This window comes from Ochotona princeps, chromosome 2 (assembly GCF_030435755.1).
Source record: "Ochotona princeps isolate mOchPri1 chromosome 2, mOchPri1.hap1, whole genome shotgun sequence".
Classification (NCBI taxonomy): Eukaryota; Metazoa; Chordata; class Mammalia; order Lagomorpha; family Ochotonidae; genus Ochotona; species Ochotona princeps.
This window is the reverse complement of record NC_080833.1, coordinates 11,758,809-11,880,704: the sequence shown is the minus strand read 5'-3', so window position 1 is coordinate 11,880,704 and position 121,896 is coordinate 11,758,809. Positions and strand designations below refer to the sequence as shown.

Genomic DNA, 121,896 nt, shown 5'->3' with positions numbered 1-121,896 from the left:
TGCATTATACAGGAATTTTTCCACTACTATTAACTCATTCATTGTTTCCCTCTGAGGTCATCTTTCTTGAGCAACTCTATGGATCAGGTTACATGTCAGGGTAGGGCTGCATTGGAGAGCCAGGCATGGCTCTGGGTTAAGGTTCCTGTCCCAGTGCAGACCACGGTTCAGCAGGTGTTGGTAGGAGAGGTGGAAGTTTAGGTGAGTATGCCCAGGGCTGCCACAGGGTGCAATGATGCTGACCTTTGATCCAGACAGGCAGCCAGGGTTCTGGGAGAGCAGAGCTGTGCATGTGAGGTTGAGACCTAAGGGATGAAGCGTAGTCACTACCAGGTGAATTGGCAGGAGAGTGGAGAGAATGAGGGTCAACCACTCAGCAACTGGCCCATGTCCAGGCAGGGTAGCCAGGTGGACAAGAGGATATCCATTTTCCTGATGAGCAAATGCAGCCTTGGAGAGATAAAGTGACTTGCCAAGCTGTGTGGCTGGAGCAGGTGTGTGGATACAAGTCAATATGCGGTCTCAGAAGCCAGCCTGCCCCATTCTCCCTCTGTTGCCCTGAGGGTTGACATGCCATTGTGACTCTGAGAACCACAAGAAGGTGCAGTAAAACAAACAAACAAACAAACAAACAAACAAACATAAAGAGTCCCATCTTTGTTACACAGGTGGAAGCTGGCATCCCCCTGCAAGCCCCATTGTGTCCATGCCCTTTCTGGTGAGGATCCACCATTAGCTCCCTTGGGCTCTTGTATGCTGGAACCAGCACGCATGTGGTCAGAACTGAGGGACAGACCACTGAATTCACTGGCTCAGGTAAAGCTGAGCAATGGACAGTACATGGAACCAGAATTTTTGAGTCCAAACTTTGGGTGACTTGGGACTAAACTCCTTTCCCTTTCTCTTTCTCTCTCTCTCTCTCACCCTCCCCCCCCCCCCGAATACACATGCTGGTCTTATTAGAGCCCAAGCTCTGGCTGATTTGCCAACCAGGACCTCTGGCCTCAGGAATCTGCTGGAATCTAGGGTGATCAATGTGTTCTGGTTTTCTTGGGATTTTCCTGAGTTTGGGCAATGAATATCCTGTATCAACAAGGCCCTTTCCATCCCTGGCAAGTCAGAGCAGCGGGGCCACCTAACTGGGAGAGTGCAAAGATCTAGGACACACGGCATCTCACAGCTGGTTCTCGGTGGTCACGGGACTGTGGGGGATCCATTCCTTTGTAGCTAGCATGTTCCCATGGCTCAGCTGAAGACTAACCCGAGTCCAGGACCTGCCTCCACCAATACCTTTGGCTCTTTGGGTTGGCTTGGTTGTCCCCTGCACCCCCCTCGGATGTCCTGGCTATCTTCAGGACTGGCCTCAGCCTGCAGCGTGGGACCGACTCTGAGCAGCTGTCCATTTCCAATGAGCAGCTCTGTGGGCAGAATAGAGCTGTCCCGCAAAGGGCTGCGGGGAGCCATGCCCCAGGTATTTTTTTTTTAAGAATTTTTTATTTTTGTTTGAAAGGCAGAGTTTCAGAGACAGACACAGACCTTCCACTGTGGTTTACTCCCCAAATGAATGCAATGGCCAGAGCTAGACCGGTCTGAGGTCAAGGGCCAGGAGCTCTGTCAGGTCTCCCATGTGGATGCAGAGGCCCACACACTTGGGCCATCTTCCGCTGCTTTCCCAGGCCATAAACAGGAAGCTGAATTGCAAGTGGAGCAGCTGAGACTTGAACTGGCATCCGTCTGCATGCTGGCACCATAGTTAGCTTAACCTGCTATACCATGGCGTCAGCTCCCAGATGTGGATTCTGGCCCCTTGAATACCTGATAAAGCCAGTGACCTCCATCTCAAAATACTTTTTAGAAGCACATTAGGAATATACTGAAGACAATTTTACTAAAATACAATTATCACAGGATTAAAGAACAAATGTATGATGCAGTAATGTATGTCCTTTATGAATACATTAAATGGTATTCACTGGGGGGGTCTGAAGGGACCTTGATTTCAGAGCTGTAACAGCTTAAATACTACGTTGCAATAGCTGTCATCACTTAGTATGATATGAAAATATCTGATTTATTTCTAAATATAGCTTTGTTTGTTTGAAAGGCAGAGTGACAGAGAGGGAGACAGATGGAAAAAGAGGGCAAGAGAAAGATTTTTAATTCTGTGTCATTCCCCAAACGCCTGCAACAGTGGGGGCTGGGTCAGGCTGAATCGGGGTAGCCAGGAACGCCAGCTATGTGGGTGGCAGGCCCAGGTCTTCGAGCTCTCCTGGATGCATGTTAGCAGCAAGTTGGGGTGCCAGAGGACGCAGGTCCTGAACCCAGGAACATCCAAGGGTTGCAGGTGTTCCAAGTGGAGCAGTACAGCACTGTTTGGAAAAACCGCAATTGTTGACAGTGAGAACATGACAAGGACTTCCACAGGCTGCCTGCGTTCATCCTCAAAGGAGAGGCTCAACACCATTTCAGAAATAAAACTTAAACAGAGATCTAACTTTGATCAATGTCATGTCCAGTCCCATTGGGGGTCCACAGGCCCTTGCCTCAAGACAAGAGGACTGGATTCTTCGAGTTAAAGAAACAAGACCATGGCCAGATTGGGGTGGATTAATCGGAGCAAAATCCAAGACAGGAGAGTTTGGAAGCTGGGTGTTGCGGAAGGTGGTTCCATTCTGGCAGATGGCAAGAGGCTGGGGCTAAGGGAAGGAAAGATGGGGGAGGGGGCTTTGTTCTAGTGCTTGCATCAAGATCACAACAGACTATGTCACATTCCAGTCGCCCAGAGTAAGCCTCTGTTTCCTTGGGACCACCAAGGCTCTGTCCTGGAAGACAGGGTACACAAGACAGCAATCACATTGTAATTCAAACCGTGTGGCTGGAAGAACCTGCACCCTGCCACAGTCTGGTGGTGGCACAGGCCACAGTGGTTCAAAGGTCCTCTCACCTCCCCTTGGAGGTTCCTGGCCATCAAAAGCAGAAGCGGACCAGAGGCCAACGGTGTCAGCTACTGCTCAGAGCCCGGCTGCCTAAGCTCTCAGACACTCTCTGTAATATGGGGGACATACTCGCTGGTGCTGGCCAATCGGTCCAGCAGACACCAGGAGGTGCCTCGCTGGGCCTTGACAGCTCGTGTCAATGAATGAACGGATGCACGCGTGCACCTGTGCAGACCCGCTCCGCTCCTCTACTGCTCCCCGTGGCCGCTCTTGTCACTGCTGCAGGGTCTCGGCCAGGGACAGGGGTGGACCAGCGCGCTGGGCAGTGCCCGGGCCGGTGTCTGGACGGCCGTGGAGCCGTGGGCGACGTGCCGTGCCGGCGGAAGCGCCGCCTGGTTCCGGGAAGGTCGCTCTGGGCCGCCCCAGGCTGGAGGGGGATGGGGCGCTGCTGCACCTGCAGGTGCTCGTGGCCCCCTCCCCACCCCCCAACCCTTCCAGAACACCGTCTCCTGCCTCTGTGGGAATCTGGGTAGAGGAGGGGAGGTCCGGGGGCGAGAGAGGACGCAGAAGCCAAGTCCCTTCTGCAGACCACGTGGAGGAAGGGGCGCCCTGACCAGGGGAGGGGAGAGGCGAGCGGCTGCCTAGGCTGCCCAGGCTCACGGCCCCTTTAAGAGGCCGGCCAGGCTCTGCGGCGGTTCCCGCAGAACCCGGGTGCTGCTCTGCGGTCCGCGGCCCCGGGCGGAGAATCCGAGCCCGGGGGAGCCGCGGGACCCGGCGCAGGGGAGGGCGTGGCCTCGGCGGGGAGCTGGGCGGGGCCGGAGCTGCCGCAGCCAGTCAGCGCGGCGCAGGGCGCGGCCTCGACGGAGAGCTGGGCGGGGCCGGAGCTGCCGCAGCCTGTCAGAGCAGCGCAGGGCGCGGCACCGCCCTCGGGGGCGGGGCTCTGGCCCTGGGGGGCGGGGCCCCAGGCACCGGCATCGCCGCAGCGGAAGGATGGTGGGCGGGGCCTGGCCGGGGGCGGGGCGTGGGACTGCAGTGGGCGGGGCCGCCGCAGAGGGGGCCGTGCCGGCCGAGGGTGTCCTGCGCGCGGCTGCCGCGGCCGGGCCACAGCGTCCCTGACAGCCCCCGGCGCGCCGGCTCCCGCGACCCTCGCCGTGCTCGCGCAGCCCGCTCGGCCTCCACCGCGACCCGGAGCCGCCGGCCCCCCTCTCCCTCTCCGGGGCGCCCACATCCGCCGCGAAGGCCGCATCTGGCGCGCATCTGGGGCCGCGCTGGAGCCCGCGCCCGCCCTGGCCCGGCCGCGCCGGGAGCCCTGCCCGGAGCTGGAGCCGCACCTGGAGCCGCGGGCCCGGGGCCCTGAGCCGCGCAGCCGGCGCATGGTGAACTCGCTGCTCTTCGGGGAGATGGCCTTGGCCTTCGGCTGCCCGCCGGGTGGCGGCGGCGCTGGTGGCGGTGGCGGCGGCTGCCCCGGCGCGGGCGGCGGCGGCGGTGGAGCCGGGCCCGGGCCGTCTCCGGTGACGGCGGCGCTGCGGGACGACCTGGGCTCCAACATCCACCTCCTCAAGGGTCTCAACGTGCGCTTCCGCTGCTTTCTGGCCAAGGTGCACGAGCTGGAGCGGCGAAACCGGCTGCTGGAGAAGCAGCTGGAGCAGCAGCAGAGCGAGCGCGAGCGGCGGCTGCGCTACAAGACCTTCTCCCGGGAGCAGGCCGTGCAGACCGGGCCCGAGCTGCTGCGGCCGCCGGCGCCGGGGATCGGCGGCGCGGCGCCCGGCGCCAACGCCAACACCGCGGCCCTGGTGCTCGCCGGAGGCGGCTCGCATCCGCAGCACTACGGCCGCCTGCCCGGGACCATCTGGAGCTACACGCAGGTACGGCGCACGGGCGGCGGCGGCGTGGAGACGGTGCAGGGCCCCGGTGTGTCGTGGGTGCACCCTGACGGCGTAGGCGTACAGATCGATACCATCACGCCCGAGATCCGCGCGCTCTACAACGTGCTGGCCAAGGTGAAACGCGAGCGCGACGAGTACAAGCGGAGGTGAGTGCTGCCCGCGCCGGTGAGCCCCGGGAGCGGCCTCCGTGGAATGCGCGTGCGGGAAAGGGGCCCCGCGGCAGCTGCTGCCGGCAGGTGGGCCGGGTGGGCACTGGGACGGCTGTGCGCGACCCTGAGCCGGACGCGTCATTCCCTTGATGGCGTAGCGGTAACGCAGGGCCGGTGACAAACCCAGCCCCATCTTGTAGGAGGAAGGAATTGAGGTCCGTGCAAGGGGCCCCCAGAGACTTGCCTAAGGTGACTGGGTTCAGGCGACTTGGTGAAGCCAGGATCTGGCTAAAGCCTTGTAATAACACCTCTCTTCAGCCCCTCTTCTCCCCACTCTCTCCGTCTCATGGTTTCCTGAGCCCCCCACCGCACCCCTGTAGGCATGGGAGGATGGACATTGAGTGGGCACGGACCACCATCTGGGGCTAGAGCTGAGGGGCAGATTGCCTGCAGGACTGGCTGGCATGTTCCCTGTGCAGCCCAGATTCCTCTGCCTGGAGACTGACATTGCTTCTTGCCTGTGGCCTGGCTGGGAGTTGGGGGAGGGGGGCTTCTGATAAGAGGACGGGTCTGTCTGCTGCATCTTGGCCCTGAGTGTGGTAGGGACCCTCTGGCCCCAGCGGTGGCCCTCTGGTTCCAGGCACGGCGCATCCTAAGTTTGGAGCTGTTGGCTCGGAACCGAGAGCCTCGCCATCTGCCCAGGGATCATGGGTCTCCTTGCTCGTTCTTTCACGGGGCAGGCTGGATAGGGTTCCAGTGTGGGCTCCGTCACTTGCTGATAGAGTTGTGGAGCCCCTGGGCAGTCTGTTTGCCCATCCTAGAAATGGGGGTGATCAAATCCACTCATCATTGCTAGAGTGGGAGAGTAGGATTGTACTGAGTTATCTCCTTAAAGAGCTTATCTCCCAAATGGAATCCCACTGGGGATGGACAATTCTACGTGGAGATTTGGAAAGAAGCCAAGGCATGGCACGGTGGTGTTTGGGGCAGGGATCGAGTGATTCGCTGATGTCACTTTGTCAGGGAGCAGGGATTCTGGAGACTGGCCGTCTAGTGGGTGACAAGCTTACCTCTGCTGGTGCACCTGCCCCTGTGGAGGCTTGAGTGGCCCAGAGCCTTGCCATAGGGAGGCCACCTCACCTCTCTACTGTTGGCCAGCCTCACTGGGATGGGTGAGAGGAACGGCACTTGCTTTGGGTGATGAAACTCCAGAGGGCTGGGCCGGGCCCTCCTCCCAGCCACTGTGGACCGTGTCGTCATGCTGCAGGCTTGTGCTGTGTTTATTTTATTGTGTGTGTGCTTGCTGGACCTGGCTACTGAGGACATGGAAAAACTGTGCCCAGTCTTCACAGGAGACAGGTTGGCCTTGTGCAACGATCTGCTAGTGCCATCCCCAGGGTGTAAGGTTGATGTCAGCCAGTGCTGCTGAGGTGGGCGGGGGCAGGTGTGTTCCTGCCCGCCCTTCTGGGGTGCACACACACACACACACACACACACACACCTTTCCCTCCTCCGTTCGCTTTGTTCTGTGTGTGTGTGTGTGTGTGTGTGTGTGTATGTGCGCGCACATTGAAGAGGCCCATCTTTTCCAAAGTTGATTCAGACAGGGCACATATTGAATGTTTCGAAGTCCAGTGTACTCTCCCTGGACATCAGTTTCCCCATCCGCGAAAGGGAGCTCCTCGAAGTCCTAGGTTTCCTTGGAGATGCTACTGGGCCCCCTGGAATATTTAATCAAAGTTATCATTTAAAGATACTTTAAGATGTCAGCGGTCCTTAAAACTACTCGTGCTCTCTCTCACTTTTGAGTCCTTTGTGTGAGCTCACTGGGCCCACTGCCCCACTGCCCCACTGCCGGGGTGGTAGCTGGCCTCCGGTATAAGCCCCTCTCCTGCCTCCTTGGGGTGTCTGAAGCCAAACGGCTCCCAGCTGTAGCATAGACCAGGATCATCATCATTATCATCATCATCATCATCTTCTTCTTCTTCTTCCTTTTAATTTATTTATTTTTATTGCAAAGTCAGATTTACAAAGAGGAGAGTCGGGGAAAGATCTTCCATCCGCTGCTTCACTCCCCTAATGGCCACAATGGCCAGAACTGAACCAATCCAAAGCCAGGAGCCAGGAGTTTCTTCCTGGTCTCCCATGCAGGTGCAGGATTCCAAGGCTTTTGGGCCACCCTCTTTTGTTTTCCCAAGACACAAGCAGGGAGCTGGATGGGAAGTGGAGCAGCCGGTCCCATAGGGCACCCCAGTGCATGCAAGGCGAGGACTTTAGCCACTGGGCTACCATGCCAGGCCCGGGTCAGGATCTTACCGCCCTGTAGCCAAATCTGAAGATACAGCTAACCAGGATGTGGTACTGTCATCAGGAATTCCAGTTCTAAATGTTGTTGGGTCAAAGGGCCCCGTCAGTCTGACTCCCTGGATTCAGAACAGGTGAATGGGATGCGTGGAGCCCACGCTATACATTTATAGAAACCGCAGTCATTTTTCATGTGTTTGTAAGCTTGAGTTTCTTATGAGAACGCTTTGTGGGGAGAAGAGTGGATAGAGAACTTTCAAAAGTGTTCAGAAACTGCTGGTCAAGGTGTTGTGGCAGGTTAAGTGTCGGGGACCTGCGTCCTATAGCTGAATGCCTGGTTGGAGTTATGGCTACTCCACTTTTGACTCAGCTTCCTGTTACGATTCCTGGGTGGTAGCAGCTGGTGGCTACCTGAGTCCCTCCACATCGGAGGGAGACCTTGTTGGAGTTCTTGGCTGCTGGCTTCAGTCTGGTCCAAGCCCGGCTTGTGTGACTGTCTGGGGAGTAAGCAAGTAGATAGAAGACATCTCTCTTTCTCGTTATGTCTCTTTCTCTCTTCATTACCCTGCCTCTCAAATAAATAAATTAATTAAACCTTAAAACAGCACTCAACTGTTTGTGTGCTCTTAGAGGATCTTCCCAGCCCGACAAGGTGTGGGTCTGAGTCTGAGCTCCCAGCCCACTTCTGACCTCCCCTGTAAGAGAAGCCAGGACCTAAATGATGAGGCTAAGGATGCCTGGGCTCGTGGCCCCTGGACCCTAGTAGGATACCTAGCGTGGAACCCTGGGCAGCGGGCAATGGAGGGCGCCTGGCCAGGGAAGAAAGCTTGCTGAGTCTGCCCCAGTCTAACTGGGCCATCTCCTGGCCTCAGAGATCCCCTGCTGGCATCTCCCAGGGAGGGGGCAACCTGGGCTCTTCAGGCTGGACACTTTTCTACTTGTATAATTTTTATCTCTGTACTATTTAATTCATGGAGGTATAGCTTCCATATCATGAAAAGCCCCTGTCTTGGTGTATTGGTGATTTTTAGTCAGTTCAGAATCATGCAACCATCACCACCATCCAGTTTTAGACACATGCCTCCCTCTCTCCTCCCCTCCCCCAACAGGTGCAGAAGACATTCCACACTCGTTTGCAAACAGTCCTCTCCCACCGCAGCCCAGGTCTGGTCTCTATCTCAGCAGGTGTGCCTTCCCTGGACACTTCCGGTCGGGGGTTCCTACGACACGTATCCTAGGTGTCTGGCTGCTTTCACTTTGATGATGTTTTTGAGTTGGTGTGGTGGCGTGTGTTGGTAGGATGTCCCTTTTTCGCGTTGGGAAGTATCCCGTCGTGTGCTTAGACCACGTGTCATTTATCCATTCACCTACATGGCCTCTCTATAGTTTAAATGAGGGCGGCACCAGGGTTGCCCATCTACTATGGCCTCCTGTGCCGACAGCGGCCCAGACTCTGCTCTGGAAGCTGAGCCAATGCAGAGCTCGTGGCTGTGTGTGCTGCGGCCCCAGCCTGCTCGTCACAGCTTTTCTTTCACCCTCTGTCGAGCCCACTCTTTACCACGTGGCAAATGTGGTCACCAAAACCAAATCGAAGGCAAGGTTGTCGAGCGTTGATCTGGAAACCAAAATAAACATGTGGGTGGCACTGTCACCACCCAGTGCCACCGAAGCATCTTGTTCTGAGAGTGCAAGCTGGTGGTTGGGCGGTGGGGGGCTCTTCCAGGGGAGATTCCTGCTGAATCCCTCTGAACTTTAAACAGAGTTCTCAGACCCAGTAGGTCTGGCTCTGCCACGAGGTGCTGTGTGGCCTCTGGCCATCCACTGCCTCTCTGGGCCTCAGTCCTGTATCTTTACCTGAGGGAGTTTCTTGGGGAATTCCTCCCAGCGCCTCGCTCTGCCCCTCAGGTCTGAGTCTCCAAAGCACTTGGGTCCCAGCCCATCTCCCTGCCTCCGTTCTGTTCGTCTCTTGCTTCTGCCTGGGACCACAGAGGTCCAGGGTCCGGACTGGGCAGGGCTGCCCTGCCTTCCTCAGGCACACCTGTTTCAGTAGTTTCCTGTCTTAGCATTGGCCCTGAAGGAAGCAGGGATGTGTTGAGGTTGTCCAACATGAGGTCGCTGTAGCTTGGTGGCTGGGGGGAAGTGACCATGGGCTGGTAGAGGAAGTTACCCAGTGCTGGCAGTGCTGGCAGTGCTGGTGGCTGCCCCGGGGCAGGGTGACGTCTTTAGGGCGTGGTGCTCTGGGTGCAGTGGAGTCCACAGCTCTCTGAGTCTCCTCGGGCCCAGGGTGCTGTGCAGCTGCTGGCGCCCCTTGTTCATCACCTGGCACCAGCACTGATAGCAAGGTCCTCACCCACCCCTCTTTTAAGGATTGATTTATTTGAAAGGCAGAGTGGCAGAGAGCTTCCTTGTGCTGTTCGCTCCCCAGATGGCCCCAGCAGCCAGAGCTGCTCCAGGACAGAGCCGGGAACTCCATCTCCATACAGTCTCTTCTGTGGGTACAGGGAACTTGGGTCATCTTCTGTTACCTTCCCAGGCACGTTAGCAAGGAGCTGAATCTGAAGCAGAGCAGCCAGGACTCAAATCAACACTCCAATAGGGGATGCAATATTGCAAGCAGTGGCTTCACCCACTGCGCCACTATGGCGGCCCCCAGAAGGTCCTTTGAGAGTCTGGAGGGACCACCATGATCAACTAACCTAGTGGTTTCCTAAGTGAGTTTGCAGTCTTGGAGCCCAAGGCAGGCTGCCTGGGGGCCATTCCGGGACAGCAGGAGGCTGAGCACCTGGGATTTGTCCCATGCCAATCCCGGCCCAGGCCCACCCCCCCACACACACCCACCCCGCGCCCCCGCCCCCCCCGCCCCCCCCCACTCAGCCCAGCTGTTGCAGGCAGCTCCATTTCTGCCTGACCCCCAGGTTGAGAATCTGGAGTGGGGTGAGGAGGAAGAATGGACTTGCTGATTCGGCATCGTGCCTTCATGTCACAGCTGAGGAAACTGAGGCCCAGAGGGGCTGACCCCAAAGCTGAGCCAGGCCGACCATCCCTGCTGTTCAGAGCCCTGCTCGCTGCCCCAGCATCGGCCTGCAGTCAATGCTGGGCAAAGTTCTCAGCACCTCTTTGTGTCTGTTTTAAGCGTTTTTTAAAAAGCCACTTCTGGGATGGGAGGGACTTTTGTCACAGCTGTTTCCTACCGGGAGCTAAAGGGGGCTGGGCTGGCACCCGAAATGGAGGTCTTTGAAAAGGGATGGTTGCGGGGGGTGGGGGTGAGGGTGCTGGGGTGGCAGCTTGAGTGCGCCCTGCCTTTTCCGGTCACACCCAATGGGGGCCTGGGGCAGATGGGCGCTGGCCGGGAAAACTGCCCAAGGTCTTTGTTCTCTGCCGCGGATGGGGTCTCTTTGTTTCTGATTTTCCGGAGAGGCAGTCTGGGGTAGTGGGGGAAAGAGTTCAAGTCCCGATTCTGTCTGTCCTGGGTGGCTGGGGGCAGGGTACTTAGTCTCTCTCGGTTGCCCTAGCCACCTCCTCCTCCTTAGTAAGGGAAAGACAGTTAACGTAGCGTCAGGAGTAGGTGTGGTACCTGGGCTGGCAGATGCCCTGCCTCCCATCCCTGACCAAATCTGATCCCTTAATTTGCAAGGATTTCCTGGTCCAGCCCTGGACTGCCTGACAAATCCATTTCAGGACACGTCCTGACTCCCTCTGTCCCATGGAAGGCGCCGGAGATGGCTCTGGGGGCGGAGGGGAAAAGCGCGGCCTCTTTGTTTGGCATCTGAGAAGCGAGTTTGAATCGCCTAGAACGGGTGATTTGTGCCTGCGGAAGTCTCCTGCCCCCCAGTTCTTTGGCCAGCTGCCTTCAGAAGAAGCCCACGGCCCCTCTCGGGGAGGGCCGGGGTTCCCTGGAGAACCAGAGCAGCGGCCCTGGGGCCCGGGCTGACGTCTCGGCGGAGATGTGCTGGGGGTGTGTGGGGGGTCGTGGGGGCGTTCTCAGGGCCTCAAGCTGGAGGGAGGGGCGTGAAGTTCCATGGAAGAAAAGGAAACCCAGAGACAGCTGACGCCTGCCTGGGAAATTCCTTCACGGAGGAATGCGAGGCGGGGCTTTTGCCGGATGCATGGCCGTGTGAGTACACACACATGGTGCACACACACACACACACTTGTACACACACACAGCACCCACATGCCTACTTATGCACACTCAGATCCACACCCAGCTCCCTCTCCAGGCTCACAGGCTGCAGCCCCACGTGTCAATATTTGAAGGACACAGGCCGAGACTTGAACACTGCCTTTGCTGCGACAAGGTGCATGGACCACTGGGAGAACTGGTGTGTCCATGGTGCTAGAGGCCATGGCCTGTGCACTCATGGCCCTGGCTTTGGATGGCATTAGGGAGAGAGGAGTCTGGCTGCGGATGCTTTTGTGTCCCACCTCATGGATGGCAGGGACTTGGGAAAGGAGAGAGTACTGCCCTACCAGCCCTTCATCTTTGCGGTTGGGGGTATGTAGCTCCTCCGCGAATGCCCATTGCCGCCTTACCCCAGCCCTCATCCCCTGTATCAGAATTGCTCTGGAATGACTGTGAGCTTTGGGGGAGGGGAGCTTGGTTCCAGGGCTGGCCTCATCTGGTGTCTGCAGAGCCCAGCCAGGGCCAGTGTGCAGGGAGTAGGGGACTCTGCCTGGCCGGCCACTCAGGGTCCCGGGCTATAAGGCAGATGTCACAGGTGACACACCACACCCAGCCACCTGGGGCTCCCTCTGTGTGTGTGGAGGGAAGGGTCTGAATTGGCGTCAGGAGACCTAGGCTCAAGACTCAATGGCTGCCGACAGATGCCCAGGCCCCCTGCAAGAGCGAAGAGCTGAGTGAGCCTGGGCTGCCTGCTTTGCCCCCTCTGAGTCTTGGTTTCCTAACCTGCAAAATGGGAGTGTGGGATGAGTAAATGGGCTGATGCAGATGCGGCACAAATGCAAACTTCTGGGAAAGCTGCCTGGGAAGGCTGTGGAGCCTGGGGTGAGTGGGGGAGCAAGGAGGTGAACTGGGAGGGGTGGGCGTGGTCCCTGACCTTGGCTTGTGATGCCTTCTGGGCGCAGTCAATGTGAGGGGTCTTAGGGCATTCCTGGGCAGGGGGCACCTGGCTTCTGGGGTGGACCATGATTGCTCAGTCCCTTGCTTAGCACAGAGAACGTGGTGGTCACCCAGCATCAACCTGGCAAATGCATCTGGTCCCCTCGAGGGGCTGCGCCCAGGGCTGCAAGAGCCTGGCAGAGTCCCTGTCCTAGCCCAGGCAGAGCTTTCACTTCCCAAGGGAAGCTTGGGAGTGGTCTTGCCTTTGTTGTACGAAGATTGCTCTCTCTGTGACTTTAGCCCAAGGGGTTGGGTTCTGTGTCTGCCCTTTTATCTTACACCTCAGTTTAGTGTTCTGTGAAATGGGCATCATGTCGCCTGTGAGTTCTGCTTCCCAAGTCGATGTAAAAAATCAGCTGGGACTGCGCAGTCAAGGGTCAGCATTTGGTGACGATGCTGCCTGAAGCACACACATCACCCGTCAGCATGTCCAAGTTCAGGGCTGGACTCTGCCCCTGATTCCAGCTTCCTGCTAGTATGGACCCCGGCAGGCAGCAGTGAGGCCTGAAGCAGTTCGTCCCCAGCTGAAGTTCCCAGCTCAGGTTCAGCTATTGTGACATTTAAGAGCCACTGGATGACAGACTTACTTATCGGACTCTACTTTTTAAATAAAGAAAAAAAATTTTTTAGATGTGATCTGAAGACGTGGGGGAAAAGAATTAGGAAGAAGTCAGTGTGATGGATCAGCAGCCATTTATTAAGCAGGCCTGGCTGCTGGCTTGAAATGAGTGATCATTGCTTGAGAACCCCAGAAAGTAGGACTCAATTATGCTCATTTGATGAAAGAGAGGTTCTGAGAGGTGAATAAATCCAGCCCAGCTCTCACAGTGAGTCCCACCAGGGTCTCCAGCCCACCTTCAGTGCCCTTCCCAGGAGTGGCCTTGTCCCCTGACACCCCGGGTGAGGAGGCCAGCCTGGGGTCTGTCACAATATTGGCGCAGCAGGTGGCAGAACAGGAGGTGGCGACTGCACTGCCAGAGACTTCCTGCTGTCACTTGGTGGTGATTACTTCTTGAGAAGCTAATGAATCCTGCCTCCACAGGCAGATGAGGCTCCGTGAACAGATGAGGCCGCCTGCCGGGGCAGCTCTGCCCGGGCTGGTGAGCCCTTAGAGATGCTCCCAAGTGGGGGCCAGGCACTGGGTGGGAGGCCCATGGAGGGAGGCCAGTGGGACCAGCAGGGGAAGGCGTGAGGAGCCAGGGCTGCAGATGGTTAGCTGCCCAGGGCATTTCCAGTGACCTCGAGGAACCCTGCGGCTTTTGCCTGGTAACAGCAGCAGAAGGCATGGGGCACGCTGGGGACAGGAGGGATGCTGGCTCCACCCTGTGCTGGGATGCCCCTACTTTTGCTTTCTATCAGCACTGTGAGCTGTGCTAGGCGCCGGGGAACTCCTGTGTGGGGAACAGGAGTGACTGGGTGTGCACAGGTTCTGTTGCTGCTCCCTGAGTCAGGCCCCCTTGCCACTGCTCCCCACCCCGCCAAGGGAAGCAGACGGAGTGCCCCCTGCCCCCGGATGCCCAGGGTTTGGACACACCCTGTCCCATGACAGGTGCCTGCTGGAACAATGTTGTACACAGGAAACATGTAGTAGCTGATTAATAAACATAATAATACAGACTACATTCTGAGCAGCCTACAAACCTTGAATGCCTACAGTCCCACAGTAAGTGTGCAAGTCCTGAGCCTATGGTGGAAGTCCTGAAATTCAGCTCCCTGAGGGACAAGGGCCACGTCTCAGCTCCAAAGGGGCAAGTCCACCTGAGACCCGAGGCCCAGAAAGGAGCGTGCCCATGGCAAGTATCTTTCCTGCTTCGAGCCTCAGTGTTCACTTCTGTGAAATGGAACTGCTTACTCTGACCTCGTAAGGTGCTTACTCTGACCTCGTAAGGCTATTTAGAAGATGGATTGAGATCTGTGGAGACACTTTGTGAACTGCTGAGGACACTGCCCAAGGCGTGGGTGCGTGGCAGGACAGCCTCACAGAGGAAGCCCTGACCATCCCCACACTCAGGCTACCCGGAGCCCCATGGAGTGCCTTGGCCTCCCCGCCCCACCCGTGGCGAGGCCAGCCTGAGTGCAGCGATGGTCAAAGGTCTGCTGGCTAACTCAGCTTGGAGCAGAGCATTTGTGTAGCACTCAGAAACTGGGTGTGCCTGCTGCTTATCAGACCTGAGGTCTTGGGACAGGCCCCTCGCTTCTGAGCCTCAGTTTCCCTGTCTAGAAAATGGGCCAGATCCACCTGGATTGTGCAAAAACGCATAGGAGACACCTGCAGCTGCTTTGTGTTAGGCAGTGAGGCTGGGGTTTCTGGGAGCAGGTGGGGTGGGTGACGTGGGCTGGCCGTGGGGTGGGGAGGGTGGCCATGGACTGGCCCTGGGCACTTGCTCAGTGCTCTTTCTGGCCCATGTGCCCTGACCGCAGCATGCACAGCTTCACACAACACCCCCTCTGCTGCTGTGCCGAGGGAGGCCCCTGCAGATGAGCCCCTGCCCTCCTCCCTCTATCGGCTGTTTTTATTGCTCGGGTTATTTAAGATGGTTCTTGGCTCACTGCCCTGCTTTGCTGGCTTGGGGGCAGGAAAGAGCTACTGGTCCAAGTGGACCTTGTAAGAGTCGCCAGCAGACGGGCAGGGGTGGGGTACACCCATTCTGCACCAGCCCCTTTGGTCATGGGCAGAAGGCCATCTTGAAGGGTGGGTAGTGGAGTAGCCTGGTGGGGGAGTGGCATGGGCCCCCAGGAACACCATGCATGTCCTAAACCCAGGGATTCTGGAAGACACCTGATCCTATTTTGGGCCAGACAAGGAGGACTTCCTGGAGAAGACGTTACCTTTGTTGTGTTTTGAAGGTCCAATGAGCGTGTGGGCTGGTGCTCCCTACATGGAGAGAACAGCTTGTGCAGAGGCCCAGCGACAAAGCCACTGCGCCAGGGCAGCCTGCTGCCTGTGCCCAGGCGTGGGTCTGCCTGTGGCCAGAACTTGGCCTGGCCTGCGTACTCCGTCCCCTCATCCTCCCTCCTCCGGGCCTTTCTCACTCGGACTTTCTGTTTTGTTTTCTCTCCTCCCCTTTCCTCGCTTTGTTGTTTTGATCCATACTCTGAATGACTGGCTCACCCCCTCCCTGACCCATCCTTTAGGGAGATGTTAGATCCAGTGGGGTGGCCCTTCCCTTGCTACCGGGGCTTTGAAAACCTGGGTGTTGGTGTGTGTGTGTGTGTTTATGACAGCATGTATCCCCAAGGTCAGGACCCTGGCCCTGGCCACCCTACGCTCTGTGCTTGGAGCATCATGGCTGCTGGCCCCTGAGCTCTCCCCACCATCCCCCCTCAAGTCCCAGGGAGTCCTTGGGCCTAGGATCACACAGGGGCTGTGAGGGGAGCCCCATAAGGTCAGGTGTGGGACTAGACTGTCACCTTGGTCTCCCAGCCCTGCCACCCTGCTGTCCTCTGTGACTGACACATATCACTTCCCTGATCCCCCTCAAGATCATTTCATCCACCCCCCCGGCCTCCCACATGGGTAGCTAAGCTTTCTAGAACAGCTTCCTTCAGTGCTTTTCATCCCTACTCACATACTTATGGCTGTTTTACAGACAGGAAAACTGAGGCCCGGCAAAGGCAAGCAGACAGAGATGACACCCCTGAGCAGGTGTGGACCCAGTCCTCTCCTGTGCCCTGTAGCGCAGGGGTGCTATGTTTTAGAAAGAGGTCAGTGGAAGCTGTTACCAGGGCCTAAGGGGTGTGGGTCTGAAAGACCAGCCCTGCCCCTCCACCAATGTCCCAGTCCTCGCTGCTGCCTGCCTGAGGGACCCACAACCACTGCAGCCGTCTCCTCCTTGGAGGTCTTGGGGTGTCTACTACCTTCTGCCCCCGGCTGCCAGCCATGTGCCTGGCTGATAGTGAGCCTGGTCCAGGGAGGGCTTGGAAGGCCGCACCAGGAGGTTAGAGAAGTATGCCTGGAATGCTGGGTCTAGGTGACCCATAGGCCTGACTTGGGAGGTGTGTGCATCCTCCTGAAGGAAGTCTTCCTATTATGTGGCAAGCGATGGCTCTGCCATAAGTTTTAAAGAAACACTAACATTGGAAGTAGCTGACGTTGGGCAGCCAGGGCCCAAGCTCGGCTGGCACGCACCTGCAGGGCTGAGCTTAACCCGATGCCAAGGTCAGGGGACCTGCAGCCTCAGATTATTCCTCCGAAAGCCATACGGCAGTTATACTGCAGGATATTACAATGTCATTGCTTTGTTTAGCTTTGTTGGTGGGCCCATGGTTGGGAACTTCAGCTTTGGGTCGAGAATTGACTTGCCCAGGTTTCTGTCGCTGTCCCAGGCCTCAGTTTTCACAGCTGTAAAGTGGGCACAGAAACCAGGGCTTCTAAAGTGAAGATGATTCATGGAGTTGGAGGCTACAGGGGGGCCGAGTAGTGCTGTCATCGTAGCTGTTACTGCCCTGTCCCCTCTGCCCTGAGCCTCCCAGACCCCAGGCTCCCGGGGCAGTGACAGCTGCCTCCTGCATCCTCCTCTTGTGTTCTGAACACTTCCTCCCACCAACAGTGCCGTCTGCCAGGAGGAAGTCGCATCCCCGGTTAGTGCAGGGTGACCAGGAGGGCAAGACCCAGCATTCAATGCTGTGTCAGGCACAGAGGGTAGCCTGTGACTCCCAGGTGGGCTTGGGAGAGCCCAGGCGTGAGACAGGGCCTCTGTCCTTGCTCCTGCCTTCTCGGGGTGTGTGAGTGTGTGTGTGTGTGTGTGTGTGTGTGTGTGTGTGTGTGTGTGGAGTGGCTCTGTCTCCTCACTGTGCTGATGTGTAGGTAGGTATGGTGGTAGGGGTCACAGCACTGGTCCCACCAAGTGGCAGGAGCAGAGCTGGGATTTGAACCTGCATCTCACCCGCAGTATTCTGCATGCTCCTCTGGGACTCAGTCTGCCAGGCTGAGAGGTGGGCCCTTGACACCGGGGGTTCAGTCCTTCCCTGACCTCAGCAGGCAGCGAGACTGTGGAGCCGCTGACAGCTCCAGTCCTCATCATCTACCTCGGCCAGCCTTGTGGGACTGCACTCACTTGCCGACCTTGGCAAAGGGGTGCTGCGGAGGGCTGGCCTGGCATTGTTTTTCCAAGGTTGACGTCAGGGCAGCAGGTTTAGGGTTTCGTCTGGGAGACAAAGGCTGCTTTGTAGCTTCTGCTGAGTCCAGGCACATCGCAAACCCCCCCCCCCCCCAGAAGTGGAGAATGAGCTGGAAGGGGTTTCAGGGCCCTGGGGCAGAGGAGCGCTGGGAGGCGTGGCTTGTTCAGCTCCTCCAGGAAGGCTGCCAGGATCTCACAGTCCAACCACACCCTTGCGGCTCCCGTTACAGGAGCTCCCGTGCTCTGGGGATGTGCCCATTGCACAGATGGGAAGACTGAGCCTTGACAGGTCCCATGACTCATGACTTGTCATGGCAGAAAGGTGGCAGAGCTGGATGGGCACTTGGCCTCTGGTCCTTCTAAGCTCATCCTGGGGTCCATTCATTTTCCTCCAGCTTGTGGAGGGCCGCTCACACAGCCCAGAGAGCACAGAGGTCAGTTCTCGGAGCATCATAGCTCATACCTCTTTCTTTTCAGAATGCAGAGTTGGGTCACCGTGCTCAGAGCAGGTGCTGCATGTATGTGTGTGCACGAGCGAGCATGTACACGTGTGTATACCTGAGTGAAGCCAGGGAGACCTTGTGGGCAGGTGGGAGAGTCATCCTAGGACCCATCTAGGACCTTCCCTTCTTGGTCAGGGTCACCCCACGTTGTCATATGCCTCCTGTCATTTCCTGGTCCCCTGCACTCAAGCCCTGTGTGTGGGCTTTGGGAGTGACCCCTAAGAACCTAGGAAATGCTGATCGCTAGAGGCCTTGGAGATTGTCCATCTGCTATGCCGCAGGAGCCAGAGAGGGCCAGCGACTTGCCCAAGGTTGTACAGCAAGTAGGTGGCGAAGCTAGGCCTTGGAGGTGAGGCTGTGGCTCCCAGTCCTGCTCCTGGGTGGCAGCCCCCACCCCCAGCTCGGCCCTCCTCAGCGTTCTGGGCTTTTCTGGAAACTCCCACAGCCTCTGTCTGGAGACACATGCAGAGGTGCTTGGGCCGGGGGCAGGGGGAGCAGTGTGCAGGCTCCAGGTGGGGACACAGTGTGGCCATGCTCTGCCCACCTCCACGCGGAGCTGGCCGAGCCCCTGGCGCTCAGCCACGGAGGCCGTGTTGTCAATGTCCTTGCTGCTTGGCTCTCGGCAGACACCACCTCTTCCTCCTCCTTGGCGCTGAGCCTGGGACCATCACAGATCCTGCTTAGAGGCCTGCAAAGATCATTCCAGAACTTCCTCTAGATGTGCCTTGCAGGGTCTTTATGGCCCATCCCATTGGGAAGTGCTTCGTGGTGTCTAGCTCACAATTCTGACTGCTGCACCTTCACCTTCTTGTGTGGTTGTTCATGGAGCGGGGTAGTGGGTGGACATCCATTGTGTGGCCGGTCTCAGGCGTACACTCACTGACTGCTTGCCTAAAGTGTGTCTTGACTCAAGACACGAGTCGGGGTTCGTGCACCACAAAGAAAGGTTCAGGTGGTCCCTATAGGACCCTGCACAGGGCAGGCCATCTGCATGGCTGTCCAGCTCCGCAGCAGCTGCTGCGGGCCTCCCAGCCTGGAGGTCCCCGCCCTGTCGGGGTGCTGGGAGTGAAGCATCCAGCCCCAGTGGTACTGCAGGGCTCCATGGTCCCCAGTCGGTGCCCATGCAGATCTCTGGCCAGCCAGGGTTGCCCTCACCTCGCGCACTCCCCACTGGCCGTCATTCCCTCTCACCTCGCGGCCTCTCAGCCATCCTTTCCTGCCTTAGTGGAGGGCCCTTGAGGCCTCAGACCCAAATATACTTGGGTCAGTCGGTTGCCAAAGTGCCAGGCAGGAAGGGGTTAAGCAGTTCCACCTGCCACTGCTGGACTCTCCCAGCTGGTGTCCCAGCCCCTCAGGCCCCCCAGGCCATCTGGCCTGACAGAAGCCACTCTGTGTCCCATCTGTCCCAAGGCAAAGTCACCAGGCAGAGCAGGCCTGTGCCTTTGTGGGCCTGCTGTGGTGGGCTGGGCTGCATCTGTCCCTGCCCAGTCATGCCCGGTCAAGTTGTCCCCTGCCTACTGCCCTGGGGCGGCTGTATGTGAGGCAGGGAGAAGCAGAGGTGGGCTTCTTGTGGGATGGGTCCCAGGTCACCAGGCAGCCAGGCAGGACCCCCACCCAGGCCTTCTCCACCTCCCAGCCGTCCGTCCATGGTCCCGCCATCCTACTGCCCTCTCCCCCTGCCACCAGACTGCCTTCTCCTGTTTGTTCTGAGACCACCTGGCACTGAGAGGCAAGTCCAGCCTTTGCCATCATGCATCACGCAGATCTGCCTGGATTCTGGTGTCTGTACCTGTGTAAGGGGAACAGAAGCAGGAGTCGCCACAGAGTCAGATGGCCAGGACTCAAGTCCCAGCTCTCCCATATCCCAGCTGCGTGACCTCGGGCAGTTTAGTTCTTGTATCTGCTCGGGCCTCAGTTTGCTCATCTTTAAAATGGGTGTGAATATAGTACCACCCTCACCCAGTTGTTGTGCGGATTAAATGAGTTACTAGTCCCTAACTCATACTGTCAGCTCACAGCATGAACCGACGTGGCTAGGCAGCCTTGGCCAAGTCACCTGACCTCTGCAAGCCTCAGTTTCCCCATAAGCGACATGCACGTGAGAAAATGGGAACACCCCCCCACCGCCCCACCGTGAGATGCTGCCAGGGGCTTCACTCTTACAATGGGCCTCTGAGGATCTTTGCTCTTGTTCCTTATCTCTCCCAACCCCCAACTTGAGCCAGACCTGCTTCTCTCTGCTGTGAGTGGGGGCACTTGGAAGAACACACTGGAGTGGGGGTGCCCAGTACCCCACTTCTGCCCTCCCTGGCTGCTTCATGTTATGGTGGATGTCAGGGCCCACTGTGGCAACAAAAGAAACAGGTGCCAAGCAGTGGGTCCCACCCCAGGCTGTGTTTAGTCATTAATTGCACTTCTGGTGCAGGCCACTATAACCTACTTGCTTGTGGCAGCTGAACCTGCAGCCAGCTCCTTCCCAGCTGGTCAGGGTAATGACGGGACTGCCGGCCCTGGGGTCCCCACCACCACCCATTCACAGTTACACGAACCTCACATGTAACTGGCTGGCTCCTCATCACTGTTTATTGTTCAGGACTGCTTCCCTGTGCCACCACCTGGCGCCTGGCACCTGGCAGGGTGACCAAGGGCACGTCTGATGGCCTGAACTGCCGAATGTCCCCCTGTGACGTGTGCAGATCCTGTAGTCTGGGTTTCTAGTCAACCCCAGAGCCAGAGTATGCACCTCATTCAGCTCACGTCTCCCCCATTTCATGCTTGAGGAGGCTGAACCAAGCAGGTGGCTTGGCTCGAGGCTGCAGGGTTTGAAACCAGGACAGGGCATGTCCCAAGTCTTGCCTAGTGGACTCTGCCTGGCCGCTGACCCCCTTCCCCACTACCTTCGTCGAGAGAGTTTTGGAATCCAAGGCAGTTGGCCCCCAGGCTGGTGAGGGCGAGGGACGTAGCACTGATGGGAGGTCACCCTAAGCTGTGGCCACAGTGCCCTGCGTTTACCTGCAGGGCCGCCCATCTCTTGGAATAAACAGCAGAGAGACCCAAGTGCACATTAGGTTTCCAAAATAGCCTTGGGAGCTACTGTTTTCCTCCAAACTATAAACAAACCTAGGTGGGGCCTCCCACCCCCTCCTGGGCTCCGAACTCTGGGCCAAGGTGCCCGGACCCCTCCCTGCTGCCTTCCAGATTTGGACAAGAGCTGGCAACCTGGAAACTGAGAACTGGCTGATGCTGGGGAAGGGGGTGAGGAGGAGGAGGGTCTCTGGGGCGCTTGGGCAGAAAGGTGTTGCCCTACGGATGGAGAGCATGGCAGCACCCTTGCCACTGTCTGCCCCTGGCTTCGAGATGGAGAGATCTGGTCTGGACCAAGGAGCTCATCTGGGGAAACTGAGGTGGGAGGGGCAAAGGGAAGGCCAACTCCAAGGCCTCAGCGAGTCGGGGCTGCACTGGCTGCAGGTCCTGGAGCAACACTCAGTGAGCGTGTTTCATCCAGTGAGCATTTATGTGCTGCCTGCTGCATGCCAGGCTCAGTGCTGGCATGGAGTCCCAGGTGAGACCAGTGAGACGAGCGATGAGCTTGACCTTGTAGGAGCTGAGTGGAGCAGGGGAGACCAGCAGTGACCTGCAAGTCTTGGCAGTCTGGAAGAGGGGCCCTTGACCTTGCCTGAGAGCCAAAGGCCTGCTGAGGCAGAGCGTTTATAAACTGAGATGAGAGAGATGGGGAGCAGTGATGAAGGGGAGACCGTGTGGAATCTTCCGGGTGGAAATGGCAGCACGTGCCAAGGCCTCGGAGGTGCGATGCAGCTGGGCACACGCTCGGGTGGGAGGCGCTGATGGAGCACTGGCTCTTCATGCCCCATTCTGTGCGGTTGGCACCCAGTGGGTGAGACCACGTCCCAGGCATCACTGTTTCTTTGCACCTTGGGAAAGGCAGTCTGGGCACCAGGAGGAGAGTTAGGGCACAAGGTGGAGTCTCTCTCCAGCTGGGAGAGAGGCAGTGTTTAATAGGGAAACTGAGGCACCAAGCAGTGTTGACCGTGCTTCTCCTCGGTGCCCTGGGCAGCTGCTCCAGGGGCCAGCAGCCTCCAGCCCTGTGAGCGAGCAGCTTTTCACACACGGTACTTCTCAGGGGCAAAGAAGCCTTTTCTTGAGCCACGCCCTTGGTCCAGTGGCCCACTCCAGCTGTGTGTGTTGGCGTGGACCACAGTGTCTCGTTGGCAGGGTTGTTTAGGGGATGGCCACAAGAGCCACCTGGGAGGATGCCACCGTGGATTCGGGCTTGGGAACCATCTCTCTGATCCTTCTTTTACTTCGAAGAAATCTAATGAAAATAAACAACCGAAAAGGAAGATCTCAGACAATGCCAGTGCTGACAGGGGCTCCTCCAGGGTGGGGTGGCCGGGGAGGTTTCAAACTCTTTTTGTTTGATTTATTTCCTGTTGCAATTAATGTGAGACCCTCATGCAACTTCAAACAAGGCAAAAATGAGTAGGCGTCTCCTTAAAATCCACACCTCACCTCGGTCAAGAGGCTAAGACGTGATTGTCTTCATAAAATGTCAGTGGTTTCGATGTTATGGTTATGTGCCCGACCTCATTCAAAATCAGAAAGCTCCACACGAAAAAGGAGACTAGTGTTTCTGTTGCTAAAACAAAAGTATCCGAGGCTCAGTCCTTTACAAAGAATAGAGGATTCCTTAGCTCGGGGCTTTGTAGGCTGAAAGTTAGAATAGTGTGGTGCCAGCTATGTCCCGCCTTGGAGGGTGGCACCCTTCTGGGGTGTGTGCAGGAGACCTGGGGCACGTGGCGAGACAGGAAGCCCCTTCCAGGGCTTTCCCCCATGACACAGCAAACTCCACCGGGCCTCGCCTCTTAAAGGCCCCACCACCTCTTACATGGCCACCCTGGGGGCCAGGCTTGCAGCACAGAAACTTCTGGGGAAACACACCTCGTACCCACATCCGAACCACAGCAGAGAGGGCGTTCGGTACTGTGAGGATGTGAGGCCGAGGGAAGGGAGCCAGGCACTCCATCCATCGCCTGTGGCTTCCAGAGGTAGGTCAAGTGGGCAGATTCTTAGAGAAAGGAAGTAGACAGGTGGCTGGAGGGAGGGGGGAGCCTGGGGCGGGGAGGAAGGGAGGGAGCATCCTCCTTTAATGAGTGTGGCACTTTGGTCCAGCAAGATGACCAGAGCTCTGTGGATGAAGGGTGGGGAGGGCCTCGCAGAAGTGTGGGCATGCTTTATGCAAACTGGCGGCACTGCTCAGTGGTGTGTGTTGTACGTTTTACCACGATTAAGAAGCAAAGATGCACAGTGACAAGCCTTCCCTCCCCACCAGGCCCCCAGCTGCCTGGCAGCCCATGCTTCCGGGGCCATGGTGGTCATGGCTTTCTGCCTCTGGCCCCGAGTACCAACAGGTGAGGGCAGTTTGGGTGGGATCTTCACTTCTGTACTAAGCGGCATCCCGCCTCCTGGCCTGGGGGGGCCCCAGTGAGCATCTCCTAAGGACACAGCTGTGGCTCCTGGGCACCAGCTCCTGAGTTTTTGACTGCCTCCTGGGGTGAGATGTAGCTGGTTGTGATGGGCCCTCTGAGGATGGGAGCATGACTCCGAGAGGCCTCCTAGGTGCCAGGCACTGGATGTGGTGCTGGCTGGGCACTGAGTGAGCTGAGAAGTCCTCCTGTGGTTTTTGTTTGTTTGTTTGTTTGTTTGTTTTTGGGGACAGCTCGTTGTCACTGCGCATTGGCAGCAGGGGCTGCCCCCCTAATGGCACCACATGTCCTGCGTGGCCAGAGAGGCAGGCAGGCTCTGACCAATCTTAGCATTCTCTGTGACATCTTTACTCCGAGCTGGCCCTGTGCTAAGTGTTGTGCACACCACAACTTGTTTTCTACAACAGTGCCCTACTAGGAGCTAGCCTGTCTGCGTCCTGGACCGCAAGGGATATGTGCTTCACCCAGTGGCATGGGACACACAGCTCAGAAGCCATAGTGCCTGTTCACCTCCCTGTAGCCCAGGCTGGTGGGAGAGACCTCCTTGGTCAGTGCCAGATCAGTCTGACCGGAGTCACTGCCCCTCCTGGCAATTCCATAGTACAGCATACAGGGATGCCAATTGTCTCAAACTATAGCCCTGGCTGGGAACAGGGCAGGGAAGGGACAGAAACCTCCCTGCGTTTGAAGCCTGCACCTGCCACCCCCTTTATAAACTATATCCGCCCAGAGGAGGCCTTTACAACCTCCCAGTGCCCTTCATGGATGACTACTCAGGAGGCTCAGAGACAGGGGTCCATTTGTCCAGGAGCAGGTGGCCACAAATGTTGGGACTTCAACCCAATCCCCTTCAACTCTAGAGCAAGTGTTTGTTGTTTTAAGGTTTATGAATTTGAAAGGCAGAGTGCCAGAGAGAGTTTCCATTTGCTAGTTGACTCCCCAAATGCCTTCAACAGCCAGGACTGGGCTGACGCCAGGAGACAGGAACTCCATCCGGACCTCCCACATGAGTACCAGGGACCTGAGCACTTGAGGCACATTTGCTGCCCTCCCCAGTGCATTAGCGGGAAGCTGGATCAGAAGTGGAGCCACTGGGATTCAAGCCAGTGCTCTGACTGCGGATGCAGGCGTCACAAGCAATGGCTGCCCCGAAGTGCTGGTGCCAAAGCCAGTATTTTTTATGCTTGCCAGGTGCCAGCCTCAGCTGGTTGTCTGGGCCAGTGGTGGCGGTGGCTTGCTCAGGCGTGTCTCCATTGGGTCTGAGGTCAAGAGCAAGCCAACCCTCTGGCTCAACAGCTCTTTTTCCAAGCCAGTGACTGGGACTCCACAAGTGCACATGAGCGTGTCTGATCCTGGTGCGTTTTCTGGACAATGTGTGGTGGGGAGAGAGCCTTATGGAGTTAGGAGACACTGTTTTGCCCTCTGCCCTCGAGCTGCTCACGCTTGGGCGTCCAATGGATCCGAATTAGCCTTGGGCAAACCGGTTCCCCAGAACCTCAGTTTTCTCATCTGTAAACTAGGAGTGATGATGCTTGGCCCATAGAGCTGCAGTGGAAGTTTGAGATGGTGGGATGACCAGACCAACACAGAGTCAGCACTTTATCAGAAAGGCTATGTCCTCCCTGTTTGCTGGGAGAGCAGAGTCTGATGAGCAAAGTAGGTAGATGAAATTTCCTGGCACCCTTGGTGCTGTGGCCTGGGTCTAGTATACTGGGAGCATCGTGACTTATCGTGGGGCAGTCACAGAGGGCTCCCTGGAGGAGGTGATTGGAGCTGCACCCAGGCCTTGAGGGTGCCCCAGAGATCTCGGGCTGGCCCACTCTAGGGACATGGGTTCCTCCTCCTGGGGGATGTCCCTTGAATCACTGCCCTTCTCAGTGTGGCTGGATCTGTGGGACGGCACCCACTCGGGTGTGGTGTCCAGCCAGAGCTGCTTATAGGGTGCTGCCCACTCTTGGTCTCTCCCAATTTCTCTAAGGTCATGACACCAATTGCCTGCTCACGGGATGCCTGCACTGTGCCGGGCACCTTCCCAGCATTATTCCTGGGAGTGTTTGCAGGACACCACCTGTGTGGACGTGAAGATTGAAGCTCAGAGAACATGGGCAGCTTGCCTTGGGCTGCACAAGATGTGTAGCTGGGGTTCGATCTCGGGACCTCTGGCTCTGGACCACGACCCCCACCCCACCTGAACTGCTTGCGCTGGCCAGAGCTCAAGGACCGGCTGCATGAAATGGCTTTGTGGTCAGTGTGAGGCAGTTGTCCAGGGACCATGGCTTTCTGACATGGCTGACTGGGTGTGGTGCATTTATCATTTGATACCGCTGCATTCATCATGGGACAGTGAATCTAGGAAAGGAGAAGGGACTTACCCAAGGTCTGAGAGCCGGCCAGGGGCAGAGGTGGCCCTCGATACCGGATTTCCTGCTCAGTGCTGGCTACCTTGTGGTTGGAGGTATTTGGGACTCTGGGGACCCAGCTGGGTATTTGCTGTCCCTCTCCTGTCTCTCTTGGGGGGCTGTTGGCCCCTCACAGTGAGCTGTGAGACCAGCCAGCTACCCTGCAGGGGTATCCTTGGTCCCCAGGAAGCAGGTAGGACATGTGGCTGACTCCTTGCAGCCCCTCCCCACGACCCAAGGTCAGCACCTGCTCTGCCTCCCCGCTGGGATGATCCTGTACAGTGATGACAGCGCCTCTGCTCTCGGCTGCTCCTGGATCCCCTGAGGGTCAGGACGGGGTACAGCAGTGCTCCTGATTTGGTGGTCGGGACCTGTGTCCAGCCAGCTGCCCCTTCCTCCCCTCAACAGGGACAGTCAGGGAGCCTCCCTTGAACCCACTTTTCTGAACCCTACAGGGTAGGTTTGCTAACCCTGTTATTACAGAAGTGGAAACTGAGGTTCTAGGCTCTCTGGGAAGCACAGATAATAGGCGACTTTTCCGCTTTCCTGCTGTTCCTGGTGGGGCTGGCGGACAGAGCTGTGACCTTTCTGGGTCGTGTGTATGTGTTTCATTATTTAACTGAGTGAGAGAGAGGGCAAGAGACAGAGAGCTCCCATCTGCTGGTACACTCCCTAGATGCCTGGAATGTGGTTGGGCCCAAGGCATGGGAGCTGGGAATTCAATCCTTGTCTCCCTCTTGGGTACCAGGGATGCAGTGACTTGAGCCATCCCCTGCTGCCTCCCAAAGTCTGCATTGGTGGGAAGCTGGAGTGAGGAGCCAGGAATGGAACCGCAGGCAGCACTGCGATGTGGACTTTGGATGACTTAAGCATAAGGCTAATGGGCCTTTTCCTGCTTATAAACCGTGTGTGTGTGTTAGTTTGTTCTAAAGGCAGAGTTATACAGGGCGAAGGAGAGACAGGGGGAGTCTCCTACCTGCTGGTTAGCCAGAGCTGGGCGAGGCAGAAGCCAGAAGTCCAGGAGCTTTTTCACCTGGGTCTCCCACATGGGTACCAAATCCCAAAGCACTTGGGCCGTCCAAGCACCTGTGCAGCTGGGAACACGCCCACGAGAACTCTGTGTGTGTGTGTGTGTTGAGGGGGTTGGTGAATGACAGGCAAGTGAGGGCATGAGAGCTGCCACCCCTGGGGATGTCTGCTATAGAGGGCATGCGGGCCTGCTGTTGCCCAGGAGAACGGTGGGTGGAGCTAGTGACCTTAGGGCTATCTCCTCTTCCTGGGCTTAGCAGGGGACAGTCCTCAGAGTCTACAGATGACCAGTGTCATGGCCAGAGGGGTTCTGGGAGATGATGGTAGAGATGGGGAGACTGATGCCGCCCGAGGCGAGGCTGATCTGGGGTCATGCTGGCAGTCAGTCCCACAGCCCGAGACCCTCTCCCTGTGGGAGGTGCCATGGACCACCGTCCCCAGCTTGCCCACCAGACAGCTTGAACACACCTGGTCTGCTGGGGTTCCTCGCTTATACCTTTGTGGCAGGTTGAAGAAAAGACCTGAGTGTGTGTCTGGGCAGGTGGCGGCATGGCGGGCGGAGGGGCATACTTGGGCGGTGCCCATCACCAGCCCGCAGCCTGTGCTCCAGCTGCCCAGGCCATTACCGCCCGTCTGTAATGGAATCGGTTGCCCTGGTTAAGTGTTCGCATTAAATTAATACTCCTCAGCAGAGACAATCAGTTGGCATTTAATTTGTGTTTCCTCTTGTGAGCCAGAGTGCAGCTGGGCAGCTGGGCTCTGGGGGGCATGGCTGTGACGTGCACCTGCCTAGGATCAGGGTTCCATGCAGATGGATGGAGCAGGAGGATGGCAGGGAATCCTGTTGGTTTCCCATGAAGGGCTGGGTTGAGCAGGGTCCATGGGAGGTCCGCGGGGGCACCCCCTGCTCATTGCCCCCGAAGGGGACTCCCAGCATGGTAAGCGAGGGGACAGTGACGAGGGAGAGCGTCCACATGTCGCGCACAGATCCCTGCAGGGAGCCAGGCATCAGCCGTTGTGGCCGTGGGTTTTTGACCTTGTCTTCCCAGCCACGCCCGCCCCTATGCCTTCGGTCCTGGTATGTGCTTTTTGCTCCTGTGGTGGGAAGGGTTAGAAGGAGGGAGGGCCTTGGCTGGCACAGCAGTGGCTCAGAAACTGGAAGGCAGGGGACTGCCCGAACCGCCTCTGGTCCTACTCAGATTACTCTACATAAGGCAGGACCCGGGCGTGGGCCCACCCTGCTGGGAGTCCTGGGCAGGGCACTGCCTGGGCACAACAGGGTGGCACCTCTGTGCCCTCGCAGGTGGGCAGCGCAGAGCTGAGGAGAGCCGGCTTTGCCAGGTAGCTTGCAATCGAGTCACAGGTTCCAGCCCCGCGCCAGGCAGGCGGCTGGTTCTACTGAAATGGGGGAGCTCCCTGCGGGCCAGGGTGGCGTGGAAAGGGCACGAGCTACCGACTTGCCCGGGAGGAGACTGCTGCCACCTGCATTCTGCCAGGGGCTGGGCCCACACTTGGCCCAGAATAAAGTTTTCCACTGATGACAGCATCCCAGCCTCACCTGAGCTGTTTCCCATCACCTGGGTGTGCCAGCTGCTGGCCTTCCTGGGCAAGGTGGGAACCATTGCAGTGGCTCCTCCCAGCTCTGTGTCTAGCCTTGAGTTCCCAGAGAGCTGCCCAGCCTCAGTTGTCCACTGGGTGCCTGGGGCAGGACTGGGTGTTGTCACCCACACTGTCCCCCTCACATAAGATATGCTTCCCAGCTCATAAGAGGGAAGACTGAGTCCTTGGCATGCCTACATGGGTCCTGTACTGCCCAAGCATCTCAGGACTCTCCAACCGGGGCTGTCCCCAGAGCACTAATGGTTCTGCCTTTGCCCCAAGCCGGAAATGGAGCCCCGACACAGCCCCCTGCACTCAGCACAGGAAGTGAGAGGTCTGTGAGTCAGCCCCTCTGCCAATGACTTCAGCGCGGGTTTCCGTCCCTCTGGGGGCCTGGCTTTGTGGGTCTGAGTGTCCACTTGGGCCGCCTGGGAGGGGGAGGAGTAGGAGAGCTGGTCGGAGTGTGGGCTGGGTGGGGCTGGGGGTGGGGGGTGGTGTCAAGGCCGTCCATTCCTCCTCCCAGGGACCAGCTGGGTTGGCTCTTCCCACACGTGCTCTCTGCGGAAGCACCCCAGGAATGCGAAGGGGGGTGCACATCTGGCTGGGCTGGCAGCTGCCGCCTCCCCCTCCCGGTCCGGGGTGAATGCTTGTCCCCCTGGAACGGTGGCAGTGGGGGCTCAGACTCTGGATTGCTCTGGAGTCATTTCCACTCCCTGCGCTTTGTCCCACCATCCCTGCCTCCACCCTGTGGCCCCAGGGCTGTGGGCTGTGGGATTGGAAGGCCGGCTTCTTCTCCCAGCCGGCTTCCTGCCTGGCCACCCCTCCCCCTGGCCTGGCGTCTCCCTAGAGAGGCTGTGCTGGGAACTTGGCTCGGGGAACCACGCCCCCCCCCAGCCTGAGAAGTGAAGGCTCAAGATGCTGTGGGGGTGGGGACCCCAGGGAGCGTGTGCAGCTTGGATCCATTCATTCATGCCTGACTCTACTCTCGCTACTGCCCCCATGCCAGGCAGGGAACACTGCGGGGTGCAGGGGCGTGGCCAGTCCTCAGGCACCAGCACCAGATGTGGCTGCTCTTCAGGGACCTTTGGTTTCCTCTTTGCCCAGTCTGGCCACGGCCGGCTGCCTTGGAGCCAGAGGTGGAGGCAGCCGGCCCTGGCCCTTGGCACCCAGGACCACAAACAGCTGTCACAGGGCACCAGTGCCTTGAGATCCCATAGCAGAGGAAGAACAGTGGCTGACATCTGAGACCAGCTGGGAGGGGTGCTGGAGCTGCAGGAGGCCCAGGAGGGAGGGAGAGGAAGTGAGGTGCCTGCAGTGCCCTCTGCCCAGCCCATTTCCCCACCTGCCACATGGAGCTGGGCCTTGGGAAGGGCTACAGGTCGAACTTGCATGCATTAGGAACTGTTGGTTCAGGGCCGGTAGGGGTAGTCTAGACAGTCCAGGCCATGTTGGCACTGATTCCAGTTGTCCATGTTCTCCTAGCTTTTATTTTCCCATCTGTAAAATGGGGGTGAAGGTCTCTCTGAGTCTTTCCATAGCCTGGAGCCTGTGAGGCAGTGGGGTCCTGTTTGAAGGTTGCCTCTGGTGGGGAGGGGTGAGGGGCTTCCTCCAATGACAGGGCGTTCCATAGCCTGGGGTCCTTTGGCCAGATGGTACCCCTCCCTGCCCATCTGACAGAACCCCCTCGCTGCCTGCCTCAGAGGTGGTCTTTCCCCAGCAGCCTTGGCCTGCCTTCCTGCCCTCGCTGTCACTGGTGACCCCAGTAGTCCCTCCAGTCTCGGAGGGCCCAGGGGTTGGTTTGACCAGGCCTGAACTTGAATCCAGTCATTGACCCAGCTGTGGGCTGGTGCGAAAAGCAAGGATGGCAAAGTCTTGAAGGAAACGAAGTTTAGCAGCCCCTCCCCGCGAGCAGGTGCATGTGCTCTGTACCGCCACGTGGGCAGCTCAGGTCGGGTGCCGGGAGGGTGTCTGGGAGGCAGGTGTTGAAATCTCCCAGCCAGCAGCTTGGATGACCAGTTTCGGTGGAGCTGGGCGCTGGCCGGCTCTGGACAGAATTGCAGTGAATATGATGTGTCTGGGACGCCTTGAGAAACAGCTCGCCTGTCTGGCTCAGCGTACCCATCCGCCCGAGTGGCTCAAGGACAGAGCTTTTCAACATGGGTGCCTGCTGAGCCCGGTTTTCCCGCCATCCCGGGAGGGACCAGCCAGCTGATTGGAGAGTTGTCCTCAGACTCCTGGGGAGGGGAGTGGGGCGAGCCAGCCGGTGCACCTGCTGGGCTTTGGAAATAAAGGCCCGTGGAGTAAAACCGCTGGTGCTAAGCTGCTCCCTGGGGTGCAGTATGGGAAACATTAGTCAGGGGGAGGAGTGGGTGCAGATGGACGGGCAGGGGGGTGCAAGGCCTGGCCTCCCATCTGCCAGCGATCTGCTGTATACCCCAACCCCGGCCCTGTGGGATCAGGGTTCACGCGGTGAAGAACGCTGGGAGTTTCGTGGCCTTGCAGTGCAGTTGTGTGTGTGTTCCCGCTCCCTGCTGGCTGGCCATGTGACCTCAGACAAGAGGCTTCACCTGAATCTCAGCTGCCCTGGGAGGGTTAATAGTCACATTCCAGCAGATGATGTGTCCCTACAAGGTACTGAGCCCCATGCGCGGACCCAGACCGTCTGCCAAGACGCGGCTGCTGTTACCGTGTCTGGAGATCTAAACACAGGGCCTGGCGTTCACGCCCTGCGTTGCTTTGGGGCCGGTCACTTTCCTTCTTTGGGCCTCATTTTCTTGACCTGTGCAGTGGGTCTATGTGAGGCATTGGCTTCAACAGGGGTGGGAATGTCGGTGAGCTGCCCCAGGTGCCTGTGTCCGAGCCCCCTGCTCCCTTGTCTGCTGCTGGATACAGTAGCAAGGCTGGCCCCAGAAGCCAGGCTGCAGCCAGCCCTCCTCCACCCGGCTTGGGCACTGAGCCCCAAGTCTCCTCGGTGCCAGCGAGGCCAGGAGATGATTCAGCACGAGACCTGTGTCCTGGGCTCCTTGGCTCCCTAAGGGTAGTGCAGAAGGGGGAGTGGCCTGGAAACCTCTGCCCCCTTGGCCTTTCTGAACCCCTCCACATCTCTGGTGAGGCCAGGAGCCTTGCCCTGGTGTGTGGGATGACCCTGGACGAATGACTTGCCCATGCTTTGTCTCTGTGTCCCCCTCTGTTAGGGGCACCCAGGAGGGCGGTTCTGCCTGACTCAGGCCTCAAGATTCCCTGCTTGCCACTCTTTGACCTCCTATGCTTCTTGCAGCCCTGGCAGCAGCCCCAGCCGCTTGCGTCTCTGTCTGGACCCCGGAGCCCACAGCAGCTCCAGGCCTGGCCGCTAACCTCGAGGCTGGCAAAGACTGAAGAGACTTGGGAGAGGGAGCGTGGGTGTATCCGGGAGCCCCTGCTAGAGACGTCTCGTGTGGAGGCGGGGAGGCCCTTCCTTCTGTGTGTGCAAACAGTATCCGTTTTCTCTCATTTCCCAAAGCCGGTGACATCACTGACTGCATCCACCACACCCCGCCCCCCACCGCCGCCACCACCACCTCCTGGCCTATTTTTAGCTGGCCCCAGCCGCATCTTAAGAGGCTTCCAGGCCTTCCTGCTCCGCAGCCATGTAGGGAGGGCTACATGGGGCAAGAAAGACAGAAGCTGCGCTGTCTGTCTTAGGATGGGGCCCGTCCCAGCAACTACGGGACAGTGAGGAGAGCCAGGCTTGGCGGCCCCTGGGTCTTCTGGAAAGCCCCTGCGTGGGGACTCCCAGTGTTTAGCAGGAACCTGCCCACTGGGCTTGAGCTCTGGCTCCTCATCTGGGATTCAGTACCTCCCAGCAGGCTGCAGCCGAGCTCAACGGTGTGTGGAGGAGTTGGGGGATGGTTGGGAGGACTGGATATTTTGGGGAGAAAAGTGCCTGGGACAGAGGATGTCTCAGAAAAGGGGGGCTGGGGCTGTCACTCTCACTGTCCTCCAGCCCGTTGTCCTGTGGGCAGTGCCTGGGGTGCCCTGTGAATCCCCTGATCTTGCCTCATGCCTACAGGGCATGACCCATGGGAAGCCCCTGGACCTGGGTCTGGCCCGTCATGATCTCTGAAGAGATGATGGCTGTTTTGACGGAGTAAAACAGGCTGGAGTTTGAATTCCAGTCCAACGTGTCAGCTAGTCCTGGGCCTCTGGGTGAGGCTTTGAACTCCATTCAGCCTAAGTTTCTGCACAACACCCATGTAGGAGATTTCTGAGTTGCTCAGGGTAGACTGCAGGGGGCATCCAAGGTTGTCACCGAGCAGAATAAGTATTTGTTTCTCGTGGGAGCAGAGCCAAGCCTGAAGGTGGAACTGGCTGCTGCCTGGCTCCCAAGGGCGAGTTCACAACTACTTCTTGCAGCCCCAGCTGCCATGGCAGCCCTGGCCTATCAGTGTATCAGGGGTGGCAGTCCCCTCCTGCCTTTGTCTCCCCAGATGCCTGGCTCGTGCTGCAGAGGTGGCACTGCCACACCTGGTGTCAGCATGTCACCTTGGCTGTCCTCTGGTACCACCACCCCTAGCTGGCAGCTCCTGGGGGCAAGCAGGGATGGGGTCACCCAGACCCAGGGTGGCTGCTGGGGCCGTGTGTGAGGACTGAACTGGTGTGGGAAAGTTGCCCTCTGAGCACCTGTCCTTCTTGGCTTTTGCAGGTGGGAAGAGGAGTTGGCCAAGCGCATGAACCTGCAGACCATGGTGGACACCCTGCAGGAGGTGAGAGTCCTCAGAGGGACCAGCGGGGGCGGCACCTGCCCAGCCGGGCTCAGTGTTGCAGCTCAGAGACTGGAGTTGAGACATTTGGCGTCAGCTCCTGCAGCCGCCACCAGCTTGCTGGGTGATCTGGGACCAGGACACCTCCTCTGGCCTCTGTCACCTTCCCTGAGATTAGATCAGGTGACTCGATTCCCTCAGCACTTGGGTCTCCTGGGCAGGTCCCCAGCTCAGGCCGACCTCACGCTTGACGTGGAAGACATGCTGCTGTGTCTGGAGGTTCTGCCCTCTGCGTTGTGCTCGGTCACCCACCTGCCGTGTCTCCCGCTCAGGAGACATCCCACTGCCCCCCATCTTTCCTTCTCAACCAAATGGGAACAAGAGTAGTAACTCCATGACCAAGCATGAAAAAGGTTTTTTTGTTTGTTTGTTTGTTTTTGTTTTTGTTTTCAGAACAAAATTTTTAAAACTTTGTGCTGGTGTTGAAACCTATCTTCTAAGCAGGTCAGAGGTGGATTAAAATGATGATGAGTGATGGGAGGCACTTTTTTATAATAACCAAAATCCTTTTTGCTGAACAAACCTTACATGCTGGAATATTTGGAAAATTCAAAAAAATACAAAGTAGACAAAGTGATCTCCAGTTCAACCTCTCCATAGCTCACACATCAGCGCACGGGCGCGCGCGCACACACACACACACACCCAGGGCAACATAGTGTGAATGTATCCATTAGGTCGGTATACACAGTTTATCCATTTTCGGCAGTGCAACATGGAGCCTAATATTTTAACATACCCCTTTTCCCTGGTTTCAGGATGCCTGAGAGTACTGAAATCAGCAGTGCACCAGTCCATTATGGGAAATGATGCAGTATTTGTCTATAACCTGCAGATCCTATATACATAAGTACTTAACAATTATAACAATTATAAGTTCTCAATTATTCTTAACAATGTCATGTAGATATTGGATCAACAGTTGTTACACTATATTGTTTACAGAATAATGACCAGAGTAAAATGTCTGTATGCATTAAGTGCAGGTGCAAATTTTATTTTATTTAAAAAAGATTTTATTTTTTCCATTTAAAAGCCAGAGAGAGATTTTTCTATCTTCTGGTTCGCTCTCTCAACGCCTATAAGAGCTTGGCTGGGCCTGGAACTCAAATCCATGGCTGGCAAGGACACAGAGACTTGAGCCGTCGCCTGCTGCTGCCGTGGTGCAGTGCAGCAGGAGGTTGAATCTGAGGTAGAGCCAGGACTGAGCCCAGGAGCTGAGATGGGATGAGTGGGTCCCAAGCAGAGCCGTCATTACTGCGCCAAGCGTTCACCCTGTGTTTCAGTGTTTTGAATCCAGGCTTGGTTGGACCTGTGGGTACAGAAGCCTCAGCTGTGGAGGCTTGACTGTACTGTAACTGTTTTGTCCCGTTTCCCCATCACGTCATACATTTGCTCTCTTTTTTTTAAAGATTTATTTTATTTTTATTGGAAGGTCAGATATACATAGAGGAGGAGAGACAGAGAGGAAGATCTTCCGTCTGATGATTCACTCCCCAAGTGACCGCAACAGCCAGTGCTACGCTGATCCAAAGCCAGGAGCTAGGACCCTCCTCCAGGTCTCCCACATGGATGCAGGGTCCCAAAGCTTTGGGCCATCCTTGACTGCTTTCCCAGGCCACAAGCAGGGAGCTGGATGGGAAGTGGAACTGCTGGGATTAGAACCGGCACCCATATGGGATCCTGGCACGTTCAGGGTGAGGACTTTAGCCGCTAGGCCATGCTGCCAGGCCCCTCTAAAAGTGTTTCAAGCCACCCATCAGTAGGGTTCAGCGGGAAGCTAGGCTGGAACAAGGTCCTTGGTGACTCTTCCCTGGCTCACAGCTGCCCAGGCAGTCTGTGTGGACATTAGTGCCCAGAGTTCTAGATCCAGCTGCCCGGTGCCCGTCCTCTCAGCGTGCCCATCTGCATCCCCGCAGGCAGCACAAGAGGCCGATGCCATCCAGGAGGAGATGAATGAGAAGATTGAGCGGCTCAAGGCCGAGCTGGTGGTGTTTAAGGGGCTCATGAGTGACGTAAGTGCTGCCGCCCCCGGGAGTCATGACCTCCCCCTCGCCCATGCCCATCATGCCAATCGCTTCATTCACTCGAGGAGCTTGGCTTCTAGTTAGAGTCCTGGCTGGCTGCGTTTGACCGCAACGATGACGGATGCATTGAGACCAGGCGCCGTTCCCTGCCTCTCCTTGCCCCTGCCCGCCCGCGTCCGCTTCCCGTGGTCTGAGTAGAGATGCATTAATCTCCCGCTTAACCCATCCTGCCCGCCCGGGTCCTCTGATGTGTATGCGTTTGCTCCGACTTGGATCCGACTCGCTTCCAGGGGCCGGGCCGTGATGGAGGTGAGGGAGATGGAGGTGGTGGGCAGCCTGGCGTCTGGGCACTGTCTGATCTGTGCTGGCCTGGGTGCCCCCCACCTCAGGGCCAGCAGCCTGCCACTGAAGTGCTTTGTAAACCAGGGAAGGCGAGCGTGCATGTCGCTGTGACAGTCAAAGGCCCCCAGAGTAACTGTGGGTCAGGAGCCCTGGGTAGCAAAGCCTCCTCGCTACTGGGGATTACGGCTTCCTGTTACATTAGGCAATGGGTAGTCCCTTTGGGAGAACCTCTTGGAAGAGAAGCCACGTGCCCTGGGGAGTGGGGGAGAGGGAGGGACAGATTGGGGTGTTGGCTGGTGCTCAGGGGCTGTGGCGGATGTGACTGGGAGAAGCCTCGGGGCCGTAGGAGACCCTCGCGAGCAACCAAGGAGGGATCCCAGGAGAAAAACCTGGCTTGCAGGTGGAAAGACAGCCGTGGTTTTAACCAGGCAGGCAATGTGTGTCTTTCTCTTTGCTCAAATGGTGACGGACATTGGTCTGTGTGTGCTGATACGGGGCCTCCAGACTGTGTGTGCTGGTCTGTGTGTGCTGCTATGGGGCTCCCACAGTGTCACCGCAAGGCCCCACACCCCTTCTTACCCTGAACAGTGCCGATGCAATCCTCCACCTCCATGAAAAGCTCCAGATCCCTTGGACTTCCCGGAGGGCCTCCCCGTCTCCCCCCAGCCCGACCCTCTGTGCCCAGCCTCTCCTGCTTGCTCTGCTCCCTCGCTCATGTAACCCCTGCTGTCCTCCCTGCAGCCCATGACAGACCTGGACACAAAGATCCAAGAAAAGGCCATGAAGGTGGACATGGACATCTGCCGCCGGATCGATATCACGGCCAAGCTGTGTGATGTCGCACAGCAGCGGAACTCGGAAGACGTGTCCAAGATCTTCCAGGTGACCAGCTGCCACCTGCCCTGCGTCCTCCCTGCCTGGCCCACCCCTCTTCCCCTTGACTTCCTGCTCATGTCCCTCCCCGAGAGGTAGTGTCCACCCGACTCCCTGGCCTCCCCAGAACAGCCTAGAATCCCAGCTGGGGGACTTGCAGCTCCTTTTGCCTCTGCTGTCTGGTGGCCCAGGTGATGGAGACCAGGATATGTGATATGCCCGAAGGAGGAGGCAAAGCTGGGCTAGGTCAGGTCTCCCTGCCCTCCAGGGCTTGTGCTGCAGCCCACACTGCATCCACTATCCTTTCCTTGGTGTGCCAGCCCTGGGTGATGTCCCTACGGTGGGGGACCCTGACCCAACTCTAGGGAGTCCTTGGGGAGCTGACCTCAGGGTGTCATGGAGAAGCTCATCTCCTTTGGTTGTTTTGCCATGGTCTGCTGAATCCCCTGAACTGACGTGCAAGTGTGGATGCCCATGAGAGAAGGGGCAGGTGGCGCCGGCAAGGGCCTGGACTGTGGGCTGGGCCATTCTGGAGAGGCTGCTTCCTGAGTTCTGTGTCGTGATGTAGCTTGAGCTTGAGCGCAAGGGCCAGATGGCATGTTGTGGCTTTCTATGTGTGACTCTGGGCGTGGTTGGGTGAGATTGGGATGTACTGGGGCTCTTCATCCCCGGCCTGCTCACTGCTCACCTGCCAGGAGACAGGGCATGGGAGGGCAGATGCCACCCTCACTGCTTGGAGCGGGCACTAGTGGTGCCCTGTGTCTGGCCTTTGCACATGAGAGAAGGCTGGCGGCCCTTATCAAAGTTACTCTGGCTGGCTGGTTGGCTCTGAGACCAGTAGGTGACTATGTCTGGTCAGTGGCTCTTGCTGCATGGGACCACCCCTCTGGTGAAGGGGTGAGCCGAGTGGCCCAGGCATCAGGCCTACCAAGGTGAAGGGTGCAGGCCGGCCGTGTCCCCCCACCCTGCATGTCTCCCACCTCATGCTTCCTGCTCACACTGCCTGCTTTGTAGAGGACCCACACACCTCTCTCAGTAGTCGCTGGCCTGGCCACATTCCATCCATTCCTGCAGGACACGGGCTCCCTTTCCCGTCCCTTCTCTCTCCCACACACCATGCCCATTCTAGCCATGACCCTCCCCCCACTTACTTTGCTATCTTCCGTTCTGGTTCAGGTGGTCCCCAAAAAGAAAGAGCGAAAGGTGGCTTCGGACGAGGACATCTCGGAGCAGGATGGGGAGGTGAACCGATTCTCGGATGATGAGGTTGGCTCCATGAACATTACGGATGAGATGAAGCGCATGTTTAACCAGCTGTGAGTACCCACTGCCCTGGTGCCCGACGCATGTGTAACCAGCCGCAAGTGCCCCCGTGGCTGTAACCCAAGGGCATGTGGCCAAGTAGCAACCTGGGTTGAGCACAGCCCACAGATGTATCTGGTTGGGCCAACACAAGAGAATTGGGGTGTTTTCAACATGGACAACAGGGGAGGTTTTATGTTTCCAGCCTGCTTGGAGCCTCAGGCTCTAGAGGACCCTGGGCAGAGATGCCAGGGGCTGGGTGGCATGACTTTCTTTCTTGTTCACCTTGTCCCTTCCTGGCTTTGAGCAAGCCCCCAGCCATGTAAGAGCTGCCAAGGGGTACTGAGTTGAACTGCAGCGTGCGCCAGTTCCTGCCCAGCAGATTCCAGGGCTGAGCTGTCCACTCTCTGGTCCTACACAGAAGCATCTGTGTGGTGGCTCTGGAGGGTCCAAACAGAGCCTCATTTGTGGGCTTTTTTTTTTTTCTTTTAAGAGATTTCTGTATTTGTCTGAAAGGCAGAGTTACAGAGAAGGGGAGAGACAGAAAAAGAGATCTTCCATCCCTGGTTAACTTTCCAATCAGTGGCCATAACGGTTGGGACTAGGCGAGGCCAAAGTCAGGAGCCGGGAGCTCTACCTGGGGCTGCCATGTAGGTGCAGGGGCCTAAGCGCTTGGGCCGGACTCTGCTGCTGTCCCAGGTGCGTCAGCAGTAAGCGGGGGTGGAAGTGGAGCAGGCACTCTGATATGGGTGGTGGCATTGCAGGTAGTGGCTCAACCACATGCCATGATACCAGCCCCTTGTGGGCTGGTGTGGAGCTGGCCTCACACAGGCCACACGGGTCTGCTTGCTGAGCCAGCTGCGAGGATTCCAACCAGGGCTCAGGGATGGCTCCTGTGCCCCTCCAGTAAGCCCCCAGACTGAGGACCCCTCATACATGTCGCTTTGCTGACCCCAGATGCTCCCCCAGGTAGGGCATTGGTCATTGCCGCTTTGGTCCTTGGAAACACTGAGACCTCTGGACAGAGAGGCCAGTTGCCTGAAACATTGAGACCCAGGCCTAGGTGCTGTCACTGAGAAGGGCTACCCAGATTGTGGCAGAGTCTAAGGCTAGGCATGCTTGGGATGGCAGGCGCTGGGCTCTAAGCATGCACAGGGCTGCCCACTCTGGCTTCTGTGATGCTCCTTGGCAGCCTGACACCTGTCACTGCCCAAAGTCAGCAAACGCTCCAGTGCAGGCTCTTTCCCACCCCTAAGGAGCCAGTGTACCGGCCCCTGCCCACTGTTGTGAGTCTGAGGCTTGGGGAAGTATTGTGTTTTGCCCTCCTCGATGCTGTATTCTCCCGTGTGGTGGTGAGGGCAGAGTTGGCACAGGGTGTCTGGGTTCTGCCTTTGCCCCCATGCCACGTACCTTTTGGCAGTGGAGATGGCAGCTCTGCTCAGGTCTGATGACCTAGCCGTCCCCACGCCTCCCTACCGTGCTGACTGAGGGTCTTCCCAAGGCTCAGGGTGGGGATGCAGCCAGGCCCCCAGCTCCTGGCCCAGGGCTCCATTTTATGCCTGGACAGACATCCCTCGTCTGCCGCCTCAGGGTCACTGTCCCTGCCCAGGGCCCTCCAAGGCCAGGCTGACTTGTGAGGAAGATGAGGCAGGGGTCAGGCCCAGGGTAAGGATGGAAACTCTGTGCCCAGGGGCTGCCATGGGCCTGCCTTGAAACAGAACTGAGATGGGGTTCTTAGCAGGGGACTCCTCCAGGGGGGTAAGGAGGAGACCCCTGGACTGTTGGTTTGTCTTTTGCCATCTCTCTGCCACATCTTTTGCTGCTGAGAGGGGCTTTGGAGAATAAGCCCTGGTTGTGTCTAGGTTTTCTGAAGGTTGCCCTCCTGAGCCTGAGACAGGGGTGGCATTGTGTGTGGGTGGGAGGATCCCCAGGCTGGCTGGGTTCCCCAGGCTGGCTGGGTTCACACCTTCTTCAAGGGGACTCTCACCCATGGCTCTGCCAAGTCCCTACAGGCTGGTTAAACTGACCAGCGCTGGGCTGAGCTGCAAAGGGACAGGTCTGAGAGCCGAATCCATGGACTGCACCGGCCATGGCCCCTACGTGTCGAAACAGCATTCTGATCAGAGACAGTAAGAGCAGGTGCCACAGGCCTGGGTGTCTGAGTATACCGACAGGCAGGACGGAGGCATCTGATTGGATTTGCCTGGCTGTAAAGTTGCCTAAGTTAGAAAATAACACTCTTTGATTATTTGCTCCCCTCCCTGCATTTGGCATCCTACATGTCTAGGCTGGGCTGCCATGACCATGTTTGACGGGACCTTGGTCTGTCCCCCGGACAGCTCTGCTAGCTTCCAGCCCAGGCCCACGCATTAAGCTACCCCCCCGGCCAGTACAAATGAAGCCCTTGGATGATGCATCTGTGTCCGGGGACTGCTTTGCGTTAACCCAAGTCCATTGCTTGGGCTTTAGACCAAGGCAAAGAGGAGCCATTTGCTGCTTTGCTGCACGTGGGGCTCCTCTCCTCAGGCCCTCCCTTTACTATCTTCCCCATCCTCCCTGTCCGTCCACTAGGAAGGAAGTGAAGTCAGGAATCTGGTATGGAATGCAAGGAGCAGGGTCACCCCTAGGGGCTGTGGCCATTGTCCCCCTCCAGCCTCGTCCAGCCCCAGTTCTGGTCTGTGGAGTGCCAGAGCCACCTACAGGCACCCACAGGAACTGCCGCAGGATGGGGACTCGGCCTGGCCTGGCTCCAGGGGGCGCTCTAGGCAGCGTCTTACCAGAAGCTTCCCTGGCCGTTCCCAGTTGTCTGCAACCCAGTCCAATGTCTGAAGCTTGGCAGCATCCAGGGAGGAGTTGAAGGAGTGTAGGCAAGGCGGAGGGCTAGAGGTGAACGCACACCCCTCATGCGCTGCTGACTAAATGACTTAACTCCTGCAGCCTCAGTAGGTGTTTTGGGTGGAATGAACACAGAAGGATGCTCCGACCAGGGAAACACAGGTAGACCAGATGGTTGGCTGCCTCTTCCCAGGCCCAGCCCCTGGGAGGCCCTGAAGTCCTGCAGGCTTCAAGTTCATCCCCAGTTTCCAGCTTGGCTCCACCTACAAGGACCACTGGGCCTCCGTTTCTTCACTTGTACAATGGGTGCAGGAATTCTGCTCACCACATGGGATAAGTTTTGAAGGCAGAGTTGGCTGCAGTTTAAATGTGCTTTGGGGCCAGTCCAGAACCAGCACAGATGGTGCTTAATGGGGGGAGAAGCTGTCAGTCCCACTGTGTGCTATCAGCCAGCTGCACGGCTGTGGACACATGCGTAACTCCAGCTGAGCTACGGTTTCCTCTTCTGTAATGTGGGGGTTGTAATGCCAGCTATTTTGTGTTACAGACACAAGAGCATGAACTGTTGTCGCTCCAAGCAGGAGCTTGATCCAGCTGTGCAATGAATAAAGAAATCACAACACTGGAGTTGGGAGCTTTAGTCTCCAGTAGTCAAAACCTGGTGTCTTTAAAAGCATATGTGAAGGGACCCAGCGTGGTAGCCTAGCAGCTAAAGTCCTCGCCTTGCACACACCAGGATCCCATATGGGTGCTGGTTCTAATCCCAGCGGCCCCGCTTGCCATCTAGCTCCCTGCTTGGGGCCTGGGAAAGCAGTGGAGGACGGCCCAAGACCTTGGGACCCTGCACCCGCGTGGGAGACCAGGAAGAAGCTCCTGGCTCCTGGCTTCAGATCAGCTCAGCTCAGGCCATTGTGGCCACTTGGGGAGTGAATCAGCAGGTGGAAGATCTTCCTCTCTGTCTCTCCTACTTTCTGTATATCTGCCTTTCCAATAAAAATAAATAAATCTTTTTTTAAAAGCACATGTGAAAAGATTTATAAAGAAAATCTACATTTTAAAAATATATATTCATTTGAAAGGTGGAGTTACAGAAAGAGGGAGAAGCGTCCTCCATCTGCTGCTTTACTCTCCTTTGGTTGCAGTAGCCAGGATGAGGCCAGGCCAAAACCCACGGCAGCATGCAGATCTCCCGCGTGGGTGCAGGGGCCCAAGCACCTGGGCCGTCTGCTTCCCGGTGCATTAACAGCGAGCCCTGGGATTGCCGCGGTTACAAGCTTAACCCGCTGAACTCTTTGGATAAGGCCCACATCCCCCTGTGGTTACCCGCTCCTGTCCTCGGTGTGAGCCCCAAGCCTGGGGTCAGTGACGCCCTCCGTGTCACCCACAGGCGGGAGACCTTTGATTTTGATGACGACTGTGACAGCCTGACGTGGGAAGAGAATGAAGACACGCTACTGCTGTGGGAGGACTTCACCAACTGCAATCCCTCCATCGACCTGCAGGGGGAGGTGAGCCCTGGGGCTTCTCAAAGGTGGGGGGCCTCAGGGGACCCCCTCAGCTCCCGCCCCACCCTGGCGGAGTCTACATTGTCCTCTTGTTTCTATAGCAAGAGGAAAACTTGGGCAACTTGATTCACGAGACGGAATCCTTCTTCAAGACGAGAGATAAGGAGTACCAAGAAACTATAGGCCAGATTGAGGTGAGGCCCGCGGAGAACGCCCTGCGATCCAGGCCCCCCTGGGTGTGTGCAGGGGTGAGCAGGGTGGGCTGGCCCAAGACTGGGAGGCAGGCAGCCTTGCCAACCCCCTGCCTGGCAATGGGCAAGCCCCATCCTGTGCGGAGCCTCGGTTTCCTAACCGACACTGAGAGTGGCGGCTCCTTTGCCTGCCTACCCTGGGCCATCTGAGCCACGCGCAGTGGTGGCAGGCACGTCAAGGCCCTTGGCAAGCACGCCTTTTTTTGCTTATCTCTACCTTCCCCTTGGGCAGTCCAGAGGTGGAGGGGGAGGTTTGAAGAGGTCCCAGTCATTTACCAAAGGCTTCAGCCAGGAAGGAACCAGCCTGCTGGCCAGCTCCCTTGGGTGTCAGGATCCCTGCACTTGCTAACAGTCATTGCTGAGTTCAAGCTGGAGAAGAAAGCCTAGTGCCTTCCCTGGAGGAAGTGCCACCTCATCAGAGAGAAGGGGCAGAGATGTGCCAAGGATCTGGGGCTATTCCTAATCATCTCTGGGTGAAGGCGCCTTGAGACTCTGAGCGGCATGGTCCAGTTCTCGGGATAGGGTGGGGCTTATCCAAGCACCTGCTGCTGGGGTTGCCAAGCAACCACTCCCCTGGTGGCAGGTGAGGAGCAGAGGCCCAGGAAGGTTGATGTCCAGGCGGCAGGGTCCTGAGAGGCCCGTGTCCAGCAGTGGCCTCTGGAGGGGCATCTGTTGAGGCAGAGAAGAGTAAAGTTGGCCTGCCCTCGCCCTTACTCTCTGTCGGTTCCTCCCAGCTGGAGCTGGCCACGGCCAAGAGCGACATGAACCGGCACTTGCACGAGTACATGGAGATGTGCAGCATGAAGCGGGGCCTGGACGTGCAGATGGAGACCTGCCGCCGGCTCATCAAGGGCTCTGCCGACAGGTACTCCGTGTTCCCTTGCGGTCCAACGGTGGAGTTGTTGGAGAGAATCTGGGGGGCTGCAAGAGTTTCATCTTCCTAACCCATCTTCCATCAGTCTCCCTCCATCCACTCATCCACCCACCCACCTACCAATCCATCCAACTAGCCAACATCCATCTATCCACCCACCCAACCAACCATCCACCAACCCATCTACCTACCCACACATCCATCCATCCATCCATCCATCCATCCATCCATCCATCCATTGAGTGGCACACCTGTTGAGTCCTAGATGACTTGTGTATCTAGCTTCATGTAGCTCCCACAGCAACCAGTGTGCCCTCTACTGATTGGATAGATACACATTCAATGCCTACCATGTAGCACTTACTCCCTCTGTCTCACCCCTTCTACCCTGGCTGGTGAGGCCCCTGTGTGTCCAAGGAAGCCATTGTCTTCCTTTTTCTTCCTGACCCGGGGCTGGATGTGTCTGTCTTGGGGAGCCTGGTGTGCACTGAGCACAGTACACCAAGACAGAGTCCTGCCTGTGTACACTGAGCCTTACGAGGGCCAGATATAACCCTATCAAAATGAGCTCCTGCATGGAGAAGGTTGGCCATTGTGCCAAGTGTCCCCTGTCCATTGGGACCTTTTCTTGCTGAGATTCTGTGCAAGAGGCGGGAGCAGCTTGATAAGCAGCTTGGCTCCGCCTGATCGGCCTTATGCAAGCTCCAGGGACCCTCTGGTATCATCTCTGCTGTTGGCTGCAGCAACAGGCACTGTGGCGCCCTAGCTGCCTGCCATGGCCTCCCCACACACCCGTGGTACAGCCGGACTCTCAACCTAGTGTGCGCTGAGTTCTTTTCTGAGCACCTGCTTGTACCCAGACCTGTGCCAGGCCGTCGGAGGGTGAGAGCTCGGCCTGATCTCTGGTCCCTGCTTCCAGAGCATGCCCGAGTCTGAGGCTGTGGGGGGCCGGGCGCCACGTTGGCTTCCAGAGCCTTGTATGCAGGATGTGGTGTGAAGGCTCTAAGGCACTGAGTGCAGGGTGGCTGCTCAGCCTGAACCTGCGGGGCCCCAGGCTGCTCTGTGACCATTCCCTGTTTTCTTGTGCTCCCCAGGAATTCCCCGTCCCCCAGCTCGGTAGCCAGCAGTGACTCAGGAAGCACCGACGAGATCCAGGAGGACTTGGACCGGGAGGCAGACGTGGAGCCCATGGTCAGCTGATGACCGAGGACCCAAGGGCCCGGGGGTCCTGGTGATTGGGCCCTACCCCCTCCGTCCTTGGAGCGGGGACAAGGCCCTCACCATGCATACTTCCCGTGCCCTCCCTTCTCGGAGGCCCCGAGGGACCGCTGCTTCCTTCCACACCACCCCACCACCACCACCACTATTGGAGCCCTGCTCCACCCACCCACCCACCCAAGGAATGGTGCTGTCAATTTCTATCGTTCTCCACGCGATGAACGCTCTGTCCAGATGCAGTGTTAACTGTGCCTTCTCCCTTAAGCTGAGCCACTTTGAGCTCCAAAGAATTATTCCTAGCAGGGGTTTTTATACAAAGCTTGCAGGGGAGAGGGGGTCCGGGCATGGTGTCACGGGCTCAGCTGTTCCCTCCCCCTCCCACCTGCTCCTTCCGTCAGCCTGAGCTGTGTCCTGCTACATAACCATCTCCCCACAACCCACCCCGTCCACCTACAACCTTCCAGGCCCTGGTGGGGAGCTCCTAGATTTTCTCACTCTTGGATAGCAAGAAATGTGGCAGGAAAGGAGGGAAGACAAATTCTTACATTTAGTGGCGAAGCTGAGAGATAAGGCACAGTGTGGGAGGTGGGGCCTCACTGTGTTCAAATTACTATGCAAAAACAAACACAACAAGCAGCTTGCCTTATCTCACTGTGGAAGGCTGGCCCTCTCCTGGGATTCCTGGGGTCCCTGCAGAACCCAGAAGGTGACCAGGCGAGTTCTGGCTGGGGAGGGGGCTGGGGCCAAGGTTGGAAGAGAGGGCTAGGTCCCTGCAAGACCCAGGCCTGCTCAACCGACCGCTTGTTTGGGGACCTCTGTGGGTTGGGGGTGGGGCAGGGTAGGGTGGGGTAGGGAAGGGACTCTTTTATTGCCATGAACTTGATGTTCTTTTCCCATTCCCCAGCCAACACTTGGGGATTCTGCAGCTGTTTTTTTTTTTTTTTTTTTTCTCTGTGAGAAAAGTAGCAAGGGGTCAGACCTGGCACCTGCTCTCTCCTACAACCGAGTTTGGATTAGTGCGTGCCACAGTGGTGGCAGCTATGAGGCAGTGGGAGGCAGCGAGGGCCCCTGGCCAAGCAGCAGCTGGAGTCAGGGCCGTCTCCAACCTCCTGGCATGGCCCTTCATCCTCCAGCGGGGAGCTCGCCTGAGCCAGGGTCTTCCCAGGATTGGAGTGGTCCTGAGCTGAGGGGAGCTGTGTTGAGAACTGTCCCCATCCCCCTTCTTCCTCAAATCACTGCTGCGGACTAACCCAGCAGGCTTTGCTTTTGTCTGCCCTAAACTTTTTTGTGTGCCCACCGCAGTGGGTGTGATGGCCAATTTTTGTTCCCTTTGGCTCAGGAGCGCCCTCTGGAGGTGAGAGGAGCTAGATGTGATGAGGAACTAAGACCAGAACTGACTCCCCCACTGCCTGATCTGGAACGGGTCCCCCTCCCCATCTTTCCTCTCCAGGGCATCCTCACCTCTCTCCTCTCCCATGTGTCTGCCGCCTGTAACCCGTTGAATACAATGTTCTATGTATAGGGAGTGAGAATGTGCTGGGCGGGGTATGATTGTCAGAATTTGATGGATGGATTATGAGTTTTTTCCCTTTGGTTTTGTTGGAGGGGGAGCACCCCCTGTCCCTGGGAGCCTGGGTCAGTCATTCTGGCCACAGGACCCCCTGTCGGCAGCCAAACTGTCTCTTTGGGCAGGTACGTGGAGCAACCCTGGGTTTGGAAGACGGGGGCCTTCCTGTCCCCTCCTTCTCACCGCCCTGTGTGCCTAAGGCTGCACAGGGCTCCCATGCGTGTGATGAATGCTGTGTCTGTGTTCTTGTTTATATTCTTTTTTTTTCTCTTTTTTTTCTTCTTTTTTTATTTTTTTTTTATTTGAGCCAAAGGTTGTCAGAGCCAGTCAGGCCCGGACCTCAGCTGCTGCAAAGCTTTTCCGTTTAAATGAGGGTAGGAGACAGGGCTGTCCCCATGGGTCTCCTCCGAGAGGACAGTGGGGCTTGGAGCTGGGCAAATGCTCAAGGCTCAGGTAGCCAGAGGGTGACGGGCATGTTCTTGGATGAAGAGAGGCAGGCGACAGGGCCGCCTGTGCAGTGTAGGAGCTGGTGATAACCCCTTCCTTCTCTCACTGGTGTGCCCAATTCATTCGTCTTTGGGGATCTCATGATCTAAGTCCATCCAGGAGCCTGAGAGAGACACTGGCCAGGGAGTTCCTTCCCACAGGCTGTCCACATCTGCCCTCCCCTTGGGAACGAGGGTTTGGAGCAGGTGTAGGGGTTGGGGGTGGGAAGGACAAGGGTGTGGTCATCGCCTGCCTCCTGGACTGGCTCCGGGTTCTCAGCCTGGCCGCCTCCCTCCCCACCTTGCCAGCGGGCCCTTCTTGTCCCTTCGCTACTAGCCCATACCTTGCCAAGAAAGAGCCCGGCATTGGTGGGGGCCATGCCAGGCCCTGTGGGGACGGACAGATCCCGTCCTTTGTAAAGCTGTAAATACTTGATTTTTGGTTTTCTCTTTCTAAGCCCAGTGTCATATTGATGCTGGTATTTCAGGACTATGCTCCCGTGGGCACCCCCCGTGCTGTCCGCTATCACTTACCTGTTTTGGGGGGCCTTAGAGAAGCCGAGGATTCCAGAGGGGCAGGGAGGGGAGTATCCCTTTAACTCTCTGGTTGGTTGTGAAACACACACACACACACTCACACCCACACACTCAGTCTTCTACAAAGCGTCTCGGCGAGCTTCCCCATGAGGTCTCTGTGGGTGGCACACAGCTGACGGGGGAAAGAGGGTCACGCCACTTTGGTTTGGGATGGGAGGAGAAGGTACTGGGCGGGCAGTCTAAGGGGTAACTTAAACTCCATGTAATCTATTTATAAAGCAAGAGATTCTCATCTATTTTTATGAAAGGAAGGGTTTTCTAATCCAGGGTACGCAGTTGTGTTGTCCAGCGCTTTCCTGTGGACAAGATATTGTGCAGGGCGCCACCATTGCAGAGAGGGTAGGGGGCGGGCAGTGGCTCTCCCCCTGCTCCTCCAGCTCCAGCCCCATCTCCTCTTCCCTGACCTCACAGCACCTTGGGTGTCTTGGGGGAGTGAGACAGAGGGGAGCTAGGTTGGATCAGGCCACACTCCAAAAGATGGATTCTGATGGGCTGTGAAGCAGTGGAGTGTGGCTGATGTGAGGGGTGGAGGGGCTGGGGGGACCTCCTCAGGCACTCCTCAGTCCCAGGTTGCCAGTTAGTAGTGGGGCGGGGTGGGGAGGAGGGGAAGCAAGATGCCCATGGCTCAGCCCGGCAGGCCAAGGCTGGGCAAGGGTCTAGGGCCTTCCCTCAGCCCTGTGCTTGTCCTCTGGTGGTGACAGGTGCCCTCCTGGACTGGGGGGTGGTGTTTGGGGTGGCCGGGTTAAACCAGATTGTCTGTAAGTGGGGACTTTGCAGCAGAGGCTGGGTGAGCCGGGTCTGGGTCCAGTGCAACTGCCTCAGCATTGCCCCCTCCTTCCCAAGCCCGCAGAGAGGCACCCCTCACCCCACCCTGCACCCCTGGCGAGACTCTCTTGTGGACACTTTAACATCTGCCTGGTGTGGACCCCACCCCAGTCCCTGCTGCTGAGCGTCCACCCGCCCGCCCACCTGCCGCTGGCTCTAACATCGCGGGAGGGGGTTTCTATTCCCGGGAAAAACTACTGACGCTACCCAACCCCCGTTTACTGTACTGTTGTAAATATCATGCCTTTATATCCTGTATATTGGCTTCTTTTAAATAAAGTGAAATGTCTTCGAATTGATGGTCCTTGTTTTTAATTGAGGGGGTCTATCGCTGTCCTGCAGCGATGGACTTGGTGCACGGAGCCAATAGTAACACACGTGGACTCTGACTGATGGTTGAAAGGTGGAAGTTTATGAGTGGTATCAGGGAGGAGGTATTGAGCTTATCAACAAAACCCACCCACTGTGTCTATACTTTTGTTTGGAACCCTTTTGTTTTGTATATCCCACCAAGTGTTCTTAATCACATGCTGTCCACTCAGCTGTTCTCATACAAATGATATCAATCAGTTATACAAAAGGTAGCCATTCAGTTGTTCTACAAATGGTATCCAACCAGTCACGCACAATGCATCCATCCATCCAGTTGTTTTCATACAAATATTATCCTATCAATTGTAATCCTGTGCTCTCTGGCCTTCTAGGGTCACAGTGTCCTTCCACAGGGGTTGAAGGAGGGAGGGGCAAGAAACAAGCAGTGGTGCCACGGGGGCACTCGAAACCCTAGCTGGAGAATGAACCAGCAGGTGGAAAAGCTCTGTCTGTCTGCCTTTTAAACAAAACAACACTGGAAGCAGGCCTTGCAGTGCAGTGGGTTAAGCTGCTGTCTGGAACTCCTGCATCCCACGTGAGTCCTGGCTGCTGTATTCCTCCCAGCGCCCTGCTAACGCACCTACAGGCAGCAGATGGTGGCCACTCAGATGGGAGACCCAGAAGAAGTTCCTGGCTCCTGCCTTCAGCCGGTCCAGCCTTTCAAATCAATACATCTTTCCAAAAATCAAAATGAAAATGCAAAATGTTTCCATCGGGAAACGTTACACCCCTCATTACATTTGCATCTCACTGGTGCCACACAGGAGAAGAGGGTTGGAGAGAGGCATGACCCAGTGAGGCCAGCTTTGGAGGTGGGGCCTCTTGACCTCCGAGGCCAAGCCTCCCCAACAGTGCCCAGCAAGCAGCCGCCACCCTGGACTCTGAGCTTGGGCTTCTTGCTGTCCATGGCCACACTCAGGGCTCTGTGACTGCCATGTGATTGAGCCCACCTGACCAGGATCTTCACGGACTCCACCTTGCTCTGACCATCTCCTTATATAGTTGTCTTTCCCAACTCCTTGCACTGAAACTCCCCAAAATGTGCCACCTGGAAGAAAAGCAGTGCTGAGGGGATGGGAGAATTCTGGAGAGGGGGTGTGTTTATTCCCTATTTACAGAATAGGAAACTGAGGCGGGGCAGGGGTGGTCTATAACTTGCATCATATCCTACTGTAAGGCCCAGATGGGGTGGGTGAGGGGCGACCTAGGAGGAGGCTGAGAAGGGTGACTGATAAGGCCACACCAAAGGCAGCCCGCTCCTGGGCCAGCAGTGACGTACAGATTTGAAGGAATCCTGTAACCCTCCAGAAGCCACATTCCTTTGTCCCACAACCCCCTAGAGCCCCCTAATAAAAACAACTCCTCGTGTCCCTAGTGTGATTTCTCTGGCCCTCTGTCTACTAGACCGGTGAACCTCACCCAGGAGGGCTCCCAATAAAGCTTGTTTTAAGCAGAAATCTATCCTGTGTGGATTTCTGGTTCTAAACACAAACCAGAGCCTCACATCTGCCAGGACCCAGAGCCAGAACTAAGCAAATGTCCAGCTCCCGGAGAAAATAGAAAACAAACTAGACAGTGAGAAAGACAGCCGCAGCGCCTTAGCAAGGGGTCGGTCCCCAAGACCTGTCATGGGGGAAGACTTAAGAATGCAACATTCAGGAATCTTTGAATGGCAAACACCTTCCCCCCCCCCCCCGAGAAAACCCGAACTTTTCGCAGGCAGCAGGGAAGGGGTGGCGCAGACCGCCCGCTCCTAGTTTGAAGGAAGCGCTAAGCCTGGCCTGGCTCAGCCTTCTTTTGGAATCGCTAGCGATCTGTAAAGCCCCGGAAAGCTGGCTGGCCCCATGAAGCCGGGTGATGTAGGGCGCCTGAGTCCCGGCAGGAATACAGCAGGGTCGTCCCAGGGGCAAAGGGCTGTTCGCGGTGTGGCCCTGTGGGCTGGGGAGGCTGACAGCGGGGAGATGCACCTGCCATGACTGCACACCCAGCTTCTCCACGGCCTTCCGCCCGCAGCAGCACGTGTCCCGTTCCCGCCCTCTCATTGGCTCTCGAAACCCCCTCTCCAGCACCCCCGCCCAAGAAGGACACAACAAGACGACTCCGCCGATTGGTCCAGGAGTTTTCATGCGCTATTTTGATTGGTCGGTGGTTCCCACGCCCCTATCCGCCCCCACTGGGTCATACCATATACGGAGGGAGAGATGTACATATTTCAAGACTTTCCTTTTGCGTTCCCTTGTCCGGCGTCGCAGAATGGCTTCTAAAATGCCAACATACGCAGATTCGTATTCACAGGATGCGACTAGGGAGAGCAGGTTCTCGCTGTCGGAGGATGGGTGGCTGAACCGAGTCTCCCCGTCCCCGCCGAGGTGGTGCATTCCAGGCAGGACTGCGCCGTCAGGTCGAGCCCTGGGCGGACGGTTCAGTGGAAGTCTCGCCAAGAGGCCGAGATGTCGTTGCTGCTGCCGCTGCCCACGATGCGCCGCGTCCTGCTCGCCCGTCCCTGGAGGGGGGCCGGGTGAGTGAGCCCGGGGCTGGCGGGCCCGAGCGCGACACCTGCTGCCCACGGGCCCCCGGGGTCGCTAGGCACCTGCTGTCCATGGGGCCCCCGGGATCGCTGGGCACCCGCTGCCCACGGGATCCCCGGGGTCGCTGGGCACCCGCTGTCCACGGGGCCCCTGGGGTCGCTGGGCACCCGCTGCCCACGGGATCCCCGGGGTCGCTGGGCACCCGCTGTCCATGGGGCCCCTGGGGTCGCTGCGCACCGGGGTCGAGGCGCCCGGGTCGCAGGGTTTGCTGGCCTCCCGCTGGGCCTGTGTTTTTAGCACCACACGCTGACCCCACCCCACCCCAGTCCTTCTGCCCTCAGCTGGGACCTCCACTACACTGCTTTTGGCCCCCCACCTCCCAAGTTAAATGCTGGTCTGGAAAGAGGGCCTCCTCTCTGCTGGTAGGTGGACCATGGATTTTAAGGAGTGCCTGAAAGTGCCTAGCTGCCCTAGACACGTGATGCACGCCTCTGCTCCGGGGTTGAACAAGTTATTTAAAGCCTTGCCAAAGCTCCCGGGAAAGAGAATTACAACAGAAGAACTGGGGTGCAAAAAAGTTAGTGACAATTCACAGTGTTTAGCAAAATACCGTGCTTTCCGTGGAGTTTTTGAAGACTCTGAGTATGCTTGCCTTTCAACATGTGTGGGTTTTTTTTTTTTTGCCCCAAAGTAAACTGATCTTTTCATGACCCCCACCACCACCTCCCGAACTTTCTAAAGTGCCCTGGAAGTGCATCACGGTGGACACTTGTCCATTTCAGACACCGCTCCTGTGTGTTACATGTTAGTCCAGATAACGGAGATGCCAGGAACAGTTCTAGGTGGAGCTGTACTTTAAACTCAGGTTCACAATCCTGGATGGTATTGGGTTATTGGACTGTTTGCCCCACCTGGGATGAAAGCCTCCGGGTGGGAGCAGCGCCTGGTCAGACCCTGCCTGATGCTGCAGAGGAGCTCAGCCTGTGCCCCCGACCCCAGCTGTTGTCTGGCCCCTGGGGGTGTGGCCAGCTGTGTGCCCTGCAGTGAGCACCCTCAGAGTTAGGCAGTGCCCCTCTGTGGCCCAGGGCCGAATTTCACTTCTGTTGTGTGCTCTCTTGTGACAGGAAGAGTGGGTACGGGAGGATGGGAGAATGATGGGGGCCCAAGGGTACTTCCAAACTGTGCAGAGGCCGCACCTAGTATGGCTTCCCTTTGGCAGGCGTGTTGCTACCCTCTGAGACCCCCACCCCCGCACTGTCCTGCCCAGACCCCAGATGCAAGCTCGAAGAGTAGGGGTTGGCTAGGTTCTTGCCTTGACTGGATACCTGTGTGTGCTTTGCTAAACACACAGAAGACTTACAACCAACCCCGCAGGCCTGGGTTAGCCCCTCCTCTGGAGCAGCTGGCCTGATGCCCAGAAGTTTCTCAACCTCAACATTTGGGGCCAGCTCATCCCTTGTGGTGGGACCGGCCTGTGTAATTTTTATTTTCTTGAAGGAGAGAAAAGCTCCCCTCTGCTGGTTCATTTCCCCAGTTCACCTGAGCAGCAGGCTGGGGTGGGCCAGACTGAAGCCAGGAGCTTCTTCTGGGTCTCCCACAGGGGTGCAGGGACCCAAGCACTTGGGCCATTCTCCATAGCTTTCCCAAGGGTATCAACAAGGAGCTGGTTCTCAGCGATTCATTTAGTTAGCAGGTGGTTAGCGGTGTGGGCAACTGTGTTGTTGGGGAAACTACTTTCTTGTCCTGAAAAGCGTGTGAGGAACTGAAGTGGGCCATACTCTTTGGTGTTATTTTTCTGCCTTGAGTGTCAAGGATCTTGGTTGAGTGTTTCCTTTGTAATTGGATTAATTTGTATCCCGGTCCAAGAAACGCCAGGGAGGCTTGTCTCATCACACAGGGATAGCAATGGTGGCATTCGGGCTTTCTGTGGCTGCTGTGCTGCAGGACACCAGCATGGGAATGGCCTTCACGGTGTACAGCCTGAGTATCCCACATTGCTTTATGTACCCTTTCCATGTATTTGAAAGGACAGGGTATTTTGTCTGCTGGTTTCTTCTCCAAATGTGCACAGCAACCAGGCCTGAGCCAGAAAAATTCTTCCAGGTCTGCCGGCAGGTGGGGAGGACTGAGCTTCTTGGGCTGCTGGAGTCCAGCCCGAGCCGAGTTTGGAACTCAAAGGGTACGTGGAGTAGGTGTAAAGAGGAAAGAAATGGACCACTATAATTTCAGGATCATCATGGACCATGCGAGGAAGCTGTCCGCTGTACTTATACAGAAGCAGCACAAGGTCTGGCACAGGCTTGACCTCACAGTCAAGTGGGTGTTTCCAACAATAATTGTACCATTTGTTTCATCTAAAAGCTCTCTAGATGTTCTCAACATCTAGGGTGTGTATCCATTAGTAACACATTCCTACTACAATCCTTATTCCACAACACAATCTTGAATCAGTTAAGGGAACAGATGCATCACAAAGAAAGGGAGAACCTAAAGATCAAGGAAAGAATGAAAGCCTGAACATAGATCCCTTGATGAGCATAAGGTGGGGACAGCAGAGTAACAGCAGGAATAATAAAAGGCCCTTTTGCAAGATGTTATTAGTGACTTAACCTCCACACTCACATTGATAGTAAAAAAAAAACTATGCCTGAATTGATTACAGAATTCTAACACAGGGGTAAACTATGCCTGAATTGATTACAGAATTCTAACACAGGGGTAAACTATGCCTGAATTGATTACAGAATTCTAACACAGAGGTAAAGGAAGGTGGAGTAGAGACGGCCCGGGCCCTGCCAGGCAGCAGGAAATTCCTTGCAGCCTTGCCTGCAGTGGAACAGCTCTCTTCACACCTTGTGTCCCCCACACCCACTGCACACACCCCAGCATTCGGCCATCACCTGCTGCCTCCCAGGGTGTGCAGGAACAGGAAGGAGAGGCAGGACTGGAACTCCCGTAGACCCAGGCTGCAAGCAGTTATCACCAATAAGTCGCCGTGAGTGATGGGCTGCGGGTGGCCCTGCTGACGCTGGTCAGCTACCTAGCAGCTGTTTCTGCCCTCAGTTCACGGATAGAACACCTGAGGCCTGTGGGAGGAGGGGAGGCCTCCCCTTGGCGGCCTCCTCTCTATTCATGTTTCATCAGTGTCCCTGGTGGAACACCTTCAGATTCTTTTTCAGAGTGGGCAGGAAGTAAAAGAACCAAGCCAGGCACTTAGTAGTTTACAAGTCAATACCAAGTTCTTTTGCTGATGTAGGGCCAAACCCAGAGATGACACATGGGCTGGGACCGGCCGCTGCCCTGTGGCTGGTGGCTATCCTACGGACCTCTCAGCCCACCTGCCTGTTTAATGTTCAGAATCTCAAAACCACCTCGTGCTTTCCTTTGCCTGAGCCCAGGGGCTGGCATCTCCCTTTCTCTCCCAGAAGTGGCCAAGGACATGACGCTAGCTTGGGATGCCCTCCTCTGGCCACCTCATCCCCACCCCGGGCACGGCAGCCTTGGCCCGCTCTCCTTTGGCCCTGTGGAGCCCTTTTCTGCACAGTGGGGGAGAATGACATTACAGGCAGGGCACAACGATTGCCAGGATCAAGAACGAGGTGTCCAGGGGCTTGCTGGGCGCCTGGTCCGCAGAGTGTGTGCTCTGCAAATATTTGAGGAATCGACAGGACCCATGCTATTGCTCTCTGACGTTGCTTGGGGCTGCAACCAGGCAACAGCCAGGCCCGCCACCCCTGCCAGCACTGGGCTGCATGGGCCCAGAGCACAGAATAGTGCTTGGGTCTGCCTGGCAGCCCAGGACAGATGACACCATCTGCCTGCCTGCCTCCTGTTGCTTTGTGGAAAACACAGATGCTAATGGCAGCCACCTCCTGGCAACAGCATCTTGGGATTTCCCTGACATGGTATTGGAAAGTGCACGGTCCCTGAAGAACTTGGTCAGTGTCATCCCCTCCCTCATTGCTGGACTGTCCTCTAGTGGTCATTTCTGGTCAGCAGTGTCAAGGACAGAGGCATGGAGCTCAGCTGTCCTCACCCCTTCCTTTGCTGTAGCCAGCCACCCCAGCTCCAGACCTTCTGTAGAAGTTGACTGCTCACCCCCATAGGAGCCTGGGGACCACCAAGTGACCCTGGGCAAGTTGATGCCCACCTGGAGTGGGTTTTCTGTCTGGTGGGGGAGAAGGCTCTGGCTATAGGCCAGGAGGACTGCTCTAGGCAGCTGGTCCCCTTGCCTGGGATCTTGAGGCCACAGTGCATCTCCCAAATGAGGCGAATCCGGGTTCAGATTCCGACTGTCACTCTCATGCTGTCACCCTACATAACATCCTCTGAATTCCAGTTCCTTGCATCACAGCACTTGCCCTGGTGGGTGGGGCAGGACATGGATTTGTTGAGATAATCCCCATATCTCACTTAGCATAGTCCTTGGCACACAGTAAATGCTTCCTCAGTGCTCCTTGCTATCTTCTGGGCTATTAAAGTGCAGCTACCCCTGCTGGCCCTGCCTGGGATCTGTATGTTTCTCTCTGGCCTCCCCGGGGCTGCCCTTATCTTGCTGATAAAGGGGATCGGTATTATCAGGCTCCAGATAAGGCTGTGAGAGAAGCTGCAGCAAGGTTTCCATTTCTCCTGCCCTTGACCTTGGCCACTGCAGTCCTAGCCACCTGAGGACTCAAGAGACCTGTGTCCAGCCCCAGCAGTTAGCAGATGAGCCCGGGCCATGTGTACCTGCATTGTATTCCAGGGTACCTGCTGTGGGCGGGATTAGATTGAGAAGAGAGGTTGGGCTTGGTGGCATGGGCTGCTCTGTGGAGCTTGCGCCTCGCAGCAAGGTCGGTTAGTGAGGATTATCACCAAGGCTTCCAGTGTGGGAATCCAGACAGACAGGTCTGGCGGGGGTGAAGGGATGCAGTGTCCTGTGAGAAGCCATGGAGTGGTACTGCACAACGGCATTCTGGGTACCAAAGGATTGCGTTGACGAGGGTGCCACTGTAGGGTTGTCATGGAGCCGAAGTCACCTAGCTGTGTAGCTGTGGTGTGGCTTCCCGCTCACATTCCTTGTTGTGCCTGGGCCTACTGTGGCAGGGACTGGCAGCCACCACTCAGTGCTAGCCACCATGGCCACTCAAGGGCATCTGCTATGGCCCACTACCACCTCTGTGCTACGGCTCAGTGGTGGCTTGTCGCAGAAACGGCAAGCCGCCGCAGTGGGGACCACCAGCCATGCAGCTGGGATGCGTCCCGTTTCTGCTGGGTTAGTGTCAGCCACCGCTGAAGTGTCACAGCTCCATGCACAGCTTGGCATCAGGCCTGGTAGTGGCTCAGCCCAGGCTCCACAGCAGGCTGTGGTCTCTCAGGCTGGGGTCTTCCCCAAACAAACCAGCAGGAGTCGAACTTCAATGCAAGCATACAGGGGTGGTTTATTCAAACTCGAGTTTAGGCCTCCAACTGTCACTGATGCAGAGGTCCTTGGTCAGAGAGCCCCAAGGTAATAAAAATCACAGGATTCTTATACGGTACAGGGGGATTCCACAGTCACACTTACGATTGGTTAACTATGTCTCAGCCAGTCAGAATTGTAACTGTCAATCCCAAATTTACATGGAGCCTTATCTCAAGGAGACCTTCCAATTGGTTAGCTATCTCGATTGGTTAGCTATGTCTCCTCCAGTCAGCATTGTAACTATCAACCCCTCATTTACATAGTCTTATCTCTTCGGGGAGACTTTGCTTAGAGGTCACCTAGGCTAAGATGGAGTTAATTGGGATTCTGAGGTCTTTCATTGTTTTTCATGCTCACTTGCTTGTGGCAGTGCTGGCACGTAGTAGTAGTAGTACGAGCACTTACACACCAGGCCTGATGCTTGGTCATAAACAGCTGTGTGACTCGGTTGTTTACTGTCTTGTGCCGCTCACAGTTGCCTTAGAGTATGCTCCCCCTACTTATGAAAAAGAAGCGCTCATTGTCAAACAGCAAGTTGTGTTCCACCGTAGCGTCTCATTTCCCTTGTCTCAGTCACACCAGGTTCGTGGGAGTGTGTTCTACAGTGATGAGATGGCTCAGATACAGCCCAGGCTGTGATGCACAGCAGGGCTTGGAGGCAGTGGCCGTGGTCCAGGGGCCAGGAGGACAGGTGGGAGCCGGGGGGGGGGGGGAGCCAGGTCCTCTGCCTGCCCTCGTGTCACCCTCAGGAGGTTTCTGAAGTCACATGAACTGGCCACGCGTCCCCACAGTCCTGACATCTCTGCTTAAAAGAGGTCACAGTTTAGCCTGTGGTCCCCACACCCCACAAAGGGTGTGGATGGGCAGCAGGGGCCTGGGCTGTGAGCGAAAGGGGAATCCTATATGGTTAGGGAAACTGAGTCAGATCCAGCCACCCTATGAAAGGTGAGGTCTGGTTGGGATCATCTCTGCCTCCATGTGACATGGGGAATAGGTGGCACTAACCTGGTGGGCTGTCTTTGTATTGTCGCCACGCGGAGTAACTGAGTCAGGGAACCAATGCGGAATGAAGCGCCAGGATGCTCACACTCAGCATGGCCCACGCCTGAGCAAGGTTATTTCTGGCTGCAGTGGGCTCAGGATGAACGCTCACAGATTCCTGTTCCCAAGCTGCACTTGGCCAGCCGGATGGGGGCCCCTGATCCCTGGGTCATAGCTTGCAGGTGGAGAAATCCTGTGGGATTTCTGAGAGGACACAGGGGAAGGGTTCCTGTTAGTTATTTAACACAAAGTTCTCAGAGTTCTTACATTATTATGCGCAGCGAATTCCCGCAGCCTGAGCCGAAAACACCAGACGCAGGGAGGTACTTTGGGAAGTTTATTCAAGCGGAGCAGGAACAGGGTGGAGGTGGTGGGAGGTGGAGGTGGTGGGAGAAAGAGAGAGGGCGGGGGGCGGGGGGGCGGGAAGGACGGAAGGAAAAGAGAAGGCAGAGCTGCACCTGGGGGACTGTTTTATGTCAGGTGAGCCCACGAGATTGCGAGGGATTGAGGGCAGACACCGGGGGATTGGTGCCTGAGACTGTCACAGGTGATTGCCTTGGGATGACTGGCAAGTGGGCGGGGTCGGGGGAGGGGCTGGGAGATTGGGGGTGGGATTCTCAGGTGAAATGCTGGGTTACATCTGATTGGTGGGCGGGCGGACTGGCGGGAATTTTGTGAGCACATTGCTGGTCACCTTTTCCTTGTTGGCTGCAGGGGAGGGGTCGGGGCTGAGTGTGTTCCAGCAGTGGGGAAGGCTGGGAAAGGGGTCAGGTTACCCAAGGGTTCCAGGAACCAAACTGCCAGCACACGGGACCTTCTCTTGCCACTCCCGCACCCTCTGATCCTCACTTGACCCAAAGGAACCCGAACGCATACCTTGGCCCCACCCTTCCCCTAACTAAGAGGTGCCCCAGGACTTGCTCCTGTACAAAAGGGGGCTGCCTTCTCACAGGCTGATAGGGGTTACTAGGAAGACAGTGCAGAAAGCTGTGTGCATGTTGGGTAACTTACAGCACCTGCAGCACCTTCCATCTGTCGTCCCGGATGTTGGAGAGGCCACCACTTGTCTCAACAACTTCCCGGGAGGGGCCAGGGCTGAATCCACCGCCTGTGGGCCATCTGGAAGGTTCTGCCAGGACTTGAGCTGAGCTGCTGTCTGCTGCGTGTCCCAGCAGCACACACACCCACACAAACAGCAAACTTGAGGCTGCCTTGGCCTGTGAAAGCTGGGAGGTGGGACTCTGAGAGCCTGAGGCTGCCACGTTCTCCCTCTGGAGCCCAGATCCTTGTAGGGGGGAAACAACAGCCTGGCAGCAGCAGGCAGATCCAGGATCCGAGCCACACCTGCCCCATGCCCTGGACACCTGACACTTGCCTCAGTGAGCTTAGGGTTCCTCATCTGGATGGGGGTGACACCGTACTGCCCATGGGGGCCCAGGGAGCACACGGCCAGCTTACCTTTTGCTTTCTGGCCGGGCTCGGTTGGATGTTAACTCTACTAGGAAGCTTCCACAAGCAAACTGGATCCCAGTCCTGGGATACCCAGGGGCTCGGCACCTGCTGCCCTTGGCGGCCCCTAACACCAGCAACAGCCAGGAGCCAGGAACTCCATCGGGTGTCCAGTGTGGGTGGTAGGGGTCCATCGCTGCCTCCCAATGTACACATTAGTAGGAAACTGGAACTGGGAGCAAAGCCAGAAACTTGAGCCTGGGCACTCCCGTGTGGGCTACAGGTACTCTAGGTGGCATGCCTCGTGCCAGCTCCCTGTCTTTATTATGTCCTGACTGTGTTGCCAGCTGAGGGTTGGCTGTGTGCAGCCCAAGGCCTTGTCCCAGTCACTGGTATGTCCTTGGGATCTAGAGTGGCAGTCCTACAGTATACCCCCGCCCCCCGGTCAGACTTGCAGAATGAGTGAAGGACCTGGCCGCCCTGTCTTTCCTCAAGGCGTCCCAGATTGGATGGGAGAGTCCCTGAGTGTGCCAGCCTGGCCACCTTGCTCTCTGGCTGGATACAAACAAGCTCACAGGACGCCCCCAATGGTGTCACAGGGCTCTGTGCACTGGAGAGGTGCCAGATACTCACTCTGTCCCCCTGGCTGAGTGAAGCACTCCTGCTTTTCAGCATCTGGTACCAAGCAGACCCCACTTAGGGTCTCCCAGCCAAAGCAGATCCAGGATCCCATCCCAGGCCCTTTCTGGTGCCTGAGCCCCACCAGAGGGCGGTGATGGCTGGGCCCTTCTGGACTCAAACCTAGGCCCCTCCCAAGCTGGATCTTGAACAAGTCATTTTCCTCTTAGGATGGAAATGCCCTTATTTCTCCTGAGAGGGTGCTGGTGGTGCCCATCAGTGCCCACCAGTGCCAACTCAGCTTTGTCAGTGTCTGCATGCTGTGGGCTCAGATGGGTTGTCATGGTCACCCTCACGGGGGTGGGAGGAAGTCCCACAGCTGGGACACAGCAGAACTGGGTACTGACCTGAGAGGCTCAGCTGGGACCCTACGGTCCCCCTCCCTGGTCACCCCCAACCCCCCGGATATCCCTAGGATTGGGGGCAGTGGCTCTTGTCACTGAAGTTGTGGGATTCCCACAAGCAGTTCCTGCAACCCGGTACTCGCGTCCGACACAGAGCCCATAGCCTGGCCCTCCCTGGTGCTGTGGTCTGAGCCCTGGGCCAGCTTCCAAGTTCATGGGCTGCATCTTGGACATTGCCCTCTGGGAGCCCTAGGCTCTTTGTGCCCAGGAAGTCTCAGGCTGGTTCATATTCGAGGCAGACTCCACTCTGCTGTGAGTGGCCTTTTCAGCTTTGAGAAGGAGTGGGGGGTGCTGGGGCTCAGTGTGGGGACACTGTGCAGGATATGGCCCCGTGAAAGCCTCACACAGCCTCATGAAACTGGTAGGGTTATCCCACCTCATAGGTGGAGAAGTCAGCTCAGTGGGGTTGGGGGCCCTGTGGCAGGACCAGGGACCCCAAGGCCCACCCAGGACCCCATGATGGGAAGCAGCGGGGCTAGGGCCTGGTGGTGGTGGCTGTACGGGACTGATGGTCGCTCTGTCCCCGCCCTCGCGCCCAGGCTGCAGTGGAAGCACATGTACTCCCTGCAGGTGGCCAACGAGCCCATCCTGGCGTTCACCAGGGGGAGCCCTGAACGTGATGCCGTACAGAAGGTAAGGGGGTGCAGCGCCTGAACGGTGATGCCCCCAAAACCCCCACTACCTCTCCTCACCTGTGACCCCACCCGCTCTGCCTTGTCGTAGTCTCTGGAGGCACCCCGAGGGAGGGTGGGATGTGGGAGATGCCGGGCCAGCAGGGTGGCAGCCAGGGATCTCTTTGTACCTGAGGCAAGGGAAGAAATCAGTTTTGTGCTTCAGATGCAATTGTTGGCCTTTTCACAACCTGGTCTCTTCTCCTTCCCCTGGGGGTGACGGGGCAGGAGTTGAGTCCTCATGTCCCCAGGCCTAGCCCATTCCCTTGCAGACCCAGGTCAGGGTCTCAGGGAAGGAGGAGGGGGCAGGAAGTGCCCAGCTGTGCTCCTCTCCCCAGGCCTTGTCAGCCCTCAAGAGCCAGACAGAAGCCATCCCATGCGTGGTGGGCGATGAGGAAGTGTGGACGTCGGATGTGCAGTACCAGCTGTCGGTGAGTCCGGCGTGGGGGCGCGCTTGCCTCTCCCTGCATCCAGGGTCTGTCTGTTGAACGGCTCCTGCCTCACATGCTGTGTGCTCTGAGTCTTCTAGGGACTAGGAGGTGGTGAAGACTGGGGACCGGTAAAATCCCCCAGCTAAGTGCCCAGCCCCTAGCTGGGTCCCGTCCACAGGCAGGATTGCCATATTTAGGCCGCGCAGCTGCTTCCACGTAGTCCTGAGGGTTTCCACCCCTCACGGCTAAGGGCAGGAAGCAGAGCCCTGGGCCCTCCTGCGCCGGGTCTGTCCCCCCTGCACCTGTGTGAGCTTGGCTTAGAGGCACCAGGAAGCTCGGAGCATGTGATCTGGGGGACAGGAAAGGTTGGCCCTTCTGCAAACGGGGTCAGTACATTTTGGCTCTGTCCTGATGGAACCCTGGACAGGTGTGTGCAGCAGGGAGCATCCAGGCCTTACGCTCCAAGGGTTCCTGGAACGGTATCCTGGAGTCCCTGCTGCTGGCCTGACCCTGCAGCTGACAGGGCATGGCCGGGAGTCTGCAGGCACCACAAGTCTGTGTGCCCAGGTGCCAGCCATGCTGTGAGAAGGGAAGGACACAGCCCAATTTCCTGCTCCTCTCCCCTCCCCGCTCCTGCGCTGCTGAGACCCAGAGAAGGGAAGTGAGCTAAGTGAGCTGACGTGAGGCCCCAGAGCTGGGATTCGAAGCCCTGTTTGCCTGACCATGAAGTCCCCCTTTTCCCCAGACCCTGACCCTGCCCGAGCAGGAAGTGTGCCCCCCCCCCACAGCAGTGAGGAGCAGGTGTGAGGTGGGCTGTGGCAGGTGGGTGTCCTCGCCCCACTCACGGCAGTGAGGAGCAGGTGTGAGGTGGGCTGTGGCAGGTGGGTGTCCTCGCCCCACTCACGGCAGTGAGGAGCAGGTGTGAGGTGGGCTGTGGCAGGTGGGTGTCCTCGCCCCACTCACGGCAGTGAGGAGCAGGTGTGAGGTGGGCTGTGGCAGGTGGGTGTCCTCGCCTTACCCACGGCAGTGAGGAGCAGGTGTGAGGTGGGCTGTGGCAGGTGGGTGCCCTCTCCCTACCCATGGCAGTGAGGAGCAGCTGGGCTGTGGCAGGTGGGTGTCCTCGCCCTACCCATGGCAGTGAGGAGCAGATGCAGGCTGGGGTAGGGAGCAGTGGAAGCGAGCAAACATGCCCAGGATTTCCCTGGAGAACAGCCACCAAGCATGGTCTTTTTTCCGCTCTCCTGGTACCTCCCTCATGGGCAATGATCTCACCCTTCTCTCCTTTCAGCCCTTCAACCACAGACACAAGGTGGCCAAGTTCTGTTATGCAGACAAGGTAAGTGAGTCCCTGAATTGCCCAATCCCCACATCTCCCTCTGGCTGTGATGAATGAATGGGACAGGGGTAGCAGGGAAGGAGTCTCTGGGCAGTGTCCTGCCAGGGCCAGCATGCCAAGGTAGACTTATTTGAGAGCTGCCTTGGCTGGAGCTGGGATGTTCCAGGGTATGCCTATAGTGTTGGGGCAGACTTGGTTTAGGGATGGAGAAGATTCCGGAAGACTGAGCCAGGGCAGTAGGAGATGTTGTGGAGGAAATTGGCATGTGGGCATTGGTGGGAAGGAATGGATGACCTGTAGCAAGAGCTGGCATCACATGGCCGCGAAGGCCCTTGGCGTCTGGCATGTGCCAGCAGGTGTACATCTCAGACTGTCTGGCTGCGTTCAAGCTGGATTCCAGGCCACTGGGTCCTAAGAATAACATGGGGTCTTTTAAAATAAATTTTTAAAGCATTTATTTATTTATTTAGAAAGGCAGAGTTATGGAATAGGAGGGAGAGACAAGGATGTTTGCATCCCGTGTTTCACTCCCCAGGCCAAGCCTGCAGCCTGGAACTCTATCCAGGTTTCCTGAGTGGGTGCCGGGGCCCAAGCAGCTGGACCATCTTTTGCTGCTTTGCCAGGCACCTTAGCAGGGAGCTGGGTCCAAAGTGGACCAGCCAGGAATTGGACCAGTGCTCAGATGGGATGCCAACTTTATGGGCAGTGGTTAAGACACTGTGCCACAATGTGGGTCCCACAATGTGGAAGCCTTGATTAGACCATGAGAGAAAGGGAGCATCTGAGGGACTGGGACCAGCTGTCCTGGGTCTGCTGACCGGCCTGGCAGGGCCCTGCAGATCTGACTGAGAGCCAGAACAGCCTATCCATGGATGGCACCACTGTGGGGCAGGGTTGGGGGACAGTGTGGGGGGGCGTCACTGAGAGCCAAGGGAAGCAGGGGTCGCCCCGAGCAGGCTGTGTCCCCAAACTCGTCCTCTCTCTCCAGGCCCTGCTCAACAAGGCCATTGAGGCCTCCTTGGCCGCCAGGAAGGAGTGGGACCTGAAACCTGTGGCTGACCGGGCCCAGATCTTCCTGAAGGCAGCCGATATTCTGAGCGGGCCACGCAGGGCAGAGGTCCTGGCCAAGACCATTGTGGGGCAGGTGAGCTGCATGTGGCCCTAACGCAGGTTCGGGCATTGTACCCTCTCTGCACAGGTACCAGCTGTGTCCTGTCAGAGACCAGAGATATCCTCAAGGGACAAGGCCAAGATGTCAGGAGACAAACGTGAGATGAGGTGGAGGCCGCTCAGCCCTCGTCCTGCCATGGGCATGTGTCCCATGTCCCCATCCCTAGGCCTGTGTCAGGCTCTGCCTGGACTGGCAGCTGCCCGATGCCATCCCCTGACTTCCTGACTTGGTCAGACCCATTTGGAGTAGGCCGGGTGCCTCTTCCAGCAGCTCAGCACCCAGCATGATCCCAGCATCACTGAGAGGAGGGTCCTAGGCCCTGCCCTTGCGCCCCTATTCCCTGCCCCATGTCTTTGTGTCCATCCCTGCCAGGCCATCCCAGCCCCGAGCTGTACACCCTGGGTGCTGCAGGTCCCCCTTGGCCTCTGCCCTGGCCTGCTGCCTGGTGAACGCCTCACCGCTGCTCCAGCATGGGTCTTCCCTCCTCCAAGGGGTTTCCTGGACCTTCCCTTACCTGAGGGTTCCTCTGGCCCCGTGTATCCAGAGCACGTGGTCTTGTCTCAGCTCAGATTGCCCCAGGAGGGGGCGGGGGTCTGAGTCCCAGTGCATTTATCTCCCTGTGCCTGCTGCTGCAGCAGGGAAAGTGCTGGGGAGGGGAGGATGGGGCAATTTCACCATCTCCAGGCACTTGGGCTTGGGGTACCAGCTGAGAGGGTTTCTCACCTGCAGCTCCCTCATCCATGAGGTGAGAGCCCCCTCTGCTGCACGGAGGTGAAATGACAGCTCCCATCCTGTTCAAGGCATCATTCTCTCCGCTGCCCCGTGGATGGGTGGGTGGGGTGTCTGTCTCCTGTGGGCCGTACACATTAGCAGGAAGACAGACACGCACACAGGTTCACACACATGCATGCTGTAAGGTTGTCCTTGGTTCTTCTATTATTTGGCATAAGACTCGGAAACCTGTATGAAGCAGCTGCACCTGTTAGCTCAGCTCCCTTGGCCTGTGGTATGTGCACCTGTCAGTGCACCCATGAGCCAGAGGTAGCGCCCCCTCCCCACACCTGGGACAGCGCACAGCTGTTACCCAGGGTCCTCTGCTGTGGTTCCTGTTGGCCGTGGTAGCCGAGGACAGAGACGGAAAGAAGGCACAGCCATTGGCCCCCCAATTCTCAGCCCAAATGAGCAAGGCCACTTCACCTACCCATCCCGGAGGAGGGCGTGCCCACCACCTGCCTGCCTCTCCCAGCAGCCAGGTGCCCTGTTCATGCTCATGTCTGACCCTGAGTTCAGTTTGAAGATCTTGGTCAAGGGAGCCGCTCCCGTGACCCACTGTTCAGAGTGAAAACGAGACGCTGGCCCCTGCCTGGCATCGGTCACGGTTGCAGATCCTGCTGCAGCCCAGGGGGCAGCAGCCTGGCAGGGCAGGGCCCCAAGGACTCGAGCTTGAATTGTAAGGTCCTTTCCCTACTTAGTCCCTGAGAGGAGGGCCTGGGCACTTCTCTGGAGGTTGAGGTCCCTGCCAGGGCCCTGCTCGATGCTGGCGGCAGCCATGGGGCCAGATGGGCGAAAGGAGCTGACCCCGGCCCACACACCCTGCAGGGGAAGACCGTGATCCAGGCAGAGATCGACGCTGTGGCCGAGCTCACCGACTTCTTCCGCTTCAATGCCAAGTTCGCGCTGGAGTTGGAAGGGGAGCAGCCCATCAGCCTGCCGCCCAGCACCAACAGCGTGGTGTACCGGGGCATGGAGGTACCTTGGGGTGCCGGGTGGGCAGCTGGGGTTTGGCAGACCCTGGGAGTCAGCCCTCACTGTCACTTCCTTACCCAGGGCTTTGTGGCGGCCATCTCACCCTTCAACTTCACTGCGATCGGCGGCAACCTGGCGGGCGCACCGGCTTTGATGGTGAGATATGGGTTCAGGGTCCCAGTGAGGGGCTGGTCGTGGTCCTTGTCCCTGCAAACAGGGATCTCCCTGAACCCCTCGAGGCCCAGCTCCTTAGTTGTGGGGTGTGACATGAGAGCTGAGAGCAGCATGGGGCTGTGGCTAGGTGTTGTGGCCAACTCCAGGTCAGAGTCCCAGCTTTGCCCTTCTCTTCTGGGGGACCCTGGATGAAGCCTCAAGCTTGTCTGATGCCCAGTCTCCCGCGTGCAGAGCAGGGCTGCTGGGAATGTCTGTCTGATGGGGTGTGAGGAGCAGCAGAAGCCAGCTTGGCTGGCAGCAGGCTGAGCATGCTGGTGCTTGGATGAAGGTGGTCACCCCTCAGGGTGCTTACCATGAGCCTGTGGCTGCTGGGGCCTGTTCGCCAGCGATCTCCTCTGAGCTCCAAGATGGGAGTCTGTGATGACCAAACTGCTGCGACGATGACATTCGTCAAGGCCACTAATAAATCTGGATACGGATTCGAGCTTTGGTGTCCGTGCCATATGAGAGTGCGGGTGGCTGTCTGGTAGGAGTTCCAGTTTGATGGGGAGACACAGACCTGCGCTCAGTCTGGATAGGAGAGCAGCTGACACAGTCGTTGCTAGGGAGGCCTCGGCCTCCGGTGGGGCAGGCGGACACAGCTGCCCAACTGTGCGCTGTGTGCATGCACAGGGGCGGGGGGCATCCTCTGCATCTGCACAGGCGGACGGGGTATGCACCCCAGCACCATGCCCTGCCCCAGCACATGGGCAGAGAATCCAGGGGCAAGCTCTTAAGCAGCTATGCCCAGGAACGCTGAAAACAAACCAACCAGGAGAGGGGGCATGGCGGGGCCAGTCAGTCCTTAGTGAGACCGGGGAGCAGGTGGGTGGGCAGGGCTTTGGGGGCATGGGGCCAGACTCTCGGAGGAGTGGGGCTGTGGGGGTGGACTTCCTGGGTGGCACAGCACCTGTTGGTTGCAGGTGAAGGACCACCATGCTGTGGCATGAGGAGGGGATTGGAGCTCATGGCTCTTGCCTTCATCATGGATCATTGTCTCATTCCCCTGGGCAGGGCAACGTGGTCCTGTGGAAGCCCAGTGACACAGCCATGCTGGCCAGCTATGCCGTCTACCGCGTCCTCCGCGAGGCTGGCCTGCCCCCCAACATCATCCAGTTCGTGCCAGCTGACGGGCCCATGTTCGGGGACATTGTCACCAGCTCAGAACACCTGTGTGGCATTAATTTCACAGGCAGTGTACAGTAAGTTCCTGGGGCAGTGGAGGGTAGGGGAACCCCTGGGGAAGTCTACCGGGCCACCTGCTGGGGGCTGGGGCTGGGCACGCTGGCACTGCGGGGCCACAGGCGGGCAGCCGCCTCTCTGAACAGTGGGCATAGTGTGCCCAGCAGAGGAATCACTGCACGGACAAGCGGGAAGCTGTGTGGGCTGGAAGTGCAGCCTGCAGATACTGGACTGGCTTGATGCCACCTCTGGTGCCTGGAAGGGTGTGGGGGAACTTGGAATGAATCAAAGAGGCAGAGATGCTTCTCAGAGGAGGTGGTTTCCAGGTGACAGAGTTGGCGAGGAGAGAGAAGAGGGTGAGGGAGCAGCATGGGCCGAAGCATGGGTTACACTCCGCGCTGTGGCCAGGTCCCCTGTGGCTGAGTACAGGGCCAAGGGGGAGGGCAGGGCTGGGCAGAGCAAGGCAGCAGCTGCGGAATCCTGACATTTACTGACCGACAGGTGTCTGTCAAGGCCCTCGAGGGCGGGGGTGGTATGGTGACTGTGCGTGCCTTAGCGGTCTGCACAGGAGTTCAGACTTGATCCTGGAGGCGATGGGAGCCACGGGTGATGGTGAAAGGGGAGAGACCCAGTCGTTGAGACCTGTTTCCTGTGGCCCTGGTACATGGCTCTGTGTTCTTGGCTGGGTAATGGGAGCAACTTCACATGCGCTTCCCCCGGGAACTGGGATGCTGCAGCGCCCTGGTAGGCAGGAGCTGTCCTGTCCCCCACGGTCCCCACCAACCTGGGTGCTGTGTGTCTCAGGGCTGTGTTCTGGGGCCCTTCATCTGCCTCCTGCTTGCTGGTTGATGGCGGAGAAGCCCCTTGACCCCAGCCTGGTGCCAGGATGGAGGCAGTGGGGGTCTGGGGCAGGTGATAACCCTGACCTGGGTATAAGGGAGTGCATTGCAGAGTGCGGAGTGGAGTGACAGCCAGGTGGGGAGTTCCCTGGCCAGTGTCTGTCCTCAGGACTAGATGAGGAGCCGGGCAGGGCTCAGCAGAAATGCCTGGGTTCTGGACAGAAGGTGGGCATTCAAGATAAGACATGTGGGTCCCAATGACCGTGGGGTATCTCAGGGCAGTGTCTGGGGCCACCAGGGGCCCAGATCTGCAGCCCATGGTCCTTCCAGCTGGGACATTTGCTATGACTTCTCCCCTCCACACGCCCCGGGCACCACCAGTCCCCTTCCCGCCAGGTTTGCGGGTGGCAGTGACTGCGTTAGAATTGCTGAGTAGGGCCATTTCTGAAAGGCCCGCTCTGGCAGCCATGGGCCCCACGGGGCCCAGCCTATTAGCGGGCGGAGCGGGCCTGGCCCCATTTGCCACGCTGTGATGAGCAGCGGGCTTAAAGGTAGGAAAGTCATAAATTAGTATTAGCTACTGTGGTGCCGGCTGCCGGGTGATTAGCATTTTTATTGTTTTGTGGTGCTGAGGTTGGTCACACTCAGAGCCTGGGGAGGAGGCAAGACCTCCAGGGCTGCAGCTTGGGGCGGGTGCCTGAGCTCTAATCCCAGGACCCTCCTCAGCTTGGCCTGGGTGTCAGGCGTTTGGTCCCTGGGGTGCCTGTCGCAGACCATGGCTGTGGTGTGCCCAGCATAGCCTTGAACGCTCCACACACAATAGCACTCGGCAGGACTCTGCCCAGCTAGGTGGGGTGTTGCTCTCTGCACGCCCCACATGAAGCACTGAACTCGGGGATCGGAGAGGTGGAGTCAGGTGCCCAGGATCACCTGCAGGTCTGAGTCAGAACTAGAACCTGGCGCCTGCTGCTGCAAAGGCTGTGGGGAGGGAGGAGGAGGGGGAGGGGGGTCTGCCCTGAGTGGCTGCCCAGCCTCCCTCTGCTGCAACCCCTCCCCAGCCCCAGGACCCCACCCACCCCTGCTGGGGTGCTGCCCTTCTCCCATCTGGTAGGTGCCCTGATCCCTGAGACCTTGACCCTCCGGGTGCCTGAGCCTGACTCCCCCCGTCCTCTGGTTCCAGAACCTTCAAACGCCTGTGGAAGCAGGTGGCTCTGAACATAGACCGGTACCGCACCTTCCCACGCCTGGCTGGAGGTAAAAGCCCCCTTTCCCATGCCCTCCTTCTCTGGGGCCCTGGTGACCCTTCTCCTGGCCCTCATGGAAGAGGAGCAAAGGAAGGTGGTGCAGTCCTGGGTTGCCCCACCCCACCTCCGATCATTCACTAGAACTTTCTGTGATAAGGGAAGCGTCAGTAGCATCCTCTGGAAGAACAGCCATGATATGTGGCAGAAACTGGAACTATTACTGTTTGAAGATTTGTTAATCTATCTGAAAGGCCCATTTACAGAGGGAGAGACAGAGAGAGGTTTTCTGTCCACCGGTTCATTCCCAAAGTGGCTGCAATGGCCTGCTGGGTCGATCCAAAGCCAGGAGCCAGGAGCTTCTTCCAGGTCTCCTACATGGTTGCAGGGGCCGTCCTCCGCTGCTGGGGACAGAGAGGGGCAGGGCCAGGTCTGGTTGCTGTATCGTTTCCCTTCAGAGACTGTCTTAGGTTCCGGGAGATGCAGCAGGTGCTGAGTTTGGCAAAGCATCGTGGGGTCCTCTCCTGCAGTACTTCTCAGAGCCTTTAGTGCCCACTGGCCCGACAGTGATGTCCAGAGTGCATTCTGCCCTGCAGCGTGTCCCCAGCACAGTGGCACTTGTGTTGTAGTGGCCCTGTGGAGTAAGGTTTGCACAGTGCACAGCAGGCCAGTGTTCAGCCATCAGGAGGGGCAGGGCTGCCCAGGGTCACATGGCTGGCCCATCAGTGGGGGTGCAGGGAGGCCCACGGGGGCACCTAGACCCTGTTCCTGAGCCAGGAGGCCCCTCCTTGGGCTGCGGTCAGTGTGGCCTCCGGAAACACTGTGCCCTTGAACCTGCTTCCCACTGCCCCCCCAGCGGTCAGTGTGCACTCTCCACCATGTCCCAACGTGAGGCACATGGCTTCTTCCGTGCCTCTTTTTCTGTCTTGGCAGCAGGCATATAGCGTGGGCTTTGCTTGGAATGCCCACATCCCATGATGGAGGGCTTGGGTTCAAGTCCTGCCTCCCAATCCAGTTCCTTGCTAACACAGACCTAACAGGGCTGTGGGTGAGGGTACAAGCACTTGGGTTCCTGCCCCCCATGTTTGCTGGTTTGGGCATTTGGAGAGTGTAACAGCAGATGGAAGATTTTTCTCTCATTTCTCTCGTTCTCACTCTCTCACTCTTTCGAATAAATGAAAAATGGGCAGAATTTAAATAAAGAGCAAGGCATGTTAGTTGGGGGGATGCAGTAGTAGGCTTCAGACAGAGGGGATCCGGCTGCTGTTGGCTCTCAGAGGTCCAGTGTTGCCACTGGTGTCTGACAGAGCAGCCCTCCCCTCCCCGTTGCTAGTTAGGAGTACCAGGGGAGACCCCAGGAAAGCTGTGACCATGACCACAACTGGGGGAGGAGAGCAGCCCCCTGGATTCCCCTGACTTGGCCTTGGACAATCTCAGTTTTGCTGTCTGCATGATGGGGGTGTTGGACCCGATGATCTCATGGCCTGATTCCTGTTGTGTCGAGTGCGGTTGGGGTTGGAGTTAGGGTTGCTCAGCCCTAGCTCTCTGCCTCTGGTGTGTGCCACGCTGGAGGCTACAGGGATCAGATGGGCTGTACGCTGGGGCCCGAGCAGCCCACCTGCTCCGCCCCCCCAGTCACTCTCCGCTTCCCCAACCCGGCCCCATAGAATGCGGCGGGAAGAACTTCCACTTCGTGCATAGCTCGGCCGACGTGGACAGCGTGGTGAGCGGGACCCTGCGCTCCGCCTTCGAGTACGCCGGCCAGAAGTGCTCGGCCTGCTCGCGCCTCTACGTGCCTGCCTCGCTCTGGCCGCAGATCAAAGGGCGGCTGCTGGAGGAGCACAGCAGGATCAAAGTGGGCAACGTGAGTGGCGCGGGTGTCCCCGCTGCGGCCCAGCGGGTGGCTGATGGGATTGGGCAGCTCCCTCTCCCAGCCTCCTGGTGCCGGGGAGGGGGGACAGGAAGGGGGCGCACTGGGAGGGGTTCTCTTTGTCTTGGACCCGAGGCCAGTCTGTCTTCTGGTGTCTCCCTGCTTGGCCTGCAGCCCGCAGAGGATTTTGGGACCTTCTTCTCGGCTGTGATCGATGCCAAGGTACGGGCCAGGAAGTGGGGTGTGTCTCCGGGAGGAGGAGGAGGAGGGAGAGAGATCGGGTGAGGGGCCTGGCCTTGGGGGTGACCCAGCCTCACTGCTAGAGCAAGGTGGCTGAGGAGCCATGTGCACCCCCCAACATTCCTAGCTTTGGAAAGGACAGAATCATCTAGAACCAGAGAAGAGCAGAGATGGGGACCCAGCACAGCCCTTGGGTACTGCAAGTATGTACACTCACACATGCACACAGGCGCAGGTGCCCAGAACATACGTGTGATGTGCGTCCTTGTGGATGTGTTCATCTCAGTCCGACTGTGATGCAAGTCTCTGCACACACACACACCAGAGGCACACATCTGTCAGCAAACACACCCACACGGGACACACATGCAGCTGCACGGCTGTGTGCACGCCTGTACATCTGCACACACACAGGAGCGTTACCTCCGCCGTGGCTCAACTGGGTGCTGGCTTTTGTCCCTACCCACCACCCCCCTACTTCAGAACAGGGATCCCTTGGGTGCAGCTGCTTCGGGGGTGACCTCTGATGCCCCCCTCTCTGCCGCCTAGTCCTTTGGCCGCATCAAGAAGTGGCTGGATCATGCGCGCTCCTCGCCCAACCTCACCATCCTGGCAGGGGGCAAGTGTGATGACTCTGTGGGCTACTTCGTAGAGCCGTGCATCGTGGAGAGCAAGAACCCTCAGGACCCCATCATGAAGGAGGTGACGGGCGGGCGCGGCACCCCTGGGGCACTGCCTTGTCTGCTCCTTGCGACATGACCCTTATTTCACAGATGGGGGTCCCAGGGGCCCAGGCACCAGTCTGCAGTGGCAGTGTAGGGCGCGGATGTCTTTGGTGGGGCTATGATGGGGTGGAGGACGGTGGCCAGCCTGCAGGACCAGCTGTTGCCAGAAGCCCCTGGGATTATGGAGGTCTGGAATTTGGCAGGGAGGACCAGAGCTTCTGGGGTCTTTGACCAGGTTGGAACAGGGTGGGCAGAGTGAGAACTGGGGCCTGGCCTTTCTTACAAGGGCTGAGGCGGGGACTGAGAACAGGAGAGAGGAAAGGCAGAGTGAAGAGCCTGGGAGGGATCGGGATCCTGGCCAGGTGGAGAGCCTGACCCCAGCACCTCTCTCCCCGCAGGAGATCTTCGGACCTGTGCTGACCGTGTATGTCTACCCAGATGACAAGTACAAGGAGACGCTGCGACTGGTGGATGGCACTACCAGCTTTGGCCTCACGGGGGCAGTGTTTGCCCAGGATAAGTGCGTGGCCGACCACAGCCCTGGCTGCGGGTCTCATCCCTGCCAGTCTCCCGCCCCATCCCTCCTCCTGGACATGAGTCCTGATATTCATGCCGTTTCCCTCCTCTTCCCCCCAGCCTGGCAGGCAGGCAGGCCTCCCAGCTCACGTGCAGCAGCCAGACTCTTGGTTAAATACACAGATGTCAGGGCCCCACTGGGGACCCCAGAATCTGAATCTTTAGGGAGCAGGATTCACGCTGGGTCCCGCTGGCCCTGAGGCCTGGCCTCTTCTTCTCCATGGCTCAGTTGCTGCCTGTCTGCCCCTGAGAGAGTGAGGAGCAGTGGAATTGGAACCTGAGAAGGGGCCGCGGTGGGGGTCCCTCCTGCTCCAGGGACATGGATGGGCAGGGGTGCTGGAGGGAGATGGACTGGCCTCCCTCTCACTCTCCCCTGCCCGCAGGAAAGTCATTCAGGAGGCCACAGAGATGCTGAGACACGCTGCCGGCAACTTCTACATCAACGACAAGTCTACTGGCTCCGTGGTGGGCCAGCAGCCCTTTGGGGGTTCCCGGGCCTCAGGTGAGTGGGCATTCTTTTCTGATTCCTGGTGGGAGGCCCTGGAGCCCCTCACCTCCAGGGCACAGGAGGGCTGAGCTCCAACTGTGTTCACTCGGTGCTTATGCTGCCTCTTGGGGGAAGGCGCTGTCCTCCCCTTCCCATTTTACAGGGGAGGAAACTGAGGCAAGGCCACACCTCAGGACTCAAGGCCACATGTCTGAGAGCTGTTAGGGTTGGGGTCAGGCCTGGCCACCTGCTCGGGGGTCACTGAAGTCCCTGGCCACTATGGCGCAGCTGGGGACCTGAACTCAGGGCTCCCTCTCAGTGGCTTCCAAGAAGGTGCTTTCCCCTCGTGTCCCAGCTGGGGAGGGGGCATTTCCTGGACCCTGCAGCTCTCGGCTCTTAGGGAACAACCCCTGGCTGTCCCACAGCCTAACTCAGGCCTGGCGCTGGCTGCCCGCAGTTCGCCATCCCCACCAGATGCTCCACTTAGGTCCCTAGCTGCACGTGGTGGGTCTCCAGGTGACCCGAGCTCTTGTCTGACCAGGCTGCAAATCTTAGTACCCTTGGGCATGGCTGTAGTTTGTCCCATGCTGGAGTGGCTCACAGAGCCCAGGGAAGGAACTCACCCCACCTTTACTGCAAAGGGGACTTTGAAGGACATTGGGGAGCACTAGGGGAAGGGGCCAGTCTACAAGGAGTTTCTGTCCCCCAGAGATTTGGGGTCCCAATACATGGAGGCATCTTGTTTACCTACCTGAAAGCTCCCCAAACTGAGTCCTTGTGGGTTATGGTGGGCTTCTTCTGGGTCTCCTGCGTGGATACAGGAGCCCAAAGCCTTGGGCCAGCCTCCACTGCTTTCTCAGGCCATAAACATGGAGCTGGATCAGAAGTAGAACAGTTGGGACTTGAACTGGCACCTGTATGGGATGCTGGTGCTGCAGGCAAAGGCTTAGCCCATGTGCTGAGCCCTCTATCTTTTGTCTGAGATCAACAGAAAATGTCTTTTCTGCAGGAACCAATGACAAGCCAGGGGGCCCCCACTATGTCCTGCGCTGGACATCACCCCAGGTCATCAAGGAGACCCACCAGCCACTGGGGGATTGGCGCTACGCGTACATGCAGTGAGCTCCATCTAGACCTCCGTTGCTACCTACCTGCCCGTCCATCTGTCCAGACTACTGATCCACTGCACTGGCCCCGCCGAGCCCCTGCCCCAGCCCCCCTCGCCCCGAACCAAGCTTGGCTCCGCCCTGTGCCCTGGCCCGTCCCACTCCTGGTGTTAGGTGCCCAGGCTCAGGTTCCAGATCAGGGCCCATCACCCTTTGCCTTAGAAAGCCCACAGGAAGTGGCCCTGGTGTCTGGGAGGCTCTTCCTCTCTGCTTGCCGCTCCCCTGCTCGGGGCCCCTGGCAGACCTCGCCACTCAGAGAAGCTGCAGGTGTCTGGGGTATGGCTTGGCTGTGGGACACAGCCTTTCCTGCTGACCTTGCCCTGTGTGGTCAGAGCTGCCCATCTTGCCCACTATAGCACTGCCCAGGCACCCCCTGAGCCAGGGGCCTGTGCCCAGCCACGAGCCTTACACATACCCGCTGTGCCTTCCATCCGAACCAGCCCCAGCGGCTGCACACAAGCAGGGGTGGGGCCGCTGGAGGCCACTGCCAAGGTGTGGGCTGCTGTTGGGGATTTCCTGGTCCTTCCTGGAGATGTGTTCCCTCTGCGAGCCCATGCCAGGGCCCGAGTGCAACAGGCCCCTGGCAGAAGTCACCCCTCTTGGCTAGACATGGCCAGTTGGTGGTCGTGGCTAGATTCCTGCTGGTCATGTTCTGGGCATTGAGGGGTCACTCAGACATGACTTTCCAGGGCTCTGTGGCAGTTTGATGCCTCCCCAAGGACCGCTGCCTGCTGAGCTGGCATAGCTGTTTCCTTGTGTCCCCATTTCACACCGTGTCCTGCTGTCAGGGGTGGGCGCCAATGCTGCCGGGCCTCCCATGGACTCCACTTCATGCCAGGTTCTGTGTTGTTGGGGATGTGGCTGGAGGTGGCTCCGCTCTATTGAATCTGTACTGTGAGGGCCATGGGATGTGCCCAATGCCACCCAATAAATGCCCATTGTATAGCCAGACTACTGTCTTTCTGATGGGGCTGGTGGGGGCTGGCGACAGCCTGCCCAGTCTAAAGGCATTGCCAGTGTGTGTCAGGTGGTGGGCCGGGCACTCCCAGTGTGATGACAAAAAGGGTTTGGGGCCCTGGAGTTTGGGAGTGTCCAGGGAGTGGGGGGAAGATCAGGAGCCGGATGGCCTGGGTTGAAATCCAGGCACATTGCCTCCCAGCCAGGTGGTCCCCAAAAGTCTCTGTAACCTCTCCGAACCTGTGCGCCTTCATCTGGGAGACGGGGTTCATCCTCCACCCACCCAAACACACAGGATTAATCCACATTGGTGCTGAGAACAGCACCAGGTACCATATGGCTCACAGTGACCCCTCAGCCACAGTGATTGTCACAGCTGCCATCAGGGGTGTCTCAGCTTGGCCAGGCTGCACAGTACCCTGGGTCAGATATTCTGGGTGATTTGTGAAAGTGTGTTTAGATGAAGTTGACCTTGAAATCGGAGGACCTCAGTGAGCAAAGCACAGGCCCCATCCAGCCAGCTGAAGAACAAAGGTTGAGCTCACGCAAGTGGGACAGGACCCTGCACGCTGCCCTTGGTCTCCAGCCTGCTGGCCCACTGAACACCTCTCCACAAGCCCGGAATCTCACCTGCTCTTGACCGTGTGTGTGCGCACACACGCGAGAACATGTGCATCCTGTCTGGTGTCTTTGGAGACCCCAACGCCTGTGCCAAGGCTTGCTTCCTCACTCACAGCAGCTTTGGACACGCGTGCTCCCATGTTGCAGATGAGGAAAGTGAGGCCAAGGGGCAAGGGCTGCCAAACTGTAGACCCAAGTCTGCTCCCTACCCCCCGCCATGGCATGGTCATACAGCGTGCTGAACAGCCTTGGAAAGACCCGTGCAGCTGCCTAATAGGGACTTGGAGAGTGACCCACCAGGCTGCGGGCGGGAGCCCGTTCAGGGGCAGATTCTCACGGCTGGGAACACGCGTGACTGGGTCTCATCACCTGTGAATCGTAAGAAGAGACCTTTCCCTAAAGCCACTAACACCTCCCTGTCCCAGGGTGTCTCTGTCAGGGCTGTGGGAATGAGGGTTTTCAGGTGGGGGGAGGCAGGTGAAGACCCACCCCTTGGCAGAGCCAGCCCTGCCCCTGCTCATTCAGTGTCTGCCAGGGATTATGTAAGAGGGACCGGACTCCAGGTGACTGCCCAGGCCAAGGGCAGCAGCTGCGGTTCAGAAGCACCGACGTGTAGGCTCTGTCAGTGGGAGAGAACTGGGCTTGCTCAAGGTCATACTGGGAAAGGGGCAGAGGTCGCTCGAGGTCACGCTGAGAAAGTGCTGGGCTTGGCCAAGTGCTTTCCCACCTAGTCTGCTCTCACCTTGACCGTGATCTTGCCTCGTAGCTTTCTGACCTCTAAAGCAGGGCTGATGGACAGAGGTTTAGCGACTCACTGCAGGCCCCAACCCACCTGCTGCTTCAAGTCCCTGACTTCCAGGTCCTCCTCACCACTGTCATCTTGTCCCACCCTCCCTGAACCCATGCCTTTGTCGCCTCTTCAGGGTTAGGGTGCCTGAAAGCTGTTGGACTCTGTTCCCTCTGCCCCCCTCACCCCCCAGACTCAGGGCCCACTTCCTGCCCTGGCGGCTGAAGCTTCTTTGCATGGTTACCACAGTAAGTCCCCGTGTCTGCGGTGGCCCAAGAAGCCCCTTTATTTCCCTGTCGTGGTTGGAGGCCCAGCCCTGGGCCTGGAGCGTGAAACATTTGGCTGAGGCCGGACATCACTGTCACCACGTGCTGCAGGCCACCAGCTGAGCGTGCACTCCAAGCAAATAAGGGGGCACCTGCACCGGCTGCTGGCTGCCAGGCTGACCTGGAGCTCCTGGGAGGACAGAGCAAGTGGCAGGTGCAGAGCCGCGTCACCATTGCAATCAGTTCACATACATAAATTTGTTCATTGTCCCAACTCCTGTGTGTTCTGCTTAGAGGCAGATGATAAATAATGCCAGGCACCACTCCTTGCTGAATTTTTGTCCCACATCTCTGACCACCAGTCCTTTGCTCAGAGCTGCCCCTTGGCAGCTTGCAGAGCCAGACAGGGCTTGAATCCCAGCCTTCACCCCTCTTCCTGCACTCTGACTCCCCCAACCTCAGAGCTGACCTTGCTCCAGGAGCTCAGAAACAAATGAAACCATGCTGGGGGCCATGCCCTGCCAGAGTGAGGTGCTTGATACACAGGAACTTGTTAGCTTTCATACAGCCTTGTCCAGGGTGCAGGAGTATCCAGGAAGGAGGAGAGGCCAGGCCTAACTGAGCACCAGTTAGTGGCCAGATGTCTCCACTAATTAACCTGGAACCTCCTCTCAGCCTGTGAGGAGGTGACAGACCCACTGCACAAGGGGCAGGACCCAGAGTGGGTCTTGTTGCCTGTGGCTGCACCTGGGCCCCTTGTACTTGTCCCTGCTGGGAGAACAGGTACCACATGACCCTCAGGTACACAAGGCACAGAGTTTTGTCCAGGTCTCTGCTGTGCCTGCTCCTAGCCAAGAGTGCCCAGGTAGTGGCATTCAGCGATTCAAGCATTTGACCCAGTGTAGGTGGAGTGGAGCCAGGAAGCTGTCTTCTCATTGGACACTGGCACCAGGTTGTGCCTCCAGGCAGGCATGGCTGTGGGAAGTGTGCGACTCAGGCCTGGGAGAGGTCACATGTTTGCAGGTGACAGGACTAGGACCCTGAATGGTCAGCTCTTAGAGTCATACAATTACCTGGTCTTTCACTGCAATTGAGGATCCTGTGACCAGCAGAAGCCACCAACACTGTCATATAATATTCACTTTCATTGATACAGCAGGTGCTCATTCAGTTATGGTTTGACAGTGGCTGTCGCTGCCTGACATGTGAGGAAGCTGGAAGGAATTGAAGCCTGCTGGCCAACCACCTATCTGCTGGCTAGGCAGGGCCTTCTGGAGCCCTACAGAACATGACCACCCCCTGACCCCTATACCATCCTTAACACCCTGGTCAAGAGCTTCACGAACCACTTCCTCCCCAAGCTGAACTTTCCCAGCTCTGTCAGAGTAGGTATCTGGATGCTTTGCACCTTGGCACCTGTTGTGGTGGTATCAAGGACCATGGTCCAGTGTCAACGTGAATGGAGACCCTGGCTGAGTGACCTTGGCTGGTCCTGTCACCTCTGGAGCCCCATTTTCCTCTTGTGCAGAATGGAGCTAGAGTAGCGACTGTACCCTCCTTCCCTCTCGTGTGGCTAGGAGGATCGGACAATCTAAGCAGGGAAACAAGCTTCATCCGGGTTCTGTCAACACGAACCATCCTTGTGTGCTCCTCTGTTCATGTGAAGTCTGAGGACCCCAAGACACGAGGGATTCGTGCCTCCCTTGTTCTGGACAGCCTGTTCTTTTTGATTCAATCTGAAGCATAGACGATGTGTCACTGTGCTGGAAAGGATGTGAACTCTAAGGTGTAGCAAAGCTGGATTCCAATCCAAGTGACCTGGGCCGCTTCACCACTGCATCTTGGTTTCCTTGACTATGCACTGGGGATAGGAAGTTGCCATAGAACTCACATAACCACCCACCACAGAGCTCAGCGGGGCAGGTGTGGGAACATCAGAGACAACCTTGCCCAGGCTCCCCTCACCCTTTGGGCTTGTGCTCATTTGAAGCTCCCCCCCCCCATCCAAATCCTTTTGTGGTTGAAACAGACCAGCAGCCAACAAATTGGCCAGGAGGCACTGATGGGTCTCTGGGGGATGTCCTATCATAACGGAGTCTCCCCGTGGCTTTATATGACCCTGCTTCCCGGCTGCCAGGGGCTGCCCACACATTGGGCTGTTAGGACTTCCCTGGGGAAGGTCTTGCCCTTCCTGTCCCCACCCACAGCTGCACTGGAGCTGCCCAATTTTGAGCTGGTAGAAGGAGGTTGCGAGCAGACAGCAAACAAAGGTGGAGGTGGAGCTTATGAAGCCTCAGCTCTGCTCCTATAATCCAGTACTCCAGCCAAGATCAGGGTCTGCAGAGGGATGGTGAGCCTGCCAACAGCCACAGGAAGCAGCTCCACCAGTGGGACCCGCAGATCCTGCCCTCCTTGGAGCCCTGGGGCCTCACCACCTCCTGTAGGACCGCCTTAGGATGCTCCAATATGCACCAGTTAAGAGACGCAGCAAAAGGTAGAACGGGCAGGTGTCTGGCCTAGGAGTTAAAATGCTGCTGGGAGGCTGATAATTCACACTGGAGGGACTGGGATCAAGTCCAGCTCCAGTTTCCTGCTAACAAGCACCCTGGGAAGCGGCACAGCACAACTCAAGTCCCCAGATCCCTGCCACCTACTTGGGAAACTCAAGTTGGGGTCCTGGCTCCTCCCTTCAATTGACCCTGTTCTGGTTGTTGTGGGCATTTGAGGAGGTAAACCACTGAATAGCAGATGTCGCTCTCTCTCAAATAAAACAGTTTTTCCCAAGATTTTAGAATTAAACAGGATGACAGGGCCCATGGCACACTGCAGCAGAAATGACTTTGCTTTGGTCAGTGCTGTGGTATAACTTGTAAAGCGAATGCATGTTGTGTCGGCATCCCATATGGGCTCCAGTTCGAGTCCTGGCTGCTGTGCTGCTGAATCAGCTCTCTGCTGACGACCTGGGAAAGCAGTGGAGGATGGCCCAAGTACATGGCCACCGTACTCACATGGGAAACCCAGAGGAAACTCCTGATTCCTGGTTGGACACCCAACTCCGACTCTTACAGCCATTTTGGGAGTGAGGCAGTAGATGGAAGCTCTCTAATTCTGCCTTTCAAATAAATAAAATATATCTTAAAAATAAAAGTGGTTGTATTAATGGACACCATTGATCCACTGAGTTTCATGGCCACAGTCTGATTCTATCCCCAACCCATCTTGGTAGCACCGTAAAGCTGGTCTCACATACTTTTGGTCAACTTCCCTGGAGCTCAGGGGGCGGTCACCTGACATCCAGAAAAACATGTGGTTGCCACGTGCAGGCCTCAGTCTCCCTGTCTGGGTAAAGGGTGGGTTGAAGGATCTCTGCAGACCCTCTTAGCTCCAACACAATCGGCCACCCCCAGGACCTCCCCGTGTTGCCTGCACTCACCGGGGCCCAGGCACAGCCCACCTTGTCTGATGACCCTGGCTGTGCCACATTAGCCATCCTGCCCTACCCAACTCCTGGAAGTGGTCACTGTGGCTTCTTTCCTTCCTGCCTGCACGCTTGTCCCCTCCACATGGGGTGGTCCCAGAGGGGCCATCCAGCGGGGTTCCTAACCTAGACTTGGCAGCTTCTTGGGCTGACCGATGGCAGCTGTCAGAGGGAATAAAGCTGTACCCCACTGCTGACCACCATCCATTCTCTTTGCTGCTGGAGTGACGGCCTGCTGACGTCATGTGGTGTGGCCATGAAAAGCCAGCCCTGGAGTCCAGACTGTGTCCCAGCTCAGCCAGTTGTGACAGGGGCCTGGAACATGTGGACGGCTGCTGAGGCCTCAGCGGAGGCTGGGTGCCAAGCCCTGGATGGAGTCACTTGTACCAAGCCTTAGCAAAACAAAACTAAAGAAATGATCAATCGATCAGTGAACCAATCAGCTGAATCCAGCAGGCTGTGACGCAGAAGACATCCCGCTGGCGCTGGAGAACAAAGCTTCCGCCGTGGGGACCTCACGCCTGGAAGCCTCAGTCCTGTGCCCAGCACTCCTGTTCCACCTCTAGCTCACACCACCCTGGTCATCGATCCTTGTCACTGACCCATGTGGCTCCCAAAATAACTTGCGTCATTCTTGTTTGGCCTTTATCTCTTGGAATGATTGATCTTTGCCTTGTGAAACTTGCCCTTGCGCGCCACCCGGTAAGCACACACAGGGCTTGTCGTGGCCCCACGTGTGCCTGTGGGTGGCTCCTCCCGAATGAGTCCAGGGGGGCCTGGGCGCCTCTGTTGCCTTTTGCTGCTCGGGTTGAGTTCCTGTGCCTTTGACACATCAGGGAGATGATCCCTGCTCACAGCCCCCTGAGCAGTGTAGCCCCCTGAGCAGGACGCTCGGTTTCTCTCCCAACCCTCCCTCGGCCATGGTGGGCTCCGGTACAGGATCATATCTCTACTGGCCCCCTTCCTCCCCCCCCAACAACAGCTCCACCTGTCTCAGAGGCAGGCCCATGACTATGTAAATGTATGTGCAAATGCCCCAGTGTCATGCTGCCTGCTCTCCTGTGAGGCAGGGTCGCCTCCTGAGGCTTCTCACGACCAGCCATGGGACTCCGCGCCAGGATAGCCTGCTCCCTGCTCCTCCTGCTGCAGGTCCTGGCCAAACCAGCCCAGAACTCAGACTTCTATCTGTCTGGAGACTATCTCCTGGGTGGTCTCTTCACGCTTCATGCCAACGTGAAGTCTACTACTCACATCAACTCGCTGCATGTGCCCAAGTGTGAGGAGTGAGTCTTACGCACGCGGGTGGGGGTGGGTGGGGAGGCCAGTGCTGGTGCTATGGCTTGGGGAGGGCCTGAGCAGGCCCTGAGGCTCAGAACACCACCCCTCATCCATCCACCCAGCCCTCTGCACTGGATCCACCCCAAGGGCCCCCCAGGGAGGGCCTGGATGATCCATGGCACCCAAATCTCTCATGCTCACATGCTGAAATACCATGACCCGGATGGTCCCCGCGCCTTGCCCCTGTGTAGAGGGGAAGGATTTGAGCCTAGAGAGGTCTTGGAGCCCACCCAGACTTCCCTTCCTGCTCCAGCCACCTGTGAGCTCACCTCACAATGGCTACGGCCTCGGGATGCAGGGTGTTTTCTGCAGCAGGTTCTCAGACTGGGCAGGGGAAGCTTGGTGGTTCCCAAGGACTGGGGTGAGTAGGGGTGCTACCCTTCTCCCACTCTTCTGAAGGCCTCCTGTGGGACACTGGAGCCAGCCTGGGTTTGTAAAACAGTCTGTTCAGAGAAGATGGAAGATTCTGGGAAACACAGAGAAAAGAAGGACAGCGTAGAAGACCCCTAAGGATGACCCTAAAAAGCCATCCTCCATGTACCCTGGAGGGGGATGTGAGGGTGGCGGTGCCAATGATGCCACCTGGTATAACCAGTGGGGATTCTGATGATGGTGACCATGGGTGTGATGGTGATGTCAATAACATTGATAATGAAATGGTGACGAGAACAGTGATGGTGGTGGTGATGGGGATGGTTGTAGTAATGGTGGTGGCAGTGGTGATGGTGTGACCATGTGCAATGGCAATGACCATGGTAACAAGGCTGAGGTGGTAGGGTACCAGTGGTGGTGCTGTTGGTATGCAGTCATGGTTGGTGACAGAGGTTGCTTGGGGTAATAGTGGTCACATCTCAGGGCTTCAGAAGGGTGACCACAGGGATCCTGGTGTCACAGGGACGTGACCTTAGAGATGTGGTATGCTGATAAGTATGTGGAGAAAACGCCAGAATCTTCTGGAGCGTCTCTTTCCAATGAGCTCACTGGCCAGGGAGGAGGAGCCGTCTGGCTCTCCCATCCCCACCCCTCCTCATTCTGGTCCTGCTCCTTCCTCCCCGCTGCTGCGGCCCCTCCAGGTATGAGATGAAGGTGCTGGGTTACAATCTGATGCAAGCCATGCGCTTCGCCGTGGAAGAAATCAACAACCAGAGTGACCTGCTGCCCGGCGTGCAGCTGGGCTACGAGATGGTGGATGTGTGCTACATCTCCAACAACATCCAACCTGTGCTCTACTTCCTGGCACGGAACGACTACTTCCTGCCCATACAGGACGACTACAGCCACTATGTGCCCCGTGTCGTGGCCGTCATCGGCCCTGACAACTCCGAGTCTACCATAACCGTGGCCAACTTCCTCTCCCTGTTTCTCCTTCCACAGGTGAGGCCCTGGCTCCCGGGAAAAGAGGGTGAGCAGGGCCAAGATGGCAGGATGTGCAGAGGGCTCAGCGTCATCGCCCCCTCACCCGCATCAATCATGGCAGCGGTGGGGGAGTGAGCATTAGGAATGTACGCAGGTCATTAATCCCGTCTTGAGAAGGCAGCCCCTCCTGTGGCTTGAAAGTTCAGGCTTTGGGGACAGACAGACCTGGGAGTGAGTCTGGGCTGCTGTGACTCCTTTGGTAAATCTCTGTGTTCTTCTGGGTCTCTGTCTTCCCACCTGTAAAATGGGATGCTGGGAGTACCATGCCAGGACTGTCTGAAGATGAAAGTGTTTGACCTGAAGGAGCCTCTAGCACACAGTAGGCTCTTGTCATCAGGTAAAACTCAGCAAGTGCTCAATATTATCCTGCACACTTGCTGGGAGTGGGCTCTGTCTCACAGTAGGTCTTCAAAAAAAAAATGCTATAAACATTAGTTCTACAAATTTTTAGAAGATTTTTTTTTTTTGAAAGGCAGATTTACAGAGAGGAGAGACAGAGAGAAAGATCTTCCGTCCATTGATTCATTCCCCAAGTGGCTGTCACAGCCAGAGTTGAACCAATCCAAAGCCAGGAGCCAGGAGTCTCTTCCAGGTCTCCCACATGGCATCAGGTTGTAACCCAAAGGCCTTGGGCCATTCTCCATGGCTTTCCCAGGCCACAAGCAGGGAACTGGATGGGAAGTGGAGCAGCTGGGACATGAATTGGCACCCGTATGGGATCCTGGTGCATGCAAGGCAAGGACCTTAGGCACTAGGCTATCACACCAGGCCCTAGTTCTATCATTCTGATTATCATCATTATACAACTGAAAGCCTGTCTAATCTGGTACTGGTAGAGAATGTGCCCATCGTAAGATGGCCAACCCAGACTCGGCACCCAGTCAGTGGTTCCCAGGGCTGCGATGACTGTTGATGATTTATCATTTAACATATCTACCAGAGCTCTCACCCATAAGTGCTCGATAAATGGAAGGCAGCACACGTACGCACACATTCTCGCATGTATCTTCCACCTGCTACTTTACTTCCCCAATGCCCACAACAGCTGAGGCTCAGCCAGGCCAAAGCCCGGATTCAGAAACTTTATCTGAGACTCTCACATGAATGGCAGGGACCCAAGTACTTGAGACATCACTTATTGCATGAGCCGGGACTCAAAGCCAGGTACTCAGATTCGGGGTGCAGGTGCCTCACACGGCGTGTTACTGGGCCCAGTAACATGCTCCAGTGCTAACTTTTGAATAAGAAGCATCTGGTCCAGGGCTTTTGTTCCTTTAGCAAATAATCTGTCGAATGCTCACTGTGTGCCTGGTATGGTTGTAGGTACTGGGCATAAGGCTAGTGAACGTTATGGTCTGTGCAGGAACCCCACTGGTGGGGAGATAGGCACAGCCAGCCTGGGTACATTAGTGGTCCATGTGTCAGAAGGAGGGGGGTGGGCAGAATTGGGGGCTGCAGGTTGATGGACAGGAGAATGAGGCCGGGGATGGAGAAAAAGCAATTTGCAGCTGAGTAGCAGGTGGGTCTCACTGACCGCTGGACAATGACGGGAGGGAAAGAGAGAGGTATGTAGGTATCCAGCAGAAGAACATTCCAGGAAGAGGGTTTACCACGTTCCTGGTGTGGTGAAGAGAGCAGGTGAACAAGCTGGGAACAGGAGACCTGAGCAGTAAGAGCTACCACGGAAGTAGGTGAGCTGAGGAGCTACTGGAGGCTTCTCACAGAGGAGCCCATGACATGATGTGTGTGTGCATGTATGAGAGAGACAGAGAGACCAACACGACTGCCCCATCAAGTGCGGACTGTGGGGGAGGAAGGCGGGAGGCTACTGTTACCTGTAGGCCAGCGATGGTGGCGGCAGGGTTAGGACGGAGTCGGGAGACAGTAGGTGCTGGAGGGACAAACTCCAGAAGGATTTGCTGATGGATGGAATGTGGCTGGGCGTAAGCGAGAAGATCCAAGGATGACCTCAAAGTCTGTGGCCTAAGTGACTCAAAGGAAGGATTCGTTGTGCGCTGAATGGTGGGCTGTGAGTAGAATGGGTTCAGAGAACACAAGCTCAGGTAGGGATGTTTCGTGGCCGGCAGCTGCAACCATGGCTGAATTCCTGGAGCGAGGTGCAGGCTGAGCCACCAGGAGTGGAACTGAAAGCTGGGAAGACTAGATGGGATCGCCGTGGGGGTGGGGGTGGGAGCAGGTAGAGAAAGAAGAAAGGTAATGCCCAAGTGTGAGAGCCAGGAGACTGAGGGGGACAGTGTGCTTGGTGATGATGGTGGAGAGGATGATGGTGGCGAGGATGAAGTCTTCGTGCTCAGAGATGTGCTCAGTCTCTGTTTCCACGTGATGGGAATGATGTGTGCCACCTAGCCCAGGGTGTGGCACATGGCAGGTCGCCTCAAGCGTCTACCACACTGATACGACATGCCCAGCCTGGCGTCTGGCATGCAGTGGCTTCCTGTCACCATGTTTGTGGGGCACAATCTCTGTGCTCCCCAAACATTACCAGGAAGATGATAGCGGGCACAGTGCCCGTGGGCCCCTCGCTAATGCCAGGCCCTCCCTTGGCAGATCACCTACAGTGCCATCAGCGACCAGCTGCGCGACAAGGTGCGTTTCCCGGCCATGCTGCGCACTGTGCCCAGTGCCAACCACCACGTGGAGGCCATGGTGCAGCTCATGGTACACTTCCGCTGGAATTGGATTGCCGTGCTGATAAGCGCGGATGACTACGGCCGCGACAACAGCCAGGTACTCAGTAACCGCCTGGCCCGCAGTGAGATCTGCATCGCCTTCCAGGAGGTGCTGCCCACGCCTGAGCCCAACCAGCCGCCGACGCCCCAGGAGCGCGAGCGCCTGGGCATCATCCTGCAGAAGATACGGCAGAACTCAGCTCGCGTGGTCGTCATCTTCTCCCCGGAACTGTCTTTGCATAACTTCTTCCGCGAGGTGCGGATGTGGAACTTCAGTGACATCGTGTGGATAGCCTCTGAGTCCTGGGCTATCGACCCCAACCTGCACAAGGAGATGAACTCCAGTGGCACCTTTCTGGGCCTCACCATCCAGTCCGTGTCCATCCCGGGCTTCAGCAGCTTCCGCGTGCGGCGCAGCCAGAACCAGCCGCCTCCACTCAACAGGACCACCTGCAACCAAGACTGTGATAATTGCCTCAACACCACGGTCGCCTACAACACTGTCCTCACGCAGTCGGGAGAGCGCGTGGTCTTCAGTGTGTATGCGGCCGTCTACGCCGTGGCCCACGCCCTTCACAGCTTTCTCCGCTGCAACCAGAATGGCTGTAAAAAGGATGTAGTTTATCCATGGCAGGTGAGGGCCCCACGGAGCCAGCAGATGCAGGCTCTGCAATTGCCATGGAGACGGTAGCCTCCCTCCCTTCCCCACAAGAGCTGTGGGTTCTGAACACCGGGGTGGAGTGGTCCTGGGGGCGTCCCCTACCTAGCACACAGAGGCAGAAGTTCCCTTTGAAATAAATCTAGGAAAGTCCCTCCTGGAATTAAGTCCCATGGCTCTCCCTGTAGGGGATGGGCCTGTGTTCTCCCCTGGGCTAGCTTTAGGCTGCGGACTTCTCCGAGTTCTGTGTTATATGGAGTCAGGTCTGGGGTTTACACCTGTATCTTCCTAAGAGCACACACATACACACACATGCACACACCTACATGCGTCCCATGAGGGCTCCAACAGTGCAGGCTTGTGTGGGAGCACAAGGGAGCATGTGCGTTTTAGGCTCTGCCACTCGGGTCTGTTCCAGGAATTCCGTGCTTTTCTCATAGTCTGGGACTGCCTTCCTACCCTGCTTCTCAACCACTCCCCCCGAGCCAGCCAGCTCCTCCTTTATCCCCTCTTCCTTTTTCTAGACTCTTCCTCATTCCCCCACTGTGTATGCATGACCTAACAGAGGTGTTTCCAAAGCCCTGAAAACATTGCTCTCCTTCTATTTGAATTGTGCAGTGTTATCCTGTAATCTCAGAGCCCAGGAACTAAGGTCTTACTGTGAACAATGCCCAGTCACCATTTAAAAGGAATGCTTGTGCCAGTGGGTAAAATACTCCCGGTTATACTACAGGTCCTGCCACATGGAGAGACCACATAATTGCCACGGGTGCTTGACTGTTTCCAAGTGGTCATCCTGTGCAGTTGGAAATCCAGATAGGGTACTGAGCACAGTGAGTACAGACTCAGGACTTGGTGCTAAGTGGCCGTGACCTTGAGCCTGGCCCACTCTGCCATGGTTCGCCCAGCCGTAATTGTCAGGAACTGTGATGGACAGTCAAGATGTATTTTACTTTTTTATTGGAAAGGCAGATTTACAGAGAAGGAGAGACAGAGAGAAGGATTTTCTATCCACTGGTTCACTCCCCAAGTCGGCACAGTAGCTGGAGCTGAGCCGATCTGAAGCCAGGAGCCAGGAGCTTCTTGCAGGGCTCCCAAACAGGTTCCCAAGCCCTTGGGCTGTCCTCTACTGCATTCCCAGGCTAGAAGCAGGGAGCCAGATGGAAAGTAGAGCCTCCAGGATATGAACTGGTGCCCATATGGGATTCTGGCAGATGCAAGGCAAGGATTTAGCCACTAGGCTATCATGCTGGGCCCCATGATGGACAGCTGAGACCAAAGGGCACACATCCCAGCCATTGGGATGTCTCAGTTTCCTAAGCCCACACTGTGCATCAGTGTGACCGTCACTCAGCCACAGCGTGGCCATGTGGTGCAGGGTGGCAGCTCCGAGAGGCAGGGCAGAGGGCCTGAGGAGGGCTCTGGGGTGCTGGCTGGGTGTGTGTGCCACTTCCCATGCTAAGGAGTCAGGTTGGGGGAGCCTGAGAAGATCCAGGTGGACTGAGTGGTAGGCTCATGACCAACCAGAGCAAGATGCCCAGAAGGCTGCTCAATGTCCTCTCAGAACCCTGGACCCATCCTTTCACAGTGCAGGGAGCTGCACCCTCAGAGCTGGGGCTGCGGCTGGGTCCATCTGCATGCCACCACCACCTGCTCACCACTGCTCAGTCCTCTCCACCTTCAGTGGGACACCTGCAGGGATGTGGTGACAAACTGGGCAGAGCTTTGAAACAACACAGTCCAGAATTGTGACTGTTGGGTTTTCAAACATACATGTATTCGTAAGACAGAGAGAGAAAGAGAGAGAGCAGGAGCTGTTCCATCCACTAGCTCATTCCCCACATGCTACAGCCAGGGCATGGCCAGCCCTAAGCCAGGAGCCCAGAGCTCAATCATGTGGGCGGCAGGGAGCCATCACTTGCTAACCCCCAGGGTACGTGTCGGCAGGAAGCTGGACAAGAAACAAGGGAGTCCTGACTTGGACCCAGGCACATGCGTGTCCCAAGCTGTGGCTTGCCTGCTGTGCCACTTCACCTGTCCCCAGAACAAGGATTGAATCCCAGCTCCTCCATCACTCACCGTGCAAGTCTGGGTGAGCTGTGTGTTTGCCTCTGGCCATCAGTCTGCTCATTCGCCATACAGAAAGGGACAGTTGGCACCTGTGAGGGACAAGCAGAGAAGCCCTAAGGGATGTCTGTCCTGGTGACCCTCCTCCCCCTCACCCTTCCTCCTCCTGCTCCTCCTTCACTCTGACACCAGGAAACAGGGTCAGGCTGTAGAGGTGGGCTTGGGTGAGGAGCCAATGCTGGGCATCAGGGTGGGGCTCCGTGAAAGAAAAGAAATGGGTTCAGATGCAATGGGTGAGTACCCAAAGGCCCAGGCCCCCACCGCTTGGGTGAATTGAAGGGATGGTGCTTTCGAACCTCAGGGTGTCCCTGGTGTCCCTCGAATCCCAGGCTGCTCAGCCCTGTTTGCCAGACCCCTGCAGGGATGTGACATGGACACTCAGAGTCTCACCCTCAAGGGGTGTCCATCCGGGGACAGACCTCCTGCTCAGAGCACCTTCGTCCCTTTGTCCCTTCAGCCAGGAGCACTGCCTGGCAGCCTGGGTGAATTCCAGAGAGCCAATGCCTCCGGGAGTAGAGAGGGGGAGCAGGCTAGGGCCCAAGTCCCAGGTAAGGTGAACTCTGGGTCCCTGAGTTATAGCTTAGTGGACTCTCACATGTATGCAGGGGGGAAAAAAATCTAGGAGCTAGAATGATGTGTAATCTGAGCTGGAAGCCTTTTTGAAGTTAGCCCAGAGAGGTTCAGCAATTTGCCCAAAGTCACACAACAAATTGAGAACAGAGCTGGGACAGAAATCAGGCTGTAGGATGGCACCCGTTTGGAAGCAAGTTCGAGCTCATCACAACTTCTGTACACGAGAGACGGGAGGGGGCTGCAGGGTAAGCCTGGACAAGACCTGACCCCAAGGCACAGGTAAGTTAGAGGGATCCAGAGAGCAGGGGCGATCCCAGCAGGCCCTGGCAGGTGAGCTAGGCCATGGAATGTGAACAGGAATAACATCAGCATCTTGGTAGGAGGCGAGTACTCACTGAGCCGAGCTGGAACAGGGCTCTAGGCCCTGACGGTGAGCTCAGGCATTGCTCCCGAGCCCAGGACACAGGGCCATTCCTGCCCTCACTTTCCAGGAGGGAAAGCAGGTTCAGAGAGCTGTGGCAGGTCCGAGACCTCAGAACAAGGGCAGAGAGGAGACTCAGACTCAGGGGCATCTGACTCCAGAGGCTAAGCGCTCAGCGGTCGCTGCCTCCCAGGCTGAATTCGTATTGCCCCATCTCACAGCAGTGGAAGTCAAAGCTAGTGGGATGGCCCGGCCTCTGACGCCAGCTCCTCTCCTCTGCCTTTCCCTGCCCCCTCCCAGCTACTCAAGGAGCTCTGGAACGTCAACTTCACCCTCCAGGGACAGCAGATCTTCTTCGACCCACAAGGGGATGTGCCCATGCGCCTGGACATCGTCCACTGGCAGTGGGGCGCGAGCCAGAACCCATTCCTGACCATCGCCTCCTATTACCCTATGCAGCGGCAGCTGAGGGTCATTCGCAGCGTCTCCTGGAACACCCCGGGCAACACGGTCAGCCGGGGGCTCATGGTGGGGTGGTAAGGGCCCTTGTTCTCCTTGAGGGTGGCTGGGGAATCAGGCTCAGCAGCTGGGCAGATTGCCATTTGCACTTTTGTAATCTCAGGTCCCGTCCTTCCTCCTGGGTCAGTGGAGCGATGCTACCGATCTGTCCGTTCCATAGATTAGGACCCCGAGGACGCAGAGAAGTTGCAGAACCTGTTAGGGCCACACAGCTCGATTGTAGTTTTCCACCTTAGTTAGCCAACTCGTGTTCTGGGACTGGTGGCCTTCCGCTAGGTCGGACACCTGTCAGTGTCCAGGGCCTGGCCCTGTCCTCTTGAGATAACAGGGCACCAGGGATCCCTGTGGTGCAGAGAGAGGGGGAGCAGCCCAATGGGGTGGGAGTGGGCATCCCTGGGTTCCACAAGCTTCTCAGAGAGCCTCCGCCGCCGAGTGCATGGCGCTGTGACAGGAGCGGGACCTTGACCTTGTGATGACAGTGCGTCACAGGATACTGACAGCTGAATGCTCCCCTCTGAGCACTGCCTTCACTGCATGTCCTACTGTTGTGAAAGACAGATTAGCAGAGAGAGGAGAGACACACACAGAGATCTTCTATCCATTGGCTCCCCAAATACCCTCAGTGGCTGGAGGTTTGTCCTGGTCTCCTCTGTGGATGCAGGGGTACAAGCCCTTGAGCCATCCTCCACTGCTTTCCAGGCTCAACAGCAGAAAGCTGGATCAGAAGTGGAGCTGCTGGGAATTGAACTGACTCCCATGTGGGATGCTGGCACTGGAAGCGGAGGTTTAAGCTACTATGCCATGTTGCCTGCCCCAGAAGCTGCTTTTTTTTTTTTTTAAATAAGGGACAGAGCTGAGTTGTGGTTTCACATCTCCCTGTGCCCTTCTGCACGTCCCTGTACTCCTCCTTTTTTTTTTTTTAATTGGAAAGTCAGAGATACAGAGAGGAATAGAGACAGAGACGAAAGATCTTTTATCTGCTGATTCATTCCCCAAGTGGCCACAACGGCCGGAGCTGAGTCAATCCAAAGCCAGGAACCAGGAGCCTCTTCCGGATCTCCCACGTGGGTGTAGGGTCCCAAGGCTTTGGCCCATCTTCAATTGCTTTCCCAGGCCACAAGCAGGGAGCTGGATGGGAGGTGGGGATGCCAGGATTAGAACTGTTGGCCATAAGGAATCCTGGCACGTGCAAGGCAAGAACTTTAGCTGCTAGGCTACTGTGCCAGGCCCTAAAAAAACCTTAAGAGCATGTGACATGACATTTCCCGTCCTGACTTTTTCAGTATGCAGCTTAGGAGTCCTGGGTATACTGATGCTGTGCTTCACCAGCTTTCCAGAACTTTCTTACCTAGTCTGTTGACCCACTGGTGCACTGCTCAAATAGCTGCAAAGGCCAGGGTTGGACTGAGCCAAAACCAGGAGCGCAGACCTCCATCTGGGTCTCCCACATGGAGAGCAGGGGTGCAAACGCTCCAGCCATCTGCTGCTGCTTTCCCGGGCAGGTTAGAGAGTTGAATGTATTGATGCTGCACTACAACAGCATCCCAGAACTTTCTCATCTTGTAGAATTAAAACTCCAGGGCAGGGAATGGCCCCTGGGCCCTGGAAGACTTGAGAATTCACTGGGTCTGGCCCTGTCAACACAATCACAAGTGGGACTCCAAATTCAATCAATCCACCGCAAGCTCATTTGTAAGCAGATAATTTTGCATGGTTGGTGAATGTTGTTACAAATATCCACATGGCACTGGGGACAAAAAAGTTTCCCCAGCTTTTCCATAAGCCCAGTAACCATCCGGCTCTCCCTTTTTCCCATTCTGCAGCCTCATTCTACCTTCTGCTTTTGTGGACACGTTAGATGCCTCGTGTATGTGGACGAACAGTATCCATCCTTTCGAGAAGTCGTGTTGTGTTTTAGCTTTCATTCGTCTCGCACTGGTTTCCGATTTTCCTTGTGAAGGCACTGAGCCGTTCTTTAGGAGCGTGTTGCTCTGTGTCCATGGATCTGGGACTTCCCAGACTGCCTCCTGTGGCTGATTTCTGACGTGCTTAAATCATAACTCGAGGACACCGGTCCTCTTTGTTTTCTTCTTAAAGATCTATTTATTTATTTGAAAGGCAGATTGGGAGCGGGGTGGGAGGGTGAAGAAATCTTCCATCTTCTGGTTCATCCCCCAAATGGCACTAATGCCAGGGCTGATGAGGCTGAAGTCAGACCTCCAGCCAGGTCTTTCACGAGGGTGCAGGGGGGCCCAGACACCTGAGCCGTCATTGGCTACCTTTCCTGGCACATTAGCAGGGCACTAGACTGGAAGTGCAGCAGCTGGAATTTTAAGGTATGCCAGCATTAGAACAGGTGGTTTAACTGGCTATGCCACAGCACTGGCCCCTAAACCTGGCCTTATGGCCTAACAGTGTGTACATGAGAGCCTCCCATAGGCCTTTGAGAAGGCTATGGTGAGCTAGTGTGACCAGCAGGTGTCCGTCAGCTTTGTCGTTTTGTTGTGTGGTTCAAATCTTCTCCATTCTTGCCCATGCTTTACCGCAGGTGGGATATTGAAGTTTCCACTTACTGCCAAGTTCTCTGCTAATGTATCCATCCCTTCCTTCAGTTCTGGTCTGGGTTTTGGGGCTCTCCTGATGGGGCATGGGATTTTGATGGATTGATTCTTTGTAACATGTCTTTCCTTCCTTCTACTCGACATTTGTCTTCTTTGGAGCTTTTATCTCTGTCTTCATCGTTTCAGCATGAGTATGACATGCGCACGTGTGATGTGGGATTTGTTCTAAGTGGGTGATTTCTGAGTTTCCTCCACCTGTGGTTTGGCATCTGCCATTGATTTTGGAAGACTGACAGCCATTCTTATTTAAAATTTCTTTCTTTTCCTGCCTCATTTTCTCCTCCTTCTTTTTCTTTCTTTCTCTTATACCTTTCTTTGTATATACCTTTCATAATTGTGCCATAATTCTTGGAAGCTCTGTTCTTTCTTTGCTGTCCATGTTTCCTCCCTTTGCTTCTTGGTGTGGGAAACTTTCATGGACACGCTTACCAGTTCATCGATTCTTCCTTCAGCCAGGTCTGGTCTACCGACGACCCATCAAAGACAGGCACTCCTTGTTTCTGCTAATGTGTTGGTGGTTCTGTTGTCCCTGGTGGGTCAGTATTTAGAATTTCCATGGCTCGTACTTTCTTGGATGTTCTCCGCTTTTCGAATCATACACCTCAGGGAATGAGTTCTTATCAATTCGCTGTCTGATGGTTCCAAGAAACATGCCACATCTGAGTTTGATGCTTGTTCTGTATCTCCAGGCTGTGCTTTTGGCCTGTTGGCATGCTGTTGTTGGAAGCCAGACAGGATCTGCTTGGGCAAAAAGGGTGGATAATGCCCATGGAACTGGAGTGTGAAGGCTTCTGGTTCTCTGGGAAGGAGTTAGACTCTACATCCTGGTTTCTATAGATGTGACGTCAGCAGCTGAAAGTTCTGATGTTCTTTTTGGTTTCATTCAATCTTAGCCAAAAGGCCGAGAAGCAATCGTCTTTTTTGGTTTTTACAGTCATCTTTGGGCTTCCCTAGGGACTTCTTAAACAGAGGCTGAACTTTGCCAAGGTGGGGAGAGGGAAAGTGTTCTCTCCCTCCCTGGCTAGTCTCCATCTTTTGGTCTTTCCCAGTGTCTCTCTGCTCTAACCTTTGGTGAGACAGGAAGGCTGGAGGGAGCTAGTACCAGAGATCTACCTCCATGTCAGGGAAGTATCAGGAAGACCCACATTTTCTGGGTTCTAGTACATCAGACTGGACTTGGACCCTGAACTTGCAGGATCCACTGCCTACTTGCACCCACAGCTCTCAGTGACTGGCAAAGCCAGCTGTCCATTGTGTAGACCCCAAAGGCGACAGTTGTCCTTGATGGCATTCTCTCTCAGCCAACCCAACAGGAAACCCTGCCCAGTCTGCCTCCAGAATCAACCCCGAATCTGACGTCTTCTGGCCCCCACTGCCCTCTCTTTAGATGGGACCGATGGTTTCACATCCCACTCACAGTGCAGGTCGAAGTCAGAGGTACTTTGGAAGCTTATAAACGATGACATTAAGAGACAGCTATTTTTGCTGCAAAAATCGTGTGGATTTTCCATAAAAATGCATTTTTCAGGCACATTATATAGACACCTCCTTGTGTGACCCGACCGTGGGGGTTGACAGCCATGCCCCCTCCTCTGCTCGTTCTGCCCCGCACACCCTGCCTGGACCAGGTCTCTGCTGCACTGTTTCCCCTGCCTGGAGCAAATGCCAGCACGTGGACCTGGCACACAGCTGTCAGGTGTCTTCTCCAACTCCCCCAGTCTTCCCCATCCTCCTTGCACTGCCTAGTTCTTCCTCGCTGTTAATCATCGTCTGCCGTGTCATCTGTTTGTAGTATGAATTATCTCCATCAGTGTCAATTTCTTTACAAATATCCTAACATGTGAATTCCTTAGGAGCAGGGGTGTGTCTGTGTGTTTGGGGGACTGAGAACATCCAGTCCAGGATCCTCGGGATGCCCACTAAACTGTTGGGTCTGGTCTTTGCAAGGGTACTTTTTGAAGAGGGTATTTTTGAGACCATGCTTCCTGCTTACTGCTGTGGTCCTGGTGCTTGGTGTTGGTGCCCAGCGTGTTCTTTAGTGAGTTAATTACGGGTGAGATTGCGGGGTAGGAGGAGGGGCTAACTTGATTATATAGGACATAGGTGATCCTGGCCATGGGACTATTATGTTGCCAAGGCTACAGTGTGTGTGTGTGTGTGTGTGTGTGTGTGTGTGTGTGTGTGTGTGTGTGTGTGTTGAGGGGGGTTCTGGAGCAGGAGGGGTGCACATGTGCTCTGTGTTCATTGCTTTGGGCACCGACCTGAACAGGTGCAAGGTCACCTGCAAGGCAGGGAGACCATGGACAGCCCAGGAGGACTAAAGGGATCCGGTGTTTGGCTAAGGCTGATGACGTCACCAAGGTCCGTCCGTGAAGTATCAGGGGAAGCAAGTTGTCTGCAAGCATCGTCTGACAGCCAGGTACAAGAGGGGCCTCAGGGGTCAGCGTTGCAGTGCAATGGGCTGAGCCACCAGCTACAACACTGGCATCCCACATGGGAGCACCAGTTCGAGTCCCGGCTGTGCCACTTCCCATCTGGCTCCCTGCTGATGCACATGGGAAGGCTGTGGAGGACAAACCAAGTGCTTGGTTGGTTCCCTGTCAAACGTGCAGTAGAACTATACAGAGTGCCGGGTTCCTGGCTGCAGCCTGGCTCAGCTCCCGTTACTGTGGAGAGTGAACCAGCCAGTCATTGGAAGATTTCACTCTTTCTCTGTGCCGTACTGCTCTTCAGATAAATCAACAAATAGCTTAAAAAAAAAAAAAAAAAAAAGAGGAAGTGGAGGGGCAGACAGAGCAGAGAGTGTCGAGGACCAGGGAGGACCAGAAGAGGGGCTCTGGGGTCCAGGTGCTGCCGGGGCACCTGCCCAGGCCCTTCTGTCACTCTCAAGACAGTCCCAGTGGTGATCAGCGTGCTGGTGTCTGTTTTGTTTTTCTTAAGATTTATTTATTTAGTTCAAAGAGTTACAGAGACAGAGGGCGAGGAACAAACCACACACACACACACAAACACACATACACACACAGAGATCGTCCAGCTGGTTCACTCGCCAAATGGTCACACTGACCAGGGCTTGGCCAAATTAAAGCTAAGAGCCAGGAGTTCCATCTGGGTCTCCCACATGGGTGGCAGAGGGCCAAGGGTCTGTGCTGTCTTTCTGCTGCTTTCCCTGACACATTAGCGGGGAGCTGGATCAGAAGTGGAACAGCTGGGACTCGAACCAATACTCATACAGTTTAAACTCCCTGTACCCAAATGCTGCTCCTGCCCCATTGCTCTTACTGTGTCCTGTGTATAGGATTTACTCACTCCTTTAGGACCCAATGCTGGGAGGCTTGTGTATTTTTCTAGGTTCTGGAAATAGAGCAGTAGAGACGATAGGCATGGCTACTGCCTACTGGCTCTTGCACACTCAGAAAACTCCAGAAAAACCTTGCGGACCAGCAGTCTAGGTTGTGAGTGGCAGACAAGGACATAAGCACAGGTCATCATGCTGTGGATTGCTGAAAACACTCGGTGTTGATAGAAGCTTGGGCAAGGCTAGAGCCCAAAGCGATCTCTCTCTCCTGGGGTCTCAGTGCTTTCCTGGCCTGCTGTCCTCCTCCCAACAAGTGGGCCACCAGCAATGCCCAGGCTCACACCCTGGGCCCTCGCAACTTCACTAGAACTCTCTGGTTTGGTGCTTCGATCAGAAGGTGGCTTAATCTTGGACTGGCAGAGCTAAGAGCATCACTCTAATGGTGACTCCGCATTCCTTTCCCTCCAGGGAGGGGCCAGGCCACCGTGCCCTGAGCATCCCACAAGGTGGGTGGAGTAGGGAGTCACAGGGCATGGGAAGGGGCGGTTCAGGATGTCTTGCATGCCTGCCTCCAGATCCCCGTGTCCATGTGCTCCAAGAGCTGCCGGCCCGGGCAGAAGAAGAAGGCCGTGGGCATGCACCCCTGCTGCTTCGAATGCATCGACTGCCTCCCCGGCACCTTCTACAACCAAACTGCAGGTATAGCTCCCGTGTCGGCGCACCTGCCTGCACCTGCCCACACCTGCCCACATGTGCCCATACATACCCACACCTGCATGCACTTGCCCACACCTGCCCATACCTGCCCACACCTGCCCACACCTGCCCACACCTGCCCACACCTGCCCATACCTGCCCACACCTGCCCACACCTGCCCACACCTGCCCACACCTGCCCATACCTGCCCACACCTGCCCACACGTGCGCACACGTGCCCATACATGCCCACAGCTGTCTGCACTTGCCAACATGTACCCACAGCTGCCTGCATGTGCCCACACCTGCCCACACCTGCCCACACCTGCCCACACGTGCGCACACATGCCCATACCTGCCCACACGTGCGCACACGTGCCCATACATGCCCACAGCTGTCTGCACCTGCCAACATGTACCCACAGCTGCCTGCATGTGCCCGCACCTGCCTACACCTGCCTGCAAATGCCTGTATGTGTCCACACCGACCCGCACCTGCCTGCAAGTGTCAGCATGTGTCCCACCTGCCCACACATGCCCCGCACCTGCCCGTACCCACCTGCCCACACAGCCTCTGGGGTGCTTCCTTTGTCCAGGGTCTCTGGGGTATCTGTTGGGATGTTTAAGTGTCGAAGGCCAGGGACTGTGTCTGTCTAGAGCTCAGGCCAGAGAAGCCCACTGGATGGTGAATGGATGAGGGAGTGAATGGCTCTTCCCGTTGAAGGATACCTTCTGGCAGGCAGGATCTGATTTAGGAGGAGAGCTGAAAAGTTCATGGGAGATGGACTTTAAAGGATAGGATGGTAAGCCACAGCCTGCAACACTGACATCCTGGGGCACCAGTTCAAGTCCTGGCTGCTCCACTTCCAACCCAGCTTCCTGATAATGTGCTGGGAAAACAGCAGAAGATGGCCCAAGTGCTTGGGCCCCTGTGACCACATGGGAGACCAGGATGGAGTTCCTGGTTCCAGCTCCCTGGCTTCAGCCTGCTCTGTTCTGGTCATGGCGGTCATTTGAGCCAGTGGATTCTGTAGTCCCCTGACCCCCATCACTCTGCCTTACAAGTGAATGAATCTTTCATAAATGAAATGATTGCACTACACAACCTTTTTGATGTCTCTGCATTGTTCATTCATCACAGACATTCTCCATAAACCTTTGAAAGACCCATTTGTATGTGTAGATTTTGAAAACAGATGTTTAAATATTTGTTTATTTGAAAAGCAGAGTTACAGAGAGAGAATTGAGACACAGAGAGATATTCCAACTACTGGTCCACTCCCCAAATGGCTGCTACAATGACCAGGACTGGACCAGACTGCAACCCGGACACTGGAACTCCATCTGGGTCTCTCAAGTGTGTATAGAGGACCATGCACGTGGGCCATCCTCTGCTGCTCTCCCAGGAGCATCAGCAGGAAGCTGGATGGGAAGTGGAGGAACCGGGACTAGAACTGGCACCCATATGGGATTCCAGCTTCACAGGTGGCAGCTTAATTCACTGCGCCACAACACTGGTCCCAAGGATCTCAAGATGTTTGTACTTGTCTTCCAACTCTGCTTACCACAAGCTTAGGAAGTCCCCCTGTGTGTCTCTGGTGTCCTGCAGGCCCAGCAGCATCCGCTCAAAGCGCTGCTCAGCAAAGGCTGTGTGTGTGAATGCTCCCTCACCAGCAGGGTGGGGACAGTGGTATCTCTGTCCCCTATTAGTGCTCAGCATGGGGAAACTGGGACCCCAAATGAATCCTCCTTCATGGGGTCCCTGAGGCTTCCATCTCCCAGGCCTGGAACAGCTCAGGACACACAGTGGGTGTTAGACGAAAGCTTGCCAAGCGGCTCCCTCTGCCTCCCCCCGGCAGCACCAAGGTTTTCTCTGTTCTTCCTTGCCCCCTTCCTCAGGAATCCATCCCAGTGGATGGATTCACAAAAAGAAAAACAACAACAACAAAAATTGCTGAATGAGTTCTTTGAATGTTTCCTCTACCCGAAGGGACAGGTCTTGGAAGGGAGGAATTACCATTGGTAGGGGGGCTGGGATCACATCCTGCCTCTGTGACTTATTGCTTTGTGATTTGGGGGCAAGTGATTTACCCTTTGCTGGCCTCTGTCTTCACATCTGGGAAATGGGTTTCTGGGCAATGCATGGTGAGAGACTCAGCGAGTGTCGGCCATGACCGTTGGGGTGGCCAGCCCAACACAAGGCTCTGGGGATGTGGGTGCTCGGGCAGTGGACCTGGCTGACGGCAGCTGCTGTGGGTGTTTGCAGAGGAGTTTGACTGCCAGCCCTGCCCGATCCACACGTGGTCCCACCAGAACGACACCTCTTGTTTCTTGCGACGGTTCATCTTCCTGGAGTGGCACGAGGCCCCCACCATCTGCGTGATCCTGCTGGCCGCCGTGGGCTTCCTCAGCACTCTGGCCATCCTGGTGGTGTTCTGGAGGCACTTCCAGACGCCCATGGTGCGCTCGGCGGGGGGCCCCATGTGCTTCTTGATGCTGGCACTGCTGCTGCTGGCTTTCGCCATGGTGCCCGTGTACGTGGGGCCGCCCACGGGCTTCACGTGCCTCTGCCGCCAGGCCCTCTTCACCCTCTGTTTCACCGTCTGCACCGCCTGCGTCACCGTGCGCTCTTTCCAGATCGTGTGCATCTTCAAAGTGGCGCGCCACCTGCCGCGCGCCTACCGCTACTGGGTCCGCTACCGCGGCCCCTACGTCTTCGTGGTGCTCCCCACGGTCCTCAAGCTGATCATCGTGCTGGCCAACGCAGTGGCCACCACCACCAACCCCACCTACCGCACGGACCCTGAGGACCCCACCGTCATCATTCTGTCCTGCCATCCCAATTACCGCACGGCGCTGCTGTGCAATGCGAGCCTGGACCTGCTGCTCTCCCTGGGGGGCTTCACCTTTGCCTTCATGGGCAAGGAGCTGCCCACCAACTACAACGAGGCCAAGTTCATCACCCTCAGCATGACTTTCTCCTTCACCTCCACCATCTCCCTCTGCACCTTCATGTCCGTCTACGAAGGGGTGCTGGTCACCATCATGGACGTCTTGGTCACTGTCTTCAACCTCTTGGCCATCAGCCTGGGCTACTTTGGCCCCAAGTGCTACCTGATCCTCTTCTTTCCTGAACGCAACACACCCAGCTACTTCAACAGCGTCATCCAGGGCTACACCATGCGCAAAGACTAGAGCCGCGAGCAGACGGGGAGGGGGACTTGGCAGGGGAGGACTTGGGGTGCTAGCCAGCCACTGCTGATACCTCCTCCACTCCTGGCGTCTCTCTCCAAGTCTTTGCACCCCGGTAATTTTTGTCCACATAGCAGTGGACACCTGAAATACACATCGTTTCATTCCTGTGAGCTATTAGGTGCTGTCATTGCTTCTAGAAAAAAAAATGACCCCAAGCGACCTTGGTCTCTTGCACACCTGTTGGTCTCCAACAGCTGTCTGCAGTGTCAGCCTACAGCGCCATCTGGTGGCCACAGTAGACATCTGCGGGTGCTGGCTCGTGGCCTTCACTCATTCATGTTCAAAGCTTGGGGAACCTGTGAGTGGGCTGGGGCAGTTGAGGGTGTGAGCTCCAGAGCAGCCCTAGCGTCATAGCCTCCCTGCCTTGTGCATCTACGTCTCATTTTTTTATTCCCAAAGAGCTCGGACCCAGGCTTTTGTGTTCTGTTTCGGTGATGGTTGGGCATCACGGGTGCTTAGTGAATTAGTGGGTGCTTGTGAATAAACCCCATCTGGGTAAAATGAGCACACGTGTTTTCTTCAGCAGGTCCCTGAGAAAGAGCATGTGGGATGAGAGAGAGAGAGAGAGAGAGCGAGCGAGCGAGCTTGGGTTAGTCTCAGGATCACCACTTCCTAGCTGTGTGGCATCAGGCCTGTGATATACAGCCAGACTTCAAAATGGGAACAGTAGCAGCTTCACAGGGACCTTCAAGGGTCAGAGAGGATGTGTGGAGAGTGGATACGCTAGGTTCTGCATAAGCGCAAGCCGCTGGAAACCTACGTGTGCCTGGAACCACAGTACATCACAGAACTGGCCTCTGCAAGAGGCAAACCCCTGTTCCCTGTCTTCTCCAGCTGTTCCACAAACTGCAGATGTGGTGTGGGTGGCACTCAGACCTCATTCCCCCTCTGGGTCCCATGGGGTCGCCACACAGCAGGTCAGGGATGCAAAAACCCCACCCCTGAGCCCCACGGAAGCTCCAGCTCAGCTCCAGGGGGCTCTGACTTCTTGGCACGCAGGGCTCTCATCAGGCACCGGGGGCCAGAGCTTCAGTGCCGAGGCCTCAAGCTGCCACCCAGAGAGGCTCCCTGGCTTCCTCGGCTGCAGCCGGTTGGTGGGGGAGAGAGCCAGGGTCAGGGCTCCCTCCGTTGCCTGCTGGGCCCAGGAGAGGCAGAGGTGGCCTGCTGGCTGAAGTGACAGTGTGGGGGTGGCATGGGACCCCTCTGGGATGACCCTGCCCAGAGGAGCTGCCACCTGCTCACAGGTGGCTGGGAAGGCAGGACAGCTTATCCCTGCCCTCAGTTTACCTCCTTCACAGTCAAATAGGGGCAGGTGGGATTGGGGCTTGACTCATCTGGCATTTGGGGATATTCCTGTGGCGGTAGCTGCTTCCTCCTCTGCGCATCTTCCTGAAGGCTGACAGGTAGCAGGCGTATCGTGAGGCCTGGCCAAGCTATGGCTCTGTCAACTCCTTTCACATTCCCTCCACCACCCATTCTCTCAAACCACTGCCTCACTGATGCATCTCTCCTAGCCCGGAACACCGGACGCTGAACAGTGTTGTAAATAGAGGGCAAGTGTTGGGGGCAGTGGTTAAGTCAGGATGCCTGCATCTTGTATGGGAGTCCCCGGGGTTGAGCAGCTCTACTTCTGATCCAGCTTCCTGTGACTGCACGCCCCAGTAGGCTGGAAAGGATGGCTCAGGGGCTGGCCTCTCTTCCACAAACGTGGGTGTGCCAGGCTCTAGCTTCAAGCTGACCCCGCTCTGGCTCTTGTGGGCATTTGAGACGTGAACCGGTAGATGGCGCTGTCTTGTGGACATCTGAGACGTGAACCGGTAGATGGCGCTCTCTGCCTCGCTTTACCTTTCACATAAGTCAACAGATCATCATGTTCAGAACAAACACCGTCTTTCTGTGAGAGACCAGTTCCAGGATGCCCCAGGATACCGAACCCCAGGAATACTGAAGTCCCTTATACAAAGGTGCTGAGCAGGACTGGACGTTTGGCCTGGAGGCTGTCCACATCCCCCCTGGGAGTGCCTGAGTTCAAGTCCCACCTCTGGCTCTTAATTCCAGCTTCCTGCTGAGGCAGACCTGGGAAGAAGTGGTGCTGGTCCAAGTGATGGATTCCTGCCACCCACTTGGGAGCCCTGGGTGAAGTTCCTAGCTTTCAGTTTTATGATCTGGCCCAGCCTAACATCACAGACATCCCTCTGGGGACTGAGCCGGAGAATGAGAGCTCTCTGTCTGCCTTTGTTTTAGCACATGGTCAGTGTATGGTGGGTTCAAGCCATAGATGTGAGAGCCATGGATGCAGAGCCAGGTGTGACTCTGCTTGAAGCCATGCCACGGCGCTGGCCACAAGGCCACAAGGCCACAGCCAGCATGTACTGCCAGACCCCTCGCCGAGAACTCTCTTCGTTGGACATACATGTCATCTTTGTCCCATGGAAGCCAAAAGGTTTGGAGTTTCTACAACATATCCAGGGTTACTTAGCTGTCATGCGAGCCCCATACATCCCCTAACTCCCCCAGGAAGCCTCTTTTCTTCCATGCAGCAAACCTGAATGGCCCTGCCTAGGGGCTGGCTTCAGGGGAGCCGTGCTGCCTGCTGGGAAGACCCTGTAAGCCCAGACCAGGGAGCACAGGGTCATGGGCGGCTTTGGATCTGCAAGAGGCAGGGAGCAGAGGAGGAATGGGGGAAGCTGGCACTTGGAAAAATAATTAAAAGATAGAAGAGAGTTGGAAGGCAGAAAGTGTGGGAGGGGGGAGGGCCTGGGAGGCGGCAGGAAGAAGGGGGTGCTGGAAGGAGCCCAAGGCAGGTACAGGTGGTACAATTGTGAGAACTCAGTGTGGAGGTGAGAGCTGGATCTACAAGTGGGGGTACCCCTGGGTGTCTGGGCTTTCTCTTCCCTGGGGAATCCCGCTAGGCAGGTCCTGGGATCCCTGAAATGTCATGTGCCCCCAAGCCATACTCTGTGTCCAGCTTCCTCTGTGACTGGTTCCCTTCCCACAGTCCTCTGCACGTAGGCCTGACCCGGGAGTGCCCTGGAGAATGCCTGACTGGTGGGATCCTTCCAGAACATCCCTTCTCTGTCCCGTCTGCTTTCTTGCAGGGGAGCCCAGGGTCTTGGCTTCCACCTGGTCCGGAACTTTCAGGGGGCCACCTTGGCTGGTCTGTGCCAGTGTCCTGTCCCCGTGGCTGTTGGGACCAGATTGCCATAGGCCCTGGGAATTTTAAGCTCTTAATTCTCTTTCTTGTCTGTTTCTAAAGGTTTAATTTTTTTTTTTTTCCTGAGAAAAAGAGCTAATGACCTTATTGCTTGGTTCTGCCTCCTGGGCCGGCATTAAAGAGCCGTGGAACCCCGCGTCCCCTGAGCACACCTGCTCCTCACTGACTTTGGCAGCTGTCCTTGCATTCGGGGTCTCTGTGCCTTCTTGTTTCCTCCTGGTGACAGGAGGCTCGCATCGACAAGAAGCATCTTGCACTGACTCAGAACCTCCTCCTGGCCTTTCCATGTTTGGAAATTTTACCCCTCAGGACCACAGATTAAATGCACCTCCTCCAGCTGATGGTCACCTCTCCAGGAGCACCTGCCTAGTGCTAGGTCCTCCCTCACACGGACTCCAGCCCCCCACCCCCCTGACCCACAACCACCCCTCCCCCTCCCCCAGCAGGTCCTGCACTCAGAAAAAAAGCTGACTTCGTGGCGGGGTGCTAGAGGACTGGCGCAGGGAATCCGGGCCAAGCCAAGCAGCCTGCATCTTTGCTTATCATAGGCTCCGGGGACACATGTCCTTGGTTGGGTCAAGTAAGAGGTGGCTCAGGACATTGGCTGGGACTGGATTCTTCCCACAGGGACTGGCCAGGCCATAGGGGGCATTCTTGGTGCATGTGGGACCCGCTGGGCTAGTACCACCTCTGAAACCTTGTGGTGGTCTTCTCTGACACCTGTGTGCTCAACACACACACAGCTCCGCAGGACACCTGCCATGCCCTGCCCCAGGGCCTGGGCACTCGCGGACTCTCTGGAAAACGCCCTTCCCCAGGCGGTGAGGCAGCCCCTCCCTCACTGCCTTCCCCTTCCCACACGTCCTGCCCCTGCCATGTCCACCATGCGTTTTACCTTGTTGCCCTGCTGATCAGCCCAGCAGGTTGTACGTAGTATGAAGGCGGATGCCGGGGCTGTTTCACTTCCAGATGTGTCTCACACACCTGGAAAGGCTCCAGACCCTGGGGTGAGAGGGTGGAGGGGGTGTGGCTTCAGAGCCCTGAAGAGCCAGCAGCAAACAGGAGAGGATGTAAGGGAATGGCCAGGGCTGGTGGTTAGGGCTGGGACCTGCACAAGCAGTGGCTGTTGGAGGTGACAGTCACTCGTTCATATGCTCACTCACCCACTCATTAACTCACTTATCCACTCAGCAAGTGCCTACTGAACACCCTTGGCTCAGACCCCGTGTGGCCCTGAGGACACGACATCCTTGACATCCCTGCTCTCCAGGGGCTCTTGTTGAAGACTCCAGACCCCCAACAGAATGCCGGGGCTGTGAGGAGGAAACCCCAGGAAGGATGCCTGGTCCTGGGAGAGGGAGGAGGAAGCAGCACCTTGCTGAGATCTGCAGGACAGTAGGTTGCCAGCAGGTGCAGGGAGAGGAGGATGGCCACACTGAGGCCTGGCAGCAGCGAGACAGGGCAGGGCAGGGCAGGGCCAGCAAATGGAAGGCTGGAGAAGCCAGTGCACGAGCATGGGGGTGGGAGGGAGAGGAAGGAGAGAGAAGAGGAGGAGAGAGAAGTTGGAAGAGAAAGAAGGGGAAAAAAGGAGAGGAAAGGAGAAGGCAGAGAGGGAGGGAGAAGCAGAGTCTGGGGGATACTCCCCATGGGGGATGCTCCCCATAGCCCAGCTGAAGCCTCCACTTTCCATGCCATGGGTGGGGTGGCAGCTGCCTTGCCTCGCAGGGCTGTTGTGAAGGCCTTGGCATGGCTGCTGCAGGGCTGGGCTCCCCAAGTGTTAGCTCTGGTGACTGAGACAACCTTGAACTTGGCCCCCAGAGAGAGCCTTGAAGGGCTTCTGCAGAAGGGTGGGCCTGGGATCAGGGTTTCTGGACCCCCTGTAAGGAATCTGCACAGGCCCACGTGGACGAGGCTGATGGTTTAGGGTTAGGGTGGCCACATGATTCCCATGGGAACAGAAGGGCGGTGGGAGTGAGAGGGGAGGGGATCGTGGGTTGGGTGTCGGCAGATTGGGAGGGTTAGGGACCACCGGAGAGACAGGCAGACATGGCCGGGCCTCTCACACCATGTCCCTGCCTCCACGTGGGCCAAGCCTGGCTGCAGGTGCAGCACCACAGCAGGGGTCTCTTGGTCAGGCCCCTGAGCAGACACAGGGACCTGGCCAGGGCTCGGGGCCATTTCCAGGGCTTTGCACTGCCTGGTGGATTACCTCCCCGGCTGTCCCCAACAGAAGTGACCTGTTGCTCTGATCCTTTGGGGACAGTCCTCCCTGCGCTTTGATCTCCCCGTTAGAGGCTCCCTGTGCAGGCCCCAGCCCGGGGAGTGTGTGCGGTGGGCAAGGGGCAGGGGACCAGCATGTTCTCTAGCAAGTTCCGCAGAGGCCCATCGGCTTGCAGGGAGCCACTCCAAGAGGGCTGATCCGTGGGTGTCCAAACTTTGGGTTTGCAGGTTGAGAGGGTGGGAGGAGTCCCAGAAGGTGGTTTTCTGGTACCAGCCATAGCTGAGTACTTGCTGAGTTTATAGGTCCTGCCTGGGAAGGAGACATGGGAGTGAGCAGACCTGGGCGCCCACTTCCTGTGTGAAATATCACGGTTAACACTGTGGCTTTGACGCCTATACCTCCGCATCCTCATGTGTAAGATCCCGGAAGCAGCCTCCTGTCACTCAAGATGGGATCAGGACCCAGCGTGTCAGTGATGACTCTGGATACGGGCCATTTATCTGAAAGGCAGAGAGATGGAGAGAGCAAGCAATCCTCTGTGCTCACATGGCCACAACAGCTGCAGCTGGGAACATCAGCTCATTCTCCCATATTGGTGGCAAGAGCCCAAGCCCTTGAACCATCTTCTGTTGCCTTCCAGAGCTGGACGGGAAGTGGAAGAGCGGGACTCGAACTAGTGCTCTGATATGAACTGCTAGGGTTGCAGTGATTGTTTCACTGGCTTCACCACAATGCTGGGCCCTGGGAATGACTCCTTCATTTTTAAAATTGCTTCTAGAGATTTATTTTATTTGTTTGAAAGTCAAAGTTAGAGAGAGAGGGAGAGATATGTCACCTGTGGCTCACCCCCCCAAATGGTGAAACAACCATGATGCAGCCAAACCAAAGCCAAGAACCGGAAGTTTCTTCCAGGCCTCCCACACGGATGCAGGGCCCCAAGCACTTGGGCCATCCTCTTCTGCCCTCCCAGGCACCTCAGCAGGGAGCTGGATTAGAAGTGCCCCTAGGGAATGCCAGCATCACAGACAGCAGCTTCACCCATGCACCCCAATCCTGACATTGCACCCCAGTCCTGGCCCACTGGGCATAATTCTTAACCCATCAGTGTTCGCTAACCTTATCTGTGAAGCACAGTTAGTTACATGCATAAGCCCCTGATCCACTGTGATTTCTGTGTTTTAAGTAACCCACGGGCCACCTGCATGCAACTATCCAGTTCCAGGTACGTATGGTGGCTAAGGTGTAGCTGTGCACTGTCTTAAGCCATGTGAAGAAGGCTCTGCTCGGGATGTGACACAGCCCTCTGTCCAGCGTGTTCACTCTGTGGACAGTACCCGCCTGTGAGTCAGTGCTGGCTCAGTTACTAGGCAGTACGACACAGCTTGCATTCAAGTTACTCTTCTTTTCATTGAGCAAGATCCATTTTGTAAACAGCCATGCTATTTCTGCCCTGAGTGGGGCAGGTCCCAGCAGGTGTCTGTGCTTAAGAGAGTTAAGTCTGTGCTGAAGGCAGAGGGGAGGTGGTGGTGATAGTAGTGGTGGTGTTGGTGATGATGGTGATGGTACTGGTGTTGGTGATGATGATGATGGTAGTGGTGTTGGTGGTATGTTGGTGGTATGTTGATGTTGGTATTGGTGATGGTGGTGTTGGTGACGGTGGTGGTGATGGCATGTTGATGATACTGGTGGTTGTAACCATGGTGATAGTATCAACACAAATTATGGTATTTGTGTCAGTGATGCTAATGGTGCTAATAGTTAAATGCTAGTTGTAGTGGTGGTGATGTTGGTACTCATTGCTGGTGCTGGTAGCTGTGGTGGCAACAGTGGTGTTGATGGTGCTGGTGGTGGTGATGGTGGTGATGTTGGTACTTGTTTGTATTGCTGGTTACGGTGGTGGTAGCGTTGACAGGGGGTATATTCAGGTGATAAAGGCACTGAGAAGGTCAGTCTAACCCTTTACTCTCTAGCTGGGTACTTTCCCTCTGGTTTGATTTGAGACCAAAGATCAGTTTTGGTTTTTCCTGCATCAGTCAGATGTAAACTTGGTTCTTTGTCAGATCTAGGCAATTAAAGATCCATGCAGATCTGGCTGGGGTGGGGGCAGCCCGTGGGATGGAGGGATATGGGACCGAGTGTAGAGGCCAAAGCCTCCTTTGAAGCCCATTACCACCACCCACTCTGGAAAAGAGGGCGGTCCTGGCCTGGGCTTGGACTGAGAGCGCTGAGCTCTGGTCCCACTCCCTGTGAGGCTGCAGCGTCTGCCATGGCCCCTCCACCTGCCTAGGGAGGCCTTGGGCCACTTCTCTCAGTAACATGAAGACAGCTCTGGGGGTGAGAGTAAATTCGACAGTGATTCCAGGCTGTGTGCATGGCTTCCAAACCCCAGCCCCGTGTCCCTCCAGGCCTGGATGCTGGGAGTCAGGCCAGGGAGCTGGTGTGTGGCTGGGATCTGAGGAGAGTCCCTCTCCTTGGACACAGAGTGTAGACTTCCTTCTGGTCCCTCATGTGGAAGGAAGAGGGAACAAGAGATGTCTGAGCCCCTCCGCAGGGTGCTCTCTGCTTTCATCCTCATTCTCTACCAAGGGTTCCACCTCCCGATACCATCAGGTGGAGCCAGGGCTTCAACCTGGCTGTATGTGGGTATTGGGGTGGGACACAGACATTCAGCCCCCAGCCTGAGAGCCATGGCCGTGAACCCTGCAGTCCCTGGAAGCTGAGGACAGAGGTGATAGAGTGAGCTGGTGTGTGCTTGGCTGGGCTTGGACTTCAGAACCTTCTAGAAACCATCTTGTTCCCAGGCCTTGGTACCCCCAGACTCTGGATTCTCTGGTCTTGGGGGAAGGTTCCTCTTGCTGGAAGGGAGGTGCTATGAACCTCTGTGAGTAAGAGGCTCGTGGCAGGTGGGCAGAGCTCTGACCCAGGGGACCTGGGTCCACTATGGCTCCTTGTGCCTGGCTCCTGGCTCCTCCTTTCTGGGTCTCAGTCTCCTCATCTCTAAAATGGGCCAGGGCATCCTGTACCCAGGCTGCTTCCACTCCACGTTCAGCCTAACCGGGCCCACGCCCCTCATCGTCCTCTAGATCTCTCTGTCCTCCACAGCCCCTGGGCAAGGGTGCACCTGTGAGGCTGAGGTTTCTGGGACCCACCCCCCTGCCGGGACTATCATGGGGCATCCCCAAATCATTCCGTGGACATAGGTGATCCCGGTATGGAGAGGTGGAACCTGGTGAGGACTTGGACATGGACACTGGTGCAGCCTGAGGATCCTGTCCCCTGGTTCTGGCTTGGGAACAGCTCTTCCCGGAGATCCTGAGGGCCACCTCTCTCCTCCCTGCAGCTCTGGCTTTAGCTCAGGTTGGGGGCGTGGGGGCGTGGGGCTCCGGAAAAGGCAAAGTCCAGCCAGAGGACCAAAGGGGGCGCTCTCTGAAGGGCAGTCCCAGAAACCAACAGCAGATGGTGCTGCTGGCACCGTTCCTGGCAAAGGGGCTGCCCGACAAACCACTGGGCTCCAGGCAGGCTGTGCCTGGATCTGGAGTGTAGAACCAGGGGCGAGGAGGAGGGGGTGGAGAGTCCGAACTCAACTGAGGACAGTGTCGGGGTACAGGTGCCCTCGTCTGGGCCCTGGGTCTGTATGCAGGGGCATGTGTGAGCACACACAGTGTGTAAGTGGGGTTGGGCAGCCACACCAGTGAGTGCTTAAGCAGCATGTTTAGCTGTGTGGGGGCAGATGTGTGTCTACAGTGGCCCATGCATGTGCACGTGCTGGTGCCCGATCAAGAACCAAGGGGTGGGGTGGTGGTGGAACAGATCAGAATTCCTCTGCTCCTTGCTCAGTGAATGGGGACCGAGGCAGGTGGGTCTAGCTCCCAGAGACCCCAGCCCAGCCCTGGCAGGGGCTCAGCAAGATGGTAAACTGGAGGGTAGGTTAAATAAGTGAACATTTTATGCTGTTACTGTCCAGGCAGCACTACCAACATGCCCCCAACATGGTCATTTTTATTTTTACTTTTCTTCAGATTTATTTATTTTTATTGGAAAGGAAGATTTACAGGGAGAAGGAGAGACAGAGATAAAGATTTTCAGTCCACTGGTTCGCTCTCCAAGTGGCCACAATGGCCGAAGTTGAGCCAATCCAAAACCAGGAGCTTGGAGCATCTTCCAGATCTCCCATGTGGGTGCAGGGTCCTAAGGCTTTGGGTGTTCCTGACTGCTTTCTCAGGCCACAAATAGGGAGCTGGATGGGAAGTGGAACAGCTGGGGCACAAACCAGTGCCCATATGGGATCCAGGTGCCCACAGGCAAGGACTTAGCCATTAAGCTACCGTGCTGGGCCCCATTTTAAAGATGAGCCAACGGGAGGCAGAGGAATAGGCCAGATGCAGGGAAGCGGGCTAAGCTGGATTCTGAATGTAGTTCCATCCCTAAGCACAGTCACTACGTGGCCTCTGCCCCTAACAAGCCTGGTGCATGTCAGGCGGAGTCTGGGATAGGGGTCAAGGACTGGGGCAGGCAAGGCCACTGCAGCTGTGGCACAGAGGCAGCTCATGCTGGGGCTGCAGGAGTATCTTCATTTACCGGCAGTATCCCCAGCTATAGACAAGGGCAGCCACCCAGGACAGGCTGCTGTGATGCCTGGCTCAGCAGCAACAGCCCACAGTGGCTGAATACCCTGGTGAAGCCCAAACCCCAGTGCGTGCAGGTGAGGGCGGGGCTCCTGGGGTGCCCGGAAGGTGAGTGACAACAGTGCTGGTAATGTTGCACAGGGCGGCCAGGGATGCCCCCTAAGGAGTGGCTATGCAGCTGAGGCCCGGGGATGAGGAGGGTAAGGCAGGGGTCCTGGGAGAGACTGTCGGGGCAGGGGGGAGGCTGGCAGGGGCTGCTGGAGCTTCGGGAAGTCATGGGAAGGTTTGGCTGGGAGAGAACCTTGGCTTGACCTGATCTGGTGCAAGGGGGAGGGTATCCTGGGAAGAGGCCTGGCATGCGGTGGGTTTTCCATGAAAAGCCATGCTGGGCAGCTGGGCAGGCACAGGGGGCCTGGGAAGCAGGGCCTGTATGTGAACCTGGGCATAGCCTCCTGGCATCCTCTTCCTTCTCAGTCGTGCCCAAGGCCTGGCTCCTCCCAAGCTTCCCTTCCTGCACCTGGGGTATTTGTGCACTGCTGGGAGGTGGGAGTGGGAGTGAAATCTCTAGGTGTAGACCCGACCTTCCTCTGTCACATTAGAGATCTGAGAAAGTTGTCAGCCTCAGTTTCCTCATCTGTCAAGTGGGTATTCTCAAGACCTACTCCCTAGGGTGCAGTCGCAGGAGGTGACGGATGTACCTGTGTGCAATATCCCTCTATGTTCATAGCCTCATGGTGATGGCCTCAGGGTCATTGCTGAGGGTGACTCAGGGTTATGTTTGGGATGGAGGTGAGGCTGGAGATGGTGACCTTGGCGTCTTCCCAGCCTCAGGAGTAGGTGAGGGTGGTGAAGTGATGGTGGTGACATTAACGACCTTGGGGGTGACACAGCCTGGTCATTAAGCAATAAATAGGTGTCTTGAGCTAGAACATTTGGGGCAGAGAAAACACACAGACTGATTTTTAGGAACGATGAATAAAGATGGCTACTTCGCACACAGTGCCTGCACACGCACGGACTAGATTAAGATGTCACGTGCCCAGGTATCAGGTGATGTTTACTCCAGGGAGAGTACAGGGGTTGAGGGGGTGGTCAGGGAAGGGGCTGCGAGGCGGCAGTCCTGGAACCGGGCATTCCAGGGGCAGGCAGGGGTGGGCACAGACATGCTCTTGCAGGCCCAGGAAAGAGGGAGCTGGCAGGACCCTCCCTTTGGAGAGCAGGTGCCTGGCAGAAGAGAGCAGGCTCAAGTGGCATCCAGAAGGAGACTCACGTCTGCGGCATCACCCTGGGATGCTGATGTCAAGGCCTGCAGGCTGCCACTCTCCATCCAGCTGCCGGCTAACGCACCTGGGAAAGCAGAAGTTGGCCCAAATGCTTGAGTCCCTGCACCCATATTGGGAGACCCAGATAGAATTCCTGGCTCCTGGCTTTGGCTGGCCCAGCCCAGGCCCAAGTGCCACAGCTATGGGAGGAATGGATCAGCAGATGCAAGCTGTTTCTGTGTTCCCCATTCTGTAACTCTGCCTTTCAAATAATTCGTTTTTCTTTTTTTTTTTTTAATATTTATTTATTTATTTTGACAATCTTGACATAATTAGGGCAAAAAGGTTCAAGCACTACAGGAGGATGGGCAAGACAATTAGTTCCGTATTGTTTCCTTAATAATTCGTTTTTCTAAAGAGACACCTGCAGATTGCGGACTCTCGCTGCACCTGCTGCTGGCACCCCGGAAGCCCAGCCGTCTGCATACGGAGGAGCCCAGGCAGGTACAAGCATCACTGCCCTGCATTGCTACCGTCTTCTGCTCTGATGTCAGCGTTCAGCTGTGGGTCCCCGCCACAGGGCAGCGGTTTGCCGAGGGACCACACAGCTTCCGGAGGCACAGCCATGGAATCAGGGTGTGACCACCATCTTGCCCAATGCCCTCCCACACTTTGGGACTTGGGGGCAGGTGCAGGCAAGGGTGGGAAAAAGGGGGAAGAGGAATCCAGCAGACAGTATTAGTGCAATTAAGCCTGCAGCATTGGGGGCCAGCAAGGCTGTGTGACCTTGGGGCTTCCGGGTACCTTCTGTGTGTCACTACTTCCTGGTTTGCAAAATGGGGATTATCAGATCCAGTGTGGATAGCCTAGTGGTTAAATCCTCACCTTGCATGCGCTGGATCCCATATGGTGCTGGTTTGTGTCCCAGCTGCTCCACTTCCCATCCACCTCCCTGCTTGTGGCCTGGGAGAGCAGTAGAGGCTAGTCCAAGTCCTTGGAACCCTTCACCCACATGGGAGCCCGGGAAGAAGCTCCTGGCTCCTGGCTTTGGGTTGGCTCAGCTTTCTCTCTGTTTTTCCCTCTGTAAATCTGTGTTTCCAATAAAAATAAATTCTGATCGGGAAGGACCTCTCTGCCTCTGAGGACTCTCTCGTGTGGCCTGGCCTGCCCCTCCTCCATCAGTCCTGCCTCACTCGCTCCTCTGCCTCCTGGGAGCAGTGATCACTCCCACTTGGCAAGGGAGAACACTGAGGCAGGAGATGAAGCTTGTCTGGGCGGGATGTGTGTCCCGGCCGCTTGGGCTGGCTTCCTGCCCGTGAGCCGCTTTGCCAGGGGCAGTAGGGGGTGGGAGTGGGGAGTGGAGGGCTACAGGGAAGAGGGAGGCTGGCAAGGGGAGTGGGAAGCCGTCAGCCTGACATCAGGCCCTCAAGAATGCGATGACTTCCTCCTGCGCCCCTGGGAGCCTGGAACCCTGGATGTGGGGAGACAGCTGTGCTGCCCCCGCCCCCACCTCACTCCCCACACTGTTCCTGCAGGACCAATTAACCCTGCCAGGGCCAAAACCGGGAGGTGAGAAGACAGGCAGAGACAGCTCTGGGTGGGCAGGGGTGGGGGCTGGAGGGGTTGGAAGCAGCCCTGAGGTTGAGCCCCTAGCCCCTGTGTGGCCGACCCCAGGTGTGGCCAGCTGGAAGGCACTCAGGAACTGAGCCTGAGGAAGGAGAAGGCGGAGAGATGAGCTTTTAACAGTTTAAGTTAGGAGGGCTACCTTACAGAAGGGGACGCTGAGGCCCAGAGAGGACCAGCAACCAGCTGGAGGTCACACAGGAGCCAACAATGGGCTCAGGAGCACCTCCAAACTCGGACCCTTCCCTGCTACCCGAGATGGGCCCCACGCTCCTGCTGGAAGAGGAATGCAAGCACCCAGTGCACACCAACTGGCCGTCTACCTTAGCCTCCCGCCAGTGAGTCACATGCCCAGCCAGCGGCCGCGACCAGCAACCCTGAAGACGCCATCCCGGCAGTGCTGACGACAGCCTCTGGCCCGGTGACTTGGTCAACCAACCCTGGGTTGTTGGATTTTACGGTCACCATGCCCTTCACATCCATGTGGGAAGGGCTTTATCCTGTTCCTTCCCATTTCATAGACAGGCACACTGGGCCTCAGGACACCCAAATGCGGGGCAGAACCACTCCATGTGTAACAGCTGGAGCAGGGCCTCCCAAACCCTGGCTGTGCACAGTCACCCCTGGTTCCTTCCTTTCCCACACTGTCCCGTCCACCAACAGCAAGTTCCCAATGTCTCCCAGTCTGAGTGTTGTGTTGGATCCAGCCACCGGCTCTTCCACCTGCACACATACAGCTTCCATGCTTGATGCCCTCAGTGCTGCTGCCTGGAGGAAGTCAGGATCCGATTCTCAGCATGGGAGTCACCTTACAGCCCTTCATGCCTCTCAGCATGCATAAAAGGACCCCCACACTTCCGATCACCCTACAGGCCCTGCTTCCCACTGCTGGTTCCCTACCATTCCACCTTCTCAAGCCCATTGCTCAGACATGGGGCCCTTCTTCACTCTGCCAGCTGGCTCCCACCCCAGGGCCTTTGCACCTGGGCTATGTCCAGTGTCTGCCAATGGCTGCTGTCCCCGTCAGTTCAGGTTGGCCGAGCCTTTGCCCTCCACATGGCCGATGCTGGTCTCCAGCCTGCTTGGCAGGTAGTGGCATCTCTCCAGGTTCTCTTGTGCTTGAGTTCATGTTGTCTCCCCACCTAAATGTGACAGCTTTGAGAATGGGGTTGTCACCTGTCATGCTCAGTGCTATAACCGTCGTTCCCAGGAGTGAGGCCATCATGTGGCAAATGAGTAGTGAGTGAGTGAGGAATGCCATTATGTGACCAAGGTCATGGGGGAACTCCAGGGTAACACATTTCCTCCTCTGCCTGACAGGGACCTACCCCCTCCCCCATCTGGGAGCTAAGGGCCCCAAGGACCCCAGACCTAGAATACAGTCCCTCTATTTTTCCACTTAGTGTTCAGAGCACAGATTCCTCACTATGGTGCCAGGTGAACCACCAGACCCGGGGCAAAGGGGTGCCCAAGAGGCTGGCATCGGGCCACATCCCGCACTGCAGCACCAGGTGGAGTTCTGGCTGCTCCACTTCTGACCCATCTCCCTGGGAGAGCAGCAGAGGACGGTCTGGGTGCTTGGGTCCCTGCCACCCATGTGTGAGACCAGGACAGAGTTTCAGGCTCCCAGCTTCAACCTGATCCAGCTCTGGCTGCTTTGAGATGGCCAATCAGATGGAAGATTTAGCTTTCTCTCTGTCTTTCCCTCTCATCTCTGTCACTCTGCCTTTCAAACAAATAAATGCTTTAAGAAAAGTCGAGCAAAAGAAGATCTCTCTTTCAGGCAGTTTAAAATATAGGGCAGAGGGCTCGGCAGCGTGGCCTAGTGGCTAAGGTCCTCGCCTTGATCCCATATGGCCGCTGGATCTAATCCCGGCAGCTCCACGTCCTCTCTATCTCTCCTCCTCTCAGTATATCTGACTTTGTAATAAAAAAATAAAATAAATCTTTTAAAAAAAAAAAAAAAATAAAAAAAAAAAATAAAAAATAAAATATAGGGCAGAAAAAGATGGAAGCAGCAGGTGCCAGCACAGGCAGGGTGACACTTTCTGGGCATGTCCTATATGGCAGGTGTCCTGCCTGTGTTAGGACCTCAAAGCCCCATTGGTCAGCAGGTGGCGGTGCAGCCAGGGATGAACTGTCCCAGCTCCCCATTTCACAGGTAGAAAAAGTGGAGTGTGCAGGGACACAGCTGCTACGGGTCTGTCTGACTCCCAAATCCAAGTCTGAGAGGCAGAGGGAAGTTATTTGCTACCGGTACAACATGGACTGTGGCCGTGACCTGGCAGGGCCCTTTGTGGGTCTGGCTGCTCCCATGAAGGAGTGGGGCTTCCCTCCACCTTGACCTTGAGGACACAGGGTCTTAATAGATGGGGCTCCTGGATCCATGGGGACCCAGGTTTTAAATGCTCTGTGGGACCCGTGGGAGGGAACAAGGGCACCTGTTTATTTTAAGGGAAGCAGAGATCCTGACCTTAACAAGAAAGCTCCCACAATTACGACTGTAAGACCAGTCCTCCCACCTCCCCCACCCGTGCTCCAAATAAAATACCTGCAGCCTGCCAGTTGCCAGATGCCCCTTCCATTGGGCATCTGTTTTTTTCTTTTAAGGATTTATTTATTTTATTACAAAGTTAGATATACAGAGAGGAGGAGAGACAGAGAGGAAGATCTTCCGTCCGATGATTCACTCCCCAAGTGAGCCGCAACGGCCGGTGCTGTGCTGATCCGAAGCCGGGAACCTGGAACCTCCTCCGGGTCTCCCACGCGGGTGCAGGGTCCCAAGGCTTTGGGCTGTCCTCTACTGCCTTCCCAGGCCACAAGCAGAGAGCTGGATGGGAAGCAGGGCCGCCGGGATTAGAACCGGTGACCATATGGGATCCCGGCGTGTTCAAGGTGAGGACTTTAAGCCGCTAGGCCACGCCGCCGGGCCCCCATTGGACATCTGTTAAACAGGATGGGGTTGGGGAGGATGGGTCAGTGCTGGGCAGTGTGCACTGTTAACTGAGATCAGTCAAGGTCAGGGTCATGGTGCAGGGATCTGAACCAGGCTGTTGTGTGACTGTGCAAGTCCTTCAGCCTCTCCAAGCCTCTGGGACGAGCTCTGTCAACAGTCCTGGCTTTCCAGGCTCTGGGCAGCAGGAGGGCTCTGGGGTAGAGAGAGCCCCCACCCATGTGCTCGTCTCAGATCCTGGGAATCCTGGGAACGGCAAGGGCTTAATCTGCTGTTGACATTCCGCAGGCTCTCGAGGCCAAGGCCAGGGCTTGGGTTTCCCCCCGGCTCTTGTGATCCTCAGGCCGCACAGCAGGCGGGCGCTGGGTTGCAGCACTTGCTTCTTGTCACTCCTGGGTGGATTAAGGACCCCGGGGGCCAGGGGATGGGGTGGTGAGAAGAGGGGAGATGAGGGCAGGACCTAGGGCCAGCTGCCGGGTGGGCCTCTTCTTCCCTGGCTACTCAGGCTGGGGAGCAGGGTTCACCCGGGCAGAGAGCAGCTGCTCACTGAGGCCACATGGCAGGCGGTGGGGAGAGGGTCCAGGGAGGTAGACAGAGCCAGTGCCACCCCCAGTGAACAGAAGGAATCTGAGCTCGGAGGAGTGGGCAGAGAGGGGCCTGCCCCAAGGTCATGTGCTCATTGGGGTTGGAGACATTTGAGTCCAGGCAGCTAGCTCTCAGGCTCACCCTTCATGCACCTGCTACCATATGACCCAACATGCAAGGATGTTGGGGACCCCAAAAGTGTGGTTTCTCTGGTCATGTGGGCATGTGGCGGGGGCACTCAGTGTGGCCTGGGAGGGGTTTCCAGGGAGGCTGGGTGTGGTGTCCTGCTGAGCTTGGGTGAGGAGCAGGGGGTGCCGTGGTCTCAATGGTGCTGGGAGCAGCGCCCCCAGCATGACTCCTGACAAGCTGGACCTCAGACCCTGGTTATCCTGATGGCCCAAACATATTCTCAAGGCCGTCTCACTTTTGCAGGGGCTGTCTCCCAGGCTGCGGTGCCAGGTACTCTGAGCTGCCTGGCGGCCTAGAGGGGACCCTGGAGAGGCCTTGGCAGCTGACCTCTTTTTAAGGTACACCTGGAGCAAGGCCTGGGGCCAGCTGGGACCCCTGCCCACGTCTTCTCCCTGCTGTTTCTCCTTCTATCTACTTCCTTCCTCTCTCTTCAAGCCTGCTGTGTGCTTGGAGCTGAGTGGGCGAGAGTCCTCCAAGACAGGCCCTGAGATACTTGCGATTGATTGCCTGGGAGGGCCAAGGTGAGGGCCTCAGTCTTTCAGAGCCAACACTGCCACCAAGGTCAGGGCCAGGGGGAGAAGGGACACATACCGAGACTCAGTTTCCCCAATGGCACACCAGTGACCCAGATATCATGCAGAAAGCATCTAACGCAAGGGCCGGCATTGTGGCATGCTAGGCAAAGCCACTTCCAGCCATGTGGGCATCCACATGGGGGCAGGTTCATGTCCTGGCTGCTCCACTTCCCATCCAGCTCCTTTCTCGTGGCCTGAGAAAAACAGCAGAAGATAATCCACTTGCTTGGACCCCTGCAACCCTTGTGGGAGACCAGGACGAGGCTTCAGCCTGGCCCAGAACTAAGGTTGAAGTTTTCTGGGGGAATGTACCAGCAATGGATGCTTTCTCTCCTTCTCTCTGAAACTCTAACAAATACATAAATCTTAAAAGAAGAAAAAAAAAATCACCTAATACAGCCTAACATATTAGCTTCATTCATTCATTCTTTCTTTCTTTCGTTAATTCATTCATTCATTCTCTGACACAGAGGGTCAGAATCCAAAGTCATAACAGCTGACGTTAATTACTTAATTACTCAGGGCCAGGTGCCACGCCAAGAGCTCCGTAGTCACTGCTGCACTGGCCACACTCCACAACTCAAGAGGGAGGCCCCGTCATCCCACCCACTTCACAGGTGAGACGTGAAGGTTGGATAGGACATCCATGGCCACGTAATTCCCAAGTGGCAGAATCCAGATCAGCCCAAGTACTGGACTTGACCCTCCTGGCTCTCTGGCCTTCAGTCCTGCAGGCTGTGGGCGGGAATGGACCCTTGAGTTAGTCTCTCCTGGGCCAGCTGGACGGCAAGCTCCGTGAGGCCAGAACCTGTGTCCGCCTCCATGTCCACCTCTACAGCTTCCTCACCGGGCACACAGCAGGTCCTGAGGGGAGGGATGTCCTTAGGGACAGGTGGCTGAGTGGCTGTTGGACCAGGTCTCCTGAGACATCAGGAGGGGACATGCCCACGGCATCCTGTGCCTTGTGGCTTGGTTTTGCAGGAGCAGAGGGTGACCCATGTGGCTTGTCCACTGCACAGCGTCTCCCACAGCCCCTCCAGGCTTTGTGGAGATAGCCCACGGAGGGTTCCAGAAGGCCCTGGATAGAATATCAGTGGCTGAGCCCTTGAAAATCTGATCTCCCCCAGCCCATCTCCCCAAGGTCTCCCCCAGCCCATCAATCAGCAGCGAGACACGATCGTATTTTATAGCCAGGCTGGGGTGGGGGTGGCATGAAACCCAAACCCCGCACTGCCTGGGGTCCTGCGGGCAGAGGGGATCAAGGCAGACCCCAGCAGGGCCTTAACCCTTTGTGATCCTGTCCCCACCAGCGCCTGTCCTCCCCCAGCCCTGCTCCAACAGGTCTCTCAGCAACGACGATGGGTGAGGATCCCACAGGGAAGTGAGTGGCTCCTCTGGGGGTCCTGCTTGTCCTTGGGGACCTTCAAGGAGGCCAGAGGATCAGTGAATGATTCTTGGCCAACCTGTGCCAGATCAGCTTCTTTGTGGCTGTGTGACCTCAGGCAGATGTCTTCCCTCTCTGGATCACGCCTCATTCAAATCTGGAAATCTTGTGTCTCTGACCATGGTTGTCCTACTATGTTCAGTTTGAGTCTTGGCTGGGGGTGCCCTTGACTGGTAAATGCATACGAAGAGATGCCAGTGTTTTTCAGGCAGTGCTGGCTCCGTTCCGGAACCTGGAGCCCGGATGGGAATCTCCACTGCTCAAGGTCACAGCCCAGGGTGGACACTCGGCACAGCAGGGAAGCTGCTGCTCTGAAAGCCTGCATTCCCTGCTGGGGCACCTGGTTCAAGTCCCGGATCCTCCACTTCTCATCCAGCTTCCTGCTGATTAGCTTCTGAGATGTGCAGGGATATCTAGGCTTCTGCCACCCACATGGGTGACCAAGATGGGGTTCCCTACTCCTGGCTTTGGCACAACCCAGGCTTGACTATTAAAGATGTCTGGGAAGTGAATCAGCAGATGCAATATCTCTTTCACTTAAAAAAAATTGATAAATAAAAAATCAAAGCGAGAATGGCATAGGAAATGGCGAGGAATTAACCAGGAGAGTGAGTTTCCCGCTGCTACCCTGGGGCTGCCCAGCTCCCACTCGCCTCTGCCACTAGAGATGGCTTTGTGGGCCACCCTGGCCTAGGTAAGCCACCTGTTGATCCATGCCTTGCCAACAGAGCCTGGGCAACTCCCAGCGGCCTTGGAGTCCCAGCTCTGTACCAGGCAGGGGCATCCTGGGGGAGGGGCAACGTGGTCCTCAGACAACCCAGACTGCAGGTAGAAGTTGGGGTGTGGGGGCAGGACATGTTAACTGCCTCCATAGGGGGGTCACATCCTACTTTGGAGTGAGCCAGCCTTCAGGTACAACTTGTCCCTAGAGCCCAAACTAATTGTCCCTGGAACGGGAAGGAAAACAGCAGTTGGCCAGATGGTCTGGCAGCTTTGACATTAAATGGGAGCTCCGTGGCAAGGCCCAAGTTTTCATTGTTGTGGGGGTGGGAGAACGGGGTAGGGGCAAAGCACCCGTTCCTGGGAACACCTGTGCAGGCCCAAGGTTGTGAGGCTGGGGACAACCTCAAGGGAGGGGTAGAGAGGAGGAGCAGTGTGCTGGGGGAATGCTTTCTTGGAGCTGTGCCTCCACCCTCATCCCAGAGTGGCAGAGGTCACTTTGGGGTTGAGGATGGCAACCCCAGGAGCAGCTTCCTCAGATGGCTAGGACCACTGGGGACATGCCAACAGCTAGAGGTGTCAGGTTGATGGATGACTGTTAGCATATTGATTGTCTGAAGCCCAGACTTGAGGGGCAGAAGGTGGTGCAGGCAGCCCTCGGGGAGCCTCAGGCTGCCGTGGAAGGGGCTCTGTGCCGCTTCCCCTCCTGCCTGTGCGCCGGGCTGGGCCTCACTCAGACTCCAAAACCCGCCAGGAGGAGAGGCCAAGCTTCCCACTGGGTGATAGCCCTGGGCCTCAGTTTTCCCATCTGTAAGGAGAAGGCTTTAGCTCAAATCCCCTCCTGGTGACAGAAAGGGCCGGCTCAGGTGCCCCTGGAAACCTCCCCGAGTAGCCATCCCTTGTCCCTGCCAGTCTGCCCATGGCTTTCTGCGCACCGCTCTCCCCCAACACACACACACACACACACACACACACACACTCCTCTCCCCAGGGATTTTGCCTGCAGGGAGGTCCCACGCTGACCCAACAGCTGAGCTGCCCACCTAGTCGGCATCTTTCCTCCTCCATTCTCCCCAACCCCCCTGCTGTGGGTGAAGCCTGCCCCTGCTCTCCGCTGTCCAGGCTTGAGAAGACACAGCCAGAGGGACCTGTCCCAAAGGTTTGCTGCCCATTGCTCCAGCTGGACCATTGAGGCTCAGAGAGCCACAGCAAGGCAGTGACCTCGCAGGCCCTGCTCAGGGACCTGGGGTCAAGGGCTCCTGCTAACTTCCTTCCTTAAACACACACACACATACACACATGCACACGCATGCACACACAGAGCAATGGCTCTCCCACAAGTTGGGGTGGAATGCCTCCATGGTCCCTTCGGGCAGGGATGTGAAGCCTGGGGTATGAGCCGAGCCCCGGTGCTGGCCAGGGAGGACCCATCCATCTCCACCAGCTGGCGGCTGATGTGGGAAAAGCACACGGCAGGACCAGCACCTGTTGCTCTCGCTCTCCCTAAGCTCATACTGAAGGCTTGCGGAGGCGGTGTGTGTGTGTGTGTGTGTGTGTGTGTGTGAGAGAGAGAGAGAGAGAGAGAGAGAGAGAGAGAGAGAGAGAGAGAGAGAGGCTGAGACCTGGGAGTAGGGCAGCCTTGGTCACAGCTCTACCTTGAGGATTCTGACCCTGCCCAGGGTGACGAGGCTGCCCTGAGCACGTTACTGCTACAAGGCTACATGGTATCCCCGCTTCCTGAACAGGCGATGGGTCCTGAAGTTGGGGAGCAAGGAGAGGGGGCCATCCTGGCTCTGCAGGGTGCTAGAGCCCTAAAAGCAAGGCAGAGTCAGTGGGCAGTCCTTGTGCGGAGAGCAGTACAGGCAGGAGGGGATGGGCTGCAAGGCGAGGGCTGGCTGGCTGCAGGACAGGGATGGGCAGCAAATAGCCTGTGTGCTCTGGGACAGGGTGGGGGCTTGAGAGGGTGGTAGATGGCTGGGCAGCGAGCCCTGAGCGCAGCCACTGGTGCAGTGGGTGCAGAGAGGGCCTGAGGAGTTGGAACCTCACAGGCTCATGGTCAGCCCTGGCAGGCCTAGCAGCATCCTTTGTGAAGGCCCCATTACAGGCCTCAGTTTCCCCTGCTTTGCATTTAGGGAGTTGGACAGGCCAGGGGTAGTAACCTCCACGCCTGGCTCTGGCTTGTATCCGTGATGGGAGCCTCTCCAAGCCTCTGCTTCCCACGTTGTGCGATGCCCAGTGTGATGCTTGGCTCACCATCAGAAAGGGGCCCAGCCCAGTGGTCGGTGACTGACTGCCCTAACTAGGGGGTGCTCACTGGGAGCTTGAGAGGGCTTGCCAGGTCTCAGAGCCCTCCCTGGGGCGAGGGGAACGGGTGGAGGGGCACTCAGGTTTCAGGGTCCCTGGGGACCTGCTGAGCTGGGAGGAGTTTTCCCAGGCTGGGGCGGCGGCAGCTGGAAGCCATCCGGCACAGGCCCAGGCCAGGAGGAGCAGGCAGCAAGGGGGGCTGCCGAGGCCTATGGCTGGGAATGAGCCCTTGGGGGTAGGGACAGGATTCTCCCATCCAGCCTGGAAAGATGAAGCCCTCCTGCCAGGCAGCTGCTTGTGGGGAGGCCAAGTACCAGCCAGCCTGGCCCTGGGCTCCCCCTGTACTGGGACAGTTTGCAGGGGGAGCCTCAACAGGCCTGGGAAGCTGGCATTAGCCACCCGCTATGCCCAGGCTCGGCTCAGACCTACCCTGGGTGGACCTTCTGCTGGATGCTGAGGCCTCTCCCAGGTCCCCAGGGAGCTGCATCCCACAAGACAGGAAGGTAGGGGGACCCTGTGGCATGCTGAGGACCACACCTTAGTCCTTGATAGACTCCAAGTTCGTCTCAGGCCAACATTCTCCAGCACAAAGCAGGTTTTCA

General features: G+C 56.9%; 3 protein-coding genes across 3 annotated transcripts; all 3 read left to right on the top strand.

The window, feature by feature from the left end:
• The first annotated feature begins 4,019 nt into the window (after positions 1 to 4,019).
• On the top strand, positions 4,020 to 45,388 carry IFFO2 (intermediate filament family orphan 2). Its single transcript, XM_004592424.2, has 9 exons — positions 4,020 to 4,968; positions 33,230 to 33,290; positions 35,267 to 35,362; positions 36,458 to 36,598; positions 37,766 to 37,905; positions 42,114 to 42,234; positions 42,333 to 42,425; positions 43,217 to 43,347; positions 44,451 to 45,388. The coding sequence occupies exons 1-9, from the start codon at positions 4,310 to 4,312 to the stop codon at positions 44,554 to 44,556; spliced, it is 1,548 nt and encodes a 515-aa protein (XP_004592481.2). The 5' UTR covers positions 4,020 to 4,309; the 3' UTR covers positions 44,557 to 45,388.
• A 5,409-nt stretch (positions 45,389 to 50,797) lies between these two features.
• On the top strand, positions 50,798 to 73,925 carry ALDH4A1 (aldehyde dehydrogenase 4 family member A1). The gene is made up of 15 exons (XM_058675899.1): positions 50,798 to 50,938; positions 60,503 to 60,596; positions 60,973 to 61,065; positions 62,354 to 62,401; positions 63,390 to 63,545; positions 65,172 to 65,321; positions 65,400 to 65,474; positions 66,546 to 66,733; positions 68,733 to 68,806; positions 70,461 to 70,657; positions 70,838 to 70,885; positions 71,453 to 71,605; positions 72,027 to 72,148; positions 72,588 to 72,706; positions 73,701 to 73,925. The coding sequence occupies exons 1-15, from the start codon at positions 50,871 to 50,873 to the stop codon at positions 73,811 to 73,813; spliced, it is 1,698 nt and encodes a 565-aa protein (XP_058531882.1). The 5' UTR covers positions 50,798 to 50,870; the 3' UTR covers positions 73,814 to 73,925.
• Positions 73,926 to 81,067: 7,142 nt separating this feature from the next.
• TAS1R2 (taste 1 receptor member 2) lies at positions 81,068 to 99,519 on the top strand. The gene is made up of 6 exons (XM_004592316.2): positions 81,068 to 81,249; positions 82,378 to 82,678; positions 85,289 to 86,044; positions 89,490 to 89,699; positions 96,203 to 96,326; positions 98,591 to 99,519. Exons 1-6 carry the CDS (start codon positions 81,068 to 81,070, stop codon positions 99,517 to 99,519), a joined length of 2,502 nt encoding a protein of 833 aa, XP_004592373.2.
• Positions 99,520 to 121,896: the final 22,377 nt, after the last annotated feature.

Coding starts and splice junctions, on each gene's coding strand:
- ALDH4A1 (XM_058675899.1), top strand. CDS start 50,871: ATGTCGTTGCTGCTGCCGCTGCCCACGATGCGCCGCGTCCTGCTCGCC. Junction 65,475..66,545: donor CGGGCGCACCGGCTTTGATG/GTGAGATATGGG, acceptor TCCCCTGGGCAG/GGCAACGTGGTCCTGTGGAA. Junction 68,807..70,460: donor CTTCCCACGCCTGGCTGGAG/GTAAAAGCCCCC, acceptor CCGGCCCCATAG/AATGCGGCGGGAAGAACTTC.
- IFFO2 (XM_004592424.2), top strand. CDS start 4,310: ATGGTGAACTCGCTGCTCTTCGGGGAGATGGCCTTGGCCTTCGGCTGC. Junction 42,235..42,332: donor CCATCGACCTGCAGGGGGAG/GTGAGCCCTGGG, acceptor TTGTTTCTATAG/CAAGAGGAAAACTTGGGCAA. Junction 43,348..44,450: donor ATCAAGGGCTCTGCCGACAG/GTACTCCGTGTT, acceptor TGTGCTCCCCAG/GAATTCCCCGTCCCCCAGCT.
- TAS1R2 (XM_004592316.2), top strand. CDS start 81,068: ATGGGACTCCGCGCCAGGATAGCCTGCTCCCTGCTCCTCCTGCTGCAG. Junction 81,250..82,377: donor CATGTGCCCAAGTGTGAGGA/GTGAGTCTTACG, acceptor CGGCCCCTCCAG/GTATGAGATGAAGGTGCTGG. Junction 89,700..96,202: donor GGAACACCCCGGGCAACACG/GTCAGCCGGGGG, acceptor GCCTGCCTCCAG/ATCCCCGTGTCCATGTGCTC.